Genomic DNA, 125,967 nt, shown 5'->3' on the forward strand with positions numbered 1-125,967 from the left:
ATGAACTGATGCAGAGCAAAATTAGCAGAGCCAAGAAAACAACATATGCAGTAACTACAACAATGTGAATGGAAAGAAAAACTACACATGAAAAAATCCAAAGTAAATGTAATAAAATTATAAAGACCAAACCGGACTCAAATGAAAAGATAAGAGACGACACCCCTAATCTCCTTTGTGGGGATGAGAGGTCCACAGGTATTATACATTGCAAATATTTTTAGACTTTTTCTACATATTGAACCAGTGTGCTGGGTTTGGTTTGGTTTTGTTTTTCCCTCTGTAAAAAATACTACTTGTTATATGCTATCTGGGAGAGGTAGCAGAAGGGATACTTGAGATAAGTATGATGATGTAAGAAAAAATATCAATAAAAACTTATTTTAAAAAAAGAAGCATATCACTAGCATGTTGGCCACTGGGTCATGGGTTTGGGGGTTGTTTGATTTTTTTTTACAGCAACAGTAACTCATGAAACTGTCTTCTAAGGCATGGAGGGTTAAAACTAGCCATCTCCATGCTATGCGGCCTGGTCTACCTCATCCCAAACATTACTCTCCCTCTAGAGCACCAAGTTTTGATTTATCTTGCCCAGAACCAAAGTTCCACATCACTCTTCAGCTATCTCCATATTATTCCATCTTGCATGCAAGCTGTCATTGACAGGAGAAGGGACTCACCTCTCTCATCACCACCACCACCAACTGCTGACCAACACCATCGGACAAAAAAGCCCAGGAGCCCTGGGAGTGCACACCCTCTTCCCCAGACCACCCATCATGCTTCCCTTACAACCATTACCTTGAGAAGTAATGGTGGAAAAGGGGTCAGCCATCCCCAACTACCAATCAACCACTATTCATGGCATAGGTAAGACAGCCTAAGTTGAAGTGTCAAGGAACCCTGGGGGAGAGCACAGTGCTTTACACATATTAAGTGTTTAATAAATGATTCATTCATTCCTCTACCCCACACCCTGTCTAGCTGCCAGTTTATCTATTGTCTTCCCACACTTCAATAAGCTCCCTGAGTGCAAAGACTGTCTTGCTTGCTTATATTCTAATCCCTAGTGCTTAGCACACTAACTGGAACATAGTGAATGATTAATAAGTTAACTGTCTGTATTAATTGAGGGAGTGCCCATTCCAATGAATAAAAGGTCCTTGAGAGATTGAAGTCTATGGATTGGATTTATTATCACAACTCACACACAACACTAGCAGGTTGGGGGTCTGCAGAGAAAGGATCTAGCCCCTCAAGTTCCAGAACTACCCCTGAAGGGCAGCAGAATTCTTCTAATGTTATTAGCTCAACCCCCATTCTGGTGAGTAATCCCCAATATCATTTTGTCTAGTATCATCTAAGCAGAGATGAACCCCTCACTAACAATTGAATCAGTTGATTTCTCTTCAGTATCAATTAATATCAATTAGCTTTTACAAAGGGGTATTTGATAAGAAGATAAGCAAGACTGGAAGTACAAACATCCATCCCCTAGGGCACACTCTTCCCTCTACCATCTTAGTCCCTGGGAGAGTGAGCTCACATTTAAAGTGGTTACCACCAGTACTTTCACCATCAAGCTCATTTCCAGGTGCTGCATAGCCAAGGGATAAATCACTCCCTTGCTTACAAGGCTAGGTATCTTGGCAGCCAGGTAGGTTCACGGCTGGACTGGGTCAGGTCAATCACTCTTCAGGGTTGGTTCTTTTCCAGGCTCAGCCAATGGTGGCTCTTCTGACCCTTCAAGTTCTCAAAAGGCTCTGTACCAAAGGACTGAAGACACAAAAAACGTAGTGGCTCCATCCCAGACAGACACAGGCTTGCTTAAGTAGGTAAGTGCTCATGCGCTGTCCTATTGGGGGGGAAGGGTACAATTCCAGAAGGCCCTCCAGAGCTCAGAGGATTGGCCTTACACCTCTTGGCAGACAGGAAGGTTGTGTTTTCTGTTGTAGCCCTTTGTATGTATACTCAATTCTAGCTCAGTAGCCAATTAAAAGTAAGGGGACAGGAAACAGCCACAGCAGATCCGTGTGTGCTCTGAATTGGAAGCAGGGACCCCCCATTCCATATCATCACATACTTCCAGAAGGAAGCTTACCAAAACTCCCCAGCAGATAAAGCCTGCTCTGAGGATTGGATACTCATTGATCTGTCTCTCCACATTTAGGACAGTATGTAGTAAGTATCCAAAGAGAGTCACAAACAAGGTACAGTGTGGGGAGGGGGAAGATCCATAAAAGGGATGGTTCATTTCTAACTGGGGGTGGGGACCAGGGAAAGCTTTATGGGGTGGATAGGAGGGGGAGTAGCTAGTACCTGAGCTGGGCCTTGATATTTGGACACTGGGAGAGGTACCGCAAGATTGGAAAATGGCAAATGTTGTCCCAAGGGACAAGGGAAAGATTTTAAAAGGTAGAGAGAGGGGCAGCAGAGACACCAGACAGAGGAAATGAAGTCAGTAAATGTACTGTCAGGAGAATTCAGGGACAATTTAAGGAGATGGTAAGTAGTCTTACCTTGGACTAGAAACTGCGTCTCTTGATTTTTAGGCACTGAAATGTCTTTCCTACTTGGCCTCTCTTGGCCTCCATCTTTCCCAAGAGTCAGTGAGATATGCTGAATGAAATCCATGTCTCACTAGTTATGGTCTAATTGGGATATCGGGTTGAGTTGTGGAGAGGTATGGTGGGGATAGGAATAGGAATGCCCTCAAACCTCAATCAGTGGGTTGTCAAACACCAGGCCTTGGTAAAGTGAGGATGAAGAAAAAGAGCTTAGAGCTTAGCTGGGGAGTTTTCATTCTATTCCCTGCCTTACCAGTGGAGAAGGTGAAATGTAAGGACATTCAAAGACTTACCCAGGGTCAGTCAGGGACGAGTGATCCTGATATGTGTAACATTTATTGAGTCAGGAGTCAAGGGTAATACACAGAGCTTTAGGGAATGAGGGGAGAGAGCGATAAAAGGAAGGGGGATAGGAGCCAATGAAATAGGGAGGAGAGCTGAGGGGTTGGGGCAGGCAGGAGTGTCCATATGCCAGGGAAGAAGGTCTGAGTTCTGAGCATGGCAAGTATTCAATAAATGTTTATTGATGGAAAAAAAATAATCTTTGTGCTAGAAATGACAGGACAAAAATGATCGATAGGGAGTTGATACTCAGGATAAAGAGATAGTAGGAGAATGATTGGGTGCCCCTGATGAATTCAAGTCACCTGGCCTAGAGGAACTAAATTCCTAGGTGGTGAAAGAACTAGCAGATGTGACTGCTGAGCCACCATCAGTGATATCTGAAAGATCTTGGACAATGGGAGAGGTACCTTAAGAAAGAAGAATGGCAAATGAGTCCCCCAAAATATAAAAAACAGAAGAGAACAGATTCCACAGAACTATAGACCAGTGAGCTTGACTTTAATTCCTGAAAAAAATTTTTAGGACAGATCATTAAAAAGATGGTTTGCAAACATCTTGAAAGGGAAGTGGTGATTACAAAGAGCCAGCCTGATTCATGAATAAGTCATGAATTTCAAGAATAAGCCATGCCAGACTAACTTGATTTCCTTGTTAAATATGGTTTCTAAACCAGTAGATGAGTGGAATACTGTAGTTTGCCTAGATGTAGCAAAACTTGTGATAAACTATATCAAACTATTCTTGTGGAGAAATCAGAGATGTAGACTAGATAATAATGCCATTAGATAGATTAAGAAGTGACTCAAAAAATATTGTTAATGGTTCAATATCAATGTGGCAGGAGGTCTCCAGTGAAGAAATAGAAGTTTGTTTTTGGCTCAGTATTGTTTAATATATTTTTCAGTGACATGGATAAAGGTATAAGTGGCATGCTCATTAAATTTGTAGATGACACCAAACTGGGAGGCATAGCTAACAACGGATGGCAGGAGGTCTTGCAGGCTCTGGAGCACTGGGCTGAATCTAATAAAATAAAACTCAATGAGGATAAATGATTTTAGTCTTATACTTGGGTTCAAAAATAAATTTCATATGTACCCCACTGTCATTTCCCCAGCCCACATTTTTTAGTTCTGGAACCATAATCAAATCAATGTTGTCATCGTTCTTAGGAAGGATTTGACAATTTACCTCCCCTACCCTCACAGCCCCATTTACCATTCCTCTCTAAACCATAATATTCCCACCGTTTTCATATATGGTTTGTCTTTGCCTATTAAAATGTAAGCTCCTTGAAGGAAGGGATTCTCTCCACTTTCGTATTTGTGTCCCCTGTACTTATCACAGTGCTTGTTTGGCACATGGTAAGTGCTAAGTAATTTTCATTCATTCATGGGCTGTAGAATGTCAAGAGAAGGGCAACCAGTCTGGCAAAGGACCCTGAATCCATGCCATGTTGGGATCATTTGAAGCACCTGGGTCTCTGGGCTCTACAGATGAGTTTTTACCTTATCTTGACTGGAACCAGAATTCCATGACACCTCTCCACCATCTCCTCAAGTGCTGCCTGTACTTCATCCATCATCTTCCTCTCCCCCCAACCAAAACTTTGAACTGCTCCCCTAGGTGACTGGCTCTGATAGATGAGCTTCCACTTGTCCTGACAAAGAGCCAGGCCTCTTTGTAACCGAGTCATCTCTACACCATGCTAGACTTCTCCTTTCCCTCTTCTGGGTTTCCTATATGTGCCATGTTCCCCTATTAAAGTATAAACTTTCTGAGAGCAAAGAGGCCTGTCTTGTTACCTCTTATTTGTATATCTAGTGCTTAGCTCAGCACATGGTAAGTACTTAATAAATGCTTTATTTGACTGTCTCTCTCTCTCTCTCTCCATCCATCCATCTAACCATCCATCCTCCATGTATCCATCCATTCATCCATCTATCTATCCATCCATCCTCCATCTATTTATCTGTCCATTCATCCATCTATATATCTAAGTTCAGCCTGGAGAAGAGAAGACTCAAGGGGACCATGATAGCTGTATTCAAGTATTTGAAGGGCTGCCAAATGAGGGTAGGACTAGGAACAGTGGGTCAAAGTTGAGAAGAGGAAAGTTTAGGCTAGATGTCAGGAAAAACTTCCTAACAGAGATATCCAAAAATAGAATAGTTTGCCACAAAAAGTAATAGGTTTCCCATCCTTGGAGGCCTTCAAGCAAAGTTATGTTAGGATGGGGATTCCATTCATAGATTAGACAGTTGGATTAGATGATCATGGAGGCACCTTTCAGCTTTCAAATTCTGCAATTTTGTGACAGAGATCTCAGCCTCTAAATTTATATATAACAATCTTTTCTTCTGACAAGGTTTAGTCTGGTTACCTTGCAAGAGGCACCTAAGTTACTAAAGATCCTGGGAATTTTACTTCTTCCCAGCAGGAGAAGAGAGGAAGCTAACGAGATCAGAATAGGAAGACAGGATTTTCCCCTCCTACAGTGGGAATTGTAAGGCTCTCTAGAGTGAGGAGAAAGAACAAGTAGAGGGAAAGAACAAGAGAGGAGAGAAGCAGCCAGGCTTTCTTCTGACACATGCCAGAAGGACTGCTACATTTATATTAGCTATGGGCCCCACTGTATCTCCCTGGGCAGAAGCAAGACTGGGACAGATAACAGGCAGTTATGTAGGATGTAATCTATAATTAATATTACTTTTCATAGATGCACATATTTTTAATTCCACAAAGTTCTGCTCTACATGGTAGAATGCTTTTATTTATTCTACTTCATGATGTCAAGTTGCACGTGGAACAGCAAAGACTCAAAGCTTCCTGTGGCTATTCACACATAGGGGGCAAAGTTTTCAAAATTTGCCTCATCCTGGCTCTGCTTCCAGGCCAGCGTTGTTGATATCCCCATCCAGATGCTACTGCCTTTACAGGTAAAGATGCTAAAGACCGTAAAGGGATGTTTAGTCTACACCTCAGGAGGTGTCCACATTCCAGGCTTCTTCCGATTCCTCATTCATACCAATTTCCATGGTGGCTAAATAGGCACAAGATCTTTTGGGAGCTCTAAAGGCTTGATGGTGGTTTGTCCACAGGGTTAATTTCAGGCTCAGTCACCAGGTGGCGGTAGACATTTGCAACAGGAAGTCCAGGGGAGTGTCCAGACAAGACTGAAATTGACCAGCTAGAGAAAGCGCTGACCCTTGAGAATAATAGAAAATTACTCTTCCCTTCATTTTTGGGGTCCATTTTCAAGGGGATTGTGGGATGAGAAACTTGGATGGGGCTACATCCAGCTGCCTGCCAAACAGCCTTACATCAGCACTCATGGATTTAATTACCATCTTTATGTTGATGATTCTCAAATCTACCTATCCTGACCTCTCTGCTGACCTCTTATCTCACATTTCCAACTGCTTGTCAGACGTCTCGAACGGGATGTCCAGTAGACATCTTAAACTCAACGTGTCCAAAACTGAACTCATTATATTTCCACCTAAACTCTCCCCACCCCCCTAAACTTCTCTATTACAATTCTGGACAACACCATCCTCCCAGTCCCTCAGACTCAAAACCTAGGAGTCATCCAGGACTTCTCATTATCTTCCATCCCGTATATCCAATCTGTTGCCAAGGTCTGCTGATTTCATCTTTGCAACATCTTTTCAATACACCTCCTTCTCTCGTATAACACTGATACCACTCTGGTTTAGGCACTCATCACCTCACTTGGGGATTATTGTAATAGTCTGGTAGTGGGTCTGCCTTCTCCAATCCATCCTCCATTCAGCTCTCAAAGTGATCTTCCTAAAGCAAAAGTCTGACCATGTCACTCCCCTACTCAGTAAAATCCAATGGTTCCCCAACACCTCCAGCATTGAATACAAACTCCTTTGTTTGGCACTCCAAGTCCTTCATAACCTAGCTCCAACCACCCCCACTCTACCTCCCTCTCCCCCATCTTTGTAGTCTTCTGTCTTATTCCCTGACAGATACTTTTCAGTCCAGCGACAGTGGCCTCCTGGCTACAAACAAGACACTATCTCTCAGCTCCAGGAATTTTTACTGGCTGTCCCTCATGCCTGGAATCCTCTCCCTCCTCATTTCTACCTCAACTCCCATGGCTTCCTTCAAATCTCAACTAAATCCCTTCTACAGGAAGCCTTTCTCAACCTCTCTTAATTCTAGTGCCTTCCCTCTTTTAATTATTTCCTATTTATCCTGAATATATCTTGTCTGTACATATTGGCTTGTTGTCTTTCCCATTCGATTGTGAGCTCCTTGAGGGCAGAGACTGTCTTTTGCCTCTTTTTGTATCCTAGTGCTTAGTACAGTGCCTAATAATTGTCGTTGTTGAGTTGTTTCAGTCATATCCAACTCTCTGTGACCCCATTTGGGATTTCTTGGCAGAGATTCGGGAGTGGTTTGCCAATTCATTTTACAGATGAGGAACTAAGGCAAACCAGCATATAGTAGGTTCTTAAATGCCTATTGCCTGACTGGTTGAATTAAGTTTGTGGGTAGTGTGGTGTGGCCCATAAGGTAGGGACTGATGTTACCTTTAGAGGAAAAGTTGAGGTGAAATTTTTAGAAAGATCTATGGTTGTCTTGGAAAGAGTACCTAACCATAGCTGAGATGGGTGACACTTTGAAAAATTTAATAAACTAGTATTTAAGGTTCTCCAAATCTGAATTTAATTTACCTTTCCTGTTCTTTCACATTATTTCCCCTCATGCATTCTCCATTCCAGCAAAGTGGAAGTACAAACTTCTCCTAATCTCATCCTTCCTTTTCCTGACCCTGTGAATTTGTATACCCTAGTCTTTCATATCTCTCTGCCTGTTAAAATTCTCTCTTCCATCAAGACCTAATTCAGGTGCTCTATGAAGCTTTTCCTGACCTCTCCTACCTAAAAGGAATCTCTGCCTCCTCATGTTTTCCAACAAACCACTAACTCAGGAGTTTTTTACCTTTTTTGTCATAGACACCTTCTGTAGCTGAAGTCTATGAACTACTTCTCAGAATGTTTTTAATGTATAAAGTAAAATACATGGACTACAAAGGGAAATCAATCTGAAATATAGTTATCAAAATAAAAAAAAAAGCTCACAGATGCCAAGGTAAGAAGCCCTGAAAACTGCTCACATGTGCCTCTGTCTTTTGCCCCTATCAAATATTATCTTGTATTGTACTTACTTGTGTAATTTGGTTGTACCCAGAATTTTGAGTTTGGTATAGTATTTAAAGGCACTATTGAAAGGAGATTTTGCTTCTTGGATTTAGTCATATTCTCCAATAAAGATTTTGTTCCATTAAAGAAACCCCTTTAATTTGCAGCCATCTTGAAAATACACATAGCATTCCATTCTACCTGGTAAACTATAAGCTTCTTAAGGGCAAGAACCATTCTTACTGAAACCCAAAAATGGGTTTCAGAATCCCTTCTACAGGGTGCCATATGAGGTATGATAAAAAAAAAAATCACTCATCTTAACCCAGTTGGGTGTGAAGGTTGGGAACCTTAAGTTGAGGGAAGAAAGGAGGAACCACCCTTATGCTACCTGAACAACCCTTTTCAATGTCGCCTAAGTGAGGAGTATAAAAAGGAGAGATCTAACAAACATCCCATGGCCCACAGGAACTGACCTTTAGTGGGCTAAAAGATAAAGTAACTGAAACAGAAGCAGCACATAGCAAAGGGAAGGGGGAGGATATAGTGGGGCAGAATTTTTTTTATTAAAATTTATTTTTCATATTAAGATCTGCTTCCTTTCCTTCCCAACAACTTACCCTTGTTTAGAAAGCAAGAAAAATAAAATCTGAGGCAGAACATTGACCAGTGGTAGAGGAGAAGCCTGAGGCATTGTTAGCAACAAAGGCATCTTTGGGATGGAGATGGAGACTATGATAGACAGCTACGGTGTGGGGGGAAAGGGGATGGGTGCAGCAACTGACCCCTAAGCCAGTACTAAGATTGACAGCAGTGGAGGCAGAGCTGCAGCAAAATGATGTCTGACAAGGCAGGTCCCAGCCCTTAGCAGAAGTCTGGGCACTTAGAAGTGAGTTTCACAAAAGAACCAGGCAGACCTGGAGAGCCTAAAGCAACAGGCCACTGATGGGCTCATTTTAATGCATGCAAGGTAGACGCTCAGTGACTAAATGAAATATCGAGGGGCAGGAGCACGGGGACACAGGAGCAAGGTCAGGAAGGTTATAACCAGCATGGTCTGCGGGACATTAGTGGGCTGAGCTTTGTGCCACAGAAGGGGGTCAGCAATAGCCGCTCAGAGAGGTCACTCTTCAGACTTGGCACAGCCAGCTCAGCCAAGCTTTCTAGTCATTCCCCTTGGATTGGTGAGTGTGTGTGTGCGTGTGCGTGTGTGTGTGTGTGTGCGTGTGTGTGTGTGTGTGTGTGTGTGTGTGGTGTGTGAAGGGAGCTTCACAATCAGGTGCAGCTCATTGAGGCAGCAGAAGGGAGGTAGATGGTACTGGATTTTATAGAGATGAGGTAAAACCTGGGTCGAGCAAAACCAGTTGGTCTCCTAGCTCTGGCATCAAAAATGATGAGCAAAAATGCTTCATATCATTAATAATAACAGGAGGAGGGAGGGGCAGGAAGATGCCGGGTATTGACTGAGCCCCGGCTCAAACAGGGCATGGAACTTGGGGGATGGAAGTTTACAGAAAAGGACAAGAAGAGGGCACGTGTGACCTGAGCAGAATGAACCTGCTGAAAATAAATCTTAGGAGAGATAGCATAATACAGCAGAGAGAAGGAGGTGGGGTTCAAATCCTATCTCTAACGTTCACTGCCTGGGGAAGCTTGGGCAAGTCATGGAACCTTCCCAGGGCTCAGTCTCCTCATTTGTATAATGACAACTAGATGGTCTCTGAGGTCTCATCTAACGCTAAAGCCAAGATGCTATGGCTCTCAGAGAGCTGCAGAGTTTTTTGAGTGATAATGTGGGATTTCTGTAATTAATAGTGGCAGAAGTGGAGAAGAGGTAAAGGTGGAGTTTTGAAGTGACGGCTAAGAGGGCAAAGAACCATTTAGAGAATTGTTGCACTAGCTCCAACGTCCTTGGAGTATGACTTGTCTCTTTCCTCAAGAGTAAATTTGTGCCTTTTCTCCACTGGCATGGGAAACTATGGAGAAATTTGTTTTCCATTTGTTTATGAGAGGTTAAGAATGATTTTTATGACATAGATTTTCCTGTTGTGTTTTCTGTTGTTCAGTCGTTTTCAGTCATGTCCAACTTTTCATGAACCCTTCTGAGGTTTTCTTGGAAAAGTTACTGAAATGTTTGCTGTTTCTTTCTCTAGTTCATTTGACAGATGAGGAAACTGAGGCAAACAGGGTTAAAAGACTTGCCCAGGGCCACACAGTCAATAAGTGTCTGAGGCTGGATTTGAACTCAGGTCTTGCTGACTCCAGACTCGGTGCTCTACCCACTGTGACACCTAGCTGCCTGTTAGTTATGTTTGACTATCTTCAATTAAATGTTTTCGTTTTAGCCCTCTGGTGATTTGCCTGATCTATGAATAGAATCTATGCTGGATTGGGGTTTGCACCCTTTATTTCTTTAAAAAAAATTTTTTTTTAGGCAATTGGGGTTAAGTGACTTGCCCAGGGTCACATAGCTAGTAAGTATCAAGTGTTTGGTCTGAGGCTAGGTTTGAACTCAGGTCCTTCTGACTTCAGAGCTGGTGCTCTATCAACTGAGCCACCTAGCTGCCCCCCTTTTATTTCTCTTTCCTATTGAACCTGAGTATTTTAGGGATCCCAATGTGGAGGGAGGCCCTCATTACATTTTAGGGAACTCATATACTATAATGTATTTGGGTCAAGAGAAAGCTCTCTGTGTTCATATTCTTTTAAAGTGAAGTTTTATTGACTTTTTTGTTTTTATATCACCTACATTTCTCAATAAATGCCCAGGGGTATGCTAGAGCCAACTCCTGCTCTATAAACATTGATTGAGCTCGGCCCAAATGCAATAGAAGGCTCAGGGAATGAAGTCATCAGTAGCCTGGGGGCCTCAATGTAGGCTAATAATAATATGATAATAACAATAACAACAATAAAGTAATGATAATGATGATGATGATGATGATGATAACAACAGAGGGCCCTGCAAGTATAGTGACATTCCATGTGTTGCAAAAAGCCCGTCCTTGTGTGGCTCGAAGGGAGGCAGAATACATCTCTAGCCTCTTCTCCCCTGACCCTTCTCCAAGGGAGACTTTCACTCCTGCCAGGAGGGGAAGCAGCAGGTTGAGGTCAAAGGCTACCACGTGGCTTTCCGCAAAGAGAGGAGATACTGAGCTAGAAGTATATTTATTGTTGTTGTTGGATCATTCAGCTGAGTCCAGCTGGAGTGGTTTGCCATTTCCTTTTCCAATGTGTCCCCATTTTACAGATGAGGAACTGAGGCAAATAGGAGCTAAGTGACTTGCCCCAGGGTCACACAGCTAGTAAGTATCTGAGGCTAGATTTGAACTCAGGTCTTCCTGACTCCTGGCCCTGAAGCACCCTGAGTCCACTGAACCAGCTAGCTGCCCCCAAGCATATCGATCTGCTTCCTTAAAGATTGTTTGTCTAAGGAATATGATTGGATTCCATCTATTTTTTGATCCCTGTCATTTTTGAAGGAAAAGGGGACCCCAACCTCTATATCCAAGACTTGACTCCTTCCCCAGCTAATACTAGTTCCACAATGAACACCCATAGACAACAGCAAAGACACTCCAAATTTATCCAAATGACGGAAAAATAGAAATCAAAGAAGGTATACATAGGAGTACATACCAGACAATGCAGAGTGAAGGAGCTCTCCCATTGGGATAAAAATAACTCAGCTTTAAATTAAAAAAAAAAAAAGATGGGGAAACTGAGGGTCCAATCAAGTGTCCAAGGTCACACAGATGTTTTGTGACATAGCCAGTACAATGAGATTGGTCTTCTCAGTGACAAAAAAACAAAAAAAAATAACTCAGCTTAACCAAGAGAGAGGGTCCTGGATCTCACCCAAAGGGAAACTCCCTGAAGTCTCTAGTACAGTAAGCTGGATACAGGGACACGATGGAGAGACTGCTGGCTCCTCTCATGTCTTCCCAGAGTCTCTCCCTTTAGTAACCTGAAGTAAGGTTGGCGTCTTCCATCTTCTCTGAGTGGAAGCTAGGAGCACCCCAGGAAACTCAGCACTTGAAAAAAACCTGAAGCTTGATGAATCCCCAAAGAGGAGACTCTCATTTGAAGAGTCTTCAAAAGAGACAAGCCAAGAACTCTGCCACACCTCTTATGCAGCCAGCTAACTGGCACAGTGGATGGAGTGCCAGCCATGGAATCAGGAGGACCTGAGTTCAAATCCTGCCTCAGACACTTACTAGCTGTGTGACCCTGAACAAGTCACTTCATACTGCCTCAGTGTCCTCATCTGTAAAATGAGGACATAATAGGGTTTCTTCAAGCATAAAATGAGCTGGAGAAGGAAATAGCGAACCACTGCAGGACCTTTGCCAAGAAAACCCCACACGGGGTCACAAAGAGCCAGACAAAACTACTTGACTAAACAAGAACCCACACCAATGGGCTTTGGGACAGGGGTTACAATAATAGTAACTTACATTTATGTAGCACTTTAAGGTTTGCAAAGAAATTTATACCCATTATCTCATTTGAGCCTCAATACCCCTGAATGTACCCTTTTTCCCTTCCCCCTCCTCTTCTCAGATAGCCATTCCTTATGCCAAAAACTACAAAAGCAGAGAGGAAAACACTACTAGTTCATCAAAACTAAGCAACATATGGAAAAAGTCAGACATCGTACGCAGAGTTCTAAACTCATAACACCCCCACCAAAAAGAAGGTGGGAGGGTAGCTGGAGTCAGGAAGACCTGAGTTCAACTCTGGCTCCGAACACTTCCTAACTATGTGACCCTGGGAAAGTCACTTAACCTCTGTTTGCCTCAGCTTCCTCCTTTGTAAAATGCAGATAAAAAAAGCACCCATATCCCCGAGTTGTGACCAAAAGACATAATAACTGTAAAGTGCTTAGCACAGTGCCTGGCATACAGTAGGCACTATATAAATGTTAGCTATTCTACTCTGATCTGGGCAACTGGGTGGAGCAGCAGGTAGCGTATTCAGTCTGGTGTCAGGAAGACTCATCTTCCTGAGTTCAAATGTGGCTTCAGACACTTACTAGCTGTGTGACCCTGGGTAAGTCACTTTACCCTGTTTACTTCAGTTTCCTCATCTGTAAAATGAGCTGGAGAAGGAAATGGCAAACGACTCCATTCTCTTTGCCAAAAAAAAACCCAAATGGGATCACAAAGAGTCTGAAATGACTGAACAAACATTCTACTGTGATCAATGCAAATGATCCACAGCAACTCCAAAGGACTCATGCTATCCCACTCCAGAGAACTGATGAACTCTGAGTGCAGACTGGAGTACTTTGTTTCACTTTATTTTTCTTGCTTTTTTTTTGTTTTGTTTTGCAACGTGATTAATATGGAAATATGTTTTATATGACTTCACATCTCTAATGGGTATCACATTGCTTGCCTTCTCAGTTAGTGGGGAAAGGTAAAGTTATTTTGCCTTGGGATCTCCACTTTTGTTGAATGTGAATATTTAGCATGGAGAGGATAAGTCTATGATCAGTCCAGCGCTCTGTACCACACATTGCCTTAACAACTCTCACATCCTGTCTGTCACTTCTCCTTACAATGGTATAGTCTATTACATATCAATGTTTGCTGTGAGGGCGCATCCACAAAGTTTTATTGCATTTAGGTAAACGGAAGACAGTGTTGGTGATAAGAAGGTCATGAGAGGTACAAGTCTTCAGTAGCAAGTGACCCTTGCTGTTGCTGTTTCCAACTCCATTCCTCCCAAGGACTCCCTGCCATGTCTGGTATTCTAAGCCTACTCTAGCATTATAAGAATTATAAGCTTGTCTTCATTTGCACATTGATGATAAGGGTCTCTAGGTCTTCATAAAATTTTTCTTTGACCTCATCAGGGTTTGTCATGGTGGGAGCATAGGCACTGATGATAGCGGCGTGGCATTTTCTTGCAAGTGGCAATCGCATTGTCATGAGCCTGTCATTCACTCCTTTTAGTAGGCATACACACTTGTTGACTAGATTAGTTTTGATTGCAAAATCTATGCCAGCTTCGCAGTGCTCCCTTTCACTGTGGCCACTCCAGAAAAACATAGATCCAACTCCAACTTCAGTAAGCTGGCCTTCATTTGCCAGCCTTGTTTCATTCAGGGCTGCTATTTTGGATGTGATACCTACTGAGTTCCCTCACAAGAGCTGTTTTGTCTTTCAGGGCTACTGGCTTTTAAAAAAACATTTATTATTTATTGGCTAGGCAATGGGGTTAGGTGACTTGCCCAGGGTCACACAGCTAGTAAGTATTATGTGTCTGAGGCTGGATTTGAACTCAGGTCTTCCTGACTCCAGGGCCAGTACTCTATCCACCGCGGCACCTAGCTGCCCCAAGGGCTACTGGATTTTTGTGTTGTCTCTAAGTGTGTGCACATTCCATGTACCACTGGTGAGTGGAATCATCTTTACAGAAGTTTTTGTACTTTTTTTTTTTTGCATTTCAACTGCAGTGGGGGTGGGAATCCCCACCTGCTGTGGCAAACAGGTCAGAGTTGGGTAAGCAGACAATTTTTAGGGTACTTTTTCTAGCCCTTTTCTCATTTCATGACAGCATGCTTGCCCGGGCTCTGCATAAAGGACAATGCTCTCACACTTTCTCAGTCACCAGTGGAATGAAGCAAGGCTGTGTGCTTACTCCCATGCTTTTTAGCATGATGTTTTCAGCCATGTTGTCAAACACCTTCAAAGAAGACAAACACAACGTCAAGGTCAGCTGTCACACGGATGGTAAGTTATTCAACTTGAAAAGGCTACAAGTCAAGACAAAAGTGGAGGGAGTGTTGGTGGGTGATTTTTTGTTTGCAGATGATTGTGCACTCAGTGGAGTGTCAGAAGTTGAGATGCAGCTACGTAACGATTGATTCTCTGCTGCTTGGCCTCACAATTAACACCAAGAAAGCACCAGTGCTCCACCAGCCAGCACCACACCACCCATATGTGGAACCATCAGCTACAGCAAATGGAGTTTGAATATTGTGGATAAGTTCACTTACCTTGGCAGCATACTTCCCAGGGATGTACACACTGACCATGACGTTGACACATGCACTGCCAGAGCTAGTTCATTGTTTGAGAGACTCCAAAGGAAAGCGTGTTAGACTGACTACCAAACTGAAGGTGTACACAGCCTGTTGTGCTGACTTCATTGTTGTATGCCTGTGAAACCTGGACTGTATACCAGCACCATGCCAGGAAAACTGAACCTCTTCTATTTGAATTGTCTTAGGAATATTCTGAAGATCACCTGGTAGGGTTAGATACCAGACACGAAGTCATTTCTCAAACTAAACTGCCAAGCATTCCAACTCTACTGCAGAAAGTACAACTACAATGCCGGTCACATTGTTTGAATGCCAAAGATACATTTGCCTAAAAGATTATTTTATAGAGAACTCACATGGTAGTCAGAAAAAATGATACAAAGACACTCTCGAAGTCTCTCTTTTGTTTCATTTTTTTTTTTTTTTTTTTGTTTTTTACTAGGCAATGGGGTTAAATGACTTGCCCAGGGTCCTACAGCTAGTAAGTATTTTGTATCTGAGGCCAGATTTGAACACAGGTCCTCCTGACTCCAGGGCCGGTGCTGTATCCACTGCGCCACCTAGCTTCTCCTATTCTTTTGTTTTTTCTTTTCAAAGTCTCTTAAGAATTTTGGAATCGATGGCATGACATGGGAGATGTGGGCACAGGACTGCCCACCATGGCACGCCCTCATCAGAGAAGGTGCTGTGCTCTATGAGCAAAGCAGAACTGAAGTAGCTCAAAAGAAACAGGAGATGTGCAAATTTAAAGGATCCACCCCAAATGTGCATAAGGACTATTTGTGCCTGACCTGTGATAGAGCATTCCACGCTTGTATTGGTCTGATCAGCCATAGCAGGACACACTGAAACTTGCCTCTACGAGAGTGATGTCATTTTGGTCTTTGAGGATGAAGGACGACAACTGATTAACCAACCAGTAGGGAAAGAGCTGGGGTGGAGGGAGAGGATTTATAACTCAAATTTTTAAAAAATTAAAAAAAAAATTTAATGAATGTAAAAAAAATTCACAAACTAAAGAAAATGGAATCTAAAAAAATAGATGCTAGCTTTTATCGATTATTCTCTGATCTTTTCTTTGGATCAGGCTCAGTCATTATGATTTTACAGCATTTAGTTTTGATTGTTTTGTTGCTCTTGCCATTTATACTGTTGTAGTCCTTGTGTGCACTGTTTTGCTGATTCTATTTACTTTGCATCTGTTCCTGTGTCTTCTTTGAAGTCATCATAGCCACCATGTCTCTTTTTAAGACTTTTTTTCATTTTTTTGTTATTCTGAACTTGACAAACACCAGCTAGCTTTTCTACATACAAAACAGAGAAAAAGAGAATTATATATGAAACACAAATTTCCATTAGAAACAGCTTTTTCATTTTTTACATATATATAATAAATTCAATGTGATAGTTTTATAGCTGATCCAATTGCCTAGTTTCCTTCTGAACCTCCTTCTGTTCTCTTTCATGTATTTTTAAAAATCCTTTATTGATGCTCTTATCATTTTTTTTGCATTACTATCACTACTCTCCTTTTGTCCTCATATTCTTTCCCCTTACCACAATTTAAAAAAAATCATCCTTGTAATCAATAAACATAGTCAAGTAAAACAAATCCCCACACTGGCCATATCTGGACATCTCATTGTGTACCTTAGGAGTCTGTCACCTTTCTGTCAAGAGATTCATAGCATTCTTCATCTTTGGTCTTCTGGTATTGTGATTTGGTCATTACATTGATCAGGATCCTTAAGTCTTCATGACTGATTGTCTTTACAATGTTGTAGTCATTATATAAATTATTCTCCTTATTCTGCTCACTTCACTGAATCAGTTCATACAAGTTCTTCCAGGTTTCTCTGAATCCATCCCTTTTATCAATATTGCATCACATTCATATATCATAATTTGTCTCAGCCATTTCCCTAATGGATAAGCATCACCATAGTTTTATATGAATAGGAAATACAGGATTCTTCTGTTCAACTATGGTCCTTTAATAGGGGGAAAAGAGAAGTGAAAGAAAATGATGAGGCTTTGGAAAAGAAGGGCTGACTTTGGAAGTTTTCTCTGGTTTCTATTTCATTTTCCTAAAAATGAAAGACAGAGAGAGGCATGTAAATAGAGGAATAACATAAAGGCAAGGTTTAAGCATGTTTCAGGTCAACTTTAAAACTCATAAGAGCATGCCCAATCAAAAAGTTAATATTTTGCCTAGAAAAAAAGAGGAATCCTTGGTAACTTTACAGAGCGTAGCTGCAGTTAAGCGTTGTGATTGGAAGCCAGACTTCAGAGGGTTGAGAAATGAATGAAAGGAAAGGACATAAAGGCAATTAGTATAGGCAATTTTTTCTTCTAGGGTTTGGCAGTGAAAGAAAAAGTATAGCTATAAAGACTAGAGTTAGAGCAAATAATATCTTCTAGTGAGGGTTTTTTATAAGGATGGGGAGATTTGGGTTTGTTTGTAGACAGTAGGCAAGGAAACGATAGGAAAAAATGGAAGATTAGAGAGAAGGGATGATTGTGGGCATAATTGGGGTATGGAAGTTTCCAGAAAAGGTCAGGAAGAGGCAATATTCCAGTGTCCAAAGCAGAAGGAACACTCTGTGGGCAGGTGGTCTGCTTGAGAAAATGGGAGGTGATGGGAGCAAAGATATGTATATGAGGTTCCCTCGGTATGGAAAAAAGGCCATTATCAAGGGTGTTACCATTCTTTTGTACAGCTAAGATGGAGGGTTAGGAGTTGGGTTAGACAGAAAAACTTTGAACAAGACATTGAACTCCTTGATAAAGAAGTGAGAATGACCTAGGGACCAGTAAGTAACTGCTACTAGGTTCTGGATTGAGCGATAAATTTGGATAGAGTGAACTTCTCTCCTCTCTAGGTTTTCAGGACACCACTCTCTTCTGGCTCTCCTCTTACCTACCTGACCACTCCTTCTCAGTCTCCTTTGCTGGATTCTCATCCAGATCGTGCCCTCTAACTGTAGATGTTCCACAAGATTCTATTCTGGGCCCTCTTCTCTTTTCCCTCTGTATTACTTCACTTGGTGATCCTCATTAGTAAGAATAGTTATGTGAGGGAAAAGGAGACTGGCCAAGGAGAGTATAGTCCAGGGAACATGTGCCTTCGGTGATTTAAGTGACTGATGCCATGGAATGGAGGGGGCCAGCTCTCCACTTTACCATATGCATAGGCATTCTTTGATTAACACCCCTCTTCAACACCACCACCACCAAAACATATTTACACCTTGTGGCCAGCAGGAAGGAAAAGAGAGAGTGTCTCCATTAAGGCCTTTTATCAGTACTCTCGGTAGCCAACCAATATATGCTTTAAATGGGGAAGTAGACCCCTCCATTCCCCATCATCATGCACTTTCAGAAGCAGGCTCACTAAACACTAATGCTTTCAGGACTGGCACTTTATTGGCCAGGCCTCCTCACCCTTATGCCTCATAATAGTTAAAATGGTAAGCTAGCATGATTCAAAGGGATGGAGTCCGACCCCAACCTCACACCAGTATCCCAAGGTCTCTCTCTATCCAGAAAAAGACAATTCTTCTGTCTTTTGGAGTAGGTACAAAAATTCTTAGTGATGGATCAATATGGGGAGGATAGGAAAAGATGGCTCAACCAGTCTTCTCAACAGGAGGATCCTGAAAAGGAATGGCTGGAGAATGAGATGACAGCAATGTCATTGAAGCCCAAGGAAGAAAGGGTTTGAAGGGATGTTGGTGAAGAGAAAGTGGGGTTTTGAATACAGGAGTGATATTACCAGATCTATGCATAAGGTCGATAGGTCTAGCATCAAAGTGAAGCAGGGAACGAGGGAAGGGAGAAAGATCCTTTTGGAGGCTATTGTAAGAATACAGACAGAAATAGAAAAAAAAATGCCAGGCTCAGCCTGGACTTAGTTTCACTTTACGTGGAAGCATCATACATTCAGGCGCATGGAGAGAGAAAGAGATCTATGTCAAAGCAGCCGTCTCCTGGGGATTAAAGCAGCTAGTCGCTTAGCAACTTGGGGGTGAAAGAGTTCCTTCCTGCTCTGTGAAAAGGTCTCAGCTACTGGAGTGAGAGGTATTATGGCTGTCTCTGGCTCTATCCTTTGGACAGATTTGGAAAGTACCTTGGCAACCACCTACTCTAGGCCATCCATGAAAGGAATCTTCATTACAACATACTGAACAGAGGGCAGCTAAATGGCACAATGGATAGAGCACCAGCTAAGGAGTTAGGAGGACCTGAGTTCAAATGTGGCCTCAGACACTTGATACTTACTAGCTGTGTGACCCTAGGCAAGTCACTTAACCCCAACTGCCTCGCCAAACAAAACAAAACAAAACAAAACAAAAATACTGAACAAATGGTCATCCAGCCTCTGCTTGAAGACAAAGGGGTGGGGAGGGGATTTCTGGGAGCCAAGATGGAGGAGTAAGAAGTAAGTCGCTTTTACCCTTCCTTATTAACTTCTGAAAGTCCAGAAAATATCACTCCAGGAAAAACTCTGGAATAGCTGAACCAGCAGAAAGATGGGGTACAGCAGTCCTGGAAGCTTGAGGTATTAACGGGAAACACCCCTCTTGCCCTGGGGGAGGGGGAGCAGTACAGAACGGGAGATGTCCCAGCAAGCTAGTGGAAAGCCCGACCTCACTGTACCAGGGGGAGATCCTGAACCCCAGGTGGTAGAGCAGGCAAGCACTAACACCAGGACCCCTGAGTGTCTCAGTACTGGCAGGGGAACCAATGGAAATCGGCTCAGAAAACCACAAAGTGCTATTATGTTCTCCAGCAGCCAAGTCTCCTGGTACTTCGGCAAAACTCTGGGAAGCACATCTCCAAGAGGGAAAGCTCCAGGCATAGAAACATCCTGCAGCAGTGAAACATCCATCTATAAAGAAAGGAGCGAAAGACCAGGGGGAGCAGGCATCCTCCAGGGGCCAGACTCCCCACCCCTACCCCTAGAGCTCCAGTGTTGCTGATTCCAGCCCAACACCAGGTAAGCTGCCAGAACCCTGCAGCCTCCAACTGCCAGCATCTGAGGCTCCAGCACACAAAGCCAGTGACCAAGCTCCAGGCTCCCAGCACAAGAAGCTTGGGTTAGAGCCCCCTCCTCTCCAGCAGGAGAGCTCAATTGTTTTAAAGGCCGGGAAATAAGCAAACACCATGAACAAAAAGAAACATACCAAAGATTCTTATTATGGTGACAGTGAAGATTAAGGCAGAAATTCTGAAGAGGACAACATTGTCAACAAACCCACATCTGAAACCTCAAAAGGGAATATGAACTGATCTGAAGCCCAAAAAGCCTTCTTGGAAGAGGTCAAGAAGGATTTTAAAAGTCAAACAAGAGAGGTAGAAGAAAAATTGGGAAAAGAAATGAGAGGTACGCAAGAGACAGTCAATAGCTTGGAAAAGGAAGGACAAAAATTAACTATAGAAAACAAGTCCCTAAAAAATACAATTGGCCAACTAGAAAAAAAGTACACTGAAGAAAACAAGTCCTTAAAAAGCAGAATTGGACAAACAGAAAAAGAGGCACTAAAACTCACTGAGGAGAAGAACTCCTTAAAAAGTAAAGTGGGCCAAATAGAAAAGGAGGTACAAAATCTAGTAGAAGAAAACAATTCGTTAAAAATTAGAATTGGGCAATTGGAAGCTAATGATGCTATGAGAAAGCAAAATTCAATCAAGCAGAAACAAAAGAATGAAAAAAATAGATGAAAACATACACCTCATTGGTAAAACAACTGGCCTGGAAAATAGATCCAGGAGAGACAATTTTAAAATTATTGGTCAACCTAAAAACCACGATGAAAAAAAGAGCCTGGACAACATCTTTCAGGAAATCATCAAGGAAAACTACCCTGAGGTCCTAGAACCAGAGGGTAAAATAGCCGTAGAAAGAATCCACCAATTATCTCCTGTAAGAGATCCCAAATTGAAAATGCCAAGGAAGATAGTAGCCAAATTCCAAAATTACCAGGTCAAAGAGAAAATACTGCTAGCAGGCAGAAAGAAACAATTTAAATATCATGTGAACAACAGTAAGAATTATGCAGGACCTTGCAACTTCTACATTAAAAGATCATAGGGTGTGGAATACGATATTCCATAAGACAAAGGAGCTTGGATTACAACCAAGGATCCACTACCCAGCAAAAATGAGCATAATCTTTCAGGGGAGGAGATGGAAATTCAACGAAATAGGGAACTTCCAAAGCTTCCTGATAAAAAGACCAGAGCTCAACAAGAAAATTTGATCTTCAAATACAAGATTCAAGAGAGACATAGAAAGGTAAACAGGACAGAAAAAAACATGTTATTAATAAGAGCAAACTGTTTACATACCTACAAGGGAAGATGACGCTTGTAACTCCTGAGAACTATATTGTTATTACACCATTTAAAAGGGTATACATAGTCAGAGGGGGTGGGTATAAGTTGACTTTGATGCAATGATTTAAAAAAAAAATCTAATTAAGTGGGTTAAATGAATCTAAGTAAGTAGATTAATCTAATTAAGGGATTGTACTGGGAGAAAAGGAAAGGAGGAGGCAGACAAGGGCAAATTACATTACAAGAAAAGGCACAAAAACCTATTCCAGCAGAGGTAAAGAAGGGAGGGAGATGAGCATTGTTTGAGAATAACATAATCAGTTAGGTATAGAAATCTAACTTGCCCTATAGGCAGTAGGAGGGAAAAGGGGAAATAAAAGGGAAGGGAGGGAAGAAGTAGTAAGGTTAAAGGGGAAGAAAAGGGAGGAGGCTAACAGAAAAGAGGGGAGACTGAGGAAGGCAGTGGTCAAAAGCAAAACACTAGTGAGGAGGGAAAGGGAGAAAGGAGAAAGAAAAGCATAAACGGGAGAAATAGGACGGAGAGAAAGATAGATAGTAATCATAACTGTGAATGTGAACAGGATGAAATCTCCCATAAAACAGAAGTGGATAGCAGAGTGGATTAAAAACCATAATCCTACAATATGTTGTTTACAGGAAACACATCTGAAACAGAGGGACACACACAGGGCAAAGGTAAAAGGCTGGAGTAGAATATATTATGCTTTAACTGAAGTAAAAAAAAAAAGCAAGGGTAGCAATACTGATCTCAGACAAAGCAAGAGCAAAAATAGATCTTATTAAAAGAGATAAGGAAGGAAACTACATCCCACTAAAAGGCACCATAGACAATGAAGTAATATCATTATTAAACATATATGTACTAAGTGGTATAGCATCCAAATTCTTAGAGAAGTTCAGGGAGTTACAGGAAGAAATAGACAGCAAAACTATACTAGTGGGGGACCTCAACCTCACCCTCTCTGAACTAGATAAATCTAACTACAAAATAAACAAGAAAGAAGTGAAGGAGGTGAATAGAATTTTAGAAAAGTTAGATATGGTAGACCTCTGGAGAAAACTGAATGGTGATACAAAGGAATATACTTTTTTCTCGGTGGTACATGGCACATACACAAAAATTGACCATGTACTAGGGCTAAAACCCTCACAATCCAATGCAGAATGGCAGAAACATTAAATGCATCCTTTTCAGATCACAACACAATAAAAATTACATGTAATAAAGGGCCATGGAAAGATAGTCTAAAAATTAATTGGAAACTAAATAATCTAATCCTAAAGAATGAATGGGTCAAACAACAAATCATAGAAACAATCAATAACTTCATTCAAGAGAATGACAATAATGAGACAACATACCAAAACTTATGGGATGCAGTGAAAGCAGTTCTTAGGGGAAGTTTTATATCTCTAAACACTTATATGAATAAAACAGAGAAAGAGGAGATCAATGAATTGGGCATGCAACTAAAAAAAAACTAGAAAAAGAACAAATTAAAAATCCTTAATTAAACACCAAATTAGAAATACTGAAAACCAAAGGAGAGATTAATAAAATTGAAATTAAGAAAACTATTGAACTAATAAATAAAACTAAGCGTTGGGTTTTATGAAAAAACCAACAAAATAGATAAACCTTTGGTTAACTTAATTAAAAAAAAATAAAGAAGAAAACCAAATTACCAGTATCAAAAATGAAAAAAGGTAAATCCACCACCAATGAAAAGGAAATTAAAGCAATAATTAGGAACTATTTTGCCCAAGGTGTGCCAATAAATTTGACAATCTTAGCGAAATGGATGAATATTTACAAAAATATAAATTGCCCAGAAGACCAAAGCGGGAAACATTCCTCCTCTATAAGCAGCCTATTCCACTTTTGGAAAGTTCAAATTATTAGGAAGTTTTTCTTGACATCAAGCCCAAAGTTGCCTCGAAATGTCTAGTCCCATGATGAGACAGCCCTTGGAATACATGAAGACAACAATCTTGCTCCCCCCAAGTCATGTCTTCTCTGTGCTCAACATGACCAGTTCCTTCAACTGATCCTTGTATGACATGGAACGATCCTCATACAGTCATACAGGCCTGATCCAGGCTATGTAAATATGTGCCTGTGTGGTTTCACACTCATGTGGGGGCAGGGAGGGGCTGACAGAAGGGAATATATAATGCAGTCTCCTGGGGTCTCCCACCCATGTCTCCTCCTTTGTGCTCCCTTTCCTAGGGTGCCCAGTTGTTGGGGTGATGTTTCAATCCCTGGGTCTTTTATCTGTCCTTTCCCTCCACCAGAGGTGGAGAGGAGGGTCAAGATTGACAAGGTGACGAATAGACCTTTAATGATTCTCGAGGAACATGTTATGGAGACTGAAAGGTTTTTTTTTCTTTTAAAAAGATAGGAGATAATTTCCACAGAAACTAGTGTGGAGAGGGAGGACTCTGGGACCCAAGAAGTACAGGAATCCAGGGTTGGTAGCCCCCAGCTTTTTGTGCTGGTGGAAATAAATTCCAATCCTATTGGATATGTACAGAATAGGCTTCTCTCCACTTTATTATTCCCCTGTCCTGGAAGGAGGAGAAACAGGAAATGAATGAAACAGTCATCAGATGGCCACTCACTGCCCCCCACCCCCACCCCAGGGATGGAAGAGGGGAAATGAAGGTGTCAGGTACCCCATGTGAGAGGCTAACCAGTCGACTCCATGACCTGCCTGGGCCTGATGTGATTTATGCCAATCACAGCCCCCACTCATTGTACATTGGGCTCCATGACCTCTCTTTGGCTCTGTCACTGAGGCCTTGGCTGCAGCCCTTCCTTCTGCTCCTACCTTAGACAGTCAAGAATGTGGCACCAGTCCAAGCTTCTCTGGCATGACTCACACACCCTTACTCCTCCTTCCCAACCCCTTTCCTCAGGCCTCTCTCTATTGCAAAAGTCCTCAAGTTCATCATCAGAAACATTTGGGAACTCTGGGTAAAAAACTCTGGGCTCCCAGTCACTTCTGCATCCTAAGTTTCCATGGTAACGTCACCAGAATGCGAAGTGAGGGTTGCAGAAGATATTGAATATATCACACACTTATTGTGGTGTTAAGTGAATCTTGAATTCACAAGGGGAAAGAAATAGCAATTTCTTTGTTTTTTTTTTGGTTTTCTGGGCACTTGCTGTAAACCTTCTATATTCTGGGACACATAGTTTTTACTATTTTCTCTCTAGTTTTTTTCTAGCTCTGTTCTGAAGACAGTTTGCCAGGAAATACAGGAAATAAGGTTCTTGCTTCTAAAACTGAAGAGTCCAGCACAGGTAACAATATTATTCCTGACAGGGGCAGAGCCAAGATGGCTGAGTAAAAGCAGGCACTCATTTGAGCTCTTCCCCAAACCCTCTAAATACCTGTAAAAAAGTGACTAAACAAATTCTAGAGCAGCTGAACCCACAAAAAGACAGAATGAGACAAATTTCTGGCCCAAGACAACCTGGATGGTTGATGGGAAAGGTCTGTTGTGCCAGGCTGGGAGAAGAGCACAGTTCACTGTGGGCCGTGCTGACAAAGAAGGGGCCCCCTGCAAACCCTGAGTAGGCCTCAGGAGACTGAATCAAGGGGAACTGTGACAGTTTCCAGACTTCTCAACCCACAAATGCCAAAGACAGCTTAAAGGTCAGCAGGAAAGGTCTGTCAGACTTGGATGAGAGAGGTGCACAGTCCAGCCCTGGTCCTAGTGCAGCCCTAGGGCAGTGGCCACAGCTGCAGTGGCTGCTTCTGGAGCTCTCTGCCCACAGACGGTGGGGGGATCAAGTGGCTGATCACAGAGGGGTTGCAGGGATCTCTTTGCTGGCGCTAAAGCAGGATTCTCTTCCTTTGCCCATGCTTGGATCTGGGTCCCAGTCCTGGGTGGCAGTCCTGGGGAGAGGAGGAGCACACAGGCATAGCAGAGCTTGTGGCAGCAGTAGAGAGGGAACCCTCCTCTCATTTCCAGGGCAGAAAAGAGTGCTTGTGGTTGCTCACAGACCAAAGGATAGGCCAGGAGAGAAGTAAACATTTCTCCTTAGATCATACCACCTTGGAAGAACTGAAAACTTACAGGTCCTTAGAAGTATCTCTGAAAACAGCTGCACAAAAGCCCTGAAGCTTGGGATAGTACACCCTCCACACTGGAAGCTGAGCCCTACCTTAACAAAGAGTTTAAAAGTCAAGCAATTGGCTGGGAAGATGAGCAAACAGAGGAAAAAAAGTCAGACTATAGAATCTTACTTTGGTGATGAGGAAGATCAAAACATACAACCAGAAGAAGACAACAAAATCAAAGCTCCCACGTTCAAAGCCCCCAAGAAAAATATGAGTCGGTCTCAGGCCATAGAAGAGCTCAAAAAAGATTTTGAAAATCAGGTAAGAGAAGTAAAGGAAAAATTGGGAAGAAAAATGAGCGTGATGCAAGAAAATCATGAAAAACGAGTCAACAGCTTGCTAAAGGAGACCCAAAAAAATGCTGAAGAAAATAGCATCTTAAAAAATAGACTAGACCAAATGGCAAAAGAGGTCCAAAAAGCCAATGAGGAGAAGAATGCCTTAAAAAGCAGAATTGGCCAAATGGAAAAGGAGGTCCAAAAGCTCACTGAGGGAAATAATTCCTTAAAAATCAAAATGGAGCAAATGGAAGCTAATAACTCTATGAGAAATCAAGAAATTATAAAACAAAACCAAAAGAATGAAAAAAATAGAAGACAATGTGAAATATCCCACTGGAAAAACAACTGACCTGGAAAATAGATCCAGGAGAGATAACTTAAAAATTATTGGACAACCTGAAAGCCATGATAAAAAAAAAAAAAAGAGCCCAGACATCATCCTTCAGGAAATTATCAAGGAAAATTGCCCTGATATTCTAGAGCCAGAGGGTAAAATAGAAATTGAAAGAATCCACCAATCACCTCATGAAAGAGATCCCAAAAGGAAAACTTCTAGGAATATCATAGCCAAATTCCAAAGTTCCCAGGTCAAGGAGAAAATATTGCAAGCAACCAGAAAGAAACAATTCAAGTATTGTGGAAATGCAATCAGGATAACACAAGATTTAGCCAGCATCTACATTAAGGGATCAGAGGGCTTGGAATATGATATTCCAGAGGTCAAAGAAGTTAGGATTAAAACCAAGAATCATCTCCCCAGCAAAACTGAGTGTAATCAATGACGGGGAAAAATTGATATTCAATGACATAGAGGAATTTAATACATTCTTGAGAAGCCAGAGCTAAATAGAAAACTGACTTTCAAATACAAGACTCAAGAGAAGCATGAAAAGGTAAACAAGAAAGAGAAATTATAAAGGACTTATTAGAGTTGAACTGTTTACATTCCTACATAGAAAGATGATATTGTAACTCATGAGACCTTCCTCAGTATTAGGGTAGTTGGAGGGCACAGGATGAGTTGAATATGAAGGAATGATATCTAAAAAAGAAAATTAAGGAGAGAGGAATGTACTGGGAGAAGGAGAAAGGGAGAAGTAGAATGGGGTAAATTATCTTACATAAAAGAGGCAAGAAAAAAATTTTACAGTGGAGGGGAAGAGGGGGGAGATGAGAAAGAATGAGTGAACTTTACTCTCATCAGATTTGGCATAAGGAGGGAATAAAATACATACCCAATTGGGTATGGAAATCTATCTTACCCTACAAGAAAGTAGAAGAAAGGGGATAAGAGAGGGAGGGGTGATAGAAGGGAGGGCAAACACAACTTTGAGGAGGGACAGGGTCAAAGGAGACAATAGAATAAATGGGGGCTGGGATAGGATGGAGGGAAATATAGTTGGTCTTTCACAACATGACTATTATGGAAGTGTTTTGCATGACTGCACATGTATAGCCTATGTTGAATTGCTTGCCTCTTCAACAAGGGTGGGTGGGGAGGGAGGAGGGAAGAGAATTTGGAACTCAAAGTTTTAGAAATGAATGTTAGAAATTGTTTCTGCATGCAACTGGGAAATAAGATACACAGGCAAAGAGGTATAGAAATCTATCTTACCCTACAGGAAAATAGAAGGGGAAGTAGATAAGAGAAGGGGGGGGGTTTATAGAAGGGAGAACAGATTGGGTGAAGGGGGAATCAGAATGCAGGCCATGGGGCTGGGGGAGGGAAGGGATGGGGAGAAAATGTGTAACTCAAAATCTTGTGGATGTTGAAAACTAAAAATAAATAAATAAATTGAAAAAAATATATTATTCCTGACAGGAGTGAGAGGGGAGGGCAATGGAAAAGAGGCCATGATTAGGAGACAGGGAAACAGCAAAGACTTCCAATTCTTTTTTTTTTTAATCTTTGGAATAAAGAGAGGGAAAGAGAAATATTTAAGCTAAAAGGGGACATTAGTATTCTTTTTAATAGTCAATCAAAACAAATGTCCACATTGGCCATGTCCAATAAATATTTAACTCATTCTGAGTTCTTCACCTTTCTACAAGAAGGTAGGTAGCATGTTTGATCATTAGTCCTCTGGAATCCTGCTTGGTCATTACATTGCTAAGAGTTTAGCATAATAGTATTCTATTATATTTAGATACCATAACTTATTCATCCATTCCCCAATTTATGAGCACCCCTTCAGATGCCCATTCTTTTCCATCTCAAAAAGTATCAAATATTTTTGTACATTCTTAAGAGTTTGTTTTCTTTGGAATTAATCTCTTCTTTCATATCCTCTCTAATTCCCTTTCCCCCCTTCTCCACTTTCTCTTCTGTTTTTCTGTTGGGTGAAACATATTTCTGTATCTGACTCTGTGTGTGTGTGTGTGTGTGTGTGTGTGTGTGTGTATACTTTTCCTTTTTTTTTTGGGCAATTGGGGTTAAGTGACTTGCCCAGGGTCACACAGCTAGTAAGTGTCAAGTGTTTGGTCTGAGGCCGGATTTGAACTCAGGTCCTCCTGACTTCAGGGCCAGCGCTCTATCCACCTAGCTGCCCCTACTTTTTCTTTTTTCTTTTTCTTTTTTTTCCCCCTACTTTTCCTTTTTTTCGACAAGCCCCCCCCCAATTTCTATAGCTGTCTACTTGTGCACCCTGATTATATGAGATAATTTTCTGTAATCTTCCTTTTCCTTCCCCCCACCCTGGTGTGTTTCTTTTCCCATCTCTTTCCATTCTTTTCTCAAGATCATCAAGACATAACAGAACTCCCAAGCTTTGTTAGACTCCTTTTATGAACACTGATGATGATAGGATTCAGAGGGGACACATGTATCGTCTCCCCATATTAGAATGTAAGCAGTTTATCCTTGTTTAGTTCTTTATCACTGCTAATTTATGCTTACCCTTTTATGTTTCTCTTTGCACTTGTGTTTGAACTTCAGAATTTATCCACAGCTCTGGTCTTTTCATCAAGAATGCTTGGAAGTCCTCTGTTTCATTAAAGGTCTACTTCTTTCTTCTGTAGAATTATACTCAGTTTTGCTGGGTAAGTTATTCTTGACTGTAAGCCCATGCCTTTTGCCTTCTGGAATATCATATTACACATTCTCTGCTTCTTTACTATGATGATTGCTGAATTGTGTGTGATCCTGACTGTGGCTCCCGGGTATTTGAATTATTTCTTTCTGGCTACTTGTAGTATTTTCCTTTGAGCTGGAAGCTTTGGATGTTGGCTATATTCCCAAGAGTTTTTACTTTGAGATTTCTTTCAGGAGGTAACCAGTGGATTCTATCTATTTCCACTTTGTCCTCTAGTTCTAAGAGGTCTGGGAAGTTTTCCTAAAGATTTCTTGAAATGTGATGTCTTGGCTCTCATCTTCTGGTGAAGGCATTCAGGTAGTCCAATAATTCTTAAATATATTCTCCTCAATCTGTATGCCAAGTCCATTGTTTTTACTGTGAGATACTTTCCATATGAAATACTTTCTCTTTTTTTTTCAGCTTTTTAACTTTGCTTTAATATTTCTTGTCTCATGGAATCACTGGTTTCTATTTGGTCCATCCAATTTTCAAGGAGTTTGTTGCTTGGGTAAGGTTTTGCACCTCTTGTGTTAGGCTATTAGTTCCTCTTCCAATTCTTTCTTCCATAGCTCTTGTTTCTTTTCCTTTTTTTTTGCCCTAATATGGTGACTTTATTGATGGTAAACAGCATAAGACTCTATACTTTTCTCCTCTGCTACAGGGGTGTCTTGGGGTTTGCCTGTGAATAGGGCATGAAATCTCCAGCATAGGAAAACAAGTTAAACATCTGGGCCCCTCAGTGATGGAATTCCTCTCTTGACTGATGAGGAAGAGTATGATGGGGCAGCTAGGTGGTGCAGTGGATAGATCACCGGCCCTGGAGTCAGGAGGACCTGAGTTCAAATCCAGCCTCAAACACATAACACTCACTAGCTGTGTGGCTCTGGGCAAGTCACTTAACCCCAATTGCCTCACCAAAAAAACAAAAACAAACATAAACACAAACCAATATAAGATGTATGACTTTCCACTTTATTCATGGGAGGCCATGTAGACCATGAGATCTATTACACAGTTGCTATAACCATACTCACTGTCATACCAATAAATGAGTTTGACAAAATCATCACTGAAGGCAATACCAGCACCAACATCAAAGGTAGAAGAGTGGGTATCACTGTTAAAGTCACAAGATACTACCTGGTCTGCTATACAGCTCAAGATGCCCTTCAAGATTCCCTTTGATACTTTGCTTCACCATTTTTTAAATATTATTATATTTGGCGGGTTCCTCCACGTGGCAGGTCAGACCCACAACAGATATATTGGGAGTAGGACACAGAAGGACATGCTGTGAGCTTCTCTTTCAGTTCAGGGATAACCTTGCCTACAGCTTTAGTAGTACCAGTGGAAGAGGGATGATGTTTTGGGCAATACCCATCATGTCACAGCTTGCCATCTAGTCTTCTGGGTAGCAGTAATGGAATGGACTGTGGTCATGAGTCTTTCCACAATGCCAAAAGTGTCGTGAATGACTTTGGCCAAGGAGAGAAAAGCAGTCGGTAATGCAGGAGGTACTACTGACATGCTTAAGGTAATTATGTTTCTCACGGTTCACTTCCCTCACAAACATAGAGGTAGCAGCAGAAGGGACAGAGGTAGTAATGCGCTTAACTCCATCCATTAAGTAAGCCCCAGCCTTTTTTTGTGGTGATAAAGATACCAGTGGACCCTACTACATACTCAGCTCCAGCACCTCCTCATTTAATATTGTTAGTATCACTTTCCTGGAAGATAATAACGGCTTTTCCATTGATCACCGACTTTTCATTCTCAGGCTTGCTTGACAATGCCCTTGAACTTGCTGCAGGCGGAATCATGTTGGAACATATGAACCATGTAGTTGAGGTCAGTGAAGGGGTCATTGATAGCCACAATGTTCACCAGGTGTCAAATTCATTGACTCCAACCTTCATCATCTTGTCTCAGGGGTTCAGCTGTTGCAGCAGCAGATCCTAGCACCTAGCTTGGGAGAAAAGCGGAGAGTCTCCCATCTCTTTTCTGATTTTTTCCTCAAACTCTTTCATTCCATTTATGGAAACATTTTTAACTTTTTAAAAATAACTCATGCTTCATCTCTTCCAGGAATTCTAGTTGAGTTTGTGCCCAAGCTATATTTTTCTCCAAAACATTGCTTATAGATATTTTGGAGGGAGTCAATCTCTTCTTCTGTGTTTGTGTCTTGAGCATCCCTGCCATCACAATAGCTCATTAATGGTGGGGAGAACCATCACATTTTTTTGTTTGCCCACTCTTCCAATCTATTTCCCAACTCTGGACTTGATGTTAGGGCTGGGCTTTGCCAAACTTCTGGAAGGAAGATCTGGATTGGGGTATTGAGTGTTGTGTCATTCCAGGATCTCAGGGACAGGCTGGGGACCTGCAAACTTTCAATACTTCCAAAGTGGTCTGATCCAGGGCAAAGTCAGATTGCTGACCCCTGGTTTGAGCTTTTCAAGGTCCCAACCTGGGCAGCTGCTGTACTCCACCCCGATTAGTGAGCTGGGAAGATGTTGTTGGTTCTGAGTGGCAGAAATATAGGCTCTTTGGCCTGGGATTCCTGCCTTGGATATTCCTCTGTGGGCTGGGCTAGATACTGGAGGTGAGATGCCAGACACAAAGCCTGGGGTCTGGCCACTCTGTTGCTGTTACTTCTGAACTTCCTTCTTTCTCCATACACACAGCCCAGGGCCTCTATGCCCAAGAACACTTACTCAGCTGAACAGGTCCTCTTCTCGGTCCATTCTGGATCAGTGATCGGGTAGCGGGTGATAAAGCTGCCAGTTCTCACCTTCCCCTGCCACAGTGACTGGGTATGGGTCCGGGACCTCCTCTTACCCTGGTGCACAACCTCTCCTGGGTACCGGAATGCTCCACTCAAGTGTGTTTCTGTGCCCTCAGTGTCCACAGACTCCCTGTCTCTTCATGCTGAGCTGAGCTGGATAAATGACCCACTGTGACTTTTTCTGGATTTCCCCATAAGGATGCAGTCTGGTGCACTTTCTGAATCTAACTGGAGAAGTTTGTGCAGGAGAGTTCACCACATTACCTCCTACTACTCTGCCATTCTGGATCCCCTGGACATTGATCGGTAACACAAACTAGCCTGGTCCCTACTTCCAGAATGCTGGGTAGGTTTGATTTTACCATTTTGCCCCTTACCCAGATTCTCTGGTTACCTTAAGGGGACTGAGGAATGTCTAGGCTCTCGGCAAATGACTCCATCCCCTACTCAGTTGTAGAAGAGGTTCCTCTCTATCCCAATTCCATTAACCACCAACAGTCAGATTAGCTTTTATGCAGAGCTTTTCACTTCAGAAAGTTTAATCACAAATATACAAACTTACTCCCCCATCATGTGGGAAGCATAATTCTCACCCTACCAGCACCACCTCAGTTTCTGGGGAGGAAGGGGATTAGGTCCATAGTTTAGATAGGTTTCTATAAAGTACAGTCCCAATTCTAAGTCCAAAACCTCCTTCAAGCTCAAGGCCCTGGCACCCTGGCTTCTATACCAAGTTGGCTGGCTGCACATCCCACCTGCCATCTTGGGTCCTCATGGCTCAAACTCCACCTTGGACACCTGAAACTGAAGACGACAAACAATCAACAAATATCAACAAACACCTCTAGGACCATTTCTCTGAGCCAGGATAGAAGAGGGAGCAGGGAAGGAGGTCCTTCCTCTCTCACCAGTTCAGTTCATGGTGTCTGTGCTATGGGTAAATTGTGATCTTTACTCTAAACTTAGCAGATAAGAGTGGCTAAAAAAAAGAGTGGGAGAAAAAGAGATTGAATAGTTGTCTTTTTTTTAATTAAATTTTTATTTTTAAAAAATTACATGTAAACAATTTTTAGCATTCTTTTATTTTTTATTTTTTTAGGCAATTGGGGTTTAAATGTCTTGCCCAGGGTCACACAGCTAGTAAGTGTCAAGTGTTTGGTCTGAGGACGGATTTGAACTCAGGTCCTCCTGACTTCAGGGCCGATGTTCTATCCCCTGTGCCACCTAGCTGTCCCTAACATTCATTTTTAAAAATGTTGAGTTCCAAATTCTCTTCCTCCTTCCTTCCTATCCACCCTCATTGAGAAAGCAATCAAATTTATATAGATTATACATGCATAGTTTCACAAAGCATTTCTATATTAGCCATGTTGTAAAAGAAAACAAAAACCCAAGAATAATAAAGGTTTAAAAAATATGCTTCTAGAATAGCTTTGTCTTCCTCTCTCATGATATAAATCTAATACATTATTAACATGAAATCCAAAATTTGTTGAGACTGCATGGCACATTTTTATGTGCCATAAAATTTATGGCACATTTCATCATAATACCTGTAAAACATTCGATTCATTCCAATTTCTTCACCAAATATTTAAGAGTTAAAAAGAAAACTGTGAAATGAAGGAAACTAAAATTCTTTGTTCTTTACATTAAAGCAAACCATTATTTCCTTAGCAATAAAAGCATTATTAATAACCAAAAAAGTATGCTTCTATCTGCATTCATGCACCATCAGCTCTTGCTCTGGGGGTGGACAGCACTTTTCATCATAAGTCCTTAAGAATTGTCTTGGATGATTGTATTGCTAAGAATAGCTAAGTCATTCACGGTTGATTATCATACAATATTGCTGTTACTATGTACAGTGTTCTTCTGGTTCTGCTCACTTCACTTTGCAGCAGGTCATGTAAGTCTTCCCAGGTTTTTCTAAAAGCATCCTGCTCACCATTTGTTATAGCATTAGTACTCCATAGTAGAGCATAGTATTCCATCACAATCATATACCACAACTTGTTTAACTATTGATGGGCATCCCCTCAATTTCCAATTCTTTCCCACAATAAAAAGAGCTGCTGTATTTTTTATATATAAGTCCTTTTCCTTATTCTTTGATCTCTTTGGGATATAGACCTAGTAGTGGTATGGCTGGGTTAAAGAGTATGCACAGTTTTATAGATCTTTGGGCATAGCTCCAAACTGTTCTCCAGAATGGCTGGATCTGTTTACGACTAATAGTGTGTTAATGTCCCTATTTTTCTACATCCCCTCCAACATCTGTCATTTTCCTTTTTCTGTCATACTAGTCAATCTGATAAGTGTGAGGTGGTACCTCAGAGTTGTTTTAATTTGCATTTATATATAATCAATAGTGATTTAGAGCATTTTTTTCATATAACTATAGATAGCTTTGATTTCTCCTTCTAAAAACTGCCTGTTTGAATAGCTCAGTCTTTCCAGTTTCAAAGATACAAGCAATCAATCAAAGAATACTACACCCACTCACATGATAGGGCACACAGAGGCCTCCATGTTAGGTAATATAGACATGATTCAAAGGCCCAGGTAATAAGTATTTGAACCAAAAATTTCTCTGTATTTCAGAAGTGATAAGAGTGACATATTATGCAAAGAGCACAGAATTTGCTATCAGAAGACCTAGGCCTGAATCCTAAATCTACTTATTTACTATTTTATTCCCAGTCCCCTCAACCTTATACTAGAGAACTTCAAAATACATATTGATTCTCCCTCAAACACCCCAACAACTCAATTCCTCAACCTATTGCCAACGCAATTAGCCATACACTAATAATAATAATGATAATAATAATAATAATAAATATAAAAATAGCAACTACCAATTTTATAGCACTTACTATAGGCCAGGAACTGTTCTAAGCCCTTTATAATTATCATCTCACTTTATCCTCACAACAGTACTATGGGGTAGGTGCTGTTATTATCCCTATTTTACAGTTAAGGAAACAGGCAAACAGAAGTTAAATGACTTGCCCAGGGTCACACAGCTATTAAGTGTCTGAGGTCATATTTGAACTCAGGTCTTCCTTACTCCAGACCCTGAACTCTATCCCCAGTATTAGCTAGCTGCCCAAACATGGTCATATTCTTGATCTTGTCATTACCCACAAATGTGCCAACTCCATGTTGAAGAATTCTGAAATCCCCTCAAATTTCAATTCTTTGCCACCACAAAAAGAGCTGCTGTAAATATTTTTGTACACATGGGTCCTTTTCCCATTTTTATGATCTCTTTGGGATACAGACCTAGATAGAAGTGGTATTGCTGGGTCAAAGGGTATGTACAATTTTATAGCCCTTTGGGCATAGTTCCAAATTGTTCTCCAGAATGGTTAGATCATTTCACAACTCCACCAACAATGTATTAGTGTTCCAATTTTCCCACATCTTCTCCAATATTGATCATTTTCCTGTTAGCCAATCTGGTAGGTGTGATGTGGTACCTCAGCGCCATTTTGATTTGCGTTTCTCTAATCAATAGTGATTTAGAGCATTTTTTTTTTCATATGACTATATGAAAGCTTTAACTTCTTCCTCTGAAAACTGCCTGTTCATAACCTCTGACCATTTATCAATTGGGGAATGACTTGTATGCTTATAAATTTGACTCGGCTCTCTATATATTTTAGAAATGAGGCCTTTATCAGAGACACTCATAAAAATTCTTTCCCAGTTTTCTGCTTCCCTCCTAATCTTGTTTGCATTGGTTTTGTTTGTGCAAAAACTTTTCAATTAATGTAATCAAAATTATCCATTTTGCATTTCATAATGTTCTCTATCTCTTGTTTGGTCATGAATTCTTCCCTTTTCCATAGATCTGACAGGTTAACTATTCTTTGCTCTCCTTGTTTGCTTATAGTATCAGTCTTTATATCTAAATCATGTATCCATTTTGACTTTATATTGGTATAGAGTGTAAGATGTTGGTCTATGCCCACTTTCTGCCATACTACTCTCTAGTTTTCCCAGCAGTTTTTGTTAAATAGTGGTTTCTTATCCCAGAAGTTGGAGTCTTTGGATTTATCAAATAATAGATTACTGTAGTCATTAACTGTTGTGTCTTGCATACATAACCTATTCCAATGATCCATCACTCTATTTCTTAGCCAGTATCAAGTAGTTTTGATGATTGCTGCTTTACAATACAATTTAAGATCTGGTACAGTTAGGCCACCTTCTCTTGCATTTCTTTTCATTGGTTCCTGATATTCTGGACTTTTTGTTCTTCCAGATGAATTTTGTTATCATTTTTTCTAGCTCTATATTTTTTTGGTAGTTTGATTGGCATGGCACTGAATAAGTAGATTAATTTAGACAGAATTGTCATTTTTATTATATTAGCTTAGTCTACCCATGAGCAACTGATATTTTTCCAATTACTCAGATCTGACTTTATTTGTGTGAAAAGTGTTTTGTAATTGTGTTCACATAGTTCCTGAGCTTGTTTTAGCAGGTAGAATCCCAACTATTTTATAATGTCTACATTAACTTTAAATCAAATTTCTCTTTCTATCTCTTGCTATTGGGCTTTGTTAGTAGTATATAGAAATGCCAGTGATTTGTAAGGGTTTATTTTATATCCTGCAACTTTGCTAAATTTGTCTATTATTTCAAGTAATTTTTTACTTGATTCTCTAGGATTCTCTAAGTATACCATCATATCATCTGCAAAGATTGATAGTATTGTTTCTTCTTTGCCTATTCCAATTCCTTCCGTTTCTTTTTCGTCTCTTATTGCTAAAGCTAACATTTCTAATACAATATTGAATAACAATGATGATAAAACAAACATGGTCATATCCTTCATCCACAAATGTCATAGTCATCACCCACAAATGTACCACCTGCATGTTCAAGAATTCTGAAATCCCCTTATCCTGCCATAATCTATTGACTTTCCATCTCTCTGTCTTCCTTCTCTTATCAAACCTTTCTCTTCATCTTCACCTTGTCCTCCCATCCTTCGACCCCTCAATTCTCTCCCAGGCCATCTCCCCTGCACTTACCATTCTCTCTTCTTTTTTCCGTCTTGACTTCTTGGTGAACATTGATTCAGCTCGACACTGCCCTTTTCTCTTGAACCCTTATATCACTGATTGCTCCCAACCAAGCTTCTGCCTTGGATCGCTCCCATCTGTCACCTTTGCTCTTACAATTACATGCTGCTGAATGAGGATGGAGAAAATCACAGACCGTTCTGACTGGTCCACTACAAACTTATGTTACATAACCTCAACTGGGCCCTCACTGCTGCTAGGCAATTGCACTATACCTCCTTTATCAACTCACTATCCCACTCTCCACAGAGACTTTTCCAAACCTTTTCATTCCTCCTCAAATTTCCATGGCTCCCTTTCCCCCCACTCTCTCAGTGGAGAATCTTGCCTCATATTTTACAGAAGAAAAAATTGAGGCCATTCACCATGAACTTCCTCTTCCCTCATCTCCTGATAACTCAGATGCTTCCTACTACTGTAACCTCCTTCACCCATCTCACATGATAACATGGCCTTATTCCTTACCAAGGCTAACCCTTGTACTTGTTCAAATGATCTTATTCCATCTCATCTCCTCCAACAGAGTGCCCTCTTTGTCATTCTCACTCTATTACTTACTTTCAATCTCTCCCTTTCTGCTGGCTCACTCTCTACTGCCTACAAATATGCCTATGTCCCATGTCTCCGCCATCTACCAAAAAAACCCCCCCAAAACAAAAAACACACACTCACTTGATCTTTCTATCCCTGATAACTAAGGACCCATATCTCTTCTGCTGTTGTCTCTAAATCCCCTGAAAAGATCATCTAAAATAGGTGTCTCCACTTTCTCTCCTACAATCTGGCTTCTGATCTCATTATTCCACTGAAACTGCTCTCCCTGAAATTACTAATGACCTGTTTCTTTTTTTTAAGGCAATTGGGGGTAAGTGACTTGCCCAGGGTCACACAGCTAGTATCAAGTGTTTGGTCTGAGGCCAGATTTGAATTCAGGTCCTCCTAATTTCAGGGCTGGTGTCCTATCTACTGCGCCACCTAGCAGCCCCTAATGATCTCAATTGCCAAATTGAAGCCTTTTCTCAATCCTCATTCTTCTTTATCTCTGCAAACTTTGACACTGTTGATCACTCTCTCTTCCTGGAAACTCTCTTCTTTCTGGGTTTCTGAGATACCACACTATCCTGGTTCCCCTCTTGCCTAGTTGACTGCTCCTTCTCCTTTACTGGATCCAAATCCAGATCATGCCCTCTAACCATAGGGTTCCACAGGATTCTTTTTATCCTGGGCCCTCTTCGCTTCTCTCTATACTACTTCACTTGATCTCATCAGCTCCCATGTATTTAATTATCATCTCTATGCTGCTAATTCTCATATTTATCTATCCTGTCCCAACCTCTCTGCTAATCACCAATCTCTCATCTTCAACTGTTTTTCAGATATCTTTTTTTTTTAATTTTTAGGCAATTGGGGTTAAGTGACTTGCCCAGCGTCACACACAGCTAGTGTCAAGTGTTTGGTCTGAGACCAGATTTGAACTCAGGTCCTCCTGACTTCAGGGCCAGTGCTCTATCCACTGCACCACCTAGCTGCCCTTGCTTTTCAGATATCTTGAACTGGACGTCCAATAGTCATCTCAAACTCAACATGTCCAACATGGAAGTCATTATCTTTTCCTCTAAACCTATCCTACTCCTAACTTCCTTATTACTGTCAAGATGCAGAGGCTCCCAAAGTGCATGATACAGATCCCTTGGGGGAGTGCCTAGAATGATCCAGGGGCAGGGCAGTAGTAGCCTTGGGTGTAATTGGGGGGGAGGCATTGAATAAAAATAAGGGGGCGGTGAAAGCATAGGGAAAGAAGAAAACTTTGAAAAACTGTATGTGTTTCATCTTTTGTATAACATAGTTAAAGTTGTAGTGATTACATTATTTTCCAAATAAACACTCAAAATGCAAGTTATAACTGATCAGTGGGTCAAGTCCGCAGACAGGTCTTACCAAGCAAGTATTGGCATGCGAGCCTGTAGCACATTGCCAGGAAGTCCAGCATATATTGGCAGAAATATGCACATGTAGTGACTTGTTTACAATATGATACTATATAGCTACCTGATGCAATACTGCATCATCAAAATTTCAATGCAGGAAAAACCCACAAATTTATAATAAATTATTAAATTTGAGATGTATCATTTTAAAAACCTATATATTTTTTGAAATGACACAAATTTTAAAAAAAACGTTAAAGGGTTAAAGAAAGTAGATTTCCAGGGGGGTGCTGAGTCTTTTTTTTTAAAGGGGCAGTAGGCCAAATAAGTTTAGGAACCTCTAGTCAGGAGTAACACCATCTTCCCAGTCCCTCAAGCTCACAGCGTAAGAGTCATCCTGGATTTCTCATCATCTCTTACCCCCCATACCCAATCTGCTGCCAGGGTCTATTTATTTCACCTTTGCAACAACTCTCCAATGTGCATCTCTCTCTTTTCTGACACTGTCACTGTTCTGGTGTAAGCCCCGACACTTATTGCAAGAGCTGCTAGTGGGTCCGTGTACCTTAAGTCTCTACCCACTCCAACTGATCCTCCATTCAGTCACCACAATGATTTTCCTAAAGTGCAGATCAGACCATGTCACCCCTCACTCAATAAACTCCAATGACTCCCTGTCATCTCTAAGATCAACTACAAAATCCTCTGGCATTCAAAGCCCTCCGTAATCTAGCTATCTTCTACTTTTCCGGTTTTCTTATACTTTACTCTCTGAGAGGTCCTCTTTGATTTAGTAACATTGTCCTCCTGGCTGTTCCACAAACAAGACACTCCCTCTCTTGGCTCTGGGCATCTTCCCTGGCTGTCCCTCATGCTTGGAATGCTCTTCGTCCTATCTCTGCCTATTAGCTTTCTAATATCCTTTCTTCCACAGGTAGCCACTTCTCTTACTTATTTCTTATTTATCCTGCATGTAGCTTGTTTGTACACACGTTTGCTTCTTGCCTCCCCCATTAGGTTTTGGGCAGAGATCATTTTTTTTACTTCTTTTTGTATCCCCAGCACTTAACACAATGCCTGGAACGTAGCAGGTCATTAATAAATGCTTACTATCAGTATGACATTGAGCTTCTCAGTAACATGAAGTGTCTGGACTAGATGACTCCTAATGTACTTTTCAGTTCCAAATCCTATGATTTCATGATCCGGTAAATGTTGCAAAGAATATCTTTAATTGGTGATTGGAGAAAGACAATTCCAACTTCCTAATCTTCCATTATGTTAAAAAACAAAAAAACACTCCCTTATGCTAATATGCAGTCCTTATTTGTCTCCCTCAATGCAAAGAGGAAATAACTATGTGGTTAATTAGGAAATAGATAGTGGAGGTGCCAGAATGAGTTTAAGCTGGTATCTTTGCCTACTCTATCTTCTATCAGTAATCATTTATCAAAGAAAACCCTAGAATCTACTGTTTCATCTCTGCTAGGCAGCTAGGTGACACAGGGCCTTCAATGAAGACTTGAGTTTAAATCTGGCCTCACATATGTATAAACTGTGTGACCCTGGGCAAGTCATTTCTGCCTCAGTTTCCTCAACTGTAAAATGGGGACTTAGTATCAATTACCTAACAAGGTTATTGTGATGATTGAATACATTAATATTTGTACATCACTGAATACTCTGCCTGGCACAGAGTAGTTGCTTAATAAAGGCACTCCCCCTTCCCTTCCCTCTTCTACCAATCCTATATGTTTTCCACTTCTCTTCACACAAGATTACAAAGTCAAGCCACACAGCTTCCCGACATGAGGGCTTATGATTATAAATAGACTCTCTCTCCTTGGTAAGGAACCTGAGCTAATTATTCTGGAGAACGGGACAACTGGAAATGTCTGAAGACCAGTCCTTGAATTGCTTGTAAAGTGTTGTCTCAACTCAGATTGGTAATTGGCTAAAAGGTAGCTAACAAGTAGACTAGCAAAGGGCATAGGGATGCCTATGCCAGGGAATACACTAGGGAACAGGTGTATTACAAGACCTTACTAATCAATCAATCAATCAAAGAACATTTTATTAAGTGTCTACGTGCCAGGCACTGTACTACATGCTGGGATGCAAACACAAAGAATGAAATGCTTTCTACTCTCAGGAGGGAGTAGTAAAGACAGTAGAATATGTAACTGAAAGGCAGAGTGTAACTGCGCTAAATCTGGAGGTGGTGCAATCTCCCTAGGGACAGAGAAATTAGATGATGGAATTTGGCAATTATATGAGGAGATGAGAAAGCCACTGAAGGGAACATGAGAAAGATGCATGCTGAGGCAGCAAATGACGTCATCGAATAGCTGACATCTCCTTCTGCCAGGAGAGCAGGGAGGGCACAGTTTAGACCTGGAATTTTTGAATTTCCCATAAATTGTTAACACGTGTGGGGAAATGCTTCCCTTCTCTATCATGAGCTAGTCACATGGAAGGGATGCCAAGTCCCATGACCAAGAGGTTTCTCTAAGAAAACCCTCAGCTGGGCTCAATTCTTTCCACACCTGGATGAGTAAGTGGAGTCATCAGGATACTACCCTGTATCCCAACGGAGAGGCCTCAGAATAAGGAGGTTCAGCTGGCACAAGAATGCGTAGTCAATCAGTGGCATAACTGGCATGAGAATTCAGGAGCCGACTCCCATTTCAGCTTTGTCTGCATGACTAAGGCAAACCCATTTCTCATTGGCAAGACCTAGAGAAGGTCCTTATTTGCCTCATAACCATGGATGGACTCATTTATCCCTGAGGAAAACACAAAGTCCTTATCTTGGCATCTAAGACCCATCCTAATTTGGTTCCAACATATCTTGCGGTCGGGCTGCCCCTCTGGTGCCACCATGTGTTCTCTCAATCCATTTCCTCTGGCTGGAATACACTCCCTTCTCTTTGCTTGCTTCCCCTTCTTTTCAAGGTCAAGGGCCATCAAATCTATCAAGTCTTCTCCGAACCTTCCCATTCTCTTCCTCCTCAAATTCTCCCAGAACCCTTTGTGTGGCTCTCTTCTTTGATCCCATCAATCAATCAACAAGTATCTGTTATACATCTATGCGCCAGGCTCCAGTGTTAGGAGCTATGAAGTCTGCTTTGTACTTTGTAAAACAAGGGTGGTGCAGAGCAAGTTCAGAACTGTCCTTTCTGCCGTGTGTGCGCACCCGCACGCATGAGTGTGAGCTCCAGAGAGACAGAGACAGAGATTTAGTGCTGAGAGGACTTAATGCTTTGAGATGAAGAGATAACTCCTTTATTGGCCACTGAGCAGGAAGAGTCGAGATTTTAAAAACAACTAAAAAAGTTATGCTGGCCCCTGGCTCTCTTTATTTCCTCTCTTTTTTCCTGACTGCATGTCAGAATTATTTTGTTTCTCCCGGGAGTGGTGGGAGGTAGGGCAATTCATTACATCTTGGCTGCCATACAGCCATGAGTATGTGGCAGCTAAGGTTCACGTCTTGCCCAAGTCCTGGGTTTTGGCCTGCTTTTTCAGTGTTTGTTCTTTCCTGGCCTTTAATGAGTACTGATCCCAGGACAGACATATCCAGAGTTGCAGGCCACTTTGTTAGTTTGAGAGTTTTGGAGATCCTGGATCCTCAGTCTTTGGAGGGAGTCCCTGTCTACCACCCTTGGAGATGACCACTGGCTGGAAAACAAGCCTGATCTCTGACCTTCTTGCTAAAAGACATGGATTTTGATCGAGTGTTGAGGTGAAGTAAAATATAAAATATAAAATATCCTGAAATAAAATGTCCTGAAAAGTCAACCTCTGGGTAGAGCATAACAGTAGTTATTGTTGCTTATTCAAAATTTCTATTAATATGTACTGAATATAACAAATGTTACTGTACATTATTTTTTTCTGTTATTTTGAATTTGTGATTACTTTTGTGTTAAGCATTTTTTATGTGGGGAACAAATACCTGTCCCATACCTAATCTAGAGTACACATGGAGTACTTTTCTACTCCTCCTTTTTGGGGAGTTCCTGAATCAAAGATTTAAGTAAATCTTCCATACCCTGGATACCAAGGTCAGAATGTACAAAGCCAAGGGCTGAGGAAAGTATGATTGCCTAGGTGATCAGGCTGTCCCAAAACTGAACGTGATACCACCAGGTTATCAGTCCAGAGTTAAAAAGAATGCATAACTTCTATGCTCCAGGCATGGCATTTTTTGTTAGACTTACATCATACTTATATAGACATACGTGTTTTATTGCTACCAGTCTGATGGTAATCTGCAGTCACTCTACTCTACTGCCTGCTTTCCCAGGGAGTTAACCTTCTTCTAGTCTTATTTTTTTCCCTTCAAAGTCCTGACCCTCTAGTTAAATGATTTAACTGTATACTGTTCTCAACTCTTGAATCACTTTTCTCTTTGTTCTATTGTTCCGCCTTCTAAGCTCTTACTTATGTTGCTGAATGCTCCTAGAATAAGTCACACAATGGCATTGACTGTGTTCCATGCAAATTCATGCCATCTAACTTCAACTGTATTCTCACTGTCGCATGCCAATCTTTTTACTTCTTCCTGATTGTCTAACTCCTCAAAAGTCATTCAGTTGTTTTTCAGTGGTATCCAACTCTTCATGACTCCATTCGAGGTTTTCTTGGCAAAGATACTGGAGTGCTTTACCATTTCCTTCTGTAGCTCATTGCATAGATGAGGAAACTGAGGCAAACAGGGTTAAATGACTTGCTCAGGATCACACAGCTAGTAAGTGTCTGAGGCTAGATTTGAACTCAGGAAGATGAGTCTTCCTGACTCCAGGCCCTGTACTCTACCCACTACGCCAACTAGCTGTCCAGATTCCTCAAAAAATCCTTTCCAAATCTCAAGCCATTTCTTTACACCCCACCCTCCACCTTCCCCTCACTAGAGGACCTTATTTCCTTATTTACAGAAATCACAAGCTCTCTCTTCTACACTTTAAGTAACCTTAACACCATCCCTTATCTTCTTCTTTGAGTTTCAGAGGCTGATTGTCAATGCCAATTTATGTCTTTGATCCCTCATGTTGCCCCTTTGAACAGCTCTTCCTCCCTAATGTCCAATCTCTCCTTATGTTCTGGCTCCTTTCCTGATGCCTACAAACACTACCAGATGACTCTCGTTCTAAAAAACAAAAAACAAACCTTAACTAGTTCCAACCGTCCCCTTAAGTTACTGTCCTCACTTCTACTTCAAACTCCTAGAAAAAGTATCTGTGCTCATTACCTCTACTTTTTCACCTTCCACTCGCTTCTTTAACCCTTGCCATCTGGTTTCATCCCTACCACTGAATCTCACCATTTGGCTTAAATTGTTTCTTCCGAGGTCACTAGTGATCCTTTTATTTCTAAAAATAGCCTTTTTGTCGTTCTCATCCTTCACCTCTACAGTATTTGACTCTCTTGATCACTCTCCACCCTGGGTTTTCATGCTATAATCCATCTGGGTTTTCTTCCTTTCCAGGATCATCATCATCATCATCATGATCTATGGCTCGCCTTACATTTGTGGATGGAGCCAAAGGCCTCCTCTTTTTTTTTTTCCTAGTAAACTAGGTCCATTGCATAATACTCGCCCTCTCCTGACTCCAGGCGTTTTCATTGGCCATCCCCCCATGCCTGGCATTTTCTCCCTTCTCATTTCTGTCTCTTGGTTTCCCTGGCTTCCTTGAAGTCCCACTTAAAATCCCACCTTCTACAAGAAGTCTTTCCTGATTGCCATTAGTACTAGTGCCTTCCCTCTGTTGACTATCTCCAATTTATGTACATAGTTGTTTGCATGTTGTCGCCCTATTAGACGGTGAGCTCCTTGAAAGCAGAACTGACTTTCCCCCTTCATTATATCCCCAGCACTCAGCACAGTGCTTGGTACACAGTAGGCTTTTAATGTTTATTGATCAACTGGGTACAACTACTATTATCTGTGCAGATGACTCTTAAATCTACATATCCAGCCTTCATCTCTTTTGAGCTCTATGTCCCGCTACTAGCTGAACATCTTCATCTGCATGTCCTACGGGCATCTCAAACTCAACATTTCCAAAACAATTTATATCCCACCTAACTTTTCAATTTCTGTTAAGGACACAACCAGTGCTTAACATAGTACCTGGCACACAGTAGGTACTTAATAAATGTTGACTGACTTCTTCCACTCACCCAGGTTTAAAACCTCAATCGTACTCCACATTCACTTACTTTCCCCACCAACTACCCAATCAGCTTGCAAATTCTATGGATTCCACCTCCACATCTCATATATTTATCTCCTTTGCTCCATTCACACTATTACCCAGGTTTAAGCCCTCATCTTCACACACGTGAATCATGGCAACAGTCTCCTGACTGGTCTCCCTACCTGAAGACCCATCCTCTCTCTAACCCATCCTCCACATAGCTGCAGCCACGTCACTTCCTTGCTCAAGAAGCATTAGTACTCCCTATTACATCTAGGATTTAAACTACCCTTTTCGGCAAAGTCCTTCACAACCTGCTTTATCCATTTCTTCTTCATTCATTACTGCTCCTCAAGTACTCTAAGATCCAGCCAAACTGGCCTCCTTGCTCTTCATCACAGGCTGCTCCCTATGTGTGCGATGGTCTCCCTCTTCACTTCTACTTCTTTGAACCGCTGGGGTGTCCCTTCAAGGCTGTTTAAATGGTGCCTTTTAAAGGAGGCCTTGCTCGATTTCTCCAGTTTTTAGTCCCTTCCCCACCCTCCAACCCCTCATATTTACTTACCTAGGCACATGTTTAAGTCGAGTAGGCAAGCCATAAGCTCTTGGTGGGCAAAGACTGTTTTTCAGCTTTGTAGCCAAATGCCTTTCACGTAGTAGGCAATGTTTGTTGAATTTTAGAAGTTACCTTCGAATACAGCATAAGTAGGAAAACAAAGACCTTATAGGCATGCACAATGCAAGCCTGGATATATGCTGAAAGAGGTTTCAGGTGCTTGGTATCACTTTGTACCCGCTTCCCTTGCAGTCTCCCTAGGATCAGGAAGAGGAGCCAGTGTGGAAAGAGATGCCACGGATTTAGTGCTTAACTATAGTTACTCCTTTCGAATATCATGTTGTCCACAGGAGAGGTCGATCTCGGAAGACTGCAAAATGACAGTCAAGCTCAAAGCCTTTCACTAACTCAGTGACAGTGGGCTTACAGCTGGAGATGGCAGAGATTACCACGTGGTTAAAGCAGGGGTTGCAAATTGAACATAACTCCAGCTTTTGGTATTTTAACAGCTTTCTACCAGCCTGCTCAAAAATTAAATCAGCAGTCAAACACACCATTCTTCACTCTGATTACTGCTCAAGAATACAGGCAAAAAAAGTTTGGCAGGCATTTTCAACTAATTCTCCAACCAAGGACAGTGAAAAAGAAATGCTGAGACACAGGAGAATTAAAGGGACAAAAGGAAGAAACCTCAAAGAGGAACCCTCTAATAAAAAGCTACAAAACTAACTTGTACCAACAAATGGATCATAAATGCATCCCTGAAACATCAGGAAATAAATGATGGACTAACCCTGGGAAGCAAAGGCCACAATCTTGTGGTGAATTTTTTAATGCCAGGGATGATAATCTGGGTGGCAAAGACCCTTGGGTTCCACAGTTCAACAGCAAATAAAGTAGATTTCCCCAAATGACTAATAGTCAAAAGATATGAAAAGTCAGTTTTTCAAGAAAGAAATCCAAGCTACCAACAATTATTTGGGGAAAAAAATGCTCCAAATCACTATTAGAAAAATGCAAAATAAAGCAAAGTTGAGATTCTACCTCACATCCATCAGATTAGTAAAGGTGACAAAAGCGGAAAATGACATGTTGGACGAACTGCTGGTAGAATATATATTGGTCCAGCGATCCTGGAAAGCAATTTGAACCACTCCCCAAAATCACTAACTTGCATATCATCTGGCCCCTGCTAGGCCCTGAAGAGATTGAAAGGGGACAAATATGAATAAAATTACAGGGTTTTTTTTTAGAAGTGGTAAAGAACTTGAAAAGAACTAGAAACTAAAAGGGCACCTGTCAACTGGGGAACAGTTGAACAGACCATGATATATGAATGTAATGGAATTATACCTTAAAGATAAAGGACAAAGGGGGCAGTTTTGGAAAAAACTAAAGTATGAAATGATGGATCAAAGTGGACAGAACCAAAACAAGTTATAAAATAACAGCCTTGTAAAGACAAGCAACTTTGAAAGAACTGAGAATTCTGATCAATGAGTGACTAACAATTCCAGAGAACCACCAGTGAGGAATCTTCATGAGGTAGATGAACTGAAGATGCAGAGTGAGAAGTACACTTTCTGACACAGCCAAGGGAATTTGTTATGAGGGCTTTGTTTTTCTTTTTATAGTGTGGGGGAAGGTGGTATGAAAGAAAATACTGGTTTGTTGAAAAAAAGGAAAACACTAAATGGAGGGCAACAAAATGGGGGATCCAGTCAGTCATTTCAGGTACTTTTATTAGGTTTCACTTACAGGGCTGTGATTAAGATAACTCCAATTCAAATCCAACAAATGCACATCTGCAAACAAGCAAAGCTGGAGCACCAACACCCCTAGATAGCTAGTTTTTAGGTATGCAAACTGTAAGGGGAGAAAAGACCAACATCTTCTCTGCCAACAAGGGCTGCTGGAATGGCCTGCATGAGCCCTTCCATCCTGAGCACTTGTGAGTTACCACTTTCCTGGGACCATTATGGGCTCTGCTGTAGACAGTGCAGTGGACTACATCACGGGAGATGTGCTTCTGGCTGGGACAACAAAAGGAAAATGACCTATACTAACAGTAGGAAAGACAAGCCCAGTTTGGGCTTTCTGCATTTAGGAAGGCCAGAAGGCCAAACTGTGCCTTCGGACTCATCTGCAGGGCTGGGGTCAGTCATCCACCCTGAAGGAAGCAGCCAGGAGTTTGGTTAGGGGCTGGATCCTCCTACCAATACAGCTGCCATATTTGTAGCTTCATCTAGCCCTCAATAGCTTTCTTTGGATAACGGCATAAAGTCCATTACTGAACCAAGGTAGTTAAACAAAAAGAAAAATAAAACCAAGACAACAAAAAGTTGTGTAAATGCCAGAATTTCTCAGAGGGAAAAAGAGGTTGGTTGAAAGTAAAGTGAAACAAATACAGCAAATAAAGGAGACTAGTGCAAGCAGAGGAGGAGTCTCGGTCTTTCTTTCCTGTGATCATCATATGATCCCACATTTGTGATATGAAGTCTTGGAAGCAAGGTTAAGTTTCTGCTTGGTTTAAAAAGGAATAAAGAGAATGATTTCAGTGTGTGTACATAAGGAAGATCACTAACTAGATGCATTAAACTTCCAGAATAATCCTAAGGATTAGGTCTGAACTGAAAAGGATAGTCAATATTCCAAAAGAAATTTCAGTCCCCAATACCATTTTCAACAGCTCTAGAATAGATTACCTGGAGAGGTGCTTCCCTATGCAGGATTTCATGCTTCACTCTGTATCCTCTATTGCAATAGTACCACATGCCCCCCATAGAAGTTACTGCCCAGGCAAAACATAATCATCCAAACCAAACCCTTGGCCAGGAAAGCAGCTAATGCCACTAGCCAATTCTGCCCAAAGATATCAGCCAAAGCTTATACTGAGCTTTCTGACACATCAGAAGTCAACATGCAAACTAGCAGATGCAAACATTCTCTCTAGAACCCAAGAGGAAAAGAGGGTTCAGCATATGCAAGAAATATCATGATGTGCAGAAGTGGTAGAAGCACCCTACAGTGGTGCCCATTTTCCTTTATGCTGAAAGGCTGAGGATAATTTGCAGCTGGCATCAAGACAGAATGTAACAAGATGCCCATGCCATGCCAATTGGCTCAACATGGGGGAAGATTGTAAAGAACTTCCCTGGAGGTGCTAGGCTACTATGTACCTACCTACCTGCAGGCAGAGCCTTGGCGAGTAAATAGATGCCAGTGATCCCTTTAGGACCTCTGTTCTTTTCCCCCTCAGCTACCATTATTCACTTCCTCAGCTGCCTTCTCAAGGGATCTTGTGCAGACCTCATACTTAGCAGAACCCTAAATTCCCTCCTGGGATTGCTACAGTTGACATGCCAGTGAATCAGAAGCCAAGGACTCAGGAAGTAGGATGAGAAGAGAAGGTTAGTGGGTAGGAACACAATACTGAATACTGTGGGTGAGCTAAGCTCACCTCCGATAGATCCAGGGGACTATCAGCACTATTTAGAAATTTTAAAAGCAAAACACCCCCAACTGCAGTGCTCAGCTTCAGTGTTCCACTTGCATGGGTGCAGCTCACTCTTCTGTTCTCCTGATCTAGACTTTTTGTTTTTAAACCTATCCTTACTGTGTAGCTTGATGGAAAGACTCAGGCACTGAGGTTTACTTCAAAGGATAACTAACTGTGGATGCACACACCTACACACACCCCTACACGCCCATCCACAAACACACACCCAAAAAGGATTTATTAAGGTGAAAGCTTGAGAACGGAGGGGGAAAGGGAAGTGGAAAGTAGCCTCTCACACCTCCCTTTTGTGTGGCATTTTTCCCTTAAAAAATAAAAACAAATAAACCAAAAGGGCCTGTAGGCAGGAATTACAAATTGCTGTCCTTATAACCAACTCAGACCTTTAAATCTCACCTCCTAGTTTGGTGAGAGAAGGAAAAGGTGAAAAGGGGGAGGGGGGGGAAATCATGCAAATCAACAAGGGAAGAAGCCTCCTGCTCCAAGACACAGCTCAGCTGACTAAGCCGGTTCTCATTCTCACCAGGTGACTAGCCAAGCTGAGGGGGTAGAAGCATCCACCACTATCAGCAGGCATCCAATACCTAGTAATGGAGTAGAGGACAAGGCAGAGGACCAACAAAATTTTAAAAAGGGAATGGGGTAAAGGAGTGGAGAGTTAAGAGAATAAAAAAGGGAGGAAATTGCAAAAGGAAAAGGGAAGGCTGCAGGAAAAGCAAAATCCAGGTGACACAGAAGGGCGCAGTCCTTATCAAATACAAATTGCAAAACTGTAAACTGAGGTTAAATGTCTTGCATTAGGGATACAGTTTTGGGATTTCCAGTTTTGAGATTAAATTCAGCCTGGCAGAAAACCCAGCCTTGGATCCCTCTATCTAGTGGGTACCCTCTGAAAAGAACAGTGCCAAGATGCTTCTGTGGGTCACAGAGACCCAAGGGTAGCCTTTTCCCCTCCTTCAGGTCTGCCCACCACTGGGGCATCATTACAGGGGAAGAATCATGAAAAACGATCCTGGCTTCTAAGAGGGCTGAGAGTCTGGTCCCCAGGTTTGCCCAGGAGGATAGTGGGGAGTGTTAGGTCCTGGGGAGGCTACACATCTCGCAGTGGTCCGTGCCTGGCTGGTTCATGAAGGTGCAGTGTTGACAAGCCCACATTGCAGAGGAGGTGGCATGTGTTGAACCCCCAATGGCACCATACTCATGCATTCCTGGAAGCTGGACACCAACTGTACCTGTGGGGAGAGGAAAAGAAATCATACTACTGGTGGGCAGAGAAGAAAACAAGGAGGGCATGCTAGCCCATCTGGATTCGTACCATTTTTCACAATACTACTGATATTTCTGATGTTACTTGCTACCAATGTGTGAGATAATGTATGGCCATACTGCACACGTGTGAAGACCATTCCCTGATTGCTATTACAGCTGTTGTCTGGACAGTCTTTTTTTCCACTCTGCCCTCCAGTCAAAGCAATGTTTTTCACTGCTTTCCATCCTTGCATTAGCCAGACAGTTGTCTTGAGTGACCATCACTAGCAAGCCTCAAGGCAAGCATCCCTCAGGATTCTCACCAGGGAGAGGAATGCAAACAGTAGCGGAAGCTGCCTCATTGTCAAGAACTGTCTTGCTGGTAAGGCAAAACCCTTCTCTCCTCTTCTTCACTTACTTCTACAAGATCTCTTTGCTGACCATCTGACCACCCAACTTGCTCTGCCCTACTGCTGAAAGTTGCTACTTCTAAGGACTTTAGACATATCAAACTAGTGCAGACCTCTGGCATTTATGTCCCATTTGATTTCTAATGTTTACTTGGCATCAGACTCATCCAATGCCCCAACCCTTGTGCTTTATGGGCTTCCCTAGTGGTGTCCTCAGACCACCCTCAGTTGATGAATGGGAAGCACTATATACTACACCAGGCCTTCTAAACCCTTCAATCCAAGTTTACTTTCCAGCAGACAGCAATAAGTCAGGTAAAGCAAAAAGAAATCAAAGAATATGTAAATGTTGAAGGCCTGTGATGGCCATGATAGTAAAGTTCACACAAAAAAGAAACCAAGAGATCTACCAGAATTGTGGAAGCAGAGCAAGGTATATGGTCAAATCATGAAACAACAGCCAAGAAGTCTGCAGAACTGAGGGCGAATGGGTGGAATGGCCAGAACAGACACACAGCATCCACAGCAAAAGAACGACTGGTAACAGCAGTAACCGGCTGGCACAGCTTCAGTGACCTTTCCCCTCTTCACATACTGGTAACAACCAGTCCAGCTTCCAGGGATGCTGAGAGGGAGCCTGGCCTAGAGGCTTGTTGGTGATGACAGAGTGTTAACAGCTGGCTTGTAGAGCAGGCATTACCTTGACAAATGCAAGCACTCACTGCTGATCCTAAACCTTCACTCAGAAATTATCTCAAATCATGATTACTTCTTGTAAGAAAAGTCTGCCTGGTGCTATTATTCCCCAGCCACGCACAATACAATACAGTTATAGCTTGACATGGATCCAGTACTTTTTAATCAAAAATATTAAATACCTGAAAGAGGTTCAGGAAGTTTCGTTCTTGTAAGACTAGTGAAACACCCTTCTCCCTCCTTCATTCAAAAAACCTAGGAAATTTCCCAAGCATATTAATGTCACAAATATGAAGCTAGCCCAGAAGTCAGGGCACTGGGAGTGATTTCTGGTTCTGCATCATGACCTCCAAGGTCAACCAAGCCCAAAACACTTTTATCATTCTGGTTTCATAAAAATGGAAACAAGAATTTCTGACAAATCCTTTTGGCTAGGCTGTGTGGAGGAATGGTAATGGTAACTAATATTTCTATAGCACCTGAGAAGTAGGTGCAGTTTTCATATCCATTTATAGGAAACTGAAGCAGCAATTGTTTTAAGTGATTTGCCAGGGTTCTGCAGTTGGCACCCAAGGCAGGATTCAAATGAGGTCTTCCTGACAAGACCAGCACTCTCTGCACTCGAACTCCAGGGACTATTTTGAGGTAATTCCAAGGTGGTCACTGGACTTGTGTTTGAAATTCTGGTTTCCTAAAGGTTTCTAATTCACTAACATAATATGACAGATAGAAGAGGGGCACTTTATGCCTGTGAATGATATGGATGGGTGCTGTATAAAGAGATATAAATTTAGGGAAGCTGTTGTCAGTCAAAAGTACTGGCCAAGAAGCAGCTAAGTGGTGCAGTGGATAGAGCACTGGCCCTGGAGTCAGGAGGACTTGAGTTCAAATCTGGCCTCAGACCAGACACTTGACACTTACCAGCTTTGTGACCCTGGGCAAGTCACTGCCCCCCCTCCAACCAATTAACATGTCCAAAAGTACTGGCCAAGAGCACTTTCTTATTTCTCCAGTGGCATTACGATGTGCCTGAGGCTCTTGAAGTCCACCTGCCTTAGCTCCTGCCTCTACTATACTATAAAACTCTGTGAAGACAGGAACTGTGCTTCCACACAGTGGTTAGCACAGAGAAATAGTTATTACTCAATGACTGAACAACTGGTGATCCTAGACATGAAAAGGAGGTAAGTATGATGCCAACAACATGCTGGAAGAATGAGTTCTAGCTTGAGCAATCAGCCTCTTTCAGCCAGTTTCCTCAGCTGTTAAAAAGGGGGGGGGGAATGACAGCTGCCCTGCCTATCTTATGGGGATGTAATGAGAAGGCAAATGAAATAATACATGTGAAGATGCTCTAACATGCTTGCATACACATACATACAGATATACATACATGTGTGCATGTAAAAACTCAACTATAGGGCAATTCCTTAGATGAAATATTAGAATCTCTTTGCAGGAACACCCCTCTATTCATGTCACAATTCTGGGTGTCAAATATATCTGTAAGGCACCTCCTAAACAAAACTGGGGACTGGTATTTGAATTTAAAAGAACAGCTTGAGGTGGCAGCTAGGTGGTGCAGTGGATAGAGCACTAGCCCTGGACTCAGGAGGACCTTAGTTCAAATCTGGCCTTAGACATATCACTTATTAGCTGTGTGACCCTGGGCAAGTCACTTATCCCACTGACTAGCCAAAAAAAAAAAAAACCCAAAAAACCAGCTTGAGATCACTTCTTAAGAAAGGGGACATTATAAGACTATAATAAGGAAAATGGAAAGAACAAAATCAAAATAAAACTTGAATACCTGTGTAATTATATGATGGCAAAGTTAGGCCCTAAAGAAGAAAATACATGTCCCTTCTTTCTCTTCGAGGGGGCAGAGGGAGAACAGAAAAGAACGAGGCTGTGGGTCTGGGACACTGCATATACCATCAGCTTCAATTAATATCGATTAGCTGTGCTTATTGCTTTACTCCCCTTCGTTCTTTTCCATCTTTTGTTACAAGAGATGGTTCTCTAGGCAGCAGAGGAGAGAGGCTTATGTAAAGGAAGGTTATGTAAACACAAAAGATATTAATAAATTTTTTAAAGTAGCCAGCCACACTTTAAATACAACTAAAAAACAAAGAGGTTATGTTAAATAATATGAAAATTTTAAACTATAGCTGTTCAATGGAATCAGAGATGCACAGTCAGATAGAAAGGGAAAACAAACCAATCTGCAAAGTAAAATCATGCCAGACTCAGGTTTTCCTTTCTTTTGGTAGAGATTCCCACAACTATAGCATGAGGAGGTAGGGACAAGGACTCTATCTTATCTGTTTTTCCTTCTTGATAGCTATTCAAACTTCTAGTCAGTACAGAACTTACTGTATGTTTTCATTCCTCTTGCTCTCTTTTAAATCAGACTAAAATTTTCTGCACACAAATCAACTTTTCCTGACTTTCTAATTCTTTCTGTTCACATTTTCCCCAAGGCTGCAGGGCACTGCAATGGGCTCTAATGAATGCCCATTCACAGAAATCACTGAACCTCAGAGGCCATCCAACCCAATCCAAACCTGGACCCTCTACGAAAACACCTGACAAGTGATTATCTAGCCTTTTTGCTTGAAATTTTTCAGTGGAGGGAATACTCACAACTACATGAGGTAGCCCATTGTGTATCAGTACATCTAACTGTTGAGAAGTTTTTAGTTATATCAAGCCAACTTTGTCTCTTCAGAACTACTACCCATTGCTTCTAATCATGTCAGCTGAGGCCAAATAGAACAAATCTTCCATCTTCCCAGTCTGGACACTGGAAGCAGAGTTCGCACCTTTTAATACAACCTAAGATGGCTTTAGCTTTCTTGACTGCCATATTGTAACTGCTATGTGAGCACACACTTCACTAAGACCTAAAGATCTTTTTTTAAATGAGCTACTAGCTAGACATTCTTCCCTCATCTTAAACTTGAGGGAGATCCACTACAGACTTCCCTCTTGAAAATGATATCAAATCATTAATGATTAGTAAGTCCAGGCAGCTGAGAATACACCTAATTGTACACACCTAATTTGAGATTAGCTGAGTCTTTTTCCACAAACAGAGAATATGAGAATTTGTCAAATGCTTTGCTAATATCTAGGTAATCTATTTTTCTGATCAGTCTAGTAACCTTGTCAAAAAAAGAAATACAATCAGTCTGGCACAACCTGTTTTTGATGAACCTATGAGGATTCTCTGTGATTAATATTTCCTTTTCTAGACATTCACTAATTTTTACTTTAATAATAAATTCTAGAATTTTCCTAGCTTCTGTTTAATATTTCTATGCTGCTTGTGCAAAGCTCACAAAAATAATTCTGTGGAAAAAGTAATCTGGTGATGCAGCATTAGCACTAAGTGCTAAGTGACAGCTGGTGGGACTGCCTGAAGCACATACTGGAATTCCTGTACTTAAAAGCCCACATCACCTGCTCAGTTTGGAATACTGCATGAACCTGCTGAGGGAATAACTCATTTTCTGTCATTTTTCAGAATAATGCAACACAAAGTATAATTTGAAAAAATGGGAGTTTTAGCCAGCTATTTTACTGGTTTTATAATCAAGAGGTTTATTATGTAAAAAGAAAAGTCCTCCCCATCTCCCCCAATCATTACTTACCCCCTCCCTCCCCTACATCCCCTCACATTTAATATGAGAGTTCTTTGGCCATTAAGCTACTCTTTTAATACATCTCTTTTCAATGGATCCCCTCACTTTCTGGTGAATATCCACATACCTAACTGGCTTGAAGATAAAACCTATATTTTAAAAAACCAAACACAACAATGACATTTTCAAGTTTCTTTGTATATGACACTCGGGCATTTCTCAAATCTGCAGAGAAAAAGCCTACAGTTACAAAGGGCCCAGGGAACTGAAGTTGTTTGAGATGGAACTGTGGTTTCAAATTGGGATGGTTTTTAAAGCCAATGTAAACCAACATAAAGTACGTGTGTGCTTGTGTGGGGTAAAGAACATTTATTAGGCATTGAAGATGTCACAATAGTTGAGACCTAATTTGGATTTTGGACTGTGATATATTCTATCATTAGTCAAGGACATTTTGAAGAAGGGTAGGTGTGGAGAAAGGTCTGTCTACGAGGCATTCTCCACTGCCAGAAATGCCCAAATGTGGCTTTTAGCCAAGCTAGTGCTTATCAAAATACCAAGTTTCTGTTTGGTAAGCTGTTTCCAAGAAGTTTAAAAATATGCCATGGCAGACATTTTTAGTTTGGACCTGCTCTATCACAAAGAACCTTACACTCCACTAAGGTTTGAGTCCTAGAGGGAAAAAATAAACTATGAGTTTATAAAACACCAAGTGGTAGTATTTAGAGATTTCAAGGCTTTGTTTCTCTTCTTAAATAGGGAGCATAATGACTCCCAGAGTTGGGGGTGCAGGGAGAGAGAGAGGAGGGTAGGAGGTGCTGGGGCTATGGGAACAGAATGTAGGTACTTACTGCAGAGCTGTTCGATGGTGGCCCACTGCTCAGATTTTTTCCAAGTCTGTGCTAGCTCCTCATTCCTAGTCCTCACGGCCTCCAGCAATAAGCTAATGCTGTCCTAAAAGACACCAAAATCAGTAAGTTTAAACCTGCTTTGTGAAGTATAGACAAAAATGTAGCTAGTAGATTCCTATGACTCTTGTTGAAAGGACAAACTTCTGAGGGAATTAAAGAAATCCTGTAGTTGCCACACCACGAAGCTCAAAAAACCACATCCTTTGGGCTATAAACGGGTATGCTAAATCAAGCTTCTAAATCCTCCCTAAATAACCCCCAAGTGGGGGATACTGTGTCTGTCTTTCATGTACTAACAGGCTATTCAGGATCATAGAAGATAAAGGAGAGGGTCCTTTATCCTGGGGGCTCATATTCTTAGGACAGGCGAACAAAGAGTCACACACAGGTATATGAGCTGACTGAGTGATGTAATAACTGTAGTCTTCTCCTCACTCCCCCCAACTCAGCTCCTCCTTATCTTGGGGATTATGTCTTTTAAAAACACACTTCATGCCCAAGGCCCTCAAGGCTAACACATGGTATTTTAAAAGTTACAAAATTAAAAGGTGAAGACTTCAGGGGGCTCTTAACAATGAATATCCAGACAAAGGCTGCTCCAACATACCCTATTCATCTGCAAAGTATATTTTTCAGATAGGTAAGTTGAGGAAGGGTGAATAGTATTAGGGCTATTGATATAAAAAGTACAAATGAGGCAGCTAGGTGGTGCAGTGGATAGAGCACCGTCCCTGGAGTCAGAAGGACCTGAGTTCAAATCTGGCCTGAGACACTTGACACTTACTAGCTGAGTGACCCTGGGCAAGTCACTTAACCCCGATTGCCTCACCCAAAAATAAATAATTAAATAATTAGATGAAATGCCGAAATTTGTAAAGTTCTTCACATTACCTCATCAATTCAGATGGTTAGTTTGATCAATCAAATTTGGAAACTGACAGGTCTAAGTACTGGGATACAACCAAGGAGAAAAAGTGCAAGCTGAAAGTGGTATATGGGCCAGCTGTGCAAGATTAGACTTTACTTATTTTTTTTTTGGAGGCAACTGGGATTAAGTGATTTGCCCAGGGTCACACAGCTACTAAGTGTGTGAGGCCAGATTTGAACTCGGGTCCTCCTAACTCCAGGGCTGGTGCTCTATGCACTGTGCCACCTACCTGCCCCAAGACTAGTCTTTAAAGGAAGAGAAAAGAAGTTGCTGCCAGACAAAATGGGAGCTGCAAAGACCAACCAAGTAGCATGTACCAGAAGCTTCCTTCCATGCATGATGCAAAGGCAAAAAGGAAGGAGCAACCTATTTCACCTCTGTTTTAGAAGAATCTATCCCACGGACTACCAGAGCTGTCAGCCAATGCTTTAACTCAAGGGGAATTCCAAACATGCTGTTTAGCTTCCTCCTTGGTATTTTTTCAAAATGAATGGCTAAAGCTGAAGGATCCCAGCTACAACACTGATTAGTCCAGATCTCCAGCTGCCCACTGTCAGCCTAACTGTTCTGCAAATGCCAACAGTCTCTAACTCCCAGTATGTGTAAGACATGTGCCTTTTTTTTTCTCTGTGTGTCTTTAAAATCAGAAAACGCCAACTGTGCAGATGTTAATTCCATGACTGGTAATCAGCCAAGCTCTCTATGCCAAGATATTAATACTATTTTGGGGGAGAAAGATATAAGAGAAAAGAACAGGAACGGTAATTTTGAACTATGACAGGAATTTTTCTGGTATTTCTAATGTTTTCTGCCTTAGGACAGAGTAGAATTGGCTCTGCTTATGATTAGAAAAGAAAAAGCTACCCTCAACCTCAAAAGGCAAGGCAAGCTTATGAAGCCTTCCCAGTGAAGAGTCCAAAATCAGAAAAATTCATCTTCCAATCATTAAACAAACACCTTCTTTTTGCAAAAAGCTACTCTTTACATTCTCTCTCTCTCTCTCTCTCTTTTTACTCTCTATATTCTCAAAGCCTGAAGCACAGAAAGACTGGGAAACTGATTTTAGAATCAAATTCTCTTTCAGGCAACCACAGCTACATTCTAGTTTCTGCTATGGAGATACCTAAGTAGGAGAGAATGGCAACAATTTCCCAGATGAATATCACTCCCACAAGGCAATTTTGGACTCCATATGCTTAGGTTTCTAGCCAAGAATTTTCTCCTTGGGTTACATACCTGAAGAGGCATGACTTCATTGGTGACCAGAAAGAGGAGCAGATGGAAATCTGAGATGATGTCTAGGAAAATGGAGGAGGTGTTCTGAGACAAGTATGTAGCCAAACTATGAAAATCCTGTAGTGATCAGGGAAAGAGAAAAAATGAAGATTTACTATAATTCCATTTCAGTTCTCCAGCTCCATAGTGAAGAAAGTAATAATTTTTCCATTTAGACTTATTTGAACAAATACAATGCTGGCAAGTGGTTTTGTTTTGTGTTTTTTAAACTGAGATTAAAAAACATGGGATCCAAAGTGAAAGAATAGTTTCAAAAGAGTTTCTGACATTCTTCTGGAAAGAGAACCTTAGGGATAACACTCAATTAGTGAGGTTAAGAGACTAAGCAAGTGTTAAGCAGATCCAGGTATAGAAGATACCTTAAAATAGCTGGAAAAAAGATCCTAATTTAATTCAGTTTCACACATCTGGGAGAAAAAAATGATGCATAGCAACAAATTCCACTTAGGGGTAAAAATGTAATATTTGGCTTTTTTAGTCCATCTGAATCTTCTCCTCACCCTGATTCTTGAGCAAACACGTGGCAGAAGATTCAGACTTTAGGCAGGAAACCACATCTGTGAGAATGTTCTCCCACATGCTAAATTTCTTGGACATGTCTTCGAGGGAAAAAGTCCAAGTCTATGAAGCACCTCTGGAACACTATAAAAGTGACCATTCAGAAGGAAACCTTATTAATGAAAATGCATGAAAAAAACCCCAACAACACCAATTTGTACCCGAATGTTTCAGTCACTGCTATCATGCCCACATCTGACAAAACAATGAAGGAGATATTTCAGTGGAAGAGGCTTTGTGCAATAGTGAAATGACAGATTCAGCCACTGTATTAAACATTTACTAGCTGTGTAACTCAAAGAAAGTAACTTGAGCTCTCTGAGCCTTGGTTTTCCTCCATTATAAAGGAGGAAGAACAATTCTTTACAAATTTCTTTAAAAATATGCTTATTAAAAAAAAATTTTAAAAAAAAAGAAATATGCTTATATTTTACAACCAGTCTCTCTGATAAGGGCCTCATTTCAGAATTAAGTCAAATTTATAAGAATACAAGTCATTCCCCAATTGATAAATGGCCAAAGGATATGAACAGGCAGTTCTCAGATGAAGAAACTAAAGCTATCTATGGTCATATGAAAAAATGCTCTAAATCACTACTGATTAGAGAAATGCAAATCAAAACAACTCTGAGGTACCACATCACATCTATCAGATTGGCCAACATGACAAAACAGGAAAACAATAAATGTTGGAAAAGATGTGGGAAAATTGAACACTAATGCATTGTTGGTGGAGCTGTGATATGATCCAATCATTCTGGAGAGCAATTTAGAACTTTGTCCAAAGGGCTATAAAAATGTGCATACCCTTTGACCCAGCAATAGCACTTCTAGGGCTATATCCCAAAGAGATCATACAAATGAGAAAAGGACTCTCATGTACAAAAATATTTTGTGGTGGCAAAGAATTGAGAGGATGTCCATCAATTGGGGAATGGCTGAACAAGTTGTGGTATATGAATGTAATGGAATACTATCGTGCTATCAGAAATGATGAACAGGCTGACTTCAGAAAAACCTGGAAAGACTTGTATGGACTGATGCTGAGTGAAGTGAGCAGAACAAGGAGAACGTTGTACTCAGTAACAGCCACGTTGTGCAATGACTAATATTGACAGACTTAACCCTTCTCAGCAATACAAGGATCTAAGACATCTCCAAAGGCTTTATGATGGAAAATGCTATCCACGTCCAAAAAAAAGAACTACAGCGTTTGAATGCAGATCAAAGCATACTATTTGCTACTTTTTTCCCTTCTGTTGTGTTTTGTTTCCTCTTTCTGGTGGTTCCTCCTATTGGTTCTAAGTCTTCCTTACAACATCACTAATGTGAAAACATGTTTAATAGAAATGTATATGTAAAGCCTATATCAGATTGCATGCTGTATTGGGGAGGGAGGTGGGGAGGGGGAAAAATTAAAACTCAAAAGCTTATGGAAGTGATTGTTGATAATTCAAAATAAATTAATTTTACAAAGTAAAGAAAAAGAAAAAAGGAATATGCTTATAGAAATATTAGTTACAAAGGCTCTAAAGAAATACAAACCACTCTAATTACTATGTGTATGAAAGACAATCATCTCAGGACATGGGACAGCTTGTGGGAAGGACAGCAGCAGCTTACACTTCTTTAGCTGCAGGAGTTTGTCTCAATTCATAAAATGGGACTGCTGCTAATATACCTAACATAACCACTAAGTTTGGAAAAAGTGAAGAGTCAACTGAAAAGGGTCCTTTTCCCAAGGTCCCACAGGCTTCTGGGGATTTAGAAGAGACTGGCCCAGCTAATAATCTGTCACTCGAAGCCATAGGCCCTATAGCAATTAAGATCAAAACTGTCTCTGTCAAAGGTCTGGTTAGGTTCTTTGAGAGGCATGAATAAGAGAGACAGATCAAGTACTTGGCACTTTCTGGAAAAATAGCACTGACACAGGGTCAATCTTCAGATCTTTTAAAATATATTTCTGGGGATGAGGAGCTTACCTGTGTCTCGCCTAGGACATCTCGGTTCTCAATAGGGAATGGATTTTGTGAAATAGAAAAAGTATAAACTGGATCCTTGGGGAAAGTCGTCGTGATCTAAGTGAATAAACAAACACGAATCTAGGATAAACCAGATTATATGACAGGGATATGGATGCTATTCCAATATCTCTACTTAGCTCAGAGCCCTTATATGACCCCTAAGCTTTATAAGGTGCTGGTATTAATTCTTAAAGTTTTTTAAATTCTTACAATGAAATAAAAAAAATTAACTTCTATGGGAGTCATTCCCAAATGAAAACTAAGAAACTATGGGACTCTGGGAACAAAAACATTATAGTAAAATCTCAAAATCTGGACAAAGTTTTCTGGACCCTATCACTACTCTTTTTTTTTTCTTTCTTTTGGCAGTTCAGCCCTTGCTTGGACAGGGTTAGTGGGCAGCTTCCACTTTATGGGCCTTTTCTTAATACAGGTTTTTTTTTTCCTGTTATCTATACACTAAAGGGTGGTTTTCAACTCCCATCAGCACTAATGTGAACTATGTGAGAAGAAGCACAAGAAGGTATCTCCAGGAGGCACTAAGAAGCTCAAATTCATGTGACTGGTTTTGGGAGCATATGCAGACCCAACCAGTGACAATTTTAGGAAATGGAACGACTTTAAGCCAAATTGCTAAAACCATTAATGGCACTCGATAAGTTTTTAGTGCCCAGGAACAGTTCTCACGCAGCTTTTGTACTTTGCAAAAAGGGAAGGAAAACAAAAGCAAGCGAATAACATAAGGACCACAGTTTCTTTGCTCTCCTTCAGTGAAGAAAAAGCCTGGACTCAAGAGCTGATGCCAAAAGCCGAGTCTCAATCCTTTCATTTGGCTCAGAAAGGTTTAAGTGATGACAAAGAACATTTTAAATCTAAAATACAATCAATACGTGTGACAGGGACAGTGGTAAACGTACAGGAATCAATACAAATAGGGTTTTTTATTTCTACTGCCAGATGCCCTCCCCATGAAAGCACCCAAGTGTGAGCTATTAACCACCTTTTGGTTGACACAGCTTTTCTGCTGCAATATGACACTTACAGCAGTAGCAGATTACACCTATCTCAGATTTAGGGCAGCCATTCTAGACCCTATGGGACTATTTCTAAGCCTTGGAAATGTTGTTCTGTTCAGCTTTCTACAGACGCAAAAGCAGCTAACTGTTTCATGGCTCGCTGGCCTGGGATTCTGTTGTGACTGTGCCAGTTGCCAAAGGAGGATAGGCTGAACCATCAAAAGAGTCTACAGTCAGGGTAGAATAAGGTTTTCAAAAATCTTTTTAAGTTTGAGATCCATGTTGCAATGGCTAAATGGAGAAACAGAGATAAGTCTGGGAATGTATTATCTTATTTTAAATCTTAAATTTGGAAAGGGATAGGCAGAAAGAAATGGAAAGGTGGCTCCAAGATGTTTACTACTAAGTGAACTTGGAACTAATGCAACATCATTCATCACCACCATCCTACCCTGAAGAGCTACAGAAGAGGAGGCCACATAGTCAGAGGTATGAACCTCTGATTCTATGAGCTGGTGGCCACTCTTCCACACAAGAGTCTTGGTGAATGGCAAAAGACCCTCATTTCTCCTCATAGAGGACTGACCTGGTTCTGGCCCAGTTCCAGAAACTGAGGAAGCCCTCAAACCACCATGATTCAGATTTGTACACAACTTTGGAACATGTGGTGGACTATTTGGGAATACTAACACTTAAAACAGAGCTCATTTTAAATGAGCCATTCTTGAGAAATTCTATATCAAAACAGAACATGCTAAATGTTTTCTATTGAGCTATCCACCACTTTCTTTCTACGGGCTGCATCATTTGGCCTTTTGCTATATATCTGCTTCCACCCAAGATGGTCTAGTGATTCAAGCACTTCGACTCAAACAGAGATCTTAGGTACAGGGAAGAACTATTCATACTTTGTAACTGAACACAAAATGCAGAATCAACAATTATTCTACTGCAGCAAGAGGTTTAACTTCATTTTTAAAAGGAGAAGGAAAGGCATTTTATAAATTTGGTTTTGAATCACCCTGACTTACATTAAATATATGTTCCATCAATCTGTTTTCAACTTAATTACACCCTAGGTAGTATAAAAAACAGATGCCTTTACTGACAGGGTAATAAATATGTTCCCTGGAGCTGTCAATTGGAATGGGTTGTCAATAGGCTCTACTCACAGGGATCTACTATTCTAAATGCAATGATATTTTCCTGCCTTAAAAACATGCCCACTCCAAGTCTAAACACAGTCCCTAGCATGACAAAAATATAAGAAACAAGCAAAAGAATGAAAGTCTTTGGCATGCTAACCTAATCAGTTCAGACAAGGTTGATGTTACCATATCCTCTGTTTTACTGGGTTACTGCTATCATTATATTTGTCCTCTTTAAATAGGTTCTCCCCTTTGTCCTGCTCCTACTCTAAAAGCCATGGAAGGATGGATGGACTGGAGAGAGACCTTAGGCAAGGGGATCAGGTGGTTACTGCCATTATCCAGGTAAAAGGGAAGGCGATGAGGGAACTGAACCAGAGCGATGACTGTATGAGCAAAAAGAAGAGGACAGATATGAGAGACGTTTTAGAGGCAGAATGGACAAGACTTGGCAAATGATTAGATGTGTCAGTGACAGTCAAGTCAAGAAGCAGTAAGTGCTCATTATGTACCAGGCACTGCGCTAAATACTGGGGAAAACAAATATAAGCAAAAAGAAAAGACAGTCCTTCCTAGCCTTCAAGCTCATTCTAAGATCCTCGAGGGGCTCAAGCAGAGCACATATAGGAGGGAGATAAAAGCATAGGCGGACCAAAAGAGGTGCACTCTCAGAGCATGGCCAGTCAAATACAAAGAGTAAAAGATGATGGTCCTGGGCTCTTCCTCAAAACGGAGGTTCTGGGAAGAATGTGGAGAAAGACAGGGTGCAGGGCAAAGGGCAAAGACAGATGAAAAGAGAAGGCAAAGAGGACCATGATGTTGCAAACCTGGGTGATTAGAAGGATCGCACCTTTGACAGAAAAAGGGAAAATAACAAATTCTGTTTTGGACATATTGAGTTTAAGTTGCCTCATACATAGTAGGAGCTTAATAAATACTTATTCCTTCCCTTTCAAAGGTGCCACCATTCTGCCAGTCTCTCAGATTCATAATCTCAGCACTATCAACTCTTCATTCTTTATCATCCCACATATATTTATCAGTTGGCAAATCTTGCCATTTCTATCTCAATAATAGCTCTTACATCAGACACTCACACAGCCACTACTTTACTTTTGGCTCTCACACTTTTTTTTTGCCACGACTTCCTAATTGGTCTTCTTGCCTCAAGTCTCTTCCCTATTACAGTCAATCCTCCAAAAATCTGCCAAAGCGATTTTCCATAAGCACAGATCTGATCAAGTCATTCTTTCAACCAATAAACTTCAATGGGTCCTTATAGCTTCTAGGATCAAACACAAAATCCTCTATTTACCTTTTAAAGCTCCTCACAACCTGGTCCCTACCTGGCTTTCTATATTAGTGGACATGATTGCCCTTTCCTTGATCTAGTCTTCTAGATATGGCCTTATCTCTGTTCCTCACACATGGTACTGTATCTCCCATATCTGTGCCTTTGTATCAACCAACCTCCAAACCTGGAATCCATTCTTTCCTCCACTTTAGAGAATGCTTTTCTTTTCTCCCTCATGCAGATTTACCTGATCCCCAACTGAACGCATCCTCCCACCATAACTATCTTGTGCTTAGCTACCATGTACTTATACTTTTGGTATTTATTTTACACATATTTATATATGTACTTGTAGTCTCCCCTGTGGTGCATAAACTCCTTGAGTAATGACTGCTTCATTCTTTGTGTTTATATCCTTTCTACCTAAAAAAGCAAGTAGCACAAAAGGGAGAACAAAGCCAGAGCAGAAGTGATCACTTGGGAAAGCATAAAGGGTAGAAAGATAAGAGGTCATACAGAGGATGAAGACCAGCTTTACGTGTAGTAAATGAAATAAGAGATCATGACCATAGCTCTTGATCATGAATGATGGGAAGACCAAGTGTGTGACCATTCTTAGGTGCAGCCAAGGTGGAACTGCATAATAGGTCTGGGAGTTGAGGAGACTGAAGAAGTGGGAGGTAGGGTATTGAAGGAACAGCAATATGTATGCTGAAGTCTCCTAACATAAGGACCCTAGGTTTGGAGTAGAACACTATGAGCCATGTACTGAATTCTTTTAAGAAAAAAGGGAACATCGTCTGGGGAACAGCTAGATAATAGCCACCAGGATCTGGATAAAATAATAGAAAGGACCTCACAGGAGGAAAGGTTTGCTGAATGATGGTGGCAGAAAGAAAGTTGGAAAGTGGCAAAGGGGAGCAAGGTGTATTCCAACCTTGCCCCCAGGATCAGTAAATCAGGGGGTGTATGAGAGAAGATAAAGTACCAGAAAAGATCACCAGGGATGTAATGTCATCCTGGAAGCCAGATCTCTGTGCCAGAGGATGAAAAGAGCATACGAGTCTAAAATCTTCATTTTATGAAGCTTATTAATTATGAAACAGGAGTTCTTTAGGACATAGTGGAACGGGTGAGTCGATCTGAAGAAGGACGACACTGGAGAGTTAGGCTTGAGTTGAATAAGGACAAGAGAAAAGTAACAAAACCATTTTTTTCTTTTGGGAAAGTCAAAAAGATCAGTTATTTCCTGGGTTTCTGGAAAACCAGTTGGGGGATGGACTGTTTTCCTGTAAGTAAAGATACTGAAGTCATGGCTTGAGACTAAATTTGACTTCTTTGAAGAAAGGCACAATACTATATACCTTTTAAAATGGGTCCACTGGTAAGAAATTCAGTATCTTGACAGGAGTGGCCAAATGTTAGTTCTTAAGGTGACAACAACTTCAATTTGCTTTATTTGGCCTTCTTGTATCCACCCTCACATAAAGTATAAGATCAGTGACTTAAATATTCTGCCAACTAGGTGGGGGCTAGAGATCCTTCAGTTGTTTTTAAGGAAACAAAACAAAAACCCTGAAATTTGTTTTTTAAGTCTCTAATCCTTTTTTTCCCCCTAGGAACTTTTCCAGGCATGCTCAGAGCTCCTTAAGATATGTGATCTAAGTTGTTCTCCATGGTATATTACAGCTTCCAATACTACCCAAAAGACTAAATATAAGGCAAAGACTTACATCTATGATCAGATACTCCACAGGGAGGGGGCGGGCCAGCTGAGTGATCTCATTACCAAACTTATCTATGTCCTAAAAGAAAAAGAAGTCAAAGGTTAAGCACTCTGTTTATACAGGAACACTAAAGGACAGGACATTTGTCCTTCAGAGTCAGCCTTAGAGTCACTTCAATTCTTTCTTAAGCTCATGAAAAGAGAGTAAAATCTGCATATTTTCACAACTGATCCATCTTCCATCATTTCTTGGAGCATTTTAATACAGCCATAACACAGGAAAGCAGATGTACTACTGGCTAATAGTAAGACACTACAGTGGGCATGAATTCAAACATTTCCTTGCTCCCTTCCCAAATGGTGGAGTTTCAGTGTTCCATGGTAGCTCTGTGAACTGGCTAAGCAAAAAAGCAGATAGGTTAGTGATACCTGTCTCTTCCACTCAGGGTTGATTTGTACCACTGTTGTCCTCCTACAAGCAACATTTAATTACCATTACCTAATAATTCCATTCCCACCTCTGAAAACTTTCCTTTAAAAATCTTGATGAGTAGTAATAAACATATATACAAATGAATACACACACATACAAAAAATACAGAGAACTAAAAAAAAACCTGACAATCTGTCAAAGTCTAAACTTGTTTTGCTTTGTCAGATGCTTCGAACATAAAGTTTAATTATGGGGGGAAATGGCCAGCATATGTTCATTAATCATAACATGACAATTAGATCTGATTTATGTCAAACATTCTGAATTCAAACATAGCTCAAGAAATAAATTCATAAGAACTGACGCTTTTCATTAAAGATTCTGTGGGGGGGTAGTTTTTCTATCTAAATCATCACTTATTATATAAATCATTCATTGAATCACATATGAATTATATATCTATAATTTCCAATTACAGGACCCTACATAAAAGTTTATGTCATTAAGGCTTTCAGATACTGAACTAGTTGCAAGTAGATCCTCCTGAGGTGTGCAGTGTGGTTCAAAGTCATCATCTAACACATCAGCATTCTTCCTGGACAACGTTCAGAGGTGGTCAGTATCTCTATCTTCTAAAGCCAATCACCACGAACTATTTGTAAGTCAAAACAATCCCATTATCTGAACGAGAAATCCATCAGCCCCAATTTGGACCTCTCTCATTTTAAATTAAATTTTCTGGCATGAGGCCTTTCTATACATCCATATCTATATTCTAGCTTAAATTGAGTTGTTCCTCAATCTCATACTCTGTTCACTTCCATGCATTCACACAGATTGTTCCATCCTGTCCCCCATCCCTACAGGTAGAGTACATTCCTTCCCCAATTCAATCTTTCAAAGAATTCTGCTCCTTCTCCAAGGTCTAGCTCAACCCCCAGATGAAAGTATACTTTCCCTACTCAAATTTATCTAGGCCATTCTGTCTGGCACACTTTTGGCACTATCATCATTTGCTTTCTATAATAATAACAGCAATAATCACCATAGCAGCAAGACTTTAGATTCCCATATTTCTATTCAAATGACCCAACCACTGCAGAGAATTTAGAACTGTGTTCAAAGAGCTATAAAACTGCACTTACCCTTTGACCCAAAAATACCACTACTAAGTCTTTACCCCACAAAGATATCAAAGAAAAAGGAAAAGGAAACACATGTACAAAAATATTTATGGCAGCTCTTTTTGTGGTAGCACAGACTTGGAAACTGAGGGGATGCTCATCAATTGGTGAATGACTGAACAAGTTTGCAGTAGTGACTGTGATAGAATAGGATTGTGCTGTAAGAAATGATGAAGGGGATGATTTCAGAAAAACCTGGGAAGATTTACATGAACTAGTGCAAAGTAAAGTGAGCAGAACTAAGAGAACATTACACAAAATAACAGCAATCTTATAATGATAGTTAGCTGTGACTTAGTTACTCTGATCAGTATAATCATTTATGACAATTCCAAAGGACTCATGAAAAATGCTCCAGAGAAAGGACTCTGAACGCAGATCAAAGCTTTATTTTTTTTCTTACTCTTTTTTATCCTCAACATGACTAAATCAAATGTTTTAACTGACTTCATGTGTATAATAATGGATATCACATTTCTTGCCTTCTCAAAAGGTAGGGGAGGGGATCGAAGGAGGAAGAAAATTTGGAACTGAAAATAAAAATTTTAAAATTTAAAATAACAAACAACCCACCATGATTCAAAGGTAGGTTTCTGGAAATGTGTCACTTCTTCCGAGTTTTCTTCTCTTCACAAATGAGATGACTTTCCAACCAATTTGGGTAAGAATCATTTATCCATTCACATGACAAGTGGCTGTCTCTATGGGTTATTTTGTAGCAGTCAGGGTGGCTGGGGGACATTAGCTTTCTTAGGTTCTAGTGATTTTGACAGGAGTAGTCTAAGACATGGGACCTTTTGACTGGGATCTCAAGGCCCCAAAAGAGGCAGCTTCTAGATCGATGTGATATGGTAGGCAGAAATCAAATCCAATCAAACTAAATCACCATTTCCAAAAATAAGCTCTTGCCCCTACAAGAAATAACCTGCAACAACACACATAATTAGCCCATCTGGAAATCATCTTCAAATCTAATTAAGTTCTAATATGCAGAAACATTTTTCCAGCACCTGTTCACTTTAATCTTTCTTCCCCTTCAGGGATTTTCATGTTAAATGCCCCCTCTTCTGTGTATGGCATGTGATTCCCTCTCAATTTAACTATCTAAGTGAACCCTGCTTCCTGCTCCCCCCAAAATAAGGATACTTGAATCCCCCTCTTCCCTGGGGAAAAACAGGTAACTTTTTATCTCTCCCTCTTCCCTTACCTCAACGCCTTTGCCAGCCAATCTCTAACCCCCTGTACCATTTTAAAAGGCAATTACATTTTATGGGCCTTAGCAAATGTCAATCGAGTACACTAGGAGGGGGGTGTCTTAACTCCAAGTTTGGCAACCAGCAAAATGTTAGCAATCTTATCTCCACTTGTAGCAAGATAGAAGAAAGAGTCAGAAATCAAAGGTCCTCATTGCTAAGTCCCCCTGCTCTATGTACTACTTAGAAGCAAAGGCACCAGATGGCACAAATCAAGGGAAAAAAACAGAGAGAGAGAGAGAGAGAGAGAGAGAGAGAGAGAGAGAGAGAGAGAGAGAGAGAGAGAGAGTGAGTGTGTGTGTGTGTGTGTGTGTGTGTGTGTGTGTGTGTGTGTACACACACCAAACGCAGCCTGTGTTGGGACAAGACAGCAGGAAATTCCACAGACTGGGCAGCACCATCTTATTTTAGAAAAGGAGAATGAGATCTTTAAGATACTGGCTTCTTTTCTAATGCACTGGCAAGGAGGGGAAACTAGTGACACAAGCAGCTTCCTCTGGGATTTCCCAGCATAGACACTCAAGAAATGAAGTACAGTGCACAGGGTATAGTAGGAAACACTCCATCTCCTGAAAGCCTTAGGGTTAGTCCTTGCTAACAGCTTAAATTCCCTTAAAGTACAAAAAATAAGATCCTTGCTGTCTTTCATGTTTCTAGTTTAAAAGCCAGGGCTCTGCATGTTCAGAGCAAGACAGTTTAAGCAAAGGATCATTTTTCATGAGACAGGAATTATCTTAACTCAATCTGTCAGAATTTCCCTATTGGACTTAACTAATTCTGAAGTTTTCTATGAAGAATTTAAGTTACAAACAGGATCCTCTGTGATGAAAAATATTTGCTCAAAAATTTGCACAGCTTGAGTAAACATGCTGTGACATGCATTGCTAAGCAAGTCATTAAATATTTACTGGACACTTTAATGTGCCCAGCACTGAGCAAAGCATTCAACCCTAAACATAAGCTCCCTCCTTACTGTGTTTAGAAGGCAAGGCCTTACATCTTCAATATGTTTTATGCTGCTAAATAGCATGAAACACACTGAATGTTCAATAAATATTAAAGGTTCCTAATGACCCAATTCAATACCCTAAAATTATAGATTAGAAACTATTCTCATCCACAGGACTTTCCTCACCTATACTTCCCTGAATATGGTGAACTAAAATTACAAAATACTCGCTATAGTTCGAAGCCTATTTAATGTCAGGCAAATTTACTAAGCAAGTCAGAGGTTTCTGCTTAAAGAGTAGGAAGCTGATACTATTAAACATAACTAGTAAAATCACCCACACCCAGAAAACAGAACTGTAATTCAGGCTCTTTTATGAGGTATCCAGAAGTCAGCTGTTCTCCCTGACAGTCTCCCTAAATTCAATTACTCAATCACACATCACAAAAATTTTTAAAACCTCTTTTATTTTAAGGCAGTCTCTGGCTCTGGTTTGGACAGTAAAGAGAAAATAAATGAAGAGTAGCAAGACAACAATTACTCCTAATGATACTCCTGAAGCTCTGATTCTGGATCTTATTTTCTTTTCCCGTAAACCAAGCTTGTATAAGAATTAATTTTTGAGAAGAAAGCATCTGGGGAGAAAATAGCATACACTCTGATACACCAGGAGTGACGAGCAATGTTACTAGGGCTAAGTGCTATGATGCTGAGCAATGTTAATGTTTAGCAATGACACTAAACTACTTCCAATATGTTGTGGAGACATTCTTCCCTTCACTGAAATCTGCACAAAATGAGAGGTTCATTTATCCTTCTGAATAGAAGGATCTTAAATAGCACCTTCCACATGGCCTTATTTACTACAGGGGAATTGGGAACAGATCCCTTTAACTTCATAAACAAAGAGCTGATAAAGTGTCTTGTTATCACAAAAACATTTTGATAATAAGTGTGATTGAACTAATACACTGGATGCCCCAGAGTTACTTTCTTTTGTATAATTTAAACCAGACTATTCACTAGGTGACGTTATAAAAACATCTCAAGTACTTCCAGGTGACAGACAAACTGTATCCAACAACACATGCTTTCAATATGTTTACCAAACCCTGAAGGCAAGAGATGAAACATAAGGTCATACTGCTCCCCACCATGTTATATATGGTAGAGTCAGTATATACTCTTCTTCAGTGCTTGGAACATAGTATGCAAGCACTTAAATGCTTTTCCATTCATTCATTCAAGTCAAGTCTCCAACAAATGTTGATATCATTCACATTTTCTGGGACCTTTAATGAGGCACATTTCTGTAGACTTCTTGGCTGTCTGGTTCTGAAAGCTGAGGAGGCACTGGCCTGTCATGTAAACTCAATGCATCACTCCTAGTCAATCAATAAAGTCATCTGATGGCAAAAGCTTACAGAGAAGCAAACTGGCTGGATTTTTAAAAAGGAAAACATGCTCAATGAATCAATTACAAGCATTTATTAAGTACCTACTCTGTACCAGACAATGGGAAATAGATAATAAGAGTGAAATAATCCCTACTCCCAGGAAAATTAGATGTCAGCTATTCAGCCTAGAAAGAATGCAACCTATATTCAATATTTTCTCCAGGGTCCTCATACCAGAGCAGTATAAATTTGAAAGGGCAAGCAAAAACTGCATGTAAATTATTCACAACCCAGATCTAAAAGTTTGGAATCTGGGACACAGACACCCAAAAGGACCTGTATCAAAGACACACTTAGCTGAGTTTCCTTTGGACAACTAAATGAAAAAGCTGGATATGTAACCTGATTAAGAACTTGAATGTGTAAGAATGCTTAGAAGTTATGTACACTTCCTATCTATGATACAGATTGTTCACTGTAGGAATTAAAAAGATATTAAACCACTGCAGAAGAACAGACAAAACTAAACTTTCCAGTATGAAATGCGACTAAAATTTAACAGGTAATGCCTCTTGAGGCTGATACCCAATATAAAATTCACCAGTCTCACAAATACAAAAAAATAAAACAAGTAGTATTTCTGGAATGTGTAAACGTCTCTTCTGGAAGGAACAGCCCCCTTATTTATTTATTTATTTAAAAAGAGAGATTCAAATAGACTTTATTCTAATACATCAAAATCCTGCTAACTGGGCCAGAATTTATAACTTGTCTTTTCCCAGAAGATCACCATGGAAACGTCAAGAGGTCAAGATGTAGTGGAGAGGTCCCTCAAATAAGGAATGCAGGCTAGAGTTTATGGTTAGATGGGGAGCAGGAAGGTTCTGAATCACAAGATGTCAAAAAGGGAGGGTTTGTCCCCCTTCACTTGCTCATCTGACAGCTATCCAGGTTAGATAAGATTCAGCCAGTTGGCATGAGAATGCTCAGGAAGTAGGAAGCTAAGTCAACTTAAGTCAATGTCCACCAGACTCAGCTTCTAGAGGAATGAGTGAAAGAGAGGTCCCTCTGGGGGGGGCAGGGCAGGGTCTGGCAAGACTCATCGAGGACATGAGCTGCAAAGGCATAGGCTGACCAGATGAAATGGTCCTCTTGCATTTGTTATCACCCTCTTGGTGAGATCTCTGACATGAAAGTAGCAATAAAATGGCATTGTAATTATCCTAAGGATGGCATCTTTACTTATTCCTGATACTGAAAGGTTTGTTTTTAAAATTAACACAAGAAAAGGCTACAAAAGTATTAACATGGAATAATTTAAATATTTCCAAGAGTCTATTAACTTCAGATTTTACTTTTCTCCACTGCCCCTGCCCCCCAAATCAACCTCAGGTAATGTTTAGACACCCAAATCCAGTAGAAAATTTAATGACTAATATCAAATCTTATCTTGCCCCTAACAGAGAAAGCTATCAAGGAAATAGCATATATTATATGGAAACAGGAAAGGAAGCCTGAAATCAAGGATTCAAGAGATTTATAACAAAAAAAATAGAAATGTGTAACTCAACACTCTAAAAACTCATACTAATATCTTTACACTAAACAATATAAAAAATAAACTTTCAAATTGAATAAGGTTATTCAAATTAGTTCTCAGAATTCACCTTTTCTTAAAGGAACCAAAGTTGGCTCAAGGAAGAAATCTTCCAAAGAAAGCACTACTTTCGCCCTTTTGGTTTCCAGGTCACTGACTGGAAAGCTTGATTAGAATGCGCTAACTGGTCTCCAAATCTAAGTGGCTAGCAAGCTGTCACGATCTTCATCAATCAGGCTCTCAAAATGGGTCAAAACTACTTAATCTAACATGAATACATTTTACAGGTTGGGCAACATTCTTTTGGATGGTTCACCAAACATGAAAGCAATGGCTAGCCCCTCAAACTAGATGCTAACTTAATGAGTTTTCTGACTCATGTACAAATACTTTCCTATTAAAAGGCAGGAAGGTCTGCCCTATCAAGCCTGGTGAGACAGTTGCACAAAAGCAGCAACAGCAAAAAGCTTTTTCTTAGAGCAAAAGAAAGACAAGCATAAAGGCTTAATAAGTGTTTTCCTGCAAAACTGATACAGAAGCCATTTTTCCCTCTGCTCTCCTCAGACTTATAGCTAGAGGCCATCAGAATGAGTCAGCAACAGAGGAGTCTCACTGTAAGTCTTGGTTATAATTTTTTTAAATGGGTGGGACATGGCAGAACCTTAAATTCTTGTTCCATAAACACAAAGACAACATAACTTACAAGAAAAAAACATGCTTATCATATTTGAAGCCCTTCTTTACTTATCAGATCTAGCTCTTCCACTTCACATTTTTAATAATTTCCTGCAGCTGTAACTGCTCTGATTGCTACTACTTTAGATTTCTGTATCAATATAATCCAAAGACATTGGTAAAACTTGCAATCCAAAAAGCTAAGAGGAAATAATCTAAAGGGAAAGTAAAGCTAATCTAAAAGCAAAGAACCATTCTTCCTTAAAGGAAGATTTTTTTTACTTACCATAACTATCTGTACTTCTTCCCCTCTAAAAACAGAAGGACAATACAATTCATTTCTACACAATTTAAGTTGAAACAATTCAACATCTACTCCTAATTAGGCACAAAAAAAAATCTTCCTAACAAGTTGTGTTCCAGAATGCACAAAGTATTTCCTTTTGACAAGCACAGACTGCTCAAAAATGGGAAGAAGCTCACAGGACTTTTCTGAGCAGACAGACCTGCTGTGGCCCACACCACCAACTCCTCAGCAAGGGAATCTGTGCCACAGATGACCAAAGATACCTTTAGCTCTGACTAAAGCTCAGTGATGTCTCAGCAAATGAGATGAATTACCCTAAGTGCCCTATGGATAATGTATCTGGGAAACTCAGACCTCCTTCACCCACACTGCTCATCATTATGTGAATTCATAAGAGCCCCTCTCATACCTTAAAAACAAAAGTAGCAGCTTTCCAAAGGCTCAACAGCATTATGAAAAACTTACCCATTAGGTTCCTAATCCAGAAAATATTTTAAACTCATCATACTGAATTTCAGGAACACCAAAAGGCAACCAAATCTTCAAGAAGTTTTCACGTAGATCATAAGAAATGCAATCAACCAGGTCTTGTGATGAAACATATTTCCTCACTCAAAGTTCAAACTCTCACAAGTCAGGGCAGCTAGGTGACACAGCAGATAGAGCACCAGCCTGGAGTCAGGAGGACCCGAGTTTAAATGCGGCCTTAGACACTTGACACTTACTAGCTGTGTGATCCTGGGCAAGTCATTTAACCCCACTGCCTAGCCAAAAACAAAAACAAAAAAAACCTCGCAAGTCATAAAAAAATTTATCAGAGCCTCGAAATTTCCACAGAATGCTGTCAGTGTCTTGTTCATCTTGTTTGCTCTAAAGCAGGGGTTCTTAACCTTTTTTGTGCGTCAGCGGACCCCTTCTCGAAATAATGTTTTTAAATGTAAAAAATAAAATACATTAAATGAAGTTATCTGAATAGAATTTAAAAAAAAAGTTCAGACTCCAGATTAACAACCCCTGCTTTAGAGTGAAAGCTAACATAGACACCAATGTCACAAAATGTAGACTTATTCGTCTTATGAATAAGAACTAGTACACCAGATTACACTATGACCAAAGGCTAAAATGGATTAAATGGCACTCAAGTCTAAACAATTGGTCAGTAGTAAAAATCTTCATCCTTCAAACTGTATCCAAGAAGAGGAAGATAAGAATAATACAGGAAGTAAACTAACTACAATCACAGAGATACCATCCTTACACCTCATCAAGCGATAGTCATCCAAAGGGATGTCAAAGAACTTCAAAGGACCACAGAGATGGAAAAGATTGTAACATCTTGAACTCTATTCCCTTGTGACCAGTCACAGGATTCAACAGATGGAATTAGAAACACAACAGAGAAGAAAACACTCCTATCACATAAACAAAATATATTTGTTTCATACAAAATAAACCTAGATCACTACTGAACATGTTTTCCAATCCTGTCATTCTCCCTGAAGAAAACTGGGGGGGAAAAAAGCAAATACCATTATTATTATTTAGTAGCATTTATAGGAACACAAGACTCTTCCTATGTGTCCTACTCCAACTGCAAAAGTAAACTCATTTTTAGCAATATAATAAAAGATCTTTCTTTTTTACCAGTCACCACAGAAATCCAAGGACAAACTCAAGAATAAGAATAATCAAGGACAAAGGCAAATTTTATAAATGGAACAAGATGACAAAAGTGAAACAAACATTAAGAGCAGGAAACTGATTCACATTACATTTTTTTGAAATCTATAACAGGCATTTCTTAGTCTCTAAAAAATCCTTTCCTCAACATGACTAATGTGAAAATATGTTTAATAGGAATGTATATGTAAAGCCTATATCAGATTGCACCATCATGGGGAGGGAAGGGGAGAAAAATTTTAAACTAAAAAATTTATGGAAGTGATTGTTGCTAAATCAAAATAAAACAAAATTTTTAAAAATCGTTTCCTTTAACTATTTTCATTGCAAGCAGTAAAAGAAGTATGACCACAGAGTCATTCTTGTTTTTAAAAAATAGTGTGATATCAAAAATTAAGTACCTAAATAAAGAGTATATTCAGCCAACCAAATTCCCAAATGGAAGGCATTGTGGCTACTACAGATAATCCAGTTTTGCTAGTTATGTTTAAACCTAATAGTATTTCAAATCATTTAAAATTTGTGTAGAATTGAGAATCCAAGTCAAACTTCAGATCATAATTCCTGATACTGTTCTGTCACATTCCATCAATGAATATATTTGCCTTGATATTTTCTGGCTCTTCCCACTTGGAGGAATCTTAAGAGGTCTTGTAATGGCTTGATTTTAACCACAGCGTTTTTACCAGTCAAAAGAAGAACAAGACCAAAAATATGTATAAAAACCAGACCACAATGAATAACTGCCAAAAACTAACCAAATAACTAATTCAGGATTCTTGCTGAAGACACAAAGATAAGAGAAGATTGTGTGGCCAATTATAATCCTTGAGAATTTTACAGTATCTTAGTTCATGAGGAGAGTTCTAAGTTAACTATGGTAGACAAATGGCTAATCACTCAATAGATCTGAGCATTTCAAAATGAAAACAACGGCTTCTGTTAGATAAATTCTTGATATAAACTTCATACTTCTTACCTTATAGAACACATCAGGCACATATTGCTCACTGCTGGACTCCTTGGCATAACCCAACTCAGGCGCATCTCGACAGGGCAACAAGCACTCATCTCGGACCAATGCCATACACTGATTAGATACCTGGTAACCCTCAAAGTGAACTTGGTTGTCTGGACCACCTGGAAGAGAGAGCAACCTTTAGAATAAACACACTGCAACAACCATATATAAAATAACTTCCTGATGGCTCTATTCTTCATCTTCTTCAAAGAGGAAAGGTAATCCCTCACAACTGTATACTTTTGTGAAACTCTATTTTATTTTACAATTTTAAAAAAAATATTCCTAGGCATACACTACTATGTTAAGATTACTGCAAACATACTTTAAGTTCATGCACAGGCTAGAGTCAGTGGCACCCTCTTGTGAATTGGGGAAATATAAACTTTCAAACCAACCCTTTCAAACATCTACCTAATGTTGTGTTCCTCCTGGCACCAGAGTGCATAGACAAATATCAGAAAACCCCATCTCTTCAGAGAATATTGACAAAAAGCACATGCTAGGAAGAATCAACTGCACCTAGTAGTCCTATGCCTAGCAAGCTACTCTTTTGTCCCCCTCCTCAAAACAAAAACACAACTGCTGAACTTAAAATCAGGTTCAGAACATAGCTTACATTTATAACATGGTGATTTACATACATTATGACACTGAATCCTCACAACTGTATAAAGAAGTATTATTCCCATTTTGTGTAAGAAGAAATGGAAGCTCAGAAGAGTTAAATTATCTGCATAGAGTCATAGAGAGAAAGAGACAAAGATGAAATGTACACCCAAGTCTTCTGACTCTCAGCTTCTTTATACTACACCATCCTGCCTGAAAGGATAAAAGCTGTATGAGAGAAGTCTAGACAGGCTGTCAAGGATACTGGAATAAGCTCAATCCTTGAAATAAAAATGATTAAGGTGTTATAAAAAAAATCTTAGCTCATGAGCAAATGAAACTTTTGGTAGACTGAAAGTTAATATCATGGCATTCTAAAAAAGTGATCTATCTGCCTACCTAAAATTACCTTTCAGTGATAGCTCTGACCCATTATCTTTGGAAAATCACTGCATGTTTGCTTCACTTTGCTCCCTATCACAAAAATAGAAGGGAATATGTTTACTAAGAACAAGAATGTTCATGTGACTTTCAAGATTATCCACCTTTTGTTGGCCTACATTGATTTCAGTGTCATGCATTAAACTAACTGGAAGACCTAAGCCCAGAATCTTGAATGCAAGGCCTTCATGGGAGTATTTCAGTGAAAATGGTTGCCTGCAACCAAATGAATGGTAACTCTTAGAGGTGAGGGAATGTGATAGATATATAGATATATGTATAGATATATATCTATATATATATATAGATAGATAGATAGATAGATATTTTTATATGTACCTTCCTTGGTACAAAGTGGCTGCTCAATGATTAAGCCACACATGAGAACACCAGGTTCTACTTGCTTGAAGGGGGAGGAGGAGAGAAGGGGAAGATGAGATGGATTAAGATAAGGGGGAAAGGGGAAAGAAGACCACATGGTTAACATTTTAATTTGGGTGTCTGTAACCTGAAATGGTCATCAAGTTAATCATTAAACAAGCAACAGGACACTGGAGAGAGAAAAACAAAATTGACCTCTGAGAGTGGGAAGAAAATGGAAAGTGTTAATTGTAAAATTGAAGGCTGTTAAAGAAAGCAAAATTAATCCATACGGAGATACTCCAAAGGTAAGTTCAATGAGATGAACTGTAAATTCTCCTTCCATGTGGAATATCAAGAATCTGAAGTCCTAATGATTCATTTAATGATGGTATGAAATTACCTGGAACAGACAGCCCTCCCAAATTTTTTTCCTAACCCTCCATTTTTTAACATCCCCAGAAACTAAATATGGGCTAAGGCTCAGAAAAAGCCTGAATCAGTTGACCATTTCCCTTTATAAAAGTCTTTCAAGGTTCTAAGGTCCTCAAAAAAGGTCCTCAAAAGCCTGGAATGCCTAGGGTTGCAGGGAGTTTACACAGGTTACTATGCTAGTGGAGAGAGAGCTCTTAAAACAGACTGTTTCTAACATCTCTAAGTGATGATGAAGTTTGGAGCTTGAAGATGGGACAGCAATAGGAAAATCTAATAAGCCCTGCTGTACTTCATCCAACATTTTTCTTTATTTAAAAAAATCAGCTCTTTAAAAGCAAGGGAGAAAGGAGCTACCTATAGGATCGCAAAAAAAGAAAAGAAAGAAATGAGGGTCACTGAAGCATTTTTTTTAAATGTGCAGGAGAAAAAGAAAATGCCAGAAAGAAACAAAGACAAGCAGGACAGCTTTGAAAGACACACAGTAAATTTATTATACACATCAAAGGAAAAAAGTTTTATGTAACAGATTCACAATTTCATGTACAATCTTCTTTTTCTGTTCTACTCTCTATGTAGTGATGTCCAATTTATTTTATTAAATTCTGAATTCTGTTTATTTAAAGTTCTGAATAAAGAAAAAAAACATACACATACACAAAAAAAAGGACTGGCATCAGAAGACTTGGATTTCAATCCTCCCTTGATGGCTTCATGGGCAAGTCATTTAACATTCTAGAGCCTCAGTTTCCTCTAATGTAAAAAAGGAATAGTACTTCTTGTACTAGAATACCCACATTGGGCTGCTGTGAGGAAAATACTTATAGACCAAGAAGTGTTACAGAAATATGAGATTTTATTATCCACTATATTGCTTTGTTCTTTCAAGAAGCTACATCACTGAATCTGCAGCTGAACTATGTGACTAACATCTACTCTTTCAATTTGGATTGTTATCTAAAGGTCACTTTTAGCTCTGAGGCCTTCATTTTCCCTTTTCCAGACATAATTTTAAATATAGCTTTAGGTGTCCAAAAAAGGAAAAGCAAAATAACAATCACCAAAAATAAAACAAACAAACAAAAAAAGTAGATTCCAAAATATTTTGAGTGAGCTGTTTGTGCCACCCAGTGAAGAGGCAAAGAAATTAACCTGAGAACACAGAATTCTCACTCTGGCCTTAGGAGCTACTCTCTAGCTCTATAAGGTCACTCAAATTCACTGAAGAAAGCTTACTACCGTACTGAATGGCTCAGGCAGGAAGTATTCTGAATATGGTCAGAAAAAGGGTTATCTCCTTTACAATCTAGGCCACCTAAGTCTACCAGCTGGGATTCATCCACTCTCAGTTGAACATTTATTAAAATAAAAAATAAAACCCTCATTAAATTAGTGGAAAGAACAGTTTTATTTTGAATACTAATGAGGAGTATAATAAGAAAATTAATTCTCATCAAAAAGAAAAGTACAAACCATCACATTATGACCATTAATCCTTTGCAGACAGGTCCAATGGTACACTAAAGGACCTTCTCAAATCTATACTTTTAGAATTGATGACTTAGATTTGTCAAATGTCTATCAAGTATCTAGAGATAGAAGGAATGAAACATTAAGAACATTGATCAGAGCAGGGTAGTCCAGTAATACATATATAGTAACATGTATATGCTTTGCAGCTTATAAAGCTTGACATTATGCACAACCAGACTGAGATAAGTACTGCAAACGGAGGCTGAAGGTGAAATGCCTTGTGAGGTGCCGAGACTCAAACCCAAGTCTCCTGACTCTAAGTCCAATTTTTTTCCTGTCTCTTAAGAGATGAAGGTATATGGTTTCTAACTCAGAAGAGAGTTGTATGATAAATTGGTTTTTCAGACCTCAGGACCTTATCTGAGAGACAGAAAATCTTCTATCTGACAGAAAATAAGTTATAAATGATTATTAGATTCTCAGGCTAGCTCATAAGAGTATATTTAGCCTATAATGGAACAGGACTATAATTCTAATGGCATTAATAGGTGCTCTGGTGGAAGGGTACATAGAGAAAAAGGAGGAAAAAGATCCTTTTTCCTTTGCGGCCCAAGGCAAAATTTTGAAAAAAGCCAATTCTACCTCTGGTATCTTTCCTACCTTTCTTTACTCCTCTCCTCTTCTCTTTTCATGCCTCTCTCCCCAATTCCCCAGTACTTCCACTAGACAAGGTCTCTAACTCCCACATCCCCATAACTCCTCTGGGCCTGCTGTACCACCACCTGATGGGCCTCATCCCTCTAAATGGCTCTGTGCTTCAAAATTTCCCACTTCCTCTCTACTCGATCAAAAGTGCTACTCCCTCAGGGAAGTTGAACTATGCCAGGTATTAGAACAAATGTAATCTGACTGAACTAATTCATACAAATGTGTGAATGACTACGTGGCATTTGTATTTTTAAAGACAATGTTTATCAAAGTAGATGTCCATCTAACTGGAGAATAATTAAACAAACTGTGGTACACGAATGTAATGGAATATTACTGCAGCGTACGAAATAACAAATATGAAGAGTGCAGGGAAAGACTGGAATTGATGCAGTAAAGCAGAACCAGTTAAAAAAAACATATAAGTGACAAGGAGTAAACAGGAGAGGGAAAGAAAACCCTGAATGCTTCTTAATTTTAATGATTAAGCTTAGCCTTGAAGAGGAGAGGAAAAAATGCACCTTCCCTCTTTCTTTGCGAAGTGGGAGCAACAGGTGTGAAACAATGCATATATTATCACATGTGGGTATGTTAGTTTGATGAACTGATTAATTTTCTCTTTGGACTCTCTAGATCAGGGAGGAGCTAGGAACACACTTGAAAATGAAAATGACAAAAAAACAAAAGATTGCAATCAAAACTTTTAAAATAAAAATAGAGGATGTTATTAACCCAAATGAATTTCTAATAAGTACAATTTCAGTGGAATCACCCAAGACAATATGGAAGAAAACACTGGGGGCCAAGAGCCATCACCACCTCAGGAGCCTCAGCTCCCTTCCCCTAAGAGTGCTTGCTTCTGACATGTTCTTCCCTCCCCTACACATGAACCCCTCAGGAGTTGCCTCTTAAGAGCTCCATGCTTTCTCATGATGATTCCCAAGAGAAGGCAGCAGCTGGGTGGAAAGAAAAGGCATGGCAGAAACAGGTGTTTCTATGAATGAGTTGTTTTAAGTTTTGTAACTGTTAAGTCATAGATTTCCTCAATCTTTTCAGGTTCCATGTAAGGAGAGTTAAATTTAAATGAACTGAACTAGAATGTAAGCTCTATGAAGGCAGAGATGATGTCTGCTTCCTCTGAAACCCCCCCATAATGCCAACGTCCCCAGTATAGTATGGGTACTCCATAAATATTGATTAATGGTTTTGCAAATTGGTCTCCAATTCAAATTTCAACTCCTTTCAAAACAGACGGTGCTATGTACTGCTCTTTTCTACTACAGCACCTCAAGACTTTCTGGAAGACATTTCATGATGCCTCTTACAGGCCATAATTTTTAGTAACTCTATCACAAATTTACTGTGTGTGTGTGTGTGTGTGTGTGTGTGTGTGTGTGTGTACACAGACACAGAGAAACTTAGATATACATGGTATATATACACCAAAAAACTTCTCTGCCCCTAAAGAAGCTGTATGGAAATGGCACCTCAAAAAGGCCACCACATTCAGAAAAACAAGAGGAACAAGCTGGAACACAGAACAAAAGCCCCAGTCTCCCTTAGCATGTATTTTTCGTGAGCCACTATAAGAATGACTGAAAATGCCTCCTGCTTATTGGGGTGGTCAGAGGCAAATTTCAGCAGCATTGGGAAACAACAAATTACCATTCTCCCACACAGCTGGACTTCACATTCTTGTTTCAGGGAGTGAGGAGAAGCATATCCAGACCCAAGGGAGCCAAAAATTAATTTGCCAAAAGCAACAGTCTAATGGAGGGAGCTCTGGACCATGAGACTAGGTTAGATTCCCACGTCTGCCATTAACTGTGAGGCTCGCTCTGATAAGGTCACTTTCTTGGGCTGAGTCTTGACAAGCAAATGGGGACTAACAACTGTCTCTTCTGTCCCACACTGGCCCATTATAAGAATAGATTAGCACCATGCCAGTTAAGTATAAAGAACTTCTTTAAAGGTAGAAGATAAATGCATTTAAATACACAAAAACACAAAACAGTGATATTACAAATTTGACTCTAAACCAGTTTATACCTGTAGCTACTGCAGTTACAAACTTGGATCCAAAGTGGCCATCTGGAGAAAGCCGGCATATGTTGGGATGCTTGTTCTGGAAATTTCCTGCAGTTATACATTCTTCTGAACTCAGAAAATATGTGTCCTAGAACAGAAGAACCCAAACTAGAATACATTCCTATTTCCTTTCCATTTCAACAGAATATAATGCAAGAACAGTAATGTTTAAGTGTTGAGACAAAAATTCAATCCAATTCAATCACCATTTAGTAATCATCTACATGAATGGCACAATGCTAGGTGAACACTTAGGATACAAAGATGAAGAAACAGCGAAAAGGCCTTCTGACACAATATAAGGGAGAGATCATTTTTAACTGAGAGGAAGGAAAAAACACCTCAACTCCCTGGAGTAGACTCCCTTTTACATTCATGTCTGTCCACTTACATCTTCTTCTTCCTTCAAGGTCCAGCTGATCTCTCCTCAAATCTCTTGTAGCCTTTCAGTTTGGAACTCTTTTGTGGACTTGTATTCTAATGTACACTGTACTTACTTGTGTCCATATCTAATTTAATATTTACCAGATCCTTAGGGGCATTGTCTGATTTCACTTTTACACTCCCTGCACAAAGCACAGTGCCTCACACATAGTAGGCATTTAATGAATGACATTCACTGAAACTGACTATCCAGAATTGCTACTCTGAAACAGCATACAGCATCTCCCATGAACACACACAGATAAAATATACCTATTAAGATAAAAATGGATCACATGCCACTAACATCAGGAGGGTCAACAACTCCAGCTCTAATTTACCATAGAGACTCTTTTGGAAAATAATTTAATATGAAACTCAGTGGACGACTGTAAAAGTACCTTGTTTGTTACAAAAATTTCTAGTCTAAACTAGCTGATTAAGCTAAAAACAGTAGAAACTTTTCACTTTACACTGAATTTTGCTTACCTTGTTGCGGCTATATCGGACAGTACCCTTTCGGGTATCCTCTGAGACTAAGTCTGTAAATATCCAGCCAACCTAATAAAAGAGAAAATACACGTCTTTTTTTGGATGTCTCTCTAAAAGAGAAGAACCTTATCTTACCAGTCCATGATGTTTTGGGCTTGTATCTATTTAAACCAGAAGATCTATGAATTTTACGTCACAAAATTCTTCTAATGCAAGCTGAGTTTCCATCAGGAAACAGGGCATCACTAAGAATTCACTTGTGAGCAGCAGTTTTCCTTGCACTATCTTGCATCATTAATTTGATCACCAAAGAATTCTGTCCACAAAGCTTCCTGAATCAGAATCTATCACTGAGAATTCAACTCTCACATCAGAAGACGCAGGAGTACTCATTTCAATTCAGCCACATTACCTCCAAGTTCTATCTTCATTCACAGCTCTTCTTCACTCTCTTTGTTCTGAGAATTAAGTATATTCTTTTCAAAGCTCTCACCCTTTGCCTATGCATAACAAGAGCCTGGGATACTGCAGAACTGAAAGGGGAAGACAGAAGCAAGTGCAGTCCTGTTGCAGGAAGATTTCTTCCCCTTCTGATGCTGTGAAGTTTCACGTAGTACCACAGTGGAGAACAAATGACTGCACTTCCACTGGGAGTAATCAAGAGCATAAGAAGGAGACAAAGAACTGGTGTCTGTCAAGGTGGTTTGGAGGCCCAGTGGGACATAAGTGTGGAAGGAGAATAAATGGTTGCAATCAAGGTACATGTGTGGAAATACCTAACAGCAAGTGTGAGGCTCTCTTGAGCAGCTGTAGTGAGGCAAAAGTGATTGGGTGTGGAACCTGAAAAGCTCCACAGTGCATTTTAGGACCTGGCATAAGAGGAGGGGAGTGGTCTGGGAGTGAATAGGAGACTGAGAACCTATGCAGTAGTAACGGGGTGAAAGTGTTGAATGTGGAGCTTGGAAACCCTGGAAGTGCATTTGGGGACTTGGCATGAGAGCATGGAAGTGGATAAGAGTGAGGCTGAGAAAGGGAACAGCTGCAGCATACTTGGGTATGAGAATATGGAATGAATTTAGGTTGTACACAACAACAAAGCATCTGACTTGGCTGCTAATACTCCCCACACATCTTATATAGAGCAAGCAATAATTGAAGATTAGTTTCCATCTAGTTTAAAATATCTGATTTATTGACATCTGGGTTCCCTCATCTGTTTCAGAAGACTGCCCCAGGAGGTAGTAAGTGACGTTAACACTGACCCTCCACCAAACACATCCTTCCTCCTCTCAAAACTAATTTTTCTCAGCCACCATGGGGTACCCAGTTGACAAATAAAGCCTCATGTCTCATGAAATCAAAAAGGCTGGAAAGAAATAACTATCTCACACATTTACATATTGCTTTAAGATTTACAAAGTACTTTTCCCAAAACAACAACATGAGAGGTAGCTAGCACAACTGGATCATCAGCATTATTATCTCTATTTTACAGATGAGGAAACTGAGGCACAGGTAATTGACATGCCCAAGGTCACACAGATACTAAGCGATCTGACCAGAATTTGAACTTGGGTCTCTCTTTGCACTTCACCATGCTTCTTTATACCGGCCAGGAGGGAGGGCAAAGTTTCTATCTTCTTGTGGGATTTGATCATGGAAAAAATTCTAGGTCCAATAATCTAATTAACTTCCTCAACCAAGGAACAGCTCCTTGTAGTCACAAAATTAGGAGGAAAAATGCTTCTTTAAGTGCCAACAATTATATGAAGAAAACATTATTTTCAATTCTGAATCTTTAAAAATTAGCTTTCTCATAACCTTGAAGATTATATTTACAGCAAATAACAAAGAATACCAGACTCCTCTTTGGGCCAACTTCTACTCATTCCCATCTAGAAGGAAGTAAGCCAGAAGGAGGGAGAGAGGGATAGAGAGAGGGAGGGAGGGAGAAAGGAAGAAACTACAAAGGATGTTGGTGTCCCAATCATACCTCAGAAGACAAAAGTCTTAAATAAGAACTAGGAAAAAGAGCAATGTAAAATTTCCTGGATTATACCTTTCCCAGCTAAAGTACTCCAGTCACATCCACCAGCCTGGAATGGGGAGAAGCTGAAGAGAACACTTTCATCTCTTACAAAAAGACACACAGACATACACATCCCAACCCACTACCAGCACCAGCGCCAGCACCAGCACCAATTACTCGGGGAACATTTAGTATCATTTGCCACAGCTGATGTAATATGGCCACCTGAGTTCAATATGACTAATTCTGCTTGCCAGACTTTAAAAAAAGCTGCTCAAAGAAAGAAAGGGGGAGGTGGAGGAGAGATTAAGTCTAAAAGACTTAGTCCAAAAGAAGTTCAGGAATGGAATAAGCATGCTATAATGCTATAGCAAAGTATTAATTCAGAAACACACAAGTAATAATGCAGTAGAATTCAAGCTGGAAGATCAGAATCTCAAGATCAGGAAAGGTTTTAAATCTGGAATTTCTTTAAAAAAAAAACTGGAGAAGGTTGGCAACAACGAAAAATAAAGCTTATGGTACAAGTTTGGTTAAGCAGTAAATGAAACATTATAAAGGCCAAATTAGGAATTCAGTCTGTCTGGGAAAAGATTTAAAAACTAAAAGCTGCTATGATGATCATCAGTTATCAATAAAATGAGGTATCTGTAAAGTATTTAGCAATGCCTAGCACAAAGTAGGCACTTAAAGTGCCTGTTCCCTTAACAGGTTTGTAGAAGAAATGGACACAAAATAATTTCTCTTTCAAGAGAGGATAGCCGGAAGAGATAGACAGAACCTTGAGAAGACAGAACTTTGGTGCAAAGATCCCTACTTTAGGTTTGAAATCATTTTAAGTTTTCTCCCCTAAATTTGTAGGAACCTAATTTCCACTGCCAACGAAGACTGACCCAAAAATATGAAGAATCAAAATATGACTTACAAGTCTTGATGTTTAAACTTTGTTAGGTCAGACTTACAAGTCCATTGACATTTAAATTTAGTTGGGTCACAATCTCATAGACCTAGAGATAGAAGGTCCAACCCCCTCATTTTACAGATGAAAAAACTGAAGCCAGAAAGGTTATGTGACTTGTCCAAGGTCACAAAGGTAGTAAGCGGTCAAGCAGGGATGTGAGTCCTATGACTCTAAGTTCAGTGTTCTCTCCATTGCACCACACTGCAATTTCCAAAATGTCATGTTCATGCATATATTTCACACATTTCTTTTCACTTATCTCCACAGTACCCAGCAACTTTACAAAGGTTTAGTATAAGCAACCAAAGGGAAAATTCTCCTCTGTTTTCACTTTTGGCTAAACTAAGTAAAACAGTAAAAGACTTGCCTTCTTAGGCTTTTGAACAGAAAATTCAATGACAACTGAATAGAACCTACAACCATAGAGAAAAGAAAATGAACAATTTAGAGGGATTTGAATCCTTGAGGGTACTAATACCTCAAAAAATATATACAAAGCCCTACAGAAAAGAGAAACCAGGACAGGGAACAGTATCAGAGTAGTAATGGCAAAAGAAATACTCCAGGAATATACTCCTGCCAGGGATAGAAAAGAAAGGGTCTCCTTTCGATTGCTCTTTAATGTAATCCTCAAGAAGGGTAGCTGACGACTTAAAGTACAACAGCTCTGGCATTTGGATCTTTTTATGCTCAGGGAAATGTTCTCATTTCACTTTAAGGCCAAAAAGCATAAAAGCTATTGGCGCCTAATAAACACAAATGAGGCTTCAAAATGTGTCAGGTCTGCAACTGACCTTGTGCAGCTGGAGAGAATTGATCCCAGATGAGACAAATCCCCTCCTGCCTGCCATTCACCCATTACAATACCCTAACATTTCTTCCTGCAAAGACTCAGACTAGCTGACAGAAGGCTCCAATACCTTTCTCAGGCCAAGTTTGGCAGCAATCTCATCTACTACTTCAGCTTTGGGATCTTCAAGGAGCTCCAGGCTGTTCTGTGTACCGATCTGTGGGAGAATTAGAAAGACAGTATACATTGTAGAGTAACCATTGGACTGATACCCAGAACCACAGGTATCCTCTTCACTCTCATCTCATTAGGATGCACAGAGCTGCAAATATGCTGAAAAGGAGAATTGTCCAGGCAGAAAAAGAACTCTACACAACCAACAAAGGCAAACTCTCTCAGGTTTTCCCAAATCTGCAAAAGCATGTAGCTTTGCTGAGAAAGAAGTAGAAAAAAAAACATAAACAGAATGTTTATACTGGCTTAGATTTAGGATAAAAGCTCTTTTTCTAAGTATACTGTCACTAAAGACTAATGGAAGGTTGTCCTCACCTTTTCCCCCCTTGAAAAAAGTAATTTTTAGAAGTGCAATCCTGTTCCAAATGATGAGCTTGTTCAGTTCAGAAGCAACTGAAGCTAAGAGCAAAATTAAAGCCAAGGCAAGTGATAAGACAAAAAACCCCAAAGTAACAGCCTTAAAAATATATTTGTGTGGTTTGTTTAAAAACGACACTTAGCTTAATGGCCACTCTGCCATTAAAAGTATATTGAAAGATAAAAGAATACAAAATATTATGTAGGAGAGAAAAAGAGATGATATCAATCCAGAAAAATTCAAAAGGATCCATAAAATATGGGCCTTATTTATTATACCACAGTAGCCAGGAGATTTAGGTGTGTGACAAATTAACTAACCCTCGTGTTCTAGAGATGAGTTTACTCATATGAAATATAATACCTAAAGACATACAAACTGATCAAAGAACATCAACTCTCCTATTTCCCAGTAGTCAAGAAGTTTACTAAAGAACTTTAATCTCCACTTAAATGCAGTTTGTAGCTCATTAAGAATAAGTATCATACTTAGCAGAGCTCCCAGTTGCAGGAGTGGGAAGGCAAAGTTAATCCCAAGATTGAGTTTTACTAATTGAATATATCCTTGTAAATTAGTCAAATTCTGTCAAACCAACAAACGTGCCATTATGTTGGTCTGAATATCCCCCATATGGAGATCATTAATACCTCTAGGGCACAGGTCAAATGAAGACTTTATTACAAATCTAGAGAAAAGTACTTGTTTAATGACATGTGGCAGCATGAGCTTCAACTCCTAATGAGCTCAAGGGTTGCTGAAGGTCAACTGTTCCAACATTCAGGATCTCCAAATTAGAGACCTGATCATTCTATTCCACTAAGTTGAATGTGGTAGAGCCATTTTAACTTAGGAAAAAATTACAAGTAAATGTTCTTAAAACTGTTACTTTTAAAACAATGTTTTAAAACTTTAATAGTTTATGATAAATAGCTCCAGATAAATAATCTACAAATTTGGAATTTCACAAGATGGTATAATATGTCATCTAAATTGAAAGTAACCAAGCTTCTTAAGCAGTGTCTCCATTGCCACCTAGTGACTCTTTTGCAAAATGATGAATCATCACGAGAAGGAAAAAAAAAAGGCCCACAACATCCTACACTATGTTCTCAAATACAATGTGAGGTTTAAATTTCATTTCATAATATTACCAGACAAACATGACACATATGTGGCAACCAAAGACATTCCATGTTCCAACTAGTGGCCATAATTAATACTATTCATTAACTACATTCTGTAGTAACTACTATTGGCTGGATTTCCTGCTTAGGAACCATAAATGAAATGCTCTAGAAAAATCAGATAAAAAGACAGGTCACATCTAACACAGTCTGAGCACCCAAAACTCATCTTATACTGCATCCACAGGCAAGATGAGGCCTAAGGAGCAAATGGTCTGAAAACTGTAAGTCTTTTCTAGCAGCATACACTGCACCTATGTAGAGCTGTCAAATTCTCAGCACCCCAGCATCATGACAAGCAATGAGGTCACTGCAAACAGAACCCAATATGCTATAAATGCTTCTAGCTCCACTCCAAAGTTGAATGAATGTACACATCTTTGGAAGCTATCTCTTGTGAACAGGACTATTTGGTCTTAACTGAAATGGGGAGGGGAGGGCCCTTAAGAATTCAAATGAAAACTTTTAGCATGAAAATTTAGAAATGCTAACTAAAAATGGCATTCAAACGGCCTTCAGGAATAGGAAATGCAGGTGAAATCTGATTTCTTTTAGTTCTACAAAAAATGATGGCAATGAATTATCAGATCCTGTAGGTTTTTGTTTGTTTGTTTGTACCTGAGGGGGTTCATAAATGGCAGCAACCTCAGCCCTAATGCCAAGAGGAATGTCTTTATGCTCTGTATACCGTCCATACAAGTACCCAAAATGCTGGTTCCCAGTCTTTCTCCAGAAGTCAAGGAAACGATCAGCAACCGTGTGATTCTCAAACATGATGTTGTCTACATGCCGATATTTCTGTGAAACAAATGAATCAGGTTCACCAGGATGACTTTCACTCCAAGAGATTCATGAAAGTCACAGTATTCAATTTATTTTCCCAGATTAATCCCCATTTATAACCCTATTTCCTACATATACTATTTCATGGAGAAACATGACCAAAAATTAGCATTAAAAAATAAGTATCAATAATAAAACTAATAAGTATCTGGAATAAAGATGGGTCAAAGTGAAGGGATAATAGGAAGCTTTAAATACTAACACTGCTGCAGGAACAGTGATGGGACTAAAGAGACTAAGAGAAATCAATGCACTTACTGGACATCCAAACCAAGATAATCAGCGAAGGGTAAACTCTTACCCAGAGTCTTAGAGGAATACTAACATTACAAAAACTCAAATTCACCTCAGAGCAAGGGTTCTTAACCTTTCTTGTGTCACGGTCCTCTATGGGAAGCTGGTGAAGCCTAGGGATCCTTGTTGGAATGTATCAAAATACATAAGATTATGAAGAAAATCAATTATACTGAAATAATTATAAAAATATTTAAAAGTTCACGGACGCAGGTTAAGAACCTCTGTCTTAAAGGATTATTTATTAAAATGTTGGCTCAAATAACTTTTATGGAAAATAAAATACACAATGCTTAAGAAACTAGGGGGAAAAAGGGAGGGGGAGGTCACTGGAGAGGCAAGTGGGAAAAGGCATGTAGGAAAGTACTCTAATTTAGGGGTAATGAGTACAGAATATTCTGATTAGCTTTATATTTGATTTTCATCTTTTACTATATCCTTGAGTTAGGAAGTTTGTTCTCCATTGTGATCTATAACCCAAAACTTACCTTTTGCTAAGCACTCAGAAGCACCAAAAAGGAACAGCTTGTTAATTGTTTTATCTCAGAGGGAATCAAATTAGGGCTATAGCCTGCCAGTCTCTACCGCACAGAGTACAAGACAAACACTGATGATATTTTAGACATTATCAAGTAAGAGAGAACACTGTACTATACAGTGCAGTGAAAAAGGAAAACCTGCAGTCTAAGATTCTGTCCCCTCAAGAGCTGAATTTCTCTGATATCTGATGACCTCAGAAGAGTCAACAAATCAATCAATCATAAAGTGCCTTTTATGCTTATTGCCTGTATACTAGGTGCTTAAGAGACACTTTTCTGAAAGTCTTCTATTACAATGTAACAACTCACCTGTCTGTTCAGTGTGATGGCACTTGGCTGGCACTTGGTACAAATGCCATTAGGCCACGGAAGATGTCCCTCACAACCGGATTTAATCTTGCAGCTGATATTCTCCAGGGCAACAAACTTCCCCCTAAATAAAAAGCAGCTTTAATTAAATATCAAAATGTGGCCTGGGGAGAGCAGAGAGAGATGCAAAAGAGTATGTTAAATACCTTATATTTCACGAACAGGATCCTCTCTAAGGAGTCAAACATCTGCCAGGCAGGAGAGGAAGTACGTGCTAAAAATGATTCTATTGCAAATAGCTAAAATTCTTGCACATTTAAAAAAATGAGCTTCTGTTCATTTGGATTCAACAGGGATAAAACCAGTTTTATCATAAAAACCTAATATTTTATTGCCAACACCTATCTATTATCACTGACATCTATGACTATTTTCAAGAACACTGTTTAACATCTACTTCTTTGGCTATATTATACTATCCTCTAAAAATTTTCCAAAGCTGCTTTAATTAGTTTCATTAGCTATCAACTTTTTATCCTAGTAATTCTAAACTACCTATCTCAGTCATTTAAATAATTCAGGAAAAATGCACAGGTATTGGTGAGAAAATCATACCTTAGTTCAGTTAAACACAAAATCGTTCTATTTGCCAAAACCAAAGTTAAGAGCAACGACCCAGAAAGCAAGAGTTATACATCTGATTCTATCACTGACTAGCTTTTGTTGAATCTGGACAAGTAACTTCATCACAGGGTGCCAGTCTTCCTGAACGCAAAGTATTAAAAATACACAAGTGAACGTAATGGTATGGTTAATCTATTTTCATAATCAATAATAGGCCAGCATATCAGCAAATGAGACATAAATGTACACTTGCAGACATGAAGTCCATTTTTCCAGACGTCACAATAAATGCCTCCCCTACTACAACAGATTTTTCATAACACCACTATAGACTAAAAAAAAAATTAATAAAAAATGTTCATGGTCCATCTGTCACTGCCCCTCCCTCTAATTAATAAAAGCCTTACAAAGTTAAAGTCCCACTAAGTAAACCTCCCTGCTTTTATTTTGGCAATTTACAGTTTTACATGCTGGCATGCAAGAATAAGAGTGAGATTCTATTTTACCTCCAAAACAGACTCAAAGAAAAGTGTTCTAAGATATCAATGGCTTGTCAGAGCAAAAGCCGCCATCAAATGGACAATGCTTTCTTCACTAAATGTTGCAGATCTGAGTTCAATCACTGCCTAGTCTTACTACATTAACAAGAATGTTAAAAGACTAAGGTGAAATTCACTTGTTTGATATGGTGTATCTCTAGCACACAGAAGAAAACCCCACAGGCAATGTCCAAAATGGGTTGGATCAAAATGTTTTAAACTGGATTCTTTTTCTGCCACCGCCAAACTCAATTCTGGCTAGGGCTACATTTTTTTTTCCCATGTTGACGTTTAATTAGTGAGGAAAACTGTTTTCAATTCCAACTGCCAAAGTTCCATCATGCTCACAACCAAACTTCCTCTGTAAGAATAATAACGAAACTGGAAAAGTAGAGCTACAACCAGAACAGTTAGTAAAGGCTGAGAAATTCACGAGCCAAAACCATCCTGCTATGTTTCCATAGTAGAGTGGTCTTAGACTGCACAAAACTCTAGCTTATTCATCTACCCCCTTTAAGTATTACACCCAAGAGCCTGATAAGATCATTAAAATTGTCCACTACGATTCCTCAACGGTTGTTATTTGGGGTTTCTAACTTTTGGACCAGAAGCACAGAATGATATTGACCCAGAAAGGACTATAGAGATCATCAATATACCCCCATGTCCCTGAAGCCCAGAGAGGTTATATCATTTGTCTGGGGGTCAAAGAGCTACTACACATTGGAGGTAGGGTTCAAATCCAAGTCTTCCTGACTCTCCAGTACTATACTGTCTATATCATGCCATACAGCCCCTCACAGACACCTCCACTGAACTTCAGAGCCACCTACCATTGGTTAGCTAATTGGCAATCCCCTAACTTAACTTTTTTCCCCCTAATTTGAACAAAATTAACTATTTTAGGGGTTTCTTCCCATATGACAAACTAAATCAACCCTGTTTTTATCATTCCTATACCTGGTGGCAATCATGGGGTGACTGCTAGCAATGCAAAAAGGCATTCCTTTCTGTTAAGATGAAATCATTGTAGTCTAATTGCTTACTTATCAGCCCCTCCGGTCAGTTTTCGAATGTAGGCATGGAAGGACATATGCTTCACAGGAGGTTCAAGATGGTTCAAGTAATCTTCATCAAATGGCTGCCAAAATGCAAATGTCAAAAAAAGTCTGGTTATGCACCTGTCTAAAAACATGCTGGTTACTGAAAAACAAGCAAACTGGATTCAACTGCTTACAGAAAAATAATCTAGCAGCACATGCTCCCTCTATAAGCCAGGCACTAGTGACAGAAAAAAAAAGTGGATGCATCGTTTTAATTTACAATTCTGTTCAAAATCCCACAGATTTCCTCCTTATGTTTATATCTGCTCCACCAAAAAAAGTCCCCAATTCAAGGAAGAACTTAACAAAAAAAGTGCCACAAGAAGTCAGCTAAGCCTATCCAGAAAATCAAGGTGGTCTTGCTATAAATTCAGGGCTCCTAGTTACCAGTCAGCATTATCATGGAAACTCTTAATCTCAACAGGGCAAATTGGTAGAGGAGACCTAAGATTAGAGGCAGAAGTAAATCAATACAATGACAAGCATAAAAACTGACAAGCAGAGCTTTGTGTCAGTTTTTTAAAAGGATTGGCTGGGGAGTCCATTGTAAATGGTGTCTCTTTATCACAGTAAAACAAATGCTTTAACCATACATAATCTGCAGAGAAGGTCACTACCATAAATAAGGACTCATCCTGTTTCTGCAGCTCACACTGGTGGGAATATGAGGCCCATGGCAATAAATACGTTAAGTTCTTCAAACTGCTACTACTGATCAAGGAGAGATTTAGGGAAAGTATTTAGATAGTTCTATGAAAGAGACTATCAACCAACACTAAAACATGCACAACACGTATGTGCGCACACACACACACACACACACACATACACACTCTCTCTCTCTCTCTCTCTCTCTCTCTCTCTCTCTCTCTCTCTCTCTCTCTCTCATAAAAATTCTTACCTCGAGAGGTACACAGTGCACACACTTTCCCAAAGGACCATGTCGGCAACTAGGAAGACCATAGGCCAAAAAATAATGAACATAGATTAGTTTGTTTTTCTGCTGCTGCCTACCATTTTCCCCATTAAAAAAATACATCCATCACTTAAAACATGATTATGTAGAAAGCTTTAAAGATGTTTAAGAACATCTTTTTTTCTGCTTTCATAATTTCTTTATAAAAGATTTTTACTAATATCTTTTGCATTTTTTCACCTAAATTTCTCCTATCTCCCTCTCTACTCCAGGAAAGTCATTCCTTATAACAAAAAAATTTTTTAAAAAGAAATTAAAAGGAGAAAAAAAAATTCAGCAAAACTGATCATTACAACGGAAAAATGTGACACATATGCAAGTGTTCCATACCCATGCATTCTGTCCCATCACCTCTACTCTATGTCTTCTACTACATAACTTCCTATTGATAATATGTCAAAGTTTAAAAAACACATGCACATTCCAATTTGAAAAGATTTCCAATGAAGCTACAGGTAATAAAAGGAAGGCTAGTAATGGGTTCCTAGAAGGAAACCCAAATGTAGAAGGAGTGCTGCTAATGGTTACAGCTGAGACATGGATAAAAGCCAACTATAACTGAGTGCCACTTGTGGTTCTTTAATCTAAGAAATAAAAGTTGCTGATGCAGCATTTGGAATCTCAATTCTTCAATGTCAGCACTACATCATACTGACAAAATTATATAGTTAAAAAAGAGCCAGTACAACAGAGACAAACAATTTCTCTCAGAGATATGTTGAAATCTCTGAGCATAAACCAAGAGATTTCTGCTTGGTCTCTTAAAAAAAAAACCACACCTCAATATGTGTATGAGTGCACATACATTTTACATAAGCATGTGATTTATATAAACATTTAGAGAATAAGTGACTTCTTGAGCAATGAAAAACTCAAAGTAGAAGGACCATCCTACTTACATGTTATTAAAAATGTTTATTACAAATCCAAACTACAGTCATAACTTTTCGGCAAATAATTCAATTCTACCCATTTCAAACTGTTCAAGCCTCATTTTGCTGCCTAAATGATGAAGTTTTTAGAGTGTAGATCTCAAGTATAATCACTCTTAGGGAATGACTTAAAGTTTCTTTTTTCCCTTGGTCATTTTTCAAACTTTTTCCCAGGACTTTACAAATTTCTTCTGAAAGTGCATGTTAAGAGAAATTTTGAGTCTCTGAGAGAAAACTAACCAAATTATTTGATGTAAGTTTATCTGAGAAATGATTTAGATGTTACTACTCAAATTCAATACTTGAGTTTTTTATTAGATACTGATTAGACTCAGACTTACTCTCCAGTGCCTAGCTTTATTGGTTATCAGCCCACACTGGCCCCCTATATATCCCTATCATTTGTCTTTATTAAGATTGCTTAAATAAAGAAGAAAGAAATGAACTATATGATCACACTCACAGTTGTGGGTCTCGGTTCCTGTAAATCTTTCCATCCTGTTTGCTAAGGTATTGATCAATCTCATCTTCTACCACATTGGGAGCTCCCCAAGCACGTAATGCTTGGGAGGAGGAAGTTTCCATGTCAGATGAGGGTCCAGCAAGGCTCGAGGGAAACAGGAACAACAAATCGCCATGTCTATTCAAATAAGAAACATCAAATATATGCTTTTATCAATAGTAATTCAGTGAGCCCAATTACAAAATCAAACTAAATACATAGGGTCCCCTAACATAAGCAAATGATTGTGTCAACTATTATAATGAAGTCTCAGTTTTCATTATGCCAGCATCCTCTCGTTTTATATGTTCTTTAGCATAAGAAAAAATTATTGCTTTGTCACCTCTAATTGTCCTACACTCCAAAAAACAAAATGTTAGCAAATTTTCCATCATTTTAAATGTAAAATATGTTCTCTAGCACAGATTTATACTGGTGACTCAAAAGAAAACCCAATTAACACTCTAAATTCAAAGTACTATAATCTGGTACTATATAAAAATTATCTTTGCTAAAGCACTTTATTTTAATCATCCTAGAGGCTCCTGGGCCTCAAAGCACTTCAGGTATATAGAGATGGGGTATGAAATTAAGAAGTTAAGACAATCCACTTCTACTGTGTCATCTACTTACTAATTATACTTGACTTATACATGTTTAGAACCAAAAACTGCATGGATTTGAGTTCAAAGGACTCTGGTTTGTATTCTATTTCTGCTGTTTACCTGTGTGAGCCCATGCAAGTCACTTATGATTGCTAAGCTTATGCTAACTCTTCTACAAACTGTGACCTGCTTTATACAGCTGTTGTAAGGCACAAATGATATAATATAGATAAAACACTTTGCAAACTTTTAAGTCAGTTTACTATTATTGTTAATATTTTTATTAAAGTATTATTAGTTCTTTTCATCTCCTTTGCCCTACATAGAGTTCCATCTTTCCCACTCTCTCCAATACCAAAAAGCCAGAACAGGATAAAAGATGACCTAACACCTGAAAGATAGTTCTTAAGATGTAATATATGTCTTTACAAATTGAGGAGCACAAACATTTCCAATGACAGAAATGCATATACTGGTCCCCTATGACCTCTATATGAAATCTGCCTGATATATAAAGCCCTTCACAACCTGACCTCTTTCTACCTTTTCCATGACCTCCACACTCCATCGACATTGGTCATTTCCTGTTCCTCACACACAAGCCTCCTTCTCCAGCAGTGTCTCTGCACTAGATATCTAGCAAGCCAAAAGTTCTCTCACCTCTGCCTTTTAACTGTCCTGGCTTCCTTTAAGACTAAGCTCAAATCCCACCCTCCTCAGAAAGCCTTTCCTGGTCCCCCACACTGCCAGTGCCTTCCCCCAAGATTACCTTTTCTCTATTCTGTATATATCTTGTATGTACATAGTTGTTTGCATGTTGTCCCTCTCACTAGAATATGAGTTCCTTGAGGGCAGTAAGTGTTTCCACTTTTCTTTGTATGTCTGGCACATAGAAAATGCTTAATAAATGCTGATGATAAATAACTGACATAACATTAATTGGTTCCTGGAAAACACATCGGCAAATATTATGAGGGAGCAGTAGTTCCAGCAGAGGAAGGCATATGTAAATAAGCAATATGGCCCCCAGTATGGAAACTGATGCTCAGGAGAATTAGTTTCATTGCAATTCAACTATTATCTAGGATTACTGCTGACTACACAATTTGCAACTCTAACAATTGGCCAAACAGCAGGGTCCTGCAATATTATAATGAGGTTTGCTGATAACAAATTAATATGAGAAATGACACTGGTCAGAGTAATGTTACATGTGAGATCAATCAAAAACATTTATTAAGCACCTATTACGTGTTAGAATAACACTAAAGATGCCTATAATTTGCACTAAACTATCATGTGCTTCTTCTAAGTATAATGTTCAAAAAGCTTTATAAAGATCTTAATGCCCATTACAGAACATCTACTTCTTGACAGATTAGACCCATACAACATTGGCCACATAGCAACACACCAAACATACACCGGAGAGCCACAGAATTCATGCCATATAGTCCTCCAAGAAAGAGATCCCTGGAACCCATAGTGCCTTGGGATTGTACTAACTTAAGGGTTCTGCAGGCTACAAATGTGATCACAGTACATCCAGAAAACCTGCTTCAGTGTGGAACAATAGTGAAATCAGAATACTATAGATTGGGAGTCCCCACTGGCTCTGGTGTCTGGCTACAGAGGGAAGCAATGTCTTCAAGAGGATTCTGCTACCTCAAAAAAAAAAAAAAACACAGCTGCTTGTGGGGAAACCACCGTTGGCGCTCATGCACAACGGAGATCTTCAGGTATAAAGTTAATTGACTTGATTTCTTCCCAAAGAACTACATTCCAGGTCTTTTGTTCCTAAGAAGCTGAGTGTGCAGCTTATCCATTCTCAGTAAACTTAGGCTACAAATCTTTTCCCTCAATGACATACCTCTCAGAATACTGCAAGTCAATCAAATCTAGCTCAACAGTAACTGCAGACTCAGTTTGACTGCTTAACACCTTGTAAGAAATATGACAGCCCATATATTGGTCTGTAAATAGGAAAGTATCTAGACTGCCCTGAGGAGATAAGTTACAAATGAATTTACCTCAAGCAGACAACACTTGCCACATGAAACTCTCCCCACTGAGTACTTACTTAATTTTTAACAGGTTGAGGGATTTGTTTGGTGATGCTGTTATCTCTCCTGTCTTGTTTCTATTGATGTAAACTGAGAAACCATTATTCCGGAAGCCAAACTCCTTTGCAACCTAAAACAAAACCCAAAACAACAAAGGTATAAATAAACATACACACACACACACACACAAACACACATGCGAGCGTGAGAACACACCCAGATTTTCTAAGTTCTTAGGTTCAGAAAATACTGCATTTGATGGGATCCTTCATTACTATATTGCTAACTTTTGAGTAGTTTCCAAGAAAATGAATTCCCTCTGAAAGACAGGTGGCACCTCCTACATATATGCTGCTCAAAGAGTCAATTAGAGTAAGGAAATTAAGTTCAAAAGGAGCCAACTGCTCAAAGAGTCAATTAGAGTAAGGAAATTAAGTTCAAAAGGAGCCAATCCCTTAAACAAACATACAGATTGTCAACAGAAAATATGGTTAAAATAAATTTAATGAAAATATAAAGCAAAAGATATAATCACAATTTGATTCAATATTAATTAAGCATCGACTATGTACAAGGTAGATGAATAAAAGTTTCTATCTTCCAATAACTTATAATTTAACACAGAAGATAAGTAACTGTAATACAAATCAGAATATAAATGCATAGAAATGGTACAAATAGCAATGATCATACTTCAATATTTCAAGTATACATATTTAATTAGTGTAGGCATTTCCACTACAAAAAAGATTTCAATCTTCTGTTTGTTAATAGACAAGTCTTCCTAATAATCTGCCATGCCCCTCCCCCATCCTTTCATGCTCTCCCCCACCCCTTCCTCCCAAAATCAAACTCCCGGTGATGAGTTTCTTTAAATTATGCTAGACTGGACCTTGGAAACCAGCCCTACAATCCACTGCCAAGCCCCTATTTGAATCCATTCAGCTTGGTAAGACCTGCCAAAGTTTGCGATTTGCTGGCAGAGTCTTCAAGAATCCAGGGTCACCTTCACACCATGACAATGTATTAGAATAGGACTTTACTAGAGAAACAACAACAATAACAATAACGATACCTGATTTAATATAGTGTTTTATGTCTTACCAGGTGCTTTCTGAACTGCTATGAGAGTTACAAGGAAAATATTTTTAACTAGAAAGCACTGTTGGGTGAAAGATCATGGAAGTTTTCCTAATGGAGGTAATACCTGAGCTGGGTCTCAAAGGATGAGGATTATTTCAGCAGGAAGACAGGGGATGGGGAATAAAGTCTATGGTCAGAGCAAAGCACAAAGAAATAAAGAAGTGAGACAAATTCAGTGGAATGATGAGTAGTCCAATTTAGCTGGATAATGAAAGATATAATGAGGAGTACTGTCAGATTAAGCTAGAAAGGAAAGTGGATGTCAAACTGTGGTGGGCCCTGGCTGTGAAGCTCACAGAGGTGTAGCTTATTCAATAGACAACAGAGAACCATGGAAGGTTTTTGAGTGGTGGAGGTACATGATCAAAGCTGCACATTAAAAAGATTACTTTGGCAGCCATTTGCAAGACACATTGGAACAAAGGGACAATGAAGTTAGGGAAACACCTTAGTGCTCCTTCTCTCTTGTTTTGTATTTTAAAAAGCAAGTCTCTGATGAATTTGTTTTTTCCAAGATTTTAAAAATATATTTTTAAGTGTAGCTGGATACATTAAATTAAAAAACAAAAACAAAAAAACCAAGTCAAAGTAAATGATGAAACTTGAAACAACTTTCAACAAAGTCAAAGGTAAACAATATCCAAAATCTTGTAGAAGGGATTAATGAGCTGTGTGGAAGATCTGAATAAAGCTCTAAAATCTCTAAAATCTCTACAATTCTACAAAATATATGCAACAAACTTTTAAAAACCAGAGTTGGAAATACTAAATTCCCAAGGTGAAACAAAGTAAAATATTAAACTAGCTATCAAATGTTATCAAGTGTGATGCTATTAAGGACTAGATGACAAGACATTTATATTAATCAATGAGATTATTTATAAAATGGTGACACAGATAGAATAGGAAGAGTTAATAATACTTACTACCCTTACTTTTCTTAAGGCAATTTTTTTGAAGGGACAGGGTGGGATGCACTTTAAAAGCACGTTTCAGACCAGTTCTGTCTTTATTTTTATGAATAATTCTGGGAAATTTCACCTGGCCAATAGGTGTTCTATGATGGTCTGCTGAAGAGAATAGAAACAACAATGCTCACAAATCACATCCCATCAATATAATCCCTCCAGACTATCAACAGCTGGGGCTGTTATGTATGCACTCTCCCTAAGAAAGGCAAGATGCAACATAAACTGCTAGGAGGGAAGTACTGGGACTATAAATCAACCTCTTCTGCTAGCAAATCAACAGCAGAACTCCAAGGTCTGTCTTCTAGTTTCCCCTCAGGAAAAAAGCAAATGTTGATGTTTCTTGTTTCACAGTGTTTGATAATTCTATTTCTGAAACTGAACATCAAAGCCTCTAGCAAATAAAAGTCAAATCTTAGAATGCTTGTGGCAATCTCATAACCTCAAAAATTCAAAGTAAAGAATAATTAATTTGATTTACTCTTCTTATTTCCAGTTCATACTCTCCCCTACAACCTTTTTAGTAAGTCACTTTACTTTAGCTCAGTTAAATCTTTTATCTCTCTGATATAGTCCATGAAGAGATCTCATATAGAGCACCAGGATCATCTCACACTTCTAAAAAAATGCTAGCAAACATCTATCATTCAGATTAAAAAAGCAAAAAGAGTAAATTTAAAATTTCAGCAAGATCCCTTTGAGCCTTGCAGTTACTATTTTATGGCCTTTCTTCTTTTATTCATATTGTTTATATATTCAAATTGTTTCTAATTCATGGGTAGGTAACAAAGAGCATCAACAACAAATGGAAATATGGTTTAAATTAAATATCGTTTACTTTTCAAAAAATGTTTTAATAGCTTCACCAGCAAGTCATCTTCCAAGACCCCAAGTGCCAACCAGTTTTGCTACAAACCCAACACCAGGATTTTACAGAATGCCGACCCAATTATGACCACAGGGGTAGGGGAGAAGTGAGAGAAGACACTGGTGGGGGTTGGGGGGGGGAACAGCAGGCAGAGAAGGGTAAACTGCTGAAAGGTAAACACCAAAGTCACAAGTACCTTTTTCAAAAATGTTGCAGCTGTTTCTCTCTTTGTTGCAGTGATCCGCTTCACCCCCTCTGGTGATTGGACACGGATTATCTGTTAAAAATGAAACAAAAAAGAGTTACTGAGAAGCAACATAAAGTCCTGTCCCATTACCTGGTTCAGACAAAAATGACAGTAGCTTTTCAGCACTAAAACAAAGACTGTCACAAACTTCAGAAGCCATGGACCACACTCTTTTTCCTTCTCAATACCAAATCAATTCTTTCTAGAAAATGAAATGGTGAAAAGGAAGATTTGCAATCATCATCAGGTAATGTCGTGTTGTTTAAAAGCATGGCCTGACTTGCAAGTTTGAGATTATTCTGAAAAGAGCAATGGTTTTATGTTTTGTGCTGAATAACACAGCTTGCATTTTAGGAATTATAAAAGACTAGATCTGGGACAGTGAGATTATTTTTATCCTGAGCCTTTGAGATTTATTCATGAAAGAAAACATGAATTATCACTGAAAGAAGATTCAAAGTCCTTCTGAAAAAGAATTCACTCAATTCTGGAATCCTTTTACAAAAGCACTGACTGACCTGTAGTACAAGAAATCAAACCACCACTTATCCTTGGTAAGAAGTGAAAAAGAATTAAGAAACATAGTCTTATGCCATAATAGAGAAAACTTAATGCATTTTTATAGGAAGAGAGGATAGGAACTGGGACTTTTATTTCACTAGTGTAGGGAACTTCCAATGAGGAAACTTCCTCTGCTAATGCAGACAGGTGACTTCTCTGCAATTTAGTTTTAAAGAGCTGGCTGAGTTGATAAGAGATTAAGTGACTTGCCCAGGGTCACATAACCACTAATTGAGTCCTAGGTCTTCCAGGCTCTATCCACTATACCGCACTGCCTCTATACTTTTTATAGCAAGCCTAAAAGATTAGGTACATGGTAAGCTGGGAAGTAGATATGTTTGTCCACTGGGCAGAGAGGTCACCATTTTCCAGGAGGACTTAAATTTTATGTTTGAATCAAAGTTATTGCTTCATTCAAAGAGTGCTGTTGAAACAGAAGGACAATATTGTGGAAAAATAAATGCTGCTCCAACCATATGAACAGAAACTGTCCATGCAACAACAGACTGCCAGAAAGCACTTCTGCTATAGTTATTTTTCTCAACATGTACTGTACTGTTTATTGGATAAAAGTGCTAACTCATATGAGAAATGTACGATCTGTATAAAATTATTTCCACTATTACATGGCAAAATGCCCCACTGGCACATTACTCCTTGAACTTGACACATTCTGGGATAGAATTCATCAAGACTAATTCATGTCCTCCTAAAACAAAGAATCACAGGATTTGGAGCTGAAAGGAATCTTAAAGGTTTAGTCCAACCCCCTCGCTCTGCAGATAAGGAAACAGACTTAGAAATGTGAAATGATTTTCCCAAGGTCACAGATAATAAGCAAAAGACTCAGAATTCAAACTCAGATCCTCTGACTCCAAATGCAGTACTCATTATACTGTAACAATGGGCTTGTCTTTTTTGTCTAATAAATCACTAACTTTTGTCTAAAAAACTCTGTTGTCAATTTCCAAGTTTAAGGCAGTTTATTTCTTTGGATGAACACTATGGACATCCCATTCATTAAAAGTTTAGAAAACATAAATTTATGTTTTACCCTAAACTTTTTAACTCAGACTAGCCCTTTTAATTTTTGGATTGTTCATCTCACATGTGGATTCAGATTTCTGTAAATGTCTCCACATTAAAAAGTACTTCAATATTTCAATGTAAAACACATATTTATAAAAACATTTCCATTAATATTTGAATCCTCTAGTTCTAAATTAACTAGGAAAAAATATTCAGCTGCCTGTTCTCCCACAATAATTAAGAATATTAAAACTAATTCCTGAACTATTCTGCTCAAAAACACAAGGTACTTATTTTTCCTCTAAGAGACTGAACCCCAGATTTCTGAAGTAGTTCCTCAAACTAAAGAAATTATTCCGATTTGATCATTTTAAACAGTGTAGAACTGTATATGCTCCCAAATCAACTTCAAGGTTTCTGGTAATAAAAGATAAAACTAATTTGTACTAGTTCTAGAAGACACAAGAAGAGACACAGACCTGAGTATAACTACAAAATTTCTCCATACATGAAACAAGGACTACTATGATAGCTAGTATGTACTTCACAGAAACAGAATGTTTAGAATTAAAATTTTAGGGGCTTTAACCTTTTTTGGAGGGGAGGCACTGATCCCTTTGGAAGTTTGGTGAAGCCTATATACCCCTTCTCAGAATAATTTTTTTAAATCCATAAAATCATACACAAAGACTTACAAAGGAAAACAACTATACTGAAGAATAGTTATCAAAACATTTTTAAATAAGTTCCTAGAGTCCAGGGTTGTGGAACCCGTGGCCTCAAGGCGCTCTAGGTCCTCAAGTTCAGCCCTTTGACTGAATCCAAACTTCACGGAACAAATCCACTTAATAAAAGGATTTGTTTAGTAAAAGTTGGACTTAGTCAAAAGGCTGCACCCCCAAGGACCTAGAAGGCCATGTGTGGCCTCAGCGCTGCAAGCAGGTTCCCCACCCCAGTGACCTAGACTATAGGTTACAGTTAGACCCTCGGCTTTACTTTTGACTGATTTGATTATCTCAACAATACATTCAATATTCTTTAGAAGAAACTATCTAAACTCATTTTTCCCCTAAAAAATAGACAGATTTCAAAAGTGTAGTATGTGTATATGCGTTTAGTGGTACAGTCAAAACATTTGCACAAGACACCTAGCTTTATTAATGATGGTAAAGCCTTACAAAAGTGGGTTTTTTCACTTAAGAACTTTTCTGTAACAAGATCTGACCATTCTTACCCTAAATGGAATGGTTTCGTTTCCCTGTAAAGGGAAGGTACTAATGCAACTTTTTAAACTACCAACAGTTCGTAACCTATTTCTAGTCCCAAGTCACTTGATTTCTGTAACCTTATTTTTTTATTTCTGCAACCTTATATTTATTTAGAAGCATCAAGCCTTTGTTTTCCTAATTTTTCTTATATTATTCCTTCTCTTCCTCCTCAAAGATAGAATCGCCAGTGAATCTGGTGCCATAAAACAAAAAGCTAAAAAGAGGCAGGTGAGGTTGGTGAAAAGTCTAGAACGAAGAAGTTTGGCTCAACACAGATATCCAGCAAGAGCCGGTTTCACGAAGCGCTGCCAAAACAGCAGGTGCAAGAAGCACCATCCCCAAACCCAAACACCACTCATTTCACTCCACAGCTACTTCCCTTCGCATTATTTACCACCAAAATGCTACTGCCCCAATCATCCCTGATAATTTTCCTGAGTCACTTGCTTCTTGTGGTAAAGCACTTAAAACTTACCACAGCCTAAAAAATAACCACTTTCTGTGCTTTCTGATTAAGATTTAATTTTGCTGTAAGGTTTTAAGGGGCGATAAAGTCTCATTTTCCAAGCACAAGTCAGGAAAAGAAAAATGAACTTCCTTTTAGGCAAGCATTTGACAAGCTTTTCTTGGAAATCAAAAAGCAGAAAGTCACATTTACTGTACTTTTGTTCTGAACCTCCTCTGGAGGAGGAGTTTTTTTTCTGGTGTCCTTATTTGTAGCTACTCTGCTCCTTGGAATTCGTAAGGAGGAAGAGAAGGTGGGGGGCAGAAAGGAGAAAAGGGGAGGTGATGGAAGAGACCGGGTCGCGTTGTGGCCGCTGCTCTGGGAGAGGAGAGAGGGGGGCTCTCTTTATTTGGGACTTTTCCTCTCCTGGCCTCCAAGGTCGGGGTGTTCCCCAGGGCAGGCAGACTCTCCCCCGGACCCCGGAGGTCTCTTGGAGGCTGCGTCCCGGAGAAGACCGAGGAAGAGAAAGGGCCCAGATGGCAGGGCCAGGGAAGGGGGAAGCCAGAAGGCCCGAGAGCCAGGGGGCGAGGGAGACTTGGGTCACGCCCCGCAGGCCTCGGCGGTGAAATCTGCTGCCTCATCCCAAGGCGCCCCGCTCGGCTCGCCCTCCCCGCCCGCACCGGCCGGCCCGCGGGGAAGTGACTCACGATGCTCTCGGCCATGGCCGCTGCCGCCGTCGCCGGGCCCCGGCGCCCGGCCCCCGCCGCCCGAAGCCCCGAGTGTCCCGCAGCCGCAGCTCCGGCTCCAGCTCCAGCCCTCGCCCCGGCCTCGCTCCTCCGCCCGCTCTGCAGCCACGGCCGCCGCTCCAGCTCCGCCCGCCCGGCCTCAGCCTGCAGCCGACGTCCCGGTGCTACGCTCAACGCGCTCCCCCAGGCACGCAGAGCCGGAAACAAGGTTCCGACTTCCACCGCGGGAAGGTACCCCCGCGCCACCCCCCCCCCTCTCCCCTTGTCTGCGCCTCCCCCGCCCTGGGAGCAGTCCGGAGGCAACCCCACCTCCCCCTTCCCCCGGCCTACTTCTGTTCTGCAGGAGACATTCATCTAGCCCTAGCTAGCTCAAAACACTAGGAAAGTAAACCAGTCTTGTCTCCTACTATAGAATGTAAACTTCCTATGGGCAAGAATGCTTTCATCCCAGTCTAGTGCCTGGCACTTCATAAATGCTTGTTTAGTTTACCTTGGAGAAATTTACTGTGCAAGAAAAGAAATAAAGACATATTCACAAGTATATTTCAAGATAGAACATAACTACATAAGGAAAGCATAAAGTGCCTGGAATTCAGAGAGGGAACAATTAACCTATCAACATTTATCAGTGCCTACTAATGGGGTTGAGATCTGGACCCCCAGGAAGGAAAAACCCTGGACTTTCCCACTTGGCCAAATCTCTGGAGTTCACCGGAGGCTATAATCCCATCAACCAGCCTTTCATTGTGGCTACACCCAATCTCTCAATTCTGTTACCCTTAACCTAGCCTAGCCCTCCCTGTGGCCCCTGGCCATTTCCCACACTTAATCCTAGCTAGGCTTCATTGTCCGGGTCCCAGGAGTTCTGTTCACTCCAGCTTACTGGCTACTCCCATCGAGATCCTCCTTAGACCCCCTCCTCCAGTCACCCCAAACTACTTGGTCACTCCTAGATCCCTCCCGAAGTGTTTCTGTATATAAGGTCCATCTTGTCTCCATTAAGAGGTTAGGATTCCTAAAATCTAGCTACTGCCCTGATTCTTAGAATCTAGCTAATACCTCACAGAATCTCAGATTCTCAAGAGTCTGGCTTATATGGCGGATCTTTAATAAACCTTGTCTTTGGCTGAAAGAAGGCTTTGGTCAAATTCTTTTGGGCAGGACCAGCTTGTTGTGATTTTGGGATTCCAGCACCCCCAACCTCTAGGCCTCATCACCTACTACGGGTACTATACAAAGCATAGGGGATACAAAAAGAGGAAAGAAACAGTCCCTGACCTCAAAAATTTTGCAATCTAATGGGGGACAGAAATATATACAAAGCAAGTTATTGTTGTTCAGTGATTTCTGACTCTTCCTGACACCCTATTTGAGGTTTTGCTAGCAAAGATATGGAGTGATTTACCATTTCCTTCCAGCTTATTTTACTGATGAGGAAGCTGAGGCAAAACAGGGTTAAGTGATTTGCCCAGGGTCACACAGCTAGTATGTGAGGTCAAATTTGAACTCGGGTCTTCCTGACTCCAAGCCTGGCACTCTATCCACTGTGCCACCTAACTGCCCAGAGCAAGTTATATTACCCGATAAATAGGAAATCATTAACACTGGAATTAAGAGGGGTTGGGGAAGGTTTCCTGATTTGTATCTAGAAGAGATCATAGAAGGCTTTCTGGGGAGGTGGCTTTTAAATTGGGATTAATGGGTAGGATTTTTAACAAGCATTGATTTAGTAGAACGTGCAACAACAGAAAGGTGTCGTGTAACAATAAGTAATCATTTGGTTAGAGATGAAGGATGCTTGAAGAGAAGAATTGGAAATAAGGCCAGAAAAGTAGTTTGTGGTCTGGATTACTGAGAGAGTAGTGTAAGGATATAAACTGTTGGATTATATTTGAGACTGGAAAGGAGTCAGCTTGGTATATAATCTTAATAAGGAAGACCTGGGTTCAAGCTCCATCTCTGACACCTGTGATCTTTGGCAAAATGTACCCTCTCAGAGCCCTAACCACTCTGAGACTAAGTTGCAGAGTATTATTTCCTCATTGGGAGTTTAAAAAATGTCATTTAATATTTTTGAGCGGAGGAGTAATGTAATCAGATCTGGCCATTAGGTATAAGGAAGATCACTTCATGGGCAGCTAGGTGGCAAAGTGGATAGAGCTCTGCTACTAGAAATCAGGAAGACTTATCTTTATTCAAATCTGGTCTCAGATACTTACTAGCTGTATGACCCTGGCCCTGTTTGCCTCAGTTTCCTCATCTGTAAAATGAGCTGGAGAAACAAATGGCAAACCACTCTAATAACTTTGCCAAGAAAACCCCAAATGGGGTCACGGAGAGTTGGATACAACTGGGGGGAAAAAAACCTTAACCAGCCCAAAAACTCACTGCACCCATGGACTTCGCACTTGGGCTGTGGCCTCTCCCTCTGATTGGATTCCTTCTCCTAGAATCTCTGTTTTAAGGATAGACGTCACCACCACCACCCTCCCAGGTCTAAATTTCTCTCCAGCCTGCACTCCAGATTCTCCTCTAGGATTTTCTCTTTACTGCCTCCCCATCCCAGCCTCCAGGCACCTTCATTTTAACCTTTTCTAGCTTTTTTAGGGAGGGCAGCGAGGGGGAACCAGAGAGTGCCAGGCCTGGAGTCAGGAAGCCCTCAGTTTAAATGTGACCTCAGAGATTTACTAGCTGTGTGACCTTGGGCAAGTCACTTAATCCTGCTTGTCTCAGTTTCCTCATCTGCAAAATGAGTTGGAGAAGGAAATGGCAAACCACTACAGTATCTTTGCCAAGAAAACTCCAAAATGGAGACAATGAAACAACCAACTCTTCATTCATTAGAAGGGCAGGAACTATCTCCCTTTCTGCTCCTATTTTTATTTCCTGAACCCAGCTAAGTCAGTCAGTTTACTGCTGTTATGAGGTGGGAGAGCTGTTCTTTCCCAACTCCACCGTTGTTGAGTCTCCAAGGGTGTTAACCTTTTCTCTAATTATCACCTTTTTCTTCTCCTAACTGGCAGGGATGAGAGGAGGTCTGTAGGGGACAGGCTTTAGCCTCTAGCACCGAAGCCGAAAATTTGCCTGCTGGTCACTGCCTCACTCCAGCTTCCTTCAGATTCTATTCACCACACTTCCTCCCACCACATAAAAATGCTTACTCATAGCTTAGTCTTTGTCTGGGGTCATTTTCTAGATTCCCTTATTTTTCCTGTTTGGGGGAAATTATAGTAATAGTCATCATAAAAATTTCTTTGGCTTCTCTTGAGCCCTCAGCCAAAGAGAATTTCTCTAAATATATATATATGTATATATATATATATATATGTATATATATATACATATATATATACACACACACATACACACACACACACACACACACACACACATATATTATTACAGTAGCAAAATCTAACTATTAGCTTTCCCTAAGGTGGTTTTTAATCCTCCCCACCACCCACCCCCAGGTCACACAATAACACTCATGATATAATCAACAAACAGTTTGGAGTAACTAGTTTCTTTAAAAGCAAATGACTGTAAAACAGAAAGCAAATAAATATTTTAAAAGAGTGAGGAATGGAAAACAGATTCCCTGGGAAAGAGCCAAAGTAAAGTAGGAGTCAGGGTGGTAAGATTTTTTGCCATCATCATGATTAGCAAATAGCTAAGGGTCTTCCCAAGTCTCCATGAGGCTGGCCCTCCCCAGAGACGGAGTCCAGACTAAACTTCAACACTTGTATACTTCTGATGTCATCTCCTTGAGCAATATCATGCTCTTAGCTCCTAGAGAGGGTAAGAGTAACATCTCTTCTTACAGCTCCCAGGGAGAAGGGAAACAGCTTTCAGTCACAAGCTCTCTAAGGCTCAAACATTGGTAAATCTATTTATTGTGTTCTTTCCGGGGGTTAGAAATGTTACAGTTCCTTGCAAAATCAGCCACAGTGTGTTCAGTATCTAGAATTATATATCACAACATCATCATCATCATAGCATTTATATAGTTTCTTTGTGTTTGCAAAGAGCTTTAAAGGAGGCAGATGGAGGTAAAATGATTTAACTAGGATCACATAGCTAGTAAGTGTTATGGTTCAGGCATTTGACTCTGTGACCCCATTTGGAGTTTTCTTGGCAAAGATACTGGAGTGGTTTGCCATTTCCTTCTCCAGCTAACATTACAGATGAAGATACTGAGGCAAACAGGGTGACACTGGAGGTACTCAACAGAACAAGGATGATTAACCTGGAATCTCAGGTAATTGTCTCAGGGTGCCAGTCTCAGCAAATACCTACACTGTACAGAGCATAAAGAATCATCTCTCAACAGGGTGCTTCAGTGACTACAGGTCTAAATCACATACAGGACCCACTACACGTACATGTCATAGCAATATATATATGTTTGTTGTTTACTCATTTCAGTCATTTCCAGCTCTTCATGACCCCATGTAGGGTTTTCTTGGCAAAGATACTGGAGTGATTTTTCATTTCCTTATCCAGCTTATTTTACAGATGAGGAAACTGAGGCAAACAGGGTAAAGTGACTTGCCCAGGGTCACACAGCTGGTAAGTAACTGACACCATATTTGAATTCATGAAAATGAGTCTCCATGCTCAGCACTCTATTCATTTCACTGCCTAGCTGCCCAATACATATATATTCAAAGACATACAGATATTTTTATGATGACTAACATTACAATCCCCCCCCAATGCAGGAAAAGTAATAAGGGAATCTAGACAAACAGTCCTAAATAAAGACTAAACAATGAATAAGCATTTTTATGGGTTGGAGGAAGGTTAGTGAGTTGAATCCAGAACACAAATATACATTACAATAAGGCAAAAGTGAAGCAATAATAATAGGCTTACAGAATAGCAAAAATGCGTGTAACAGTATATGTTCAAACAACAAAATTGTGTACATTTAATAGATAAATATACCCGCAAAATGTGAATGATTCTATCACAAAAGCAAATAAACATAAAGAAAATGCTAAAAGCAGAAGCATTCAAAGTATGCAGTAATTAAAATGTGTGTGGAAGAGCATGCAGCTAGGTGCAAGGCACTCATTACATTGGTTAGTAAGCATCATTGTCATTTAGCTACATGCATGACTGTTTCTCTGGTTTCCCTGGTATCCTATTAGTCTGGGCATCTTGACCTCTTGGGCATAGTATACTCATGTTCTTTGGTTCAAGGTCCAGTAGTCTACACGAGGTCATATTTTTCCATTCCTCTTGAGTGCCTACCCCATTTGGCTTATTTTGCTTCTCTGCCAAGGAGAATGATCTATGGACTACAAAAGATGGACTAAAAATGGTTGAGTTGATAGCCCAAGTAAGTAGGGAAGATAAGATAGCACCTACCAAATTCATGCCCAGATGACCTTCCCTCCTAGGGTGCAGAAAGAAATGACTGCTAGGATCAAAGACTGCTGTCTTTGAGAGATTATGAAGATTGGGGGAGATATAGCAGGATTGAGGGAGGGCAAATGCTATCCTGGTTTCCACACAAAGGAAAGCTAGCAGCTTTGCCCTTCCTTACAGGTGAATTGTCTTTTTCTGAGTTACATATTCTACTTAGTTTCCCTTTTGGTGATTAAGGCCTCTACTGGTCAACAATTCCTCCTCAAGCAGGACAATTTTAGCTAGCATTTATATAGTGCTAGGTCTAGGTGACAGCAGTAAATAGAGTGTCGGGAGTAGAATCAGGAAGACTCCTCTTACTAGCTGTGTGACCCTGAGCAAGTCACTTACCCCTGTTTCCTCATCTATAAAATGAGCTAGGTAATGAAATGTCATATTGCTCCAGTATCTCTGCCAAGAAAACCCCAAATGGAGTCATGAAGACTTGGACACAACTGAAAAACAACAAGGTCTGCAAAGTCCTTTACAAATATCTCATATACAATTATATAAATAATTATGTGTATATGCATATATGTAAATATTATGTGTATATAGCTATTCAAACTACTGGTAGGCCATTGAGCTTGATTTCAGATTTTGATTGAGAAATGATGGTCACTTGCGCTTCATTCTCCAAGACAGAAGTGTATTACACATCCTCACTCTTCAGCTCTTCTGTATTGGGGTCTGTCTACATAGAATATGCAGATAAGTAATTGATGATGAAATGTTCATTGTTTTCAGGGTCCAAAATGACCGCCTTCTCTGATCCCATTTTTTTCCCCCAGTTCAGGTCCTAGAAACCTTAGCTTTTGCAATAACAAAACTGAGAGTACATCCATTCATGAATAAATCCAATTTGCTTTTAACCCTCCTCTCTGCAACTATAGTAGATGGTAGGAAGATCCATCCCTCTGGTTGTCTTCAGGGGGTGTTGTTTGTGTATAAAGTCTTCATGGACTCCATTCTTTATGCCTTTAATGCTTTAGCTAGTATGACTTCATCTCTCAAAGATTCTGGGGCCTTGAATCTGCATTCATAGCGGGCTCTTTGCCTTTTTTCATGACCTACATGTGAGAGGATGTTGCAAAGTTAATCAAGGTTGGACCTTCCTAGTGGCAATCCCACTTTTCAGCTGCACATTCATCATGTATCTAGACCATGCCAGACAAATGATGAAAATGGCATCCTTTGGGTCTCAAGAACAGTAAAGGCTGCATATATGTCCAGACTATACACCATAACTCTCCTTACTTACTGTAGTCTGACCAAATCCTCATCCTCAGGTACCACTGCTTCTCTGTAGACCAGTCTCTGAGGTTTTACATCTACCTGAATCACTCAATCAGGGCCTTTTCTCTTTCAAGCTAAATAATAGAATGGCTGAATGTGGCATCCATTTCTTGTGGGGCCTCACCACGAAGGAATTGACTCTTTAGGCTTGGTATACAGTCTTGCCATGTGATATCAGGCTTCCTGGACTTCCAGCCCTGTCCAGCTTCTTTCCTGAAGCTTTCCATCAATTTTTTCCCTCTTCTCTAAATCAGAGGCCTGCCAATTCTGCAGTGAATTGGTCATAAGAATGAACCAAACTTCTGATGATACTTCCCCGGGGGGATGTGGTTCTGTCCTCCAATAACATAGTTCTAAGGAGACTTGCAGTGTCCTTCAACAAGGCAATATCTACCTTCAATCTCTCTCACAGGTGGCATTATGTTTCCTGTCCAGCTCTGGAGGCCTAGTTTCGGCCCTCCCTATGGATTTGGTTCCTCTTTTTGCTGCAAGGGACTCAGCAACTTTGATGGTCCTTGCAAGTGAATAGTCTTTTTCTGATTTACATACTCCACTCAGTTTCCTTGTTGCTAGGCCCCCTTTGATCATTAAGTCATCTACTTTGCTGATCAACAATGCCTCCTCAATAAGAGGTGTCTGAAAAGTGCTTTGTAGATACCTTGTATAAAATACATAATACAAATATTATGTGTATATATTAGGCATGTATGCATAAATATTATAGATACCTTGTATAAAATACATAATACAAATATTATGTGTATATATTAGGCATGTATGCATAAATATTATGTGTACAAAGCCATTATTAACTCATTTAATACTCGAAACAACCCTGTGAAGTAAGTGGTATTATTTTCCCCATTTTAGAGATAAGGAAACTGAGGTTAAGTGATTTGCCTAGAGTCACAGTTAGTAAGTATCTAAGGGGATTTGAACTCAAGTCTTCCTAACTCCACATCTAGAGATCTAAACTTTATATCCCCTAGCTATATAGGTCAGTTCCCAAGTACTGTCTTCTATAGTAAGAGTATTTGAATGGTACAATAGATCAGGTGATTCACAGATTATGAATGAGTGATCTTCCCAGCTCTAACCTTGAAATCTCCAAATTCTTTGACATTTATTTTCAGTGTTCTTATTTAATGTTTCTTGTTTTTAATTCCTGTGCTCACCCCTAAAATCAGGAGACACCTATAAATTTCCATTTAAAGAAATCACAAAACTTTTCTTTTTTCCCTTTTTTCTTTTCTTCTTCTTCCATTTTGTTTTGTTTTGTTTTTTAGATAGAGTCTTCCTGTCTGACTAGGCTGGAAGTGCAGCTGCCACTCACTGGACTAATTCCAATATTGAACAGCACAAAAGCTTTAATCTACTTTCTTTGTCCAACCTGAGCCTATTTGCCCCTCCTAGTGGCTTTCCATATTTGTGCTAGACTTAGTGGGGACCCCCACAAGTCAGAACAACTAAACCCAAGCTATCCACCAGCTTCAGCCTCCCCATCAGCAGGGATTACAGGGGTGGGCCACCTCACTGGCCACAAAACTTTTCAAGCAACTTTTACCCCTCTTATCAATCGATTGATCCATAATAGCAATATTTAACAATACTATACTATAGAAGAAAACTAATTCTGTAATATTATGCCATAATCATTATTATATATTATATCACATACACAATGTTTTATAAGTGTCACTTAGTAATTAACATTAAAGCAAATATGCAAAATAATTCTGTTTCAAAGAAACAGGAAGGTAGAAATAAAAATAATATTCAAACTCCCAAAGCAGAGGAGGGAAAAATCCCCTAAATGAACTCCCATCATAGCAGTGTAAAGGGATGGTGCCCCTCTCCCTATGACTACTGGCCAGATGGGTTTTCTCAGTATAAACTATCCTTCACTTTGGAAAGTTGAATCAAAAGATATATAATTTTCTTTATCTTTTTTTGTTAACTTTCAGTTCCCAACCAGAGACAGTGCTTCTAGCAAAATACCCCAGTATTAGATCTACCTCTATCTCTTATCCAAGGTTATTTCCGTCTGAGATTGTTGTCCTAACTATATTGTCACTTCAACTAGAAACTTCTGGTGGTGGTAGCTACTACTCTTTATAAAGACAAAATAAACATTAAAAAAAAGAGAAGCAAATTAACTCCCCTATAGTGCCCAAAGGAAAAGACTCCTAGCTTCCATGAAGGCACTCAAGTTGGGAAAGAAGATATAGGATTTATAGGTGTCCCCTGTATATATATGGTCTATAGTGGAGAGAGGGTGATAGTTCAGCAACATGGCTTCTGTCCCAATATAACTCTTGCTGAATGAGCCAAACAGCTTAATTCTCAGACTTCTGGACTCTTTCCTTGTGACAGTTGCCTTTACCTAATGCTTCTTTCTCAGCACCAAATGTGACTTCCTAAAGTTTCCTTTCTTCAGCTCCCTAATTCTTCCACTTGCCCCTTCAGGTGCTTTGTTCCTCTTTGAATCTTTCACTTGAACTCAGTGAACTGATTTTTATAGGTCACCCTGAATCATGGCCTATCATCCTTCATCTGATTAGTTCATCTTACTCTCTTTTTAATTCACTCAAAGTACTGACTCTAACTATTACTCATAAAGGAATTACCTAGGCCTACATTTTATAGTGAGGGTAACAACTCAGCACCTCATTAGTTAATCCCTATTCTGTGATTTGGTCAGTAAAAGACCAACTCCATTACACTTCATCCTTTCTTTCATCTTCTGCACATATTTTGTTAAACTCCAAGTTCATTCTTAGAGAAACCTAGAGAGTCAACTGAAAATTGATAGAAATAATTAATAACATCAGTAAAATAGCAGGATATAAAAGTAACCCACAAAAAAAATCAGCCTTTCTGTATTAGCAATAAAACCCAGCAGAGACAGAAAGATAAATTTCATTCAAAATTAATACAAAACGTATAAAATATGTGGTGATTTACTTTCTAAGACACACTCAGGAATTACATAAATACAACTACAAAACATTCTTCCCAGAAATTAAAGACAAATAATTGGACAGGAATTAATTGGTCATATTTGAATGGTAGTAATATAATAAAAATGACAAGACTGCCTAAATTAATTTACAAATTCAATGTCATGCTAATCAAACTATTAAAAGATTATCCTGTAAAACTAAAGAAAATTATAACAAAATTCATTTAAAGGAACAAAAGAGCAAGAATTTCCAAGGAAATATTGAAAAAAAAAGTGGAAACAGATTTAGTAATATCAGATCTCACCTTGTACCACAAAATAGTAATCACCAAAACTATTTGGTGCAGATTAAAAAATAGAAAAGTTGACCAATGAATAACATAAATTACACAAGATCCAAAAATAATTGAATATACTATTTGATAAACCCAAGGACACAAACACTGGGATAAGGACAAAAGCTGTTGGGAAAATTGGAAAGCATTCTTGGAGAAATCAGAAAAAAAAATTACAGGGAAATATTTTTAAAATACATGTAAGGGAGCACAAGACGGTCCAGAAAGGGGACACAGACAAGCAAAGCAATGTTTGTATTACCATGTTAAATGTAATACTCAAATGGATCTGTGATCTCATTGATTTGGTAGTTCCTTCTAATGATGCTGATCACATGGGTATGTGACGTGGGGTACATGTGACATAGGTATGGGTACACATGTTACATTTGTGTAATTCTTGCCCATTTGCCATGAGGGATCCAAACAGCATAGTAGAGGCCTTCCTCACTCAAAGCATTTCAACCTATACATCCACACAGGAAAGACCAAATGGATGAAAAATGTCTGTTACACAGATTTCAACCTTTAACTGAATGGATACTCCATAGAATTTGTTCAACAGTTTGTACACCTAGAACAAATAGTATAGATGGATAATGAGCTCAATCCAGTTCATAAAAAGGAACAGGAGAGAGGGCTGGACTTTCTTTTGAGAAATTGTAAAGGACTTTTACTGACCCCAAGTTTGCTATAACAGCAAAGGCACATCTTTTCAATATAAGCATTTTACTAGTGTTGCTATACAGAAGACCTGGAAGACCAATACCTCCAAAGAACTAAAGATGAGTATCACACAGAGGGCATTGGAAAGGCATATGCTGGGTGTGATCAGGAGGCAACATATATAACCAAGGAGGAACTTTGAAGAACAGTACTAAGGGATGTCATCAAAGACAGAGAAGATGGGTCACATAGTTACGGAGAGGGATGTCAAGTGGAGAACCAGAGTGCTACATTGATTACATTTAATAAACATTAAAAACACAAACTACATGTAGTAGATTCATGGTTTCATATACTATCCTCTTTTTCTGGTCTTTGTATATAGAAATGTTGATGTTTGTTGATAATATCCTAGTTCACAGTAAAAAAAAATTATTTTAAAAATCCAAGTTCTTCAGTCATAGAGAAAAACACAGCAAGGTTTGCAGTCACTGCCCAAGCAGGTGGTCAGGACAGGGATGAAGCCAGAAAGAATCTGAAAGATAGGATTAGATCCTATGTGTGTGGGTGCACAGCTCAGCCCTTCTGCCATCTTCAGTTTCATGGGTTTGTCCTTGGAGCTGGATAGCTGGTCTGCCATCCATTCCATTCCTTTCATGCAACTGGGAGTAGAGGAGTGGAGACTGAGAGCCCTCAGTGGGGCGGGCAGCCAATAGCTGCTTGCAGTGACAAGGGTACCTCATAGAGAAAGCAGAGCTAGGAACGCTTCAGTGACTGAGGTTTGACTGGTGGCTTGAAGGTAGTGCCACCTAGTGATCAATTTAGATAGTACACTCTCCTGTTGGTTAAGTGACAGCCTGCTTTTCTACAAGGTCCTCCAGAATGCTGGGGACTAGGTGAGGTCAGCTATTAATATTATATCTCATCAGGTGTTATCTCAAACATCTACCAAGTGCACAGGCAACTTGCACTATTGTCACAAAAAGAATGACTTAAAACTCCATCACCCCAAAAGAAATAATGAAGGAAATTAAAAGAACTGAGTTAAGATAAGAAATGAGATGAGAAGAGAATAGTTGTTGGATTTTTGTCATTTGTTTTTTAGGCTGAGGTAGACCTGGTATGTGCCTTATATGAGGAAATGGCAAGGAGGAGGAACCAGTGGAAAGGGTCTGACTGAATGGTATGAGAGGGGTCTGAAGTCAAGGAGGGAGTAGCAGGAGGCGATACATAGATCCTAACGACCAAAAAACCAAAACAGAACAAAAAAATTCCTCTTCCAAATAGATCTAAAAAGTGCCCCAAACTGAATCCTGATGGGTAAATCCAAGAAAAAAATCATAATGAGTCACTTTTCTAGGTCAATTCAGCATAGGGAGACAGAAAAGGAGGTCTATGGACCTTGGGGAAAGGGTCTGGCCAGAATCATATGATGGGGAGCACTCCAGTACACAGGGAGAGGCTGTGCTCCAGAGCAGGAATCCCACCTAGACCAAAGGGAATCTGCAATCCTGTCACTCTGAACCTGCAGAACTTCCCAGGTGGTTGACAGTGGCTGAGTGCAGCAGCAGTGTCCTGTTTCTCAGACCCAAACCCAGATCAGCAACTTGGAGAACTCAGACCAGGGAGGCAGTGATTAAACTTTGCCTTGGATCCAACCACTTGGAGAGCATTGGAAGCTGGCAGATCTTCAGCCTGACATGTCCCTAAGGTCCTAGGATAAGATAACACTTAATACCCCCAAGTAAGCTTGGACCTACCAGAAGTGACCAGAGCTGGACCCTGCCATCAAGCCTGAAGTCAGGAAGTAGGCTGGAAGAGTGAGGAAACAAGAAAAAGAATCCCATTATTGAAGGCTATTATAGTGACAAGGACACTCAAGAAACAAACCCAGAAGCGAAGAACGATTCCAAAAGGTCTACAAGCAAAGATAGATCTATAAGCAAAGCCTCAAAAACACAGTTTGGTCTGTGGGTACAAAATTAAGTAGAATTCCTGGAAGTAATGAAGCAAGAGATTTAAAAACTTTAAAAAATGTTTTTACAAATGAAATGAGAATGCTAGAGGAAAACACTGGAAAAGAAATGAGAGCTATGGAAGAAAGAATTGCAAAAGGAATTAACAGATTGGCAGAAGAGGCAAAAACTTTGCCCAAACAACAAACTCCCTGAAAATTAGAATGGACCAAATAGGAACCAATGAATCTATCAGACAATAAGAAAATAATGAAGCAGAGTCAAAGACTGAAAAAAATAGAAGAAAATGTAAGCTATCTCAGAGCAAAAAACAACTGACCTGGAAAACAAGATTGACAAGAGATAATTTTTAAAATGGATTACCTGAATGCCAAAATTAAAAAAAACACCTGGATATCCTATTTTAAGAAATCTTAAAACTTCCCAAATCTCCTAGAACCAGAGGGCAAAGAGGAAATAGACAGAATCTATTGGTCACCTCCTAAATGAAACCCCAAAATGAAAATTCCCAGGAATATCAGACCAAAATCCAAAATTTCCAGATTAAAAAAAATACTGCAAGCAGCCAGAAAGAAAGAATTCAAATATCAATAAGCCAAAGTCAGAATCGCACATGATTTAGCTAGCAGTCACCACTATAAGGGAATAGAGAATTTGGAATATGATATTCCAGAAGACAAAGGATAGAGAATTATGGCAAAGCATAACTCACCCAACAAAATTGAGCATAGTCAGTTTTGCTATAATGTGATATATGAATTCCTAAAAATCACCACCCCATGCAAAATTGCACAATAAAAACCACAAGGCTTATAGGGGAAAATATGTTTAGGGACACGGTACTTAAAAACTTTGTCAGTGACACACACAAAAAAAGATTTTGTTGAGTTGTTTCAGTCATGTCCAAGTCTTTGTGACTCCATTTGGGGTTTTCTTGGCAGAGATACTGAAACGATTTGCAATTTCCTTCTCCAGCTCATTTTACAGATGAGGAAATTGAGACAAACAGGGTTAAGTGACTTGCCCAGGGTCACACAGCTAGTAAGTGCCTGAGGGGAGATTTGAACTCAAGTCTTTGTAACTCCAGATCTAGTATTCTATCCACTGCACCACCTAGATGTCCCACCAAAAAAAAGATAGGATCTTGACCAAAATGGTAGCACAGTTTTATATTTGCTAAATGGTTAAGAAATATACAAATGCTATAGCTAAAAAGTGGTAGTGTCCATGGCCTTGGGCTGCTGCTTAGACAAGAGCAAGGGCCCCAGCCATGGCTTGCAGAAGATGGCAGGAGAGGAAGGGAAGTTCATGAGTATCCATAAGCCCTCTTCTGCCCACAGCTCCTAATGTGCCAGAAGATATATAATAAATTTGATACTTTACCTTTAAAAAAAAGACCTGACGTTTACTTGTAGGAGTGGACACTTGAAGTGGTGCTGCATATGAGTTAAGGTGAAGTGATGGAATTTTCTGCATTTTCACTGTTTCTCACAGACGAAATCAAGCATAAGCAAACTCAAAATACAAGTAATGTTCAAATTGTTCTTCCCTAATACGTCAATCTCATTGGAACAAATTCGCCTTTTCAAAACAAGTGTTATAACAGAACTGATTGTAAAATTCCACAGGAGGAAAAATCCCATCATCAGGAGTCAAATTTGGTAAAGCCTGGGAATGTTCTGTTATGGCTTGATGATCTTAAGAGGGGAAAAATGGAAGAGTATGTATGCTAGGGCTGGGAAGAAGGGAAAGAAAGGTTAGGGGAAATTATCTCACATAATTAGGGTATACAAGTAGACAATACAAACAAGAAGGAGGAGATGTGGGGGAGTAGCTGACACTTGAACTTTTCTCTCATTTGAACTTGTCAAAGGAAAGAAAAATATGTGCATACACATCCATGTCAGGTACAGAAATAAATTTCACTCAACAGGGAAAGGGAAGGGGGTAATTAGAGGGAGGGTAGATTAAGGGAAAGAAAAAAAAAAGAAACTCTAAAAAGAAAGGAAAAAAGAAAAACTCTAATAAAAATATACAAAAATGTGTATAGCTATTTTTAAGGTGGCAAAAAATGGGAATGGGGGGGTGGCCATAAATTGGGGTATGGCTGAATAAGTTATGGCATATAAATGTAATGCTATATTAATGTGCTTAAGAAATGTTGAAGGGGAGAATACTTTCAAAGAAACTTGAGAAGACTTTTATGAACTGATGCAGGACAAAGTAAACAGAGCCAGGAGAACAATTTATACAATGATTACAAAATAGTAAAGACAAACAACTTTGAAAGAATTAGAAACTCTCTTCAGCATAATTACCAACCATGATTCCAGAGAACTAATAACTAAACAAATTACCCACTTCCTGATAGAGGTGTGCTGAATTTTATGCACATACACACACAGACACCCACAATATGTATGCATACATGTATATAGATAGATATAGATATAGGAAATGGCCAAAAATAGAAATTTGTTTTGCTTAACTATTCATATTTGTGAGAGGTTTTATTTTTCTTTTGTTCTCAATGGAGGAGTAGGTGAGAGGGAGAGAAGGTAGATTTTTTGCTACTTAAAAATATAATTTCTTAAAATATTCATGAGATGCAACTGGGAAATAAGAAATACGGGAAATGGGGTACAGAAGTCTATCCTGCTCTATAGGAAAATAGAAGGGGAAGGGGATAAGAGAAGGGAAGGGGGAGAGATAGAAGAGAAGGCAGACCAGGGGAAGGGGTATTCAGAATGCATGCCATCTTGGGGTGGGGGGAGGGGGTGAGAAATTTGGAACTCAAAAACTTGTGGAAGTGAATATTGAAAACTAAAAATAAATAAATATATATTTAAAAAATAATATATTCATGAAGAGGAATGATTGATAGACATTCCAGCAGGAGTGGAGAGCAAGAACAAGAGTATATACAAGTAAAGTTAACCTTGGGAAGGAAGCAAAAATGGATTTAGGCGCAGAGAGATTTACAGGCACAGAGGAAGATCATTGCAGGTATTCATACCAGATGACCCCTGTATTCACACTAGACTATCCCCAATCTTCTTAGTAAAGACTGAGATAATTATCCTGAGAGGCAGAGGAGTGGAAAAAAAGTTTTGAGGGATAAGGTGAGAAGAAGTCTTGAAATAGTTGTTATAGGATATAGGATACGATGCTAAGAGTTGAAAAAATGGAGCCATGCTGTTTATTTGTTTCATTTGTGTCCAACTCTTCATGACTCCATTTTGGGTTTTCTTGGCAAAGATACTGGAGTAGTTGGCCATTTCCTTCTCCAGCTCATTTTACAAATGAGGAACTGAGGCCAACAGGGTTAAGTGACTTGCCTAAGGTCCCACAGCTTGTAAGTGTCTGAGGCAGGATTTGAACTCAGGAAGATGAGTCTTCTTGACTCCTGGCATAGATAGCACTCTATCCACTGCTCCATCTAGCTGCCCAGTGGAGCCACAGTGTTCCTCTTATGCATAGGAATGCACAACTACTGTGCTGGCACAATGAGGTCAGAATTTGTCGGTCGCTATGGTTTTGTGGTCTTCTTTAACAATTATCAGTTACCTGCGAACAAGAACGGAAAAGCCGGATTATTGACATTGCTTAGGGGTTTTCGTTGTTGCTGTTCATTTTCAAGGAGGACCAGTGACATCATGGGGTGACATCTTGACTCACTTGCAAATTGGATTTAAGTGAGGCGGAGTTGTGCAAAGTCAACAGCCTTAGTCTCTCTTCCTGAGTCATCTAAGTCCAATGGCAAGCCAAAGTCAAGATGACTGGTGATGGCCCAGGATGCAATGGATGACCTCGGTGTCTTTGATGTCCGACCAAGCTCTAAGCCTTCCGCGATGCCTGCTTTAGCCCACCTTTATGGCTGGGAACAAATTATTCTCATCTGCTTATTCCACCAGGGGAAGTCTTCGCCTAACTCAACAGGTTTGAGGCCTGTTGGTTACCTTCAATCTGGTTTATCCCGTCTGCCAGGATAGTTTACTGGGGTGCGGCTACTGCGCATAGTACAGCTTCTTGGAGTCACAGGTAGGAGTTGAGTGCCAGGTAGACACCAAGGTAGATGAGCAGCCCTGAGAAGGGATCAGTAAGCCCTCATACCAGAGGTGATAGTCCTCTTTGAACACCCCATACACCCCTGCTTATGGGTAAGAATTTTTTTACTGAGGGGTAAGAATTAACAGAAGGTCGAGGTAGCAAGGATATATGGGTTCTTACTTCCTCACCTCTCTGGTGAGTAAGAAACAAAGGTTGAAAAAAAAAGAAAAGTGAAGAACACCTCAGAGTTATTCTCTCAGACAAAAGCTAATGACCTATTTAGGGACAAGGTTTTATCATAGACAATCTAACGAGCTTACCTCACTCCATATCCCAAAGATAGACATGAACTAATAATCCCACTATGGAGGTATCCTAAATCCAAATAGGCAAGCTTCAAAGGAGATATGCTGATTTACATAATGAGACCATATGGAATAATATCTCATCACTGCAGTTAAGGACATTGCCTGATTCCTATAATACTGTATCTTAATTATGGAGCACACTGGATTTAAATCCATTACCACAGGCCCTTTCTTGCTATAACCAAGACATAGTCAGTGAAGGCCTCATTCCACCTCTACTCTTATGCCACTTACCATTGACTCTTCCCAGCTGAAATTAAGCCTGCAAGATTCACCTTGGAGGTGGCATCTGTGAAGTCTTCATCATAGTTAACATTCTATTTAGAACCTTGGGACTGATGTGTTCTGATACTTCTACTTACTTGGTAGTTCACCTGCCTCTATAGCTAGCAAATCTGAGCCTCTTACTCCCCTAATCTCTGTCATTCAGTATCACCACCTTCAAAGGTGAAAATTCTTTTCCCCTGCTTTGACCCCTCTTGTTCTCATTCCCATCCACCTCAGCCTTTCATCTCCTAAGCCCTGCCAACCTGTTCCATTGTGCTGTCTAGACCTGCAGCTCTATTATTAACAAACTTTGTATGTGTATCTGTAGGTGTGGGTGTGTCTAATGTCTGTGTCTATGTCTAATGTGGTACATGTGCACACACACACAAGTATAAACTTTAACTTTAATAATTTGGTACCAACTGTCCGTTATATTTAAATTTTATCTTCAATCTCTTCCTCATATTCCTTCCACCTCCTGATACTAACTGAAATCTAGATTTCTTTTTTTTAACATGTTCTTTATTATTGTGAACTTAATCATCCCCAAACACAAACATTTCAATATATAAATAAAAACAGAAGAGAGGATTGCATAAAAAATTGAACTTCTGACACATGTAATTTATCTTAAAGAAATTCTGTATGTATGTATAATTTAATAAGGTAGTAATACAATTCCTCTGTATCCTCTGTACATTTTTAAAAAAAGTTTTAGTCTTCCTTTTTGCATAGCTGTCACCACGCACTATCTTCCTCCTTCTTCCCATAGAAACCCTCCCCCTATAGAACAGATATGTATAGTTTGACAACATAAATTAACAAAATGGCCACGTCTGAGAATATTCTGCTTCTATTAGTCTCTAAAATGGGGCCAGGATTTTATCCCAAAGGGAGCCTGGAAAGATATCCCAACCTTGTTAATATCAGGACTTGTCTCCAACACAACCACACCTTCCTTTATGCCCCCAAATCTGCTCACTTAGGTCCCTTTTTCTGCTGGGCAAGTTCCCAATCTATTCTCCTCTGGGCATCAGTCCCTTAGGGCTCTCAGGTACTCATAGTGAGAGCTACATAAGTGCCACTGGGAAAATTCTGTCCTCTCTTCCTGCCTCCCAGATCGCTTGGGGCTGAAGCACCCTTGGAGGGTGGGCTCTGTGCTCCAGGCCGGTGAGAAGAGAGTATGAGACCTAAGGCCCCCTTTTCATTTGAAATGGGACAAAGAGAGCCATACAGGATTAGCCAGCATGGAAAGATTATAATTTGCATCACAGTTATTGTGTAAAGGAGGGAATTCTCCTCTACAACCTCAGTTGATGTAATCACAGAATATAGTTACACTTGATAAGGTTTTAATGTGTAAGCAAGATGTGTCTATTCTGTGCCCCATTTATGAGATGCGAACCTCTTTGATCAAGAAAAGAAGCAAAATGGCTTAGAAAACAATTAGCTATGCCTTTGGGGACTTTAAATAGCTAAGCCCTGAAGAAATCAAGGCAGTGAAGCATCAGAATACTTCACAGGGGAGACCAGTGCAAGGGGGAAAGGAAATCTCCCTTCTAATTGGCTGTGGCTTCATTCAATTGGGTATGGAAATCTGTCTTACCCTACAGGAAAATAGGGGGAGAAGGGGACAAGAGAGCAGGGGGGTGATAGAGAGGAGGGCAGATTGGGAAAGGGGATAATCAGAAGTAAATACTTCTGAAGAGGGACAGGGTCAAAAGAAAGAATAGAATAGATGGGAGGGCAGGATAGGATTAAGGGAACTAGAGTTAGTTTTTCACATCATGTCTACTAAGGAAGTGTTTTGCATAACTGCACATGTACAACCTATATTGAGTTGCTTGCCTTTTCAATGAGGGTGAGTGGGGAGGGAGGAAGGGAGAAAATTTGGAACTTAAAGTTTTAAAAACACATGTTTTTAAAAAAAAATTTTCACATGCAACTGGGAAATAAGAAATACAGGAAATGGGGTACAGAAGTCTATCCTGCTCTACAGGAAAATAGAAGGGGGAGGGGATAAGAGAAGGGAGGCGGGAGAGATAGAAGAGAAGGCAGACCAGGGGAAGGGGTATTCAGAATGCATGCCATCTTGGGGTGGGGGGAGGGGTGAGAAATTTGGAGCTCAGAAACTTGTGGAAGTGAATATTGAAAACTAAAAATAAATAAATTTATATTAGAAAGTAAAAATAAAATAAAATAAATAAAATAAATTGGCTGTGGCTTGTGACAATGATTTTCCCAGATGGAAACACTCATCCAGCAGTTTAAGAAAATTTAAGAGTGGAGGCAGTTATGGAAGACACGCCTTCATTACAGGACACGTCCTGAGAAACAGGAGAGACAGAGAGATAGACAGAGAGAGACACAGAGAGAGGCAGAGACAGAGAGAATGTTCAATCGAGGAGCGGGAGGATGGACATTTCTCTACTCACCTCTACCCATCAACCCTAGCATCTTTCCGGGAGCTGTTATTCCCAATAGAAAACCCCACGCTCATCAGGGAGTAAAGAGAGTAGAGTAGGGAAACAGTTTCAAGAAGCATGACCTCTAATAGCAAAGGAGGAAGTCAGCTATGGATTCAAGAGAAAATTAGCCCTAGAATCACTATCATAATGATAGGTAACATCAATATAGCATTTACTATGTGCCTAGCACTGTGCTAAGCCCCTGACAATTATTATCTCATTTGATCTGCACAACAACCCTGGGAGGTAGATGCTATTGTCCTTATTTTACAAATGAGGAAACTGAGGTAAATAGAGGTTAAGTGACTTGCCCAGGGTCACATATCCAGTAAGTGTCTAAGTTTGGATTGGAACTCAGGTCTAACTTGACTCCAGGCCTGGTGCTATACCCATTATGACACCTAGCTGCCTCTAATAATAATACTACTTCCCAGGTTTGTTGTGAGGATAAGAGGGGCTAATATTTATAAAGCATTTAGCACAGTGCTTGGCACACAGTAGCTGTTTTGT

The 125,967-nt window shown here is 39.8% G+C and overlaps 1 protein-coding gene across 2 annotated transcripts; it reads right to left on the reverse strand.

Moving 5' to 3' along the window:
* Window positions 1-47,280: 47,280 nt before the first annotated feature.
* NPLOC4 (NPL4 homolog, ubiquitin recognition factor) lies at window positions 47,281-105,814 on the reverse strand. 2 transcript variants are annotated; one of them, XM_021000840.2, is made up of 17 exons: window positions 105,619-105,811; window positions 101,558-101,638; window positions 98,400-98,512; window positions 95,676-95,852; window positions 94,206-94,254; window positions 93,248-93,342; window positions 91,039-91,162; window positions 89,672-89,851; window positions 87,408-87,494; window positions 83,495-83,566; window positions 82,544-82,670; window positions 76,430-76,590; window positions 65,983-66,054; window positions 60,750-60,845; window positions 58,150-58,266; window positions 55,926-56,028; window positions 47,281-50,305 (listed from the first exon to the last, which is right to left on the reverse strand). In XM_021000840.2, exons 1-17 carry the CDS (start codon window positions 105,631-105,633, stop codon window positions 50,148-50,150), a joined length of 1,827 nt encoding a protein of 608 aa, XP_020856499.2. In that variant the 5' UTR covers window positions 105,634-105,811; the 3' UTR covers window positions 47,281-50,147. The 2 variants fall into 2 exon arrangements, with proteins under 2 accessions (XP_020856499.2, XP_020856500.2); XM_021000841.2 differs by lacking the exon at window positions 60,750-60,845 and having other exon boundaries at window positions 105,619-105,814.
* Between the last annotated feature and the right edge of the window lie 20,153 nt (window positions 105,815-125,967).

The sequence above is a fragment of the Phascolarctos cinereus genome, unplaced genomic scaffold, assembly GCF_003287225.1.
Source record: "Phascolarctos cinereus isolate Bilbo 61053 unplaced genomic scaffold, phaCin_HiC Scaffold_5;HRSCAF=322, whole genome shotgun sequence".
Lineage (NCBI taxonomy): Eukaryota > Metazoa > Chordata > Mammalia > Diprotodontia > Phascolarctidae > Phascolarctos > Phascolarctos cinereus.

Bases quoted from the DNA above. Each gene is read 5' to 3' on its own strand.
- NPLOC4 (XM_021000840.2), bottom strand. The intron at 76,591-82,543 runs GTATAAACTGGT...TCTCTCTTCCAG, and splicing joins TGTAACTGCAGTAGCTACAG to GTGGTCCAGACAACCAAGTT. The intron at 60,846-65,982 runs GTAAGTCTTTGC...TTATTCACTTAG, and splicing joins TGGAGTATCTGATCATAGAT to ATCACGACGACTTTCCCCAA.